The 144,179-nt window shown below is 48.3% G+C and overlaps 1 protein-coding gene across 1 annotated transcript; it reads left to right on the top strand.

The window, feature by feature from the left end:
- Positions 1–54,860: 54,860 nt before the first annotated feature.
- Positions 54,861–122,886, top strand: LOC125942979 (uncharacterized). Its single transcript, XM_049661268.1, has 5 exons — positions 54,861–54,967; positions 58,600–58,769; positions 95,220–95,302; positions 96,679–96,756; positions 122,634–122,886. The coding sequence occupies exons 1-5, from the start codon at positions 54,875–54,877 to the stop codon at positions 122,795–122,797; spliced, it is 588 nt and encodes a 195-aa protein (XP_049517225.1). The 5' UTR covers positions 54,861–54,874; the 3' UTR covers positions 122,798–122,886.
- The last annotated feature ends 21,293 nt before the right edge of the window (positions 122,887–144,179 follow it).

The raw sequence follows: 144,179 nt of genomic DNA, 5'->3' as shown, positions 1-144,179 counted from the left end.
CTTCGTAGGAGCGCTGTTCTTCCACTGTTTTCACCGTACGCGGCCTACCCATGGCACGGGGGGAAGGGAACTCAGATAAGGTCCCGTGGTTTGCCTTTAAAGCCAGTGACGTCAAACCGCAGTCCACACTAAACAGTGTGTATTCCGGCTTTATTTTTTATGACGACTTTTTTTTTCATCACAGTACGTCTTGACATTCTCGCGATTAAACGCAGCTCGAGCATACGCGGTGACAAACTTTGATGACCGTTTTTGTCACGGGGCTCAGCCGGTCGTGAGCTCTGGGGTGGTCACTATCTTTTTTGTCCACGCACACAAACCGCCAGAACATGACAGTATAACAGCTCCGCTGTAAAATTATTTGTGACTCGGTGGTCATCTTGATTCCATTGAATCAATGTCCGCTTCGGTAAGTTTTATTAAATTGAAATCCATTCAAATCGCTTTCGACGGCCTTAAAGTACCAAACTTCGTTAGGTACGGCCCGACCCTGGTGAAATGTTTTCTCTTCCGCAAACAAATGGACGTTTGCTACGCATGTGGCAAGCTAGGCCATCGAGCGGATGTGTGTCCGACCCCCGAAGAATCAAAGTGCAGAGGATGTGGCACACCCAACCCAGAGGAGTCACATCAATGCTCACCGAAATGTGGCCTATGCGGAGGACCACACCTGACGGCCGATAAAGCCTGCAAGCAACGTTTTCAGATACCATACGTGGTCAGAAGACTAAGAAGAGAACGAGCCAACGAAGAAGCAAGACTGCAACAAATTTTCAGCACGCCCACCAACCCGCAACCAGCGGCGGAAAGGCGCCCTAGATCCAGAGGACGCTCCCGTTCCAGGAGTTGTTCCACAACCAGAGGCCGCTCGAGATCCAGGAGCAGATCCACGAGCAGATCCAAAGCTAGGGCGCGCCCCTTCTCCAACGGGGCGCAGGTGTGCTTCGAATTGCCTGGAGGACCGTCAAAACCGAGGCAGTCAACCTGGGCCGATCGAGTCCGAGGAGGAGCGCAGGGACCACAGGTAACGCCCGAGCGAACGCCAGAGCATAAGCATAACAGTGCAGAAAGTGATAGGATAGCGCAACTAGAGAGAGAAAATGATAAGCTAAGATCCATGGTAGAAAAGCTCATTACGGAGATGGCCGAAATTAGAAGAAGCTCTCAGATAGCTGCGAGAAATCAGCCACCCTCTGCTAGCAGCGGGAGCAAGCAATCGGAAATCCCTCGACCCATGGACGTAACCAATGAGGAGGGGGAAAAGGAGAAACCCGCGCCCAAGAAACGGGCCATAACACCATGTGAACAAGCGCCTACCAGGGCAAAATCTGAAATAAGAGACATGCTCACAACGCTCAGCGAGAGCGTCAAGCAGATAAACGAAAGGCTGACGCAATTCCAGTCAGGTATTGCAGGTATGGAAGAGCGCACCAACCAGAGATTCCTCAATATCGAAGGATATCTTAATGATACGGTGGTCCCAGCTCTGGATCCAAGGGCCCCTAATCCTCCCGTACAACGCACGAAGTCCAACAGTGTCACTACACTAAATAATACACCCCAGCCCAAGCAAGATGGCTGCGCAAACTAGTCAGTTCAAAATGTGGCAATGGAACTGCAGTGGCTACCATCATAAAAAGGCGCCCTGCAGCAATTTATTCGATCCCACCCCGAGAAACCGCACGTTATCCTACTCCAAGAAACGCTCACCCCCAACGTCACTTTGCCCGGGTATCGCTCGGAGATGAACATTAACGAGGGGGGGAGAGGTATCGCCACCCTAGTTAGTAACAGGGCTACGCACATCAGGCACGATCTAAAGATTACTGGTAACAAGATTGAATACATCATGACGGAAATCATTCCAAACTCTTCACTTGGCAATCAGAACAGCATCTTTATTCTCAATGACTACAGCAGCCCTAAAGATCTGAAGCAAAGATTCAAGTCCCTACTTACCAAATCAGTCAAACTAGCTCGAGACTCACCGTTAATCGTTGCCGGAGACTTTAACGCCCCCTACCACGCTTGGGGTTACCCCTATAATACGAACAAAGGGGAAAGTCTATGGCGCGTGGCGACGGACCTAGAATTTACGCTCATCACGGACCCAGCATTCCCAACTAGATGCGGCACATCGACATGTAGAGACACGACTCCTGACCTCACTTTTGTTCGCAACACAACGGAACCCACCTGGGCTAACTTGAACCAAGACTTGGGTAGTGATCATAATATATTAATGATTAACTTACGAATTACGCAGAAGAGACTGCGCAAATTTTCGGTCGTGGACTGGGACGAATTCCGTAAAATCAGAAAGAAAAGGGTGATTGGACAAGTCAACCTAAGCTTGGAACAATGGACCGCACAACTAAGGGAGGACGTTGGCGCCGCAACTAAAGAGGTGCTAACGGATCTCCCGATCGACAAGATGGACAGCCGATTGGCGCACCTCATCGAAGCTAAACAATCTCTGCTCAACCGATGGAAGGGTCAGAGACTCAACTGTAGGCTGAGAAAGAAAATTGCCGAAACCAATCGAGCGATAGAGGTGCACTGCAAAACCCTCTCTAAGCAACTGTGGGATGAGTTTTGCAACTCTATAGACGGCCGAATGAGAAAAGGAGGAACCTGGAATCTACTGAAGCACCTACTAGACGAAACTAACACGAAATCAAATCAACGTAACACGTTAAACAAAATGTTGCACGTGGAGCAGAATGACTAATCCAAGTCGGAAATTATTGTACAGCTAGTGAATAGGTACCTATCCGTCGAGGACACGCAGAAGCTACCTTCTCGATTGGAATATACGGGAACACACAACCCAACTTTAGATGCTGATTTCACAGTAGGAGAGGTCAGGGCGGTTTTGCACGATCTTAATGGGAAATCTGCCCCCGGTCCCGATAGGATATCAAATAAGATGCTCCGCAATTTGGATGATGACTCCATAGAGTATTTGACACAACTGATTAATGAGATGTGGAAGAGCGGTGACGTTCCTGGCGAATGGAAGACCGCTAACACCATTTTAATCCCAAAGCCGGGCAAGCCTCCTGGCCTCGAGAATCTACGACCGATCTCGCTCACATCGTGCGTGGGAAAGGTTGCTGAACATGCAATACTGAATCGATTATCTCGGTACCTGGAAGAGCACGAGGTTTACCCTGACACGATGATCGGCTTGAGACCTGGTTTATCTACGCAAGATGCCATGCTCCTATTCAAGAACCAAATAATAATCCACAAGACTAGGGACACGAGAGCGATACTGGGACTAGACATGGAGAAAGCCTTTGATAATATCCTCCATACATTTCAAACCTCGGTCTGGGTAGTCACTTTCATCAATACGTCGAAGCCTTTCTCAGTGGAAGGATGGCTACGCTCAAGGCTGGGCACCTAACATCAGATACAATGAAGCTAGGCAACCGAGGCACACCCCAAGGAGCAGTCATCTCATCCACTCTCTTTAATATCTCAATGATAGGTCTCGCTAGAAGACTCGAAGGCATCGAAGGCATTGAATACACCATTTACGCGGATGACGTCACCATATGGTGTACTGGAGGCAGCGACGGAGAAATAGAACAAAGATTACAAGAAGCCGTAAACGTCACTGAAGAGTACCTCATCCCAACGGGACTCCGATGCTCCCCAAACAAATCAGAACTACTACTATACAGACCTAAGAGAAGAGGCCGCAAACCCAGGGGATGGATTCCTCCTGGGGAGAACGATATAACGCTCTATACCAGGAGCGGAAGCGTCATCCCAAGGGTGGACTCCATCCGGGTCCTGGGCTTGGTGATAGAAGCCAACGGGTCCAATAATCAAACGATTCTACGTATCGCTAAGAAAGTGGACAACGCAATTAGGCTTATCAAAAGAATAACTAACCGCCGACATGGGCTTCTAGAAGAAAACGTCGTTAGACTGCTTCACGCCTTTGTGCTATGCCACTTCGCTTACGTAGCATCCATGCACGAGTGGCAGAGATCCGAAAGAGACAAACTCAATGCATTGTTAAGGAAGGTAATCAAGGTAGCTCTTGGGCTACCTATGTACACGGAAACCGAAAGACTCATGCAACTAGGAATGCACAATACACTGGAGGAAATAGCCGAGGCACAGGAAAGAGCCCAGTTCTTTAGACTCTCTACCACCCGATCAAGAAGACAGATCCTCAAACGAATTGGTATACCAATTACTGCAATAGATAATAATCATAGAAATTCCTAACGATCTGCGGAGGAATATTACAGTCATGCCTGTTCCAAGGAATGTTCACCCGGTTCATAACGTGGGCAGAAGGCAAGCGAGAGCCAAAGCCCTGCTAGAGAAAGCTCAAAATCAGGCTGAAGAATGCTCGTTCGTTGATGCGGCTTTCATGCCTAATAGACGAGCCTTCACAGCAGTCATTCTGAACGGCAAAGGTGAAGTCGTCAACTCGGCTTCCACGTACACCACGCAACCAGACATTGCAGAACAAGTAGCCATTGCATTGGCACTTTTAGACCAAAATACATCCATGATACACAGCGATTCTAGGGCAGCCGTCCGAGCATTTGCCAAAGGAGTCATCTCAGACAGGCCCTGGCAATTCTCGACGGAAAGGTCGTCAAACCCCACACGATCATCTGGTTTCCTGCTCATATGGGAGAAATCAATGGTGCTCCCGTGAACCTCACCGAATCAGCCCACAATGCTGCACGAGGACTTGCCAACCGTGCAGCCACAAGGCAAGAAGATGCTGAGGTTCCTGATTACAAGGACCACCACCTCACGTACAACGAGCTAACCAAGCACTTCTACCTACAACGCAGGGTCTTCCCCCCTCCGCATAGTAAACTAAATAGAGCTCAAGCCATTACGCTAAGGCTCTTACAAACAAGAATTTATCCGAACCTTTTAATAATCAACAAGATCTATCCGGAGATATCTACTAACACAACATGCGATAAATGTAACGACACCAGTGATCTAAGTCATATGCTCTGGCGTTGCTCCGCGTTACGCAGCGACAAGGACAACACTGAAGAGCGATGGGACGCAGCTCTACGCAGTCTCATATTAGATGAACAGCTATGGGCAGCCCAACCGGCCCGCGAAGCGGCTGATAGGCTAGGCCTTTGGGTTCCAACGTGGGAGCGGCCCGCTTCGGGCTAGGAATCTAGCGCGACCCAATGGACCAAAATAAAGTTTTTCCACCCATCCATCCATCCATTGAAACATTTAAAAATTTCGCCCGAAAGGCGAAGCATCGATTGCCATAGCAAATTAGTATAGGGCTATATGAAGCAAGGATTGTAGTTTATTGGGTCGTATAAAGTTGTAAACTTTCGCTTACCTACTAAATAGACAAGCACGGTGTCACGCACGCACAGGTGAACATCAATACATCTCGCTCGATTACCGCGGAAACTCGCTGTGAGAACGCCGGAGGGAGAAAGCGCGCTAGCAGCAGCGGACAAATTGACCTTCGCGCTGTCTCTCGTATCACTTCATCGCGAACTAAACATCAAAAGCACCGCGCATACGAAGCTACCGGCACTCGGCGCATGCACTTTGTCCCCATCGCAGATGTCTTTGAAGATGAGGGCACCGCGGGCGCGCACTGTCCGCATCACAGATCACTTTCAAGATACGGCGTCCGCGCGGTCGCGCTTTCTGCATCGTTTATTGTGCATTCTGCATCGCGCGGTCGCGAAGCAGAATGCACTAGAGCACTGCACGGGCCGGATTTTTCGGCCCGAGCCCGGCCCGGGCCCGCTTTACAAGGCCCGAGCCCAGCCTGGTCCCGTAATACAAAGCCCGAGCCCGGCCTGGGCCCGTGGTCCTAAACCCGGGCCCGACCCGGGTCTGTGCTACTGAGCCCGGGCCCGGGCTTTCATTACTAAGCTTACCTAGGGCCCACGTGTGCATGACCAGGCCCGGCCTGTAAGAGAAAAAAATCTTTTTTTAAATTACAGATTGTACCGTATCTTTCAGCTTGACGTTCTCGAGGTTTAATCAGCCGCAGTATATAAGTAATAAAAGGCCGAAATCTCTGTTTCTCTCACGAGAACATCAGTAATCCGGCCCATTGCCTGTGCTGCTATTTTTCCGCTGGTGCGCATGCATTTATGATGTCATTTAGTACGCAAATGTTCCCCGCAGGGGCGTCTGCGCCAGCAGGCGTTTGGTGTGTTGCGACACCACGGACCTGAGCACATGAGGGTTGGACCCTCCCGCATGTAGCTGTGCCCGGCTTAGCCGTGCACAACTTAGAGCGAGGGAGAAGCTTAACGTCACCCACGGCACTCTCGACCCAAGCGCGCGGAGCAAGACAGCAGCGCCCCGTTGTGGCCAGGCAGCCGCTCTGGCCACCGGTCCCGTGATCCGTATACTTTCTTGTCCGATAGTACAGTAATTTACATACAGGGTGTTTTTTTTTAGCTGCACCAAATTTTTAAAATTAGAAAAATATATATCTTGTTGACGTTATCTTTACCATTTGAGTGCACCGATTAGCGGCCTCGAGATACAGAGAAATTTCAGCACTTAGGTGCGTAATTACCAAAGTTACGCTAATAAACTTTCTAATTATCAGCAATAGGTGACTACAGCAAATAAGTACTTTGGGGCCCGTCCTCGACACTACCTATCCCAACGATCAAATTTTCAATAGCGGAGTTCATGTGAGAGCTAAGCGATCAATTAGTTCCCCCGGGCAGGCTCCTTGAAACCGAAACTGGCCACAAAAAGAGCGTCGTTGTCGTCGATGTCGCCGCCCCTCTGCCTTTCGTCACGTCTCCGAGGTAGGCGCTGGTCGGGCCCGCGAGCAGCTTGCGTTATTTCCTTGCTATCTGCGGCGTTCGCCGTCGACGCTACAGACTGATATCATGCCGTGCCTGTAGTATCTAAAAGCCCAAGGAGCGGGGTCCGCGCTACAGCGCAACGTGGCGCCCGAAGGAACGACGAAGTAAATTTGGTGGCCCGGCGGCATTGAAGCGTTAGGCCAACGCCGCAAACAGCTAGGAGATAACGCAAGCTGCTCGTTGGGCCGGACCAGCGGTGACGTCGGAGACGTGACGAAAGGCTGGGGGGCGGCGACATCGACGACACAGACACTCTTTTTGCGACCAGTTTCAGTTTCAAGCAGCCTGCCAAGGGGAACTAATTGTTCGCGTAGCTCCCGCATGAACCCCGCTATTCAAGACTTGATCGTTATTAACATTTGCCGAGAAAACGAAACAGATTGTACATTATACACTCACAGCCATGCACAAAGGCAGAATAATAATCACATCAGATACATTACAAGCTACCAACGTATGAGCTGAGTGCTTTCTTACTGAAATTATCTACATTTTTGCATTTATTCAAAGTGAATGGTAGTTTATGTATTAACGACTGATGCTTATAGAGTGTTCTGAAGGATGGAACTGACCATTTCAGGATTTCTTGTGTTCGCATTAATGCGACGACGCTCTAAGGAGGATAATTGTTTTATGTAGTTCCAAGCTAATTCTGACATGGATGGCCTAATGAAGGGTCAAAACGCCCAATTGAATATTTAACATAATTACGCTAATTAACTTTTTAATTTTATTTTACGGCACATCTTTCAATCTACGAATTATATCCGCTGAGTTCGCAAGGCATATCCACTTGAAACGAATTCTCAGGACTGAACCAGTTTCGAAATATTAATTTTTAAAGTGTCCGACGAAATGAACGGGCGTTCCAGTTAACTTTTTGAGGAAAACGCTGTTTTATGCATTGAAGCACAAAAGTAACTGGCCTTATCGCTAAAATAATGCCATTGTATCGACACTGGTGGTAGTGCAATCACCAAAACGGTAACATGGAAATGGTTTGAGGAGTGGTTCTTTGTATAATTTATTTTTCCTTACGCGGAAACAATGTTTGTTTTTGTGGAAAATAAAAATAGCGTAGCTTGCACTGCCGGCGCAATGCTAAAGAGACAGCCGAGATGATGGGCACCTAGCTAGTCCTGGCTTTTGGGCTAGGCTAAGCACTACCAAGTCTTGTACTTTCCCGTAATTTATTTATAATTGATTGATTATCGATTAGCTATTGATTGGATATCGATTGTCTATCGCAAGATATTAGCCACGTATTTTGGGCTAGGCTAAGCACTACCAATTCATTCACAGAATTTTCCGGAATTTATTGGTTATTGATTGATTATAGACTGGCTATTCATTGGCTATCAATTGCCTATCGACGACTGACTAAGTTTAAGTAGTCCCCACCATTCTTAGCTAGACTTAACCAGGCTCAGCTTCGCTAGTTCACAGGTGTATGTGCCATTGCGCTTGGACCTTTTCTACACTGCTACCAGGATCGGCACACTTTTTTGGGATTCAGCAGACACATTACGCCCGGCTGAAACAGCTCCGCTGTTAAAATGAGAACATCATCTGTTTTACAATTTTCTTCGATAAGATATACAGTCAAGAGAGCGGTGTGGATCAGAGAACGGGGACAACCGATATTCTAGTGGTCATTAAGCGGTGAAAATGAAGCTGGGCAGGCTATGTAATGCGTAGGATGGGTAACCGATGGACCATTAGAGCTACAGAATGGATACGAAGAGAAGGGAAGCGCAGTCGAGGATGGCAGAAAACTAGGTGGGGTGATGAAGTTAGAAAATTCGCAGGCGCAAATTGGAATCACCTATTGCAAGACAGGGTTAATGGGAGATTGCAGGGAGAGGCCTTCGTCCTGCAGTGGACAGAAATATAGGCTGATGATGATGATGACAGTAATGTTGTACGTATCACTTCAGCATGGCACAGAATACATTGAACCGTGCAATGCAAGCCGTGCATTGAACCATGCAATGCAAGCCCGGGCCCGTGCAGAACTCTAGAACGCACCCCGCTCCCTCTCCCTCTCTGTCGCCTCGCCCCCGTGCATCTCACGCGAAAAACCACGCGCTTCTCGTCGTCTTTTGCTTTTACCAGCACCGTGGATAGTGTCTTCAGTACAGTATGTTTAAAAAATTGCAAATGCAACTCAACAAAAAATCAGCGGTACTGGAATTTTCGTTCTAATCCTGCAAGGTTGTTCAAATATGGATTTCTTCCTTCTTTTTGGTCGCGCAATGCGAGCCGCGGAATAAAAGCAAGCGTCGAGCTCAGCATACTACTCGGGCTACATTGACCGTTGGCTAGAAATGGGCAAGATGGAGACAAGCTATTCTAGCTTCAGGGAGAGAGGTTAATATGAAGAAAGGCAGAGAGGTCAGCTTGAGCGTTAGTTTGCTCTGGCCTGCTACTCTTCACTGGGGAAGAGGGGGGGGGACAAAAAGAGCGATGAATGACGATATGATAAGGAGCTGCGTATATACATGTCCATCACGTTGAGGTCATACTGGAGTCGGGCATCCAGTCCAGTTGCTTGAAGTAAGGCTATATTCGCTTCGATGACCACAGCTGCGCTGTTGGCGTCAGGCCAAGGACCTAATACAATCTCGTCAGATATTGGTCTTTTATTCGCTCGTTGAATAGTAGGAATGATGCTGTGCCGTTCTCGCGCGTACGCTGGGCATGAGCAAAATATGTGCTCAAGTGTTTCTGGCACTGGGCAGTGATCGCAGTTGGGACCAGTGTCACTGCAGCCGATGATATGTGTATAACGCCTCGTGAGTGCAACACCAAGACGAATCCGGTGTAACATACTTGTTATACTCCTCTTCAGTTTATGACGCATGCGGAACTTTATTTCTGGGTCCCATTTGTACAGTCGCCTGTGTCGTCGATGAGGATTGGTCCAGTACTCAAGCGTAGAGTTCCGGATAACGCACCGAAGCAGGGCATTCGTGTCTGTTCGTGAGAACGCAATGCTTACTTCTGGCGCATTATTTACAACTATTTTAGCTTCAGCGTCTGCTTGTTCATTTCCTATCACGACACAGCATGCAGGTATCCACGGAAATGTGACGTGGTGGCAGCTTTTGGTCGCAATGTCGAGAAGCTCTGCGATTTCTAGAGCTAAAATATAATAAGGGCCTTGTCTCATAACACACTCAGTGGCTTGAAGAGCGGGTTTGGCGTCACAAAATAATGTCCATATGTGAGGAGGCTCTCTTGCACGGAATCGTATTGCCTCGCGGACAGCAACAAGTTCTGCGGCAGTTGAAGTGGACTTATGGTCTAATTTAAATCGTCGAGCAATGAACATTTGCGGGATGACAAAGGCTGCGGCGGAGGCACATGGTGTAACAGAGCCATCGGTATACACGTGTGAAGTACCAATGTATGCTGTAAAAATGTGCGATAGCGTAAGTTGCTTAAGGCCAATGGATGAAACACAGGACTTCCTCCTAATCCCAGGGATTTGAAGTTTAACAAGCGGTTTAGGCAGGACCCACGGAGGTGCGCTAGGAATGCATGGGGAAGAGAATCTAAACGGCAGAATGTTCTCATGACGCAATATAGTTCTTGAAAAACTGCAGTTTGGGTGTGTGGCAGGGAGTGCTGATAGGGGATGTTGCCTATGTCAAGTCAACAAGCGTAGGCGCACTCGAAGAGGTTCGCAGAGCATATATACGTTTATGGGACAAGCACAAGCTTCCGCGATGGTTCCATTGGTTAAGGTGCAGCGTGGTAGGCCCAAGCACGTGCGCAATCCTTGAGATTGTATGCTAACGTCCGTACACAGCTGGGTCTCATGTTCGAGAGCACCGGCATGCTGTATCTTATATAGCCTACGAACAGGGCTTAGTACAATTGAAGAAGAGACGATTCCGACGGGCCCTATCTTGCTCCTGCCACCACCCGAAGCACAAGGACAAAACTCTTCATTTTTGACTTCAGTGCAGTGACGTGCCTTGACTAAGATAGTTCACGGTCAATGGTTACACCAAGGAAGTTGTGGTGTGTTACATAAGGTATCGATGTTCCTTTAACGACTATCGGGTATTTGGTCATTTCTTTGCGTGTGAAGGCAAGCACTGCACATTTTTCAATTGAAAGTGTGAGGCCTTGAAGTCGTAAGTCCGTGGCTGTTATTGTCACTGCACGTTGCAGACGCGCACGCAGTTGCGGACGCCTAGCTCCAGATGCCCATATGCATATGTCGTCGACATAGCGCTAATCTTTACTGTGTTGGGAAGCTCAGACGCAAGTCCAACCAATGTCACATTGAAGAGAGTCGGACTGAGAACTCCTCCTTGGGGAACACCGTGGTGAATATTATATTGACCGGTGTCTCCATCGCTTGTCGACATATACAGTACCGCCATTCAGATAACTAAACATCCAATTATATAGTCGGCCACCAATGCCTAAATCGTCTAGTGCATCAATGATCGCGTCATGCAGAACATTGTCATAGGCACCCTTAATGTCAAGGAATACTGCCCCCACTAATCTGCGTCGATTTCTTTCTTGTTCAACGTCGGAGATCAAGTTGACCACACCGTCAATGACAGATCGGCCTCTTCTAAATCCACGCATAAATTGGGGAATGTAGTTTTTGCTTCCTAAGAGCCACTCTAATCTAGACGCTACCATCCTGTCCATTACTTTGCCGACGCAGCTGGCTAAGGCGATCGGCCTGTAGGAGGAAAGTTCGTTAGGGCACTTCCCTGGTTTGAGCAGTGCAATAATGCGGCTGCATTTCCAATTGGCAGGAACATTTCCTGATTCCCACGAGATGTTATAATAGGACAACAGGATATGCCGTGCTTCTGTGCCAAGATGACGGAGTGCAGCGTATGTGATTCCGTCTGGACCTGGAGCCGATGAGCGTCGGGAGACTGAAATTGCAGGGTCAAGTTCTTGCTGAGTAAAAGGCACCTCGAGACGCTCAACAGGTGACGGGGGCGCAATGGTAGTAAGGGCTTCAATTTCGGTATTAGAGGTATCCACCACAAGTTTACAGTAGTCATTGGCCACCTCCAATCCGCTCGGGCCTTGATGTAGAGCCACGGCACGGAATTTGTGGCTTTGTAGTGGACTCGTCTGCAAACTTCGTACTACCTACATATCTTAGATACAGGCTGTCTTGAGTCCAGAGAGCTGCAGAACGTCCACCACCTCTCAAGATTATCGAGATGCCTAAGAACTTGTCGTTGCACTCGGCGACTGGCTGAAAGATCTGACGGAGACTTCGTTCTTCTGTATCGTCGTTCTGCGCGGCGGCGGATTGCACGAAGGGCCTCCTATTGTGAATCGATCGCTGATCCGCGCATCGGTAGGTTAACTCGTCTCATTGTGTCACGCAGAGAAGTATCAATGATGTCCTCAACCTCGGATGGTGTAGGCGTGCACTGACATCTGGTTTGATAGATGCCTTAAATAAAGTGCAGCTGTTTGGTGAGTGCATCGTGAGGCTGAGCGGCAGAAGCAGCTAAATTGAACGTATGTTGGGAGGTGGTCACTTCAATGAGTTTCTACATCCCTGGACCAACATGCATTTGACAGAAGGCTTCTGGACACAAAAGTAAGGTCAAGGCAGTTGCTGTAACAAGTTCCAAGAATGAAAGTAGGTGACGCGTCGGTGAGCACACTTAGTCCCTGATTACACATGAAGTCGGCCAAATCTCTGCCACGACAGTTCACTGCAGCGCTACCCCATAGGGGATGATGTGCGTTAAAGTCACCAAACACAACGTGCGGACCTCGTGCGGTTTGCAGCACAGACATCAGGTAGAAGCAGTCAATCTTCGCGCTTGGTAGGATGTATCCACGAATTAAAGAGAACGTTCGCCTTTTGTGTGTTATAGTCAGGCATGCGTAATCATCGGTAGTATGCGGCGTGATGTCATGTCTAAAGTACGTCTGATCGCGGCGTATACAAACAAGTACTTTGCTTGCACGTTGGTCGCTGCGAGACCATTCCTGGATATACCCAGAGATACGGAACGTGGAATCCATATTTGGCTCGCATATAACAATAAGTGGAATTTGGTACTTAAACACCCGCTGTCTGAAATCCGACAAATGACCACGTAGACCTATGGCGTTCCATTGCATAACAAGTGACTGACGTATGCGTTCCTGAGCAGAGCTAAGGTGACGTGGTTAACCTATGGAGCCCGTGACGTCAAACCGCAATCCGTACTAAAGAGTGTCTATTCCGGCTTTACTTTTTTGTTACGATATTTTTGGTCGCATATTGACATTCTCGCGATTAAACGGAGCTCGGACATACGCGTCGACAAACTTATATGACCGTTTTCATCACGTGGATCGGCCGGTCGTGAGCTCTGGGGTGGCCGCCATCTTTTTTGCCAACACGCACAAGCCGACAGAACATGGTTTATTACAGCTCCGCTGTAAAATTATTTGTGACCCGGTGGTAATAAATTAACCTTTAAAAACTTTAATAAATTGAAATTCATTCAAACATTTAAAAAATCGCAGTTTCGCCCGAAAGGCGAAGCATCGATCGCGATAGCAAATTAGTAGAGAGCTATACGAAGCAAGGATGGTAGTTTAATGGTCAGTATAATGTTGTAAACATTCGCTTACTAACTAAATAGCATGTACGGTGTCACGCGCGCACAGGTAAACATCAGCGCATCTCGCTCGATGACCATGGAAATTCGCTGTGAAAACGCCGGAGTGAGAAGGCACGCCAGCAGCAGGTGGCACATTAACCTTCACCCCGTCTCTCGTCTCGCTTCATCGCGAACAAAACGTCGAAAGCACAGCGCATACAAAGCTACCGGCACTCGGCCCATGCACTTTGTCCCCATCGCAGATCGCTTTGAAGATGAGGCGCTATTACGACTCGGGGTCGACGCAGACGAAGAGGAGCAAAAGAAGAGGAGACGAAAGCTTTACACAATATGTACAGATATGTACAGATATAGCAGGTAATAGCTGGTAATAGCAGTAACAGTTCACCACACCGACGGGGTGGCTGGTGGCGGCTCTCTCTCACAAAGCGCCGGTTCTGCCTTAAATCCTTTTTTGTGCTCCTCGTCGGCAGGAACGAGGCGGGGCGGAGAGCTGACGTCACCCGCGTCGCATCCTTCTTTCCACGGGGGAAGGCCTGGTGCAGCTTGAAGTTAACTGCGTCTAATTGATTCGTCGTGCCAAATGACGGGTGTTTCTTGAAGTCCCCCCGCGTCAAATTCTTGATTTATCGCGTAGAAGTGGGAGCTCCCGTCGTCTCGATGATTGGCACATAGTACGGCACAACAGCCCCGCGGGCGCACACCTCGTCCGCATCCCAGATCGCTTTCTAGAAACGGCGCCCGCGCGGCCGCACTTTGAGGAGCAGCCGAAGAAGCAGAACGCACCCCCTCCCTCCCTTTCTCCGTCACCTCGCCCCTGTGCCTCTTGCGCGAAAGACCGTGCGCTTCCGGCCTGCCTTCCTTCATCGCGTGCGCTCCATTGAGACGCGATTGTCGGCTCACCCTCGTATGTTTCACTCGCACACACAGCGTACGGCTCCCGCCGATGATTTTATCGCCATTGGACTTTATACGGACCCTCATGGCGAAGGCGATGACGACGGCTACGCCGACGGTGGAAATTCGCTCAGAGTATGCACATAATTGCTATCGCAATAAAACACCAAGTTTGCCAGTGAGGTAATCAAAATGGCCCGACTAGTCTACATTGTTATTTCTACTTAGTCCACGCCATCGTAATGGCGTGGACCAGTCGGGCTACTTAAAAATGTGTTGCGATTTAGTCAGAGTTGTTATTTCTACTTAGTGGTGGCAAAAATATCCGCGGCACAACAGCCAACATTTGAAAAAAAAAAACTGGCTCCACTGTTTTCTAAGACACACTTCGGTCTTTATTCTTTAACTTTGTCCCCACCGTGGAAAAAATAGTTTTTTTTTTTATCTTACGGCAGATGTTTTTTTCTCTGAAGGAACTACTGCACTAAATATTTATTGTAATATATAAAGAGAAAGAAAAAATGAATGTACTTTAATGAAAGGTGAATCTAAGCCGTTACAAGTAATCTCACAAGTGTTCCGACTCACAACGACTGCTGTTCACTATTCATTGTTCATTGTTTAATGACATGAAGTAGACGTTGTTTTTGCAGCGACGCTTAAACTCATGTCTATGTCCGTATGGAGGTTAACAATACCGCGATGAACAGCGGTTGTGGTTAGCTCAGGCACAAAAACAAGCACGTCGAATGTAGCACGGATGTCGTTTACAGCAGCCCGCTGTTCTGTGGCAACAGTCACATCATCCAAACAGGAAGGTGCATTAGCGAGAACCTCGGGCTACACAATTATGAATATAAAGAAATTTTCCATTGCCGAAATCTAAGCATCGAATTGTGCGACCTGTGTAAAGGCCGTGCTATGCCTACACTAAAGTTATCACGCGACCAATTGACCAGGCGGAAAGAGAGAATATTGACCCCTTTGAAATACCTGTTACTAGTAGATGTGTAAGCGAATGTTACTTGTTATGTCTCAAAATAAAATATAATATTCCAAGGCAACGCAGTTTGAATTTTTAAAAAAATCGAAAATAAAAGAACGCGAACGGCTTAAGCACGCATGTCGACAGGGTAAGCGAAAAGCTGCGTATTATTATTTTGTGTTTTCTTTTTGTGACCCTTTGCATTATGATTTATTGTTCCAGAACGTCGCATATAATGCCTAACGTTACAAAAAAATAAATTCTGGCTCTCCGGTAATCGAGAGTAGCTGTATGCAATAAATGACAACCATATGAAATCTTTTGCTGCCTGCTTTTATTCTACCAACAGTCCAGCGCGCTCAGCGCCTGTCACTACTTTTACTTGTCGCGGACCGCTCACGGACCGCTGGCGTTCTAAAGAGCACAGGCAACCTCTCTATCTGCGTTTTGAACGTCGCTATTGGAGATGACAAAGAAAACTTCTGCGTACTAGAAGTTACAGCTTGAGTGATATTGTGAACAAACATTAGGAAGAAATAGGAAGCAATATTTCTTGTAACTTGTTTCGGAAGTACCTAGCGTATGTAATGCGGTCATGTACAAAGGGTTGGGACCAGAGACCGCATCTTTATAACTTCTGACTATTTGCCCGGATGATCTCGTTTTGTTCTCGCAACGATGTGCGGATGTTCTCGCTTGAATGCCCGGATAGCGGCTCTGGCTTTTGCCTCAAGGTCACTTGAAGGTCGCCGACAGCGGGAAATAAAAGCATTCCATGCTTAATAAACCAGTTGTGTGTTCGCGCTTTACCTTCAATTTATTCGTGTCACTCTTAAGATGTTTTTGCAACGTTTTAAGGAGCGCATCTAGCCTAGACGTATAAGAGTCCATGGGCCAGCACGGCGCCGTAATTGGCGCGCGTCGACTTCAATTTCACTTCCAGTCGATAACACTGCCTGCGCATAACGCTGCCTGCGACAACGCTGCCCTAATGCCGAACAGACTATCAATTTACGCAAACAATCAACTCAGCCTCGCGTCTAGCTTCAGCACAACAATTTCAGTCAGGCAACGAAGATGCTGCAATCATAGAAGACATCATTGATGACGAAGACCTCCTGTTCTATCGATGTTCAAGGGTCACCCGTCTCAAGGGCAATCGTTCGTACAGTCGCGGGCAGTTGCCATTTGTGAGAAGTGCATGATTATGTGGTCGGTGTTTGGTCGATGAGGACGACGACGGTGGTTGCTATCTTATGTGACTGCGCTAGCTTATGGCAGTCTCGAAGGCTGTTCCCACCAAAAAACGCGCAATTGCGATAGGAGCGGGTTCAACAAAAACTAATATAAGCCACTGCGTAACAGAATCCGACGGTTCGGACACGGAAACGTCACGGTGTTAAAATAAGAGTGGGCAACATGACTAATCACGCTAAGAAATCCCAACGAATACAAAATTCAGAACAATTAGAGATATGGCAGTGAACTGCCGCTCCTTCTTCAGCAAAGCGGCAGTACTCCACCAGTTTATCAAAAACTCCGAAATCGCTCGGGACGTGATATGTCTGCAGGAGGTCGGGGCCAAGCCATCCAAACTGCAGGGAAACTACACTCTGAGCGATTCTCAATATAGGAAGGTCGCCACGCTGGTGAGCAAGTCGATAAACACTCAATTATTAACACTTCCGCAAACTGAGGGAGATATTAATTCCGTATTTATCAGTGTGATGCCAAAGAAACGAAGCAAGGCACACACAATAATCACAAATCTGTACAGTCCTCGCCAAAACAAAGGGAACGACCTGCCCCACATTCTCTCAGCAACGAAAGATTTAGCGAGCACTAGGGATAAGGCTGTGATAGTGGGTGACTTTAATGCGCCCCACATACTATGGGGATACGCGAAAACGTCGCCCAAAGGGTTCCTACTCGAGCGCACCGCAACGGCCTTGGGCTTACGGTCAACCAATCAAATCGGCAAACCGACGCGCACGTGTAACAGCGTCAGCAGGGACACGGCGCCCGACCGTGCCTTTAGAATTAACGTCAGAGAGGCACAATGGGTTTCCTTCGACGAAAATCTGGAAAGCGATCACGACATAATCCTAATAGCGCTCTCGACGGCCAACATACGGAGAACAATAGGAATCACTAGGTTAACCGACTGGCCTCGTTATAGAGCACTCCAGAGGGTGCTGGAGGTGTCCGATACCAATTCCTTCAACGAGCACACGGGGACACCACCAAAGCCAGTGAGCGCACAGCGGACTCTCACCTGGTCAGACTCTCACCTGGTCAGCCTATGGGAAGAGAGGCAAAAATTGGCCAAGATGTGGAAAAGACAACGTCTAAACAAACACCTGAGACAACGCATCGCTCTCTTGGCAGAGCAAGCCCAAGGCCACGCCAACGAGCTAGCTAAAAACGAGTGGGCGACGTTCTGTGGAACCCTATCAGGAACTCTGGGAACGACCAGTACGTGGCGAATATTACGGAGCATGCTGGACCCGCCGAGCACACGTACTGAGAATAAGAAGCAGCTCCAAATTAGAGCAGACTACTTCGAGGGTACAGATCAAGATCTAGTCGATGCTCTTCAGAACAAGTACATAGGACCCTCACCCACGATAGGATCGTCCTACGCGACGATACAATACGCGGGGGAGGCCAACCCTAAATTAGATGAAGAAATAACGTACGCGGAAGTGTATGAGGCGGCAGAATCCGCAGTTAAAAACTCGGCACCGGGCCCAGACTCGATCACAAATTCAATGATTCGAAACATGGATTTGGTAGCCCTAGCGAAAATAACAAAGGTTTTTAATAGCGAGTGCTGGGCCAAACGAGACTTGCCCGAAGAGTGGAAATTGGCTAAAATAATCATGATCCCCAAACCAAAAAAGAATCCCTTGATCGATACACTCCGGCCGGTATCGCTCATGTCCTGCCTGGGTAAGCTCTATGAAAGTGTGATCCATAGCCGATTGCAGCCATACCTGGAAGAGCGGAGCTGGATCCCGGACTCCATGATATGATTTCGCACGCGTTTATCTTGCCAGGACACGTACCTCCTAGTTAGAGACGAAACCCTAACTAATATACCGTACGGCGACGAGAGACTAGTCCTAGCACTAGACCTCAAAGGAGCCTTCGACAACGTCTCTCACGCCGCAATATTGGAGAAACTCGAACTCGCGGGTTGTGGTGGGCGCACGTACAATTACTTCAGAGCGTTCCTTTCCAACCGCGAGGCGAGCATCAGTATTGGCCAAATCACATCGGATTTATTTAAAATGCCTAACAAAGGAACACCTCAAGGAGCGATAATATCTCCTCTGCTCTTCAACATGGCAATGTGTCGTCTCGCGCGCGATCTGGATCGGATACCCAACCTAGGTTACACGCTCTACGCGGACGACATCACGCTGTGGAGGAGCAGAGGTTCACTAGGGGATAAGGAATGTACGCTCCAAAGCGCAGTATTAGCGGTAGAGAAATTTTCCAGATGAAACGGCCTGAAGTGCGCGCCCGAAAAATCTGAGGTCATCCGGGTACACGCGGAAGGCTACAAATCCAGAGGATCGATTAATATCGTAGTTGAGGGCCAATCAGTCCGAGAGGTACCCACGATGCGAGTCCTGGGTTTGTGGCTGCAGAGCGACGGGAGAGCAGTACAGACGCTCAAAACCCTGAAATCCACAACCCACAACATAGCTCAAATGATACGTCGCGTGAGGTATCGAAAAGTGGGAATGCGAGAAGACGATACCCTAAGGCCCGTACAAGCCTTAGTGGTTAGTCGAATCACGTATGGCTTACCAAACCAAATCTGAACAGGGAGAAGGAAAGGCAGGCCAACACAATAATCCGAACCGCTTTCAAAGCTGCTCTGGGCCTACCTAAATGTACCTCCACGGTGCGCATGTTAGCTTTGGGAGTGCACAATACTTTCGACGAACTGAGGCAGGCCACTCTGATGCGACAGAGGGAACGCTTCAGATTCACAAAAACTGGTAGAGGAATAATGGCTAGACTCAATATCCCAGCATACCCCATTTATCTCACCGAACAGGCCGTACCTCTCCATCCTTCGGTGAGATCGAAAAGTACAGTAGCCCCAATTCCCAAGAATATGCATCCCGAGTACAACAAAGAAAGGCGCAAAGCACGCGCACAACACATTCAATCATCGTACTCTAATAACCATAGGTGCAACACGTACTACAGGGACGCAGCTCTGTATGCAGAAGCAACAAGGCAGCGCTATAAAAGCAGGTACACACTGGCAGTCGTGAACGTGATCTGTCCGCAGCAAATAACCGCATCGGCCGAAATATTAGCAGTGGCGATCGCACTCGCCCACGCGGAGCGTTCGCAAAGCGACTCGGTCGTTGTCACGGACTAGAAGGAGACGTGTCGCATGTTTCTTAAGGGGAACGTGACTGCGGCTAGCCTCGAAATAATCCCCAAATCCTTCAATCACCGTCATCGCTTACTCTGGTGCCCGGGCCACGCAGGGGTACAGGGGAACGAAAAGGCTAACGCGTTAGCTCGAGGGCTTACTAACCGAGCGACGGCGTCCTCTTCGAACCCCAACCACTCGCACTATCCCTCACAAAATTCCACCACTTTAAATGCCAAAGACATGCTTGCTCATCAGCGCGGAGTCCGCAGAAAATACCCGCCGCCTCACCAACAACTTAGCGGGGAAGAGGCCGCCGATTGGCGTAAAATACATACTGGGGTATTCCCCCATTTAAAATTGCTAAATGCCATGTATCCCACTCGATTAAAGGGCCAACTGTCCTTGATGGGGTGGCATACCTACCCTAATACATGTAACCTGGGAGTGCGCTAAACATCCTCATAGACCAAATACCAGTAACACAATGGAGCAGTGCGAGGCACAGCTCGCCCGCCCCGACCTGCTGAGACAAAAGTCTTTAATTAGCGAGGTCAGGCAGGCGGCAGGGGCCAGTGGGGCACTGGACTGAGAGGCTCCTACCACCCCTCCTTAATATCTTTTCCATTCCAATAAAGTTTCTATTAAAGTTTCTAATATATCTTTGGCACGCTGCTCCTGCTGCGCTGAAACGGTACCTCAACTCGACACGTCCGCTCCCGTCGGCTCGTGAGAGCCTCCATAAGAAAAGTCAGCTCCATCTAGCGGAGCCGCCGCGAAAACTGTGCATGGCTTTCGAAAAACATAGCGTATACCAGTGCGTGCCGACGCCGAGTAACGCGTAATGCGGCAACCCAGCTGCGCTTTCGCGCTTGTTTCTGGCCACGCTGTGTCATCGGTGGCGCTACCGAGAAGTTCGGACATGGCTTCCGAGACAAGAAGCGTGACGCGCGGGGGCGTGCCAACGCTGAGCAATTATTCTCGCTTGCGGCACACACAGTGGCACATAGTCAGTGACCCAAGTTGGCAAGATATACGAGGTGCTACCCTAAAGTTCCGGGAATTTGAAAAGCGCGGGCAAACTGAGAGTAGTACATATTTCCGCGCCAGTTATTGCTAGCAGTATGCCTTGCGGATCAGTACGCTGAACGACTTGCATCTAAGAAGAAGCATTGCTTTGCGAAGTGTTGTTTTGCAACGCAATGTTTCACTAATTTAGCGCATTTTTAGAAACCATTATGACAGACTTCAATGGGCAAAGGATCTGCATCAAGTTTTCTTTTGAATTTAACGAAACTGTGGCAGAAAATCATCGTATGCTAGAGGACGCTTTTGGAGTCGACGCCATGAGCCTAATTAGGATGCTTGTATGGCATAAACGCTTTAAAGAGGGTCCAGTGTGTTGACGAGATGAACATTCTGGACGCCCATCAACGAGCTCAATCCCGGAAACGATAGCGGAAGTTCGTTAGGCTATCCTTGTAAATCGCAGGCTAACTATACAGGATGTATGGGGCATTGTAGTACAATCGGAGGGCACTGTTCAGATAATTTTGTCGGATGTCTTGAACATGAGGCGCATTTCTGCAAAATTCGTGCCAAGACTGCTCAGTGACGAGCAGAAGCGACACCGTGTTTTTTTCCGGTAAGGAACTCAAGCAACAAGTTATAGACAATCTTACATTCCTCTCTAGTGTAATAACCGGGGATGAGACATGGCTTTATGACTACAATGCTGAAGCAAAACAGCAGTCGTCGCAATGGAAGTCGCGAAATTCCTGGCTGCCGAAAAAGGCACATCAAGTTCGTGGCAATGTCAAGTCCATGCTCAGCGTTTTTTTTTACCTACATTGAATTGTCCACAAGGAATTCGTACCTTCGAAACGTCCGGAGAAATCGAAGAACAGCAATTGGCTTCTTCACGACAACGCGCCCGCTCCCACATCACTCGTTCGACAATTTCTGACTTCAAAACAAATCACAGTACTTCCGCACCCGCGCTATTCGCCCTTGTGACTTTTTCTTGTTCCCAAAGTTGAAGTTGAGGCTGCAGCAAGGACGTCGGTTTCACACTGTTGAAGAGATCCAGTCGGAATCGCAGGCGGGCCTCAACATTCTATCGCCAGGAGAGTTCAACGAATGCATGGAATAGTGGCATAAATGCGGGGATCGGTGTATACATGCTCAAGGGGACTACTTTGAATGATACAGTGCTGATTGGGTGTTATGGCAAACACATTTTTTACCACTGCATGCTCGGAACGTAAGGGTAGCACCTCGTACATTAAAGAGCGGTACATACCCAGTGAATTCATGGTGCGGGTCACTAAAGCGTTGGCGTGCAAGGCTTTAGTGGAATAGTGAAAAGCGGCAATATCCAGTGCATTAGTCGCGCATCCTGCTCATGCGTCGGGTTGTTGTCCTTGAGGAACCTTTGGGACGTGATTTCGATTCCCCTCAGCATGGAAGAAATTTCAGGGATCTTTTTGGTCATTGTAGAGCGGCACATTCCCAGTGGCACATACCTTTTCACCGAAGTTGACTTCAAAGACGTTCATTGGAGACCAGCACAGACCGAGTGACACATACCCAGCGCTCCAAGTCGGCGTGAAAGAAGTTCGTTGAAGAGCTCGAAATTTGTATATATTGCCGTATGCTCTGTGACCTGAGTTGGTCGAACGATTCGCTTTGAACCCTGTTTTCTCAGCACAGCAGTCCGATGCGCAACCCATTGGGCCATGGAGTACACAGTGACCCAGAAAGGTGGGAGAACTGCTAGATACAATAAGCGACAGATAATCCCAGCTTTAGTGCGTAAATACCGGTATAGTGCCTAGAATATACTGGCTAGTGTGCTGACCACGCGCTCTTTTCAAGGGAGGAGCGTGGCACCGTCTTCAATGGATGCCTATGGTGGCCGACAGGGGTCGCAGCAATACAGGTGGGTGCAGACTCCGCGTGTCGTCTGCTTGGCTGGAGCAGTTTCGCGGTGGTTGCATCGATTGCCGTGTTTGCGTTTTCAGTGTCATTACGGTGTTGCGTGTTTGTTCTTTCGTCATGAAAGCTTCAAATGAGTTTGTGGTTGTCTGCTCCTGTGTCTGTGAGTAGGAGGACTATGTGACGGCGGTGAAAGAATGTTCAAACCACAGCGACACTGAAGAGAGGACTTGCTTGGCGTGGTCGTGTTGGAGTAGTTACTGCTCGAGCGAAAGGCTTGTATTCTTGTTCGCTGCACCATCTGATGGCACACGGCTCGCAGAATGGGAACGAAGGATAAAAAGAAACGACAAAACGCTGACGCCAACTGCTGTGGTGTGTGAAAAGTATTTAAAACGCCGTTACATCGAACGCACGTTCACTATCATCGTGAACGGCGTTTTCAACAATATTCGCCGCGATAAATCGCGCCTGAAATCGATGCGATACGTACGATATTCCATAAGTATCCTACAAACCTTGTATCTCAAAGCATAAAATTAAAAGAGCAAAATATAAATATGTGCGAAAGAAGTTCCATCAAAGTCCCACAGGCGCACCCAGTCGGTGGCCTCCTTGTGCTCAGCCATTGGAGAACTTCGAACTTCGTACTGCAATACTGAAATGAAATCTCGATCTCCATTCAAGTCGCATCGATGAATCGTGCTATCTGGGCCAGTGGAATCATTAGTTTATGTCTATTGAGAAGGTGAAATGAATAACTTAAAATAATTTACTTGCCACCTTTATTTAAAGAAAATGGTAGTGTTCTGAATGCTGTGATGAAGGCAGAAGACAAATCAGGTTGCACAACTTGTGATGAGGTATAATCCTTGATCAAGAAAGTTGCCTTAATTAACAGCTCCTGCTTGTTTATGGTCGAAGCAGTTTAATTAAAGTCATACACAAAGAAGCAGTACCATAGAGACATGGTTCTCGCTAAAAAATGTTAGTTATAGCTTATGAAAAGAAGTAAAATGTACGGGGAACATTGTACGTGTTTTCTGCATATACCAAACACCATCCTTCTCGGCTCACCTTCGACCCGCCGTGGTTGCTCAGTGGCTATGGTGTTGGGCTGCTGAGCACGAGGTCGCGGGATCGAATCCCGGCCACGGCGGCCGCATTTCGATGGGGGCGAAATGCGAAAACACCCGTGTACTTAGATTTAGGTGCACGTTAAAGAACCCCAGGTGGTCCAAATTTCCGGAGTCCCCCACTACGGCGTGCCTCATAATCAGAACTGGTTTTGGCACGTAAAACCCCATAATTTTTTTTTCGGCTCACCTTCGCAAGCTTTCGCTCGCACGTACTTAACACGGTATGTGGCCGCAATGTTGGATCGTTGATCGTTGAATGTTGAATGTCCAATCTCACTTGGACTTTATACACAGAACATCGATTCGACGCTGGAAATTCGCCTGGAGTGTCCATACAAGTGCTATCGCAAAAAAAGCGATAGTCCAGAAAGTATGGGGAACACGAACAATCAAAAGGAGTAATTCCATATAGGAACATTCTGGCAAGTGAAGCAAATGTTAATATTTTGCCTTGAAAGAGAAGCTCTTGTTCCACGACGTAAGTCGCATCACGGCATGCGATACAATGGTGAGTTTGTCAAACGTATAATGATGAACACGCGAAGCACATATACGAGCATCATCGAAGCGAAGTCATATATAGGGTGTTTTTTTTTAGACAATCCAGATTTTTTTATAAAGAGGCTATATAAGAGCAGCAAAATGACGTTGTTTTGCAGATGAGTTCCGAGGCGAGGCGAAAATACATTGCCGCTGATAACGTGAGGTTCAGAAGATGAATTAACAAAAATTTATTAATGACCTAGCTTTTTTTATACATTTGTTGAACTGGCGAATATAAAGGCACTCACATTTTAACGCACCTTTGTTTTTTTACCTTGATAGTCACATTTAATTCCAGATATTTATCATGGAATTTCAAGGTTAAATTCACGCTATCCGCTGGAGCACAGAAAAGGCGACCCCGTTGTCATATAAGACCGACACGCCTTGACGACAAGCGCGACAAAGTAGCAAACCGAACGTCTCGGCTAGCTGTAGTCGCGGCAGCTACTGATGCGTCACATACGCTTTGCCTGGCAAGCGTGTGCGGCTGTGTGTCGGCTTACGATTTGCCACGGCATGCTGTCATTCAAACTTTGTCACAGAGTTCTTGAATATCTCGAATTAGGTGCGATTCTCCAGGTCTTTAAAAGATGGGTGTGGATGAAAATGTCACTCCTTCTAGCTAATTTGCCATTTAGACAACGGTTTCCGTTGAAGCAATATACCGTTGAAGCAATTGAACGGTTTCCGTTGAAGTTTCCGTTGAAGCAATAGACCGCGCGAACCTGCGCTTGCTGCCAGCGTTTTGACAGTCGTTGGCTGCGGTCATTCAGTGTGATCTATTCATGTTTGCTTGTGCGCGCTGACACCACGATTGTTAATTCAGTTAGTAAGCCAATGTGTCCAACTTTATGCAGCCGATAAAACCACTATCCCTACTCCGAATAGCTCTCTACTAATTTGCTATCGCAATCGATGCTTCGCCTTTCGGGCGAAGTTGCGACATTTTTTTTTCTTGCGAAAGTAATCCAGCGTTGCAATGCAGGATACGCTGAGTTTCTCGTTCGCACGAGTTTTACCTGAGTTTTTACGATGGCTGTCAGTGAACGGATATAGCAAGAAACGTGAAAAACCAGCAGGCAAAATGAAATGTCGAGATAAAGCGCGTATGACAACATGAGCGCACCCTGCGCAGCACAGTGCTTCGGCGCTTGAAGCACAGAAGACTAGCGCAACGAAACGCGCCAGGGCCGCGTATTTTTATCAACGTATTATCTCAATTTAGCAGTACCGTCACTGTCCCGCTGTCTATCTGCACACTTGCCCTGAGTGGCTTGCCACGCCTTTCTCGGGAGTGTCAAAGGTGTGCCTCCATACTCGGGCTTTAATCTTTCTATCCTCCGTCGAATGCGAGCAGGGCCTATGCAGTGCATTCTTACACCTACACGTTTGCTCAATCGAATACGATAAAATACAACAAATAAAGCAACAAACATTTTATTTCTTAAAGTACCTGTTTTTCGTTTCGAATTGTTTCAATTTCTGATGAATTTTGTATTTTTGGCGTGAGTGGCGACAGTGAGGCGAAAGATTACCAGCGAATACATTCTAGAGGGTCGCACGCATGAGGAAGTTCATACGGTGAGCAGTCGCCAGGGGCGCTGTAGGGCTATTCTCCCTAAAGTCTGTCGTGGCACTGATCTCACCATTACCTGTCCATTAAGGGAAGGTAATGGTGTAGGAGGGCAAGGGGAAGGTAAGGAGGTAAGGGAAGGTAAGAGAAAGGTAAGGAGGGCAAGCGTCCCCTCGTTCCACGAGGGGACGCTTGCCTTCCTCAGTCTGCTCCTGGATTGGACTGGCGCGGCTCACTGCGTGCTTACACCAGCATTTCCGAGCAGAGATTGGTGTTCGCTTGGTTTTCGCACTGGGCTTTCAACAGATCGCTCGTTGCTCGCGCTAAAGTAAGGCTGCGAGACTAAGTGAGCGTCGGCTAGCGCAGAAGTGGTTTGCCGGGCGCTTACCGTGTAAGCACTCAGGAATGTCGGAAAGCACTCATACAAGGGTCAGAAAACTACGTAATTTTTTCTTTTACTTTCTGATGCACCTTCATACTGGCTAGCGCTGAGCGATGGCTTCTAACAACCGCAGGAAAGAGTCTATACTGGGTAGCCCGAGCGATCCGTGGCTTCTAACAAACGCAAGAAAGGGCCTTTACAGCGCACGGGGCGCTTGACTGCTACCACATCCATCCCACGTGGGACTCCAACATCGGTGCAGTTACCCTGTACCCACCGCTGACGAGGTGGCGCTTCATTTTTTGACAATAACTTTCTATTTTTTGCATGTGAACGCCCGTGATGGGGTCCACAAAGTTCATGCTGGTTGACTGTGTACCAATGCAGATTGAGGTATAGTCCCGTTAGCATCCACTAAATTAGGGATACAGATTTATGCGGCCAAATCGTCACTATGAATAATGGTCCCCAGTTGAACATTGGCTGCTATAATGGCACGTAGCGTCGCCGCCTTTCGTTGGTGGACCTTTAAAGTTCGCAGCACCACTCTGGTCGCGCAGACCATGTCGAAGACCCATGGGCCACCATCTTTAACACCGCCGTAATTTTGGCGGCTCGGCGGAAAGTTGTCATCCGTCATTAGGCGGCCTCGATTGCACTTTTGCTTGCCGCGAAGAAGGCACTCGTCAATTTGCACTATCTTCCCGGGGCCACCGAGTGGACGTCGCGTCAGCAGTTCGTCCCTCGTGACCTCACGGAGCCAGTTCCTCCAGTCGGCGATGGCGTCGTTCGATAGAGGAAACAAGTCGCCGGTGATCTCCTTCAACAGTCATATGTCTACGCTTTTCCTCACGCAGTACGTGAGCCAAATGGTTTGCCGCCTGGAGAGGTGGTCATTAGGACGGCCGAGGCGGTCCGTGTTGGCGAAGTAACTTCCTTCTACCTCTCTGCCAGTGCAGTGCAGCGGTACCGTGTAACTGTGAAAACTGCCTTTCGGCACCAGTTGCACCGGAAGGCAGCCCGGCGTCCATTCTGAGCCTTCCTGTGTAATGTGACCACTTCGCCTTCGTAGGTTGGTTGATCCGGGTGGAACCCTGGTGCTCGCAGGTTCCCCAGTTCTCCGATGACGACGCCGGACCTGGCCTGGGGCTGGGGCGCGGTGGACGAACAGCGCTTGAAGCCGGAGAGAGCCCAAGATTTCGCACGACCTTTTCCTCCACAGCCTAGTCACACCACTCTGTGGAACAAGACGGCAAGTTGGGCCATTTGGTTGGGATTCATCTTAAGTATTCATCTTAAGTATCGTATAGTCGACCCTTTCCGAGTAGCGAATTCTGATTCTGTATGCAAGTACCTAAACAATAGTTCGATGGGCATTCGAGGAGCTTTCAGAATAGATGTGGAAAACTTGTATTACTCCCTTCCACATGCCCAGGTTATGAAGTGTGTTAAGGAGTGCATAGTATATGATAACGATGAAGAAGACTTCATTAAGTGTTGTGGCATATCAATACAATCCTTTCTTGAACTTCTTTCTTTTTACTTGGAATCCACGTTTGTGTCATGGCAAGGGGATATTTATGTACAGAAATCGGGGGTATGCATTGGTTCGTGTGTGGCTCCCATCATCAGTGACATAGTTCTAGGTTATATTGACAGGCAACTGGAATGTCACCTGGCTAAATTGTCTAGTGGCGTTTTCCGATATGTTGACGATTTCATTTTATTTATTAATAGTGACATTCACCCCACGGGTGTAGATGAAATTCTAACGCTATTCAGACAGCACGGTATGGGCCTCAACTTCACTTTTGAACTCTCTGAAAATCATCAACTACAATTTCTGGACCTACGATTAACCTTTGGTAAAAGTCATATGTGCTGGAAGTATCATCCCAGATCGGTCAAGCCCATTTTGAATTACAATTCCGGTCATTCTAAGCTTGTGAAGAGAGCTATAACGAAGACTGTCTTAAATGCTCCACTGAAGAAGTCGTGTATAAATATGACCAAGATTGCATTTGATGATCAATTTACTCGTTTAAAAGACTCTGGTTACCCAAATGTGCTCATTTCTTCTGTGTGTGAAAGTATGCAGCGTCAAAAACATAAGTAACAAAGGCAGAAAAACTAAGTCAGATGAAAAAAGAAAAAAACGCGGTAGTTCCTTATGTGCACAAAATGGCGCATGGGCTAAAGAACGTAGGTTCTACGTACGGTATTGATGTTTGGTTTTCCGCGAAACATAAGATAACTCGGATGAAGTTTTTGATTATTTCCGTGGAAGCCAAGCAATAGGCTATGTGTTCTCTATTGATGTGAATGACCTTTTTTACTCAGTTCCACATCATGAGCTTCTAAAAGCAGTCATGCAGTGCATAGATGAAAGTGGCGAAGCTGGTTTTGTGTCACAAATGGAGATGTCGGCATCTAATTTTGTTTCCCTCTTGGAAGCTTACCTCAACCGCACCTTTGTTTCTTTTGAGCATGGCATTTTCTTGCAGAAAAAGGGCATTTGCATTGGTTCACGTGTAGCACCCATCTTATGTGACATCTTTTTATCTTACTTTGACCACGCACTACAATGTGTTTTTACTTCATGTCATCCCAATGTTCTTAAAGTTTTTAGATACGTTGACGATTTTTTAGTTGTTATTGACAATAGGTGCCCTTTGCCATGCCATGAAATGGTTGAGCAGATTTTAGAAGTTTTTAGAGTAAATGCAAAAGGACTTACATTTACTAATGAGCTTCCGAAGGACAGTACGTTGCAATTTTTAGACCTTAACCTAACACTTCTGAGTGATCACGTTTGCTGTGCGTACATCCCTCGAGGCAAGAAAGAATTGTTGCAGTACGACTCGGCACACTCTAAGACTGTGAAGCGTGGAATCGCCTTACTTTGCCTAGAATCGGCTCTGCGCAAGTCATGTGTACATCAGATGCAGGCGAGTTTTCGCAATCAGCTTGAGAGACTGTTAAGGGCTGGCTACCCTCAGTCTGTCTTAAATTCTGTAATTGAGTCCCTGCTGCATAAGTTGAAAGCCTCCACTGCCAATGTGAAGGCGCACTCGAAGGAAAGGGAGCGTGTTAAGCCAGAGGTAGTCCCATATGTTCACCGTTTGAGCCATAACCTCAAGAAGGTAGCTACCAGATATGGCATTCCCGTTGTTTTTTCAGCTCCCAACAAGTTGGCTCAATTATGCCCTCGTATCACACGCGATGGGCCGCGGGGCTGCCAGAAGCAGCACACCAACCCTGTCAGAAGCTGTATTGAAGGGGTGGTCTATGAGATACCCCTAGACTGCGGTAGGTCCTACATTGGACAAACGGGACGTTGCATTAATGACAGACTGAGGGAGCATGCCAATAGTATTGGTAAGTGTGACAACGCGCATCTTCCTGCGCATTGTAAGGCCTGTCATTGTGAGCCACGCTTTAAGCAAGTGTCGATTCTGGGCAAAAGTAGCGACAAAACTTCGAGGGAGTTGTTGGAAGCTTACTTTATTAAAAAGAAAGGGTCTTATTGTGTTAGTGACACATCCATCACATTGTATTCTGCAGAAATGTGCTTTCTTGATAAAATGTTATCATGACCATGTAGTTCCATGTCATACCTTGGCTCTCTGCGCACGCGCGGAAGTTAACTTTGTTTCTGTGTGCTCTGACGCTGTCATTAAACAGTTGGTAGTTTGGCGCTTCACTGTCTCTTCTCTTCTGTCCCCTTTTCACAAAATGCATTTCGCGCCACAGACAAGTTCACCTAGGAAAGATAGGGCGCATATGTCCGATTATTGACAATATGCTCAAAGATAAGCAGGCAAAAGGGAAATGCACTGTTAAACATGTGAACAGCTACATCAAATGTGTTAACCACGTTGTGTATGCAATACCGTTATCTTGTGGTAATGAGTGTGTGGGCCAAACAAAACGCTGTGTAAACGTACGACTTGGAAGCATGAGCTCTCTCTTCAAGGGGTTGAACCACGTCATCTTCCGGTACATTGTAACTCATGCGGGTGTCGCCCCCTTTTTGACAAGACTTCTATCATCTTTAAACACACTAACCAGTTGACAAGAGAAATCGCTGAGGCATACAATATAACGATTTGGGGGCACGGGATGCATCAGTGAACCGTCGATCGCTCTTCATGACAAGGAATTTCATTACTTCTGCAACTTTTGATTATGCCTAGTTTGTCGCCACGGCCTTGATGTATCACTGTGTCTTGCGCAAGTCATTGTTCTTGAGAATTTTTTCTATATATATTCGACGATCCTTCAATAAAATATCAGCTGAGAGTCAGCGCCGTGTTGTCGTTTTTTCCTTCCTTTTGTCCCTGTATTGTTTGCGCTGTTACGATACTTAAGATGAACACCACTCTGTGCTCGGAAAGCATAATTTGCCCGCCACGCTGTCTCCGCGGACGAAGGCCTTCGCCTAACTCGTCACACAACCAGCGCACTGACGTTTTCGAAAGGCAAACATGACGCTGAAACGCGACGTCGGTCATGTAGGTGAACGGGTTCAGACGGTCATATTGACGCTTACTGCCGCTGGATGCGATTAAACAGCCTGCTGCTGTTCGAAACCCCCCTCGAGTTCAACTCGAGGGGGGTTTCGCTGATACACGAGTTTGGCACGACTTCGCCTGCCAATCAAAACCATAGGTTGCGCACAGTGCGAGACATGTAACTCTTGTGCGCGCCCACCCCGGTTGGGCTATGCACAACTTATTTTTCGGCAACAGCGACGTAGTGCGGACCTGAGAGGCATCAACAGTCTTGACCGCCGAAATAAAACACGCACAACCCACTGTCATCGGTGATGTACTGAGCGCCAGCTATAAAAAAACAAAGCATGAACTTTCACTGGCTTATGCATATATCTTCTTAGACTGTAATGGCCCCACAAAACGGTTGATTGTCTGCATTGTGGCGAAATAGCGCAGAGCAAATAATTACTGACAGGTCACTGTAGCTGCTTGCAAGACGTCGGTGCGCCGTGGTGGACGACGATGCTGAGCAGTGCGCAGTGTTTTCCAACGACAACGTATTGCAGCTGTCGTTTGAGATGGCTGCTCTGTCATCGGTGATGTATCGGAGCCGCACTGTCGCAAACACGGTCAGCGGTCAGCACACAACACACCCAGTGCGATGGCACTTCATCACAAGCACTGCACACTAAACAAGTGCAACGCCTTCCTGCGTTGAAACTAATTTCCTGACTGCACACAAGAACCCTCACCCTCCTAAAATGCGATTGCTGCGCTGTCGTTACGATATCCATCTGCGATCGCTGTTAGCTCAGCAGCAGAGACAATCGGCAAGCACATTGGAGTGTAACAACACACTCAAATTCTGCACACATGCGCATGGAGGCAGCTTCCCTGGGGAAGCGATGACAAGCGATAAATTTTGTCGCCTGGGCAGCCCGCTCTTCGCAATGCACCGCGGAGACTTCGCGCCCGCAGATAAACTGGCGCATTTTCACTGTGCTGCGTCACTACGGACCGTAGAATACCGAACAGTTATTTTGCAGCGACAACGGTTGCTCCCGTCTCTACACTCTTAGCCAAGTCCTGGCTAGAATCCACGCGCGCCGGCAGGAAATCAGATCAAATTACGGCCGCTGATATACGGTTCGCTAAGCAGCTCCATAGGCGGCCCCCCGAGAGACAGCGGCCCATTTTCAAGCGGCTCAAGTTTAGGCGGCCCAATTCCAAGCGGTCTTCAGAATAGGCGTGAGCAAAGCTATGCAGGATTTTAAGTCAAATTTTTCCTGGCTACTTGCGGCCTACCATAGGCGTGACTGCTCTGAAGGCGGCCTTATGCGTATGCGGCCCGAACGCCACTTGCGGGGGAAAAAGGCGAATTTACACTTTATCCGCAACTTATCGCTGCAAGTTTCGCAATCAGGAGTCACTTAGCCTAATTAGAAACATACTCATGAGGTCAAACTACACACTCTTCAAGATATAACAACACCGTATTGCACATCAAGTGGAATCGAACCCGCGTACACTCGCATTTGTACAATCCGAAAGCACACATCCTAATGATTACACCACAGCGCCACCACGCTCAGGGTGTTCTTTTACGGGGATATATAGTACCAAATGTATTTCAGGAATCGGCGGCGGTGGGTGGCGTTTCTCTGCAGTGCTGTGCTGTTGAGTATCGGAATATGTTTGCGTTTGCATCATTTGTGTTCCTTGCTGCTGGCACGTGTACATGTTTATCTTTCACCGGTTACCGCTTTTCAGCTGTTAACAAATATTAAACGTTATCGCTAGGCACAGGACGCGCCTACACGTATATCGGAAGTTTCTCGAACGTTATCGATGCTTCTATCCGTTGTCTGTTATCACCGACGCTCATGTAATCTGATTGTATGAGCGACGCGAATTGTCTAGTAATTTCTGGAAGACACGCGGGCACCAGGGATTACTCTGGAACCTTCGATCACTCATTTATAAAAGCCGACGCGTTTCGCCGCTGATCAGATTTCGACGATCGCCGACTGTGTTCGCCGCTTTCGTTGTGCTACGAGTGTAGCTTGCTTTTTTGAGCACAGGTTCGCCCAACAAACAATCAGTTTCGTCATACACAGTTTTACGACTGTTTTCTTCACCACCACAACTACGTGACACTACGACTAACGATCGAAGGAAGACAACGTCGACGACTTAGACGACAACGTGAGAACTATTCTTCACGGCTTGTCGTCACCGCTGGAAAATAACAGATGTGCCGTTCTGCTCACGATCGAGTTCTTCTCCAATCCATGTATTATATCTTCTCCGGAAATACGCGGATATAAAGTATAGCGCCAACCATCCACGTATGTGAATTTAATTCGAGTGTGTACTTGTGAGGATTTTTTTATTTTTTTCCGCCAGTTTCATTCGTATATCGTCAACTGCGACGCCGGTACCAGTGTCACGAAGCCATTTCGACGTGCCTCACACTATACCATGTATGCGTTCTTTTAAAGTGCATTGGTTTACAGTTTGGTTCATTCCGCTGTAAGCTGTTGTCCTGAATTAGCAGCGGGTCGTTAGCATTTTGGAGCGCATGCATTCCAGCAATTGGAGACTGCGTATGCCGATAGCCGCGTCACATGCATCGGCACGCATGTTTAAATTACTAATGTGTCCACTTGTTGTGCGTGCACTGCTTGTGTACTGTGGCAGCGCTCGCTCTAAGGCCATCTGCATTCATGCGTGTGTGCAACATACATGCACAGGATGGACTTGCCGGCTAGTTGGATGAGCATTGCGAAAGAACAAATAGCGCAAAACAAGGACGACGAAAAAACATGAACCACACCACAAAGCGCTGGTGTGGTTCATGCTTTTTCGTCGTCCTTGTGTTCGCGCTGTTTCTTCTTCCGCGATACATGCACACCACAGCAAGGTGCACGTAAGTTTCGGGGCATGGGGGGGGGGGGGGGGGTTAACTTCCTTTTTCCCGTTTCTTCTCAGTGTCAATGGCACAGTGCATTGCCCCGAATTGTGCACGTTTCGTCATCTGCTTCTCACAGAAAATGTTCCAGAAACACCCACCAAAACCAGGCACATTTGTAAACTTAACTAGGCAAGACGAAGCTCCATAGAAAAAAAAGTGGTATTGAAGGCTTTCAGTATTTTTCTTTACTCCAAAATGGTTGCGCTCTCGTAGTTTCCATGTACAGATAGTGCAGTGTTAGTTAAAAAGCATGAATTTCTGAATTCCTTGCCAAAATAAGCTTGTGAAATTATTTAGGTGCTAGAATCCTGGTTTTGTAGCAATCTTTGAAAACCCTTTATTTCTAAAATGCCATTTTCAAGGCATTGAAGGCCCTTGAATTTTTGAAGTAAAGGAAAATCCTTAAATTTGTACACTTGACTAGACTTAGCAGACATTGCCAAGCATTTTTTTAAATTTCTGTGACACACTCTCGTGCGTCGCAGATAATTTGTCTGTGGAGCTAATAGAAGGAACGTGAAATCCTTAAACCTGAAATACAAAGGAGCTGCGTATACAAGTTTTAGGCGCATGGAACCAGTACCTAGTATACATGGAGAAACAGAAGAAGCAAAAAGCTCAACAGGAGAGGCATTCGAAGAGAAGCCGTGTTGAAGAGCAAATCGAGAGCTACAGACACAATAAAAAAAAACTAGAAATGACTATTGCTTACTTGGTGGTGAAAAGTTGAGCCAAGAAATGACATCACATACACTATCAAATCAAACAGTATTCAAAAACTGCAAATGTTGCATTAATTGTGCTATTTCAGAAAAAACGTCAACCACTTTCTTGAAATGCCTCCTTGTGTGTGCGTTAGGGATGGGCGGTGAAAGGCAATTTAACAGTTTCAAATGTTTGAAATCAGTGAAATGCTATTTGTTTTTTTTTGTTTACATTATAATTAACGATGTCGTTGTTGAACAAGGTACGTTGTTGCCTGTCCAAGCTACTAAACACATGCATGAGGTCCTTGAAGCTAATATGGTGGGGCCCCGAAAGTACTTGAAAACCCTTGAATTTTTTCCTTCAATATTTCTACGAACCCTGTAGAACAAGTGTCATGGAGTAGAAAGCTTGGCTGAGCAGGGACTTATACGCATAGCACAGGAAGACTAGAAAAGCAGTAGTAGGCATGGAGAGCCCTGAAATAAAAGTGCCACATCTGCTCGTCTGCCTTATGTTTCTGCAGTGACTGTCAAATTTTTAATACAAGTGCGCTTTCTGTTTTACTCCCATATATGCAACATTACCAACTCCAGTGTAGGGCAGTCCTTCAGCCAGTGCAGAAATCATTTCTGTACATCCCAGTCAGCTCTGTCATTCGTCCAGCATTGTATTACAAGATTTGTTAAAGTGGTTTAGCAGAATATGAGCAGTATACTTATAAATTAGCCGTTTATTTGTATGCACCCGTTCAGGTCCTCGGTTTGGTTGCGTGATAAATTGTCATACCTCAATTGACACAAGAAACAATTTTATCACAGTTTAATAAAATCCAAACAGTAATAATCATCACAACAATATAATGGCATGCATTTCTTTTGGTACGTATACAGCCCATGTCTTGGCACTGTATAAATTCAACTATACATCACAAGTACTGTCTCCTGACCGCTATTATTCACAGGTGTAAAACGATCACAGTAATTGTTCAACAAAAATCAGAATGATTAGTGACATACACTTTGTAACTGCTTTACATGAGCACAATGTACACAAATGGTCCCTGTGTACCTACAGATGATTACACAGTGCCACCTGAGTTCTATTACTCACAGGTGTAAAACGAACAGAGCAGTTCTTTAAAAAATATCACAGCGCTTAGTGACGTACATTTTGCAACTCCGTTGTAAAAGCATAATACAAGCACGGGAACACACAAAACGCTTGCAGTGGGCCTACATGTAAATACCTACCGCCTCAGTACTAATTCAAAAGTGTAAAACCAACCAAGCAGTTTGAAGAATATCAAAGTGCTTAGTTACATACATTCTGTAACTGGCTTATATAAGCTTTATACAAACATGAGAACATACACGAAGCTAGCGGTGCACCTACATAGAAGTGCGGCCATCTGGGCACCATTATTTGCACGTGTAAGCTCAAAAGAACAGGTCGTTATAGTGACACACATTTTGTAACTGCCTTATATAAACATAGTACAAACACGTGAATGCAAAAAAAACCTTGCTCTGTGCCTTCACAAAGAGACCAACACAACAGGTAAACACCACTTTGAAGACATGTGACTGTGGCAAAGCACAGTGCTGTGCCAGTTGAAACTGCCATCCAGAAATGTATTCAGCAATGCTTAAACCACACGCAATAAAGTGCTGAGATTTTGTCTCTAACGTACCTATTTTAATTCAAATTTCTTTATTATAGGGCTCTCTTCCAGATAAGGCATCTGATCAAACTGACCTGATTTTACACCTGCTACATGCATACAATGCACTCAGATATAAGTAACTGGTAATAATAATTATAAAATGCGTTTAGAAACTTGATAGTGTGATGAAGATGTATGACTACAAAAGTGGTGTCTCCCTCGCACTTGTTAAAGAGAAGTAAGTACGAAACTTGTTCTTTTTCACTTTTTGCATTAATGAACGTCCGGAAACCTCAAACCCCACAAAAAATACTGCTGTGTTAATAGTGTTATGAATAATTTTTTGTGAAAGCTTTTTACAGACAAGTTGTGGTCTCGTTTCTGGAGGTTGAGCTGTATCATGCAGAATAACATGGAAAGTGGTCACATGGAGTGGTCGCAGGATATGCATCGGGTGATACAAAATATCTTTTGTCAACAAAAAAAAGGAAATGAGGTCAGCCCTGATTCTCCGTTGATCCCAAATTCTTTGGAAAGCTGCTTGCTATTTGTTTCAGTTCCTGCATTTGCAACTTGATTTCACTCTCCGATCTCAGGTTACACACTCCATGTGTGTAACCATGTGCGAACATGTTGCACATAACTATATGACGGTTCAAGGCAAGTTCAACAGGATTGAAATGCAATCGGGCCAAAAGATTCTTTAAATCTGCTAAGGAGTGGGCAGCTAAAGAATGTCCTGTAACGGTCATCACAGCATCAAAAAACCTTTCACGGCCTCTGTCTGTATCAAAGATTATTCCTTCATTGGCTCTTAACACTTAAATGAAATCTTTAAAAAAATTTAACTGGACATTATGCTTCTTCAGGTCAGCTGTGTGACCGACCCGCATCAAAAAGATGCTAGACAGTTTAGAACGCTGAGAAGGTGGCAGGTTTAATATTGTTAAATAAAATACACTGAGCTTGCCCAATTTGCCTCTTTTGGTACCCATCGGGTTAGAAAGTTCTATGTCATCATAATACAGGTTGAAAAGAACAACATTTTCTTGTGTATGTTAAAAATGGTATGCGAATGAACCCTTGTTCTATCCCAGAAGTCACGAAGTACATAGTCAGTCTGCATTCTGCAGGGCTTACTTACATAGTCAACAATGTTTGGGTGCCTTAGCACATTTTGAAGGAGGTTTGCTAACTTTAAAACATAAGTCTTTACATTCCCTGTGAGCTTTACCAGAGTTGGCGGCATATAGATACCCAAATTTCGATAGTGTAGCTTTCTCAGGCGGTCACTTTTCATTTGCTCAATATCAATGCTTCAGCTGCATCAAACATCTTTTTTACCTCTTCACCAACAACATCAACAACAATCTCATGACACCTGTGTTGTCCTTCTAGTCGGCTACAATGACCAGTTAATCTAGCAACCACACTGTCAGTCTCTCTACTATCTTCTAATGGGGGAGAGGTGCGTCCCACCATGCGTTCCACATTGTTGTCACTATGTGGGCTGGTCGGGGAGGCAACAACTGTAATAGGTTTGAATACTGTGTTATACATGCTTATACTGTGTTATAAGACTAAACATAGTCTTGCTCTCGCTGCACAAGAACACTGGCTCACTGTCGTGGTGAAAAGCTTTCGTATGTTGAGCAGATGAGGTGTATGCACTACAAAAAAAGTCACAGTGGTAGCACACATGTTGCCCTACCAGGCCTGGTTCGGTTCCTTCTGACACTACTGCTGATGCTGACGTGCTGCTGCTTGCCTCGTACACTGTTGCAGCTGCAGTAGACACGGCAGTCTCTGTATCTATTGCAGCCGTGTCATCTGTGATGGTAAGTTAAGGTGGTATCGGGCTCACTTCTGCAACAGAGATGTCATTTGCCCCTTGAGGACTCTCGTCGTCAGGGCCAATAATTTCGTAGGCATTGTCTCCTGCATCGAAGGACCAATAAGAACAGCCTGAAATAATAAACATAGCTCTCAAAAATACGGACATCAAAACCTAATCACAACCTTTGCACATCAGTGACCAGGCTTAATGAATAATACTTGCAGCAGGAGTTACACAATGGTGTGTGTTCATTACAGTAAAGCCTCATCAGAAGAGATACTCAAAGGGCACGGGAAACATGTATCTTGAAACCAAAAATTTTAAAAACAATGAGGAGCTAAACTAGATTCCTTTATTATGCATCATCACTAAAGTATGTTTAGATATATCTGAAGGAATAATTGCTCAGGGTGGCTTAAACAGCCCCTAAACCACCTCTAGATATTTCTTAAACATTTCAAGTAAACACACGCATCGAAATCAGAACGCCGTCACGATCAACAATGCCAAACGCGGGGGCAGTGCTATGCACCGCAGGAGCGCCACAAAATGAAGAAAACCACCCCGTGCGCCTCTCCAGACTTTTCCTGCACCCCCCCCCCCCCCCGCAGTTCGTCCTGACGTCACCAGGCTGTCTCTGATCATGTCACCGGTTTCTGGTGCTGTGGATTAGTCGAAAGACAGTGTATGACTGCCGGCAAGGTCTGCAAGCCAAACACGCGCTCCCTCTTCCTCGTCGCATTGCTCGCCGTGCCATTGTGCGCAGCCAGTGGGGACAAAGAACAGAAACACCGACAAAAGGGTCTCCCGATGAGGCTCTTCAACACAGCCAGTCACCATACGATTCCACTATATTGGCGAGGACATTAGCAGCACCCCTAGCAGGACGACAGGCCGGCACGGCAGCAACAGAGTGCATTGGCGATGGCCTGTCACATTACATTTGGAGGTGTACTGGGCGAGGAAAAGACGATACCGTGCAGACGGCGCGTACCAGATGATAGAGTGAAATGAGCGGGGACTATTTTTCGATCATCAAACTCTGCTATTACTGCACCGGTGTGAAAAAATTCTCGTGGCTACGTGTTCGTTGCCGTATCGTGTACAACTGCAACACCGCAACTAAATTTCGACCTCTGGGTGGTTTAGGGGCCCTTTAAAGAAGATGTTCACAGCACTCTTTTTTGGTGACTGCAGATTGTATTAGCTTCCTTCCCAATTTCTGGAGTTTACACACTCCACTTTGCAAGCCTCCTTCTTGCTCGCAATACCTTTAAGGTACTCTTTGATGCTCGTCAGCTTCAACTGCCGACACTTTCTGCGCTGCACTGTCCTCGTTGTCCTCCTTTTCTAATTCATGTTTAAGGCGACATATGCAATTGACTTGTGTGAGGATTGCATGATCTTTAAGTCCTTCGGAGCACACGAGGTGCACGAAGTGAATGTGTCTGGGTTGTGTCGCTTCGAAATAGTGAAGAATACTTGAAAAGTCACCCTTAATAACAAAGGTGTCTCTTGCATGCAATGCTGTTAACCGTGGCAAACATTGCAAAACCGTCCAAACCATTTTCAAATGTCTCTTACAACCAAGTGTCTCTTGTAACGAGATTCTACTAAATATTTTTTATCTACGGATCATCTGCATGCACATGTATAGTCACAAAGACATGTTGCATGGAATGGGGAACCAGGAAACAGCTCATACTCTAACTTTTTGTCCCTTACATAAACAGCTGATAACAATATGACAAAAAAGCGGGCGAAGAGGCTAGCATAGAAGATGGTCCTTTAGCTATAAACATTTTTGGGCCCAAATCACTTCCTTATATGACATAAGGAACAACTTGATTGCAGTAATGGCTGCAGTGATCTGGGTTGATTGAAACAAACAAAACTTAAGGTTGCCCTGTATGTAATTTTATCACTGCCCTTTTTAGATGTCCTGCTGGTGATCCTGGCTGCACGATGCTTTTCATGCTTTTTGGCACGATTGCTTTCTGTTTGTCTCCACTTTTTTTCTGACTTTCTCCCTTTGCCCCTCCCTTCTTGTGTAAAGGAGCACACCTGATGTATCAAATCTGTTAACATGTGTGCTTCTCTGTGGTCTGTGTTGTATTTTTCCGCTGCACAAATCAATTCAAAATGCATGATGTAATGTCCCTGCCTTTACTTTATTTGTATGTGCATGTATATATATAATGTCTCTCTCATGTTTGGAATATATGTACATTCAGGAGTGCCTGCATGCTCTTCTCTCCTGCTCCAGTGACGAAAAGGAGAGCCTTTTTATGTACCATAGTAGAGGAACATTCAAAGGTTTCCACTGTACCCATTACATCATTCATCATGTGGATCTGTCACAATACAGAATAGCAGTGGTCCATAATATTAGCCCATCATAACATAACTGTACATTAGCACGTACCGAGATGCTGTGAAGCAGCTGTTACAAAGCCGCTGGTGCTGGCAATTTCAGCAGCAGTGCAGTGGTACAGCTGAGTTCCACCTGCATAGAGATGAATGCATATGCACGTTAACAAACTCAGTAGTTGCTGACACTTTCGTAAGCTGTACACTGCACAATAAAGTAATCTAGACAACTTTGTTGGAACAAATGCACATAATTAAAACACAATTTAAACACTAACATGATTAACTGCCGCTGACCTCTCACACACTTAGGGATAATACTACTGAAACATCAGCGGAGAGCTCGCAGATTACCATAGTCCATAAAGGACAAGCTTTCTTTGAGGAAAACAGCTTTAACAGCTAGTAGTTTTCTTGATCATTTGATGTGCTATCTTTGCTTTAAATGTCATGCAGTACTAGAAAATATGAAGTGCAGCATTTCTAGCAGCAGAAGTCGTTGTCAGCCTCATGATACAACTGATTTTTGCACTGTTTGTGTCAGTGAGCCAACACATACAAAGAAAACCAAGTTCACACATATACAGTGCCATGTGCACTTCTCCTTCTGAAAACACAGTCACCAGTTTGAATGCTGCTGAAAGAAAGGTTATATAGAGTGCGACACTGCATGGAACTACCACTTATGACTGTATATATATGATCTGCTTATTGGAGAGGTAGTCACATGCCATTTCTAGTCTCTTTTAGAAGCATTACTAAAGGCAGAATTAAAATTATTCATATGTACCGAATTTCACACACCCACAGTTTGGTTAAATAACTTTTGAGAAAAAGACATGTTTACCTGGAATAGCAACCCTTTTTCCTGCTGCAAAACGTTCCTTCATATTATTGACATAACTTTACAGCGTCATAATATATCGTGTTTCTCACAACTACTTACCGGAAGTGGCGAGTTAAGAGTGTTGATACGTGACTCATTGGGCGACAATACTGCCTAATACAAGTTCTTCACAAACACGAGCACACGTCCCTCGCAGTTAATGGCAACCATATATATCTCTGTGAAACATGATCGTACCTTTGTGGTCAAAATACACGTTAGTACGACATCACCACCTCATAAAAAAACTCAGTACAAGCCAGCAGCCGACAGCATAATGTGAAATTGCAACTGATGTCCACTTACTGGTGGCCTGTGGTTGAGTTATTTCTGACTGGGTGCTGAGAAACCCATGCCCTGGGTTGACCCGACAAAACATACAGGGTTATGTGAAATGTTGAAAATGTATACACGCCAGCATTTCATAATTAAGTCGCAAAATTCATTCATTAAATCCATTATTCATTAAATCCGTCACGAATGCCACAAATCCACAGTTTGGTTAAATAACTTGTGAAAAAAGACTTGTTTACCTGGAATAGCAGCCTTTTTTTCCCGCTGCAAAACTTTCCTTCAAATTAATGAAATAACTTTACAGCGTCATAATATATTGTGTGTTTCTCACAACTACTTGCCGGCACTGGCGAGTTACAGTGTTGATACGTGACTCATTGGGCGACAATACTGCCTAATATAAATGCTTCACGAACACGAGTACATGTCCCTTGCAGAGAATGGCAACCATATATACCTCTATGATACATGCGGCCGTATTCTGAAACGTTCCACTTCTGCGATATTTCTTTTTCGCTTTCACGTGCGCGCTGATTGGCTGGTTCCCCGCAGGGGCGTCTGCGTCAGCAGGCGTTTGGTGTGTTGCGACACCACGGACCCGAGCACATGAGGGTTGGCCCCTCCCGCGTGTAGCCGTGCGCGGCTTAGCCGTGTCCGGGGAAAAGAGGATCCTGGAGGTTGAGCCGATGCCGGGTGTATGGACCTTTACGGCCCCTCGGTGGAGGCAACACACCTCTTTGGCCTCCGCTTCACGTAGACGGCACCCCCGGGCTGACCCACCCGGGGGAAAACGGTAGTTGCCTTTTCCTGTCTCTCTCTCCAATCTTCGCCTATCCCTCTCACCTTCAATCTTTCCTGTCTTCTTCTCTCTTCCATTTACTTCCAACATTCCTGGCAGCAAGGGTTAACCTTGTGTGTTATGATCTACCTTGATTATAACATATGCGGTTATAGTAACAATGTACAGTTGGCATGGCAGTGCTTGCTTCATAACAATCTCTGCCGTGTCCCCTCGTTGGGCTCGGTGGTGGGTGACTGGCATTGATACCGAACAAACAACTCATTCCATGGGACCCTCGAAACCCTTCTCACCTGATCGTCCCCCGAAAAGGGGGCGCACCGACGCAACCTTTGAATTCTTTTTGAAGAAACGAGACACATTCCCTAAGTATCATGTGATTCACTGTGAAAACACTGATAAAAAAGCAACAAACATTTCACCCTTCTTGGTGTCAAAATGTCTCACGGAGGTAATTGGAAGTGGCTACAAAGCCACCAAGATGGCAACTGGGGACCTTCTGATTGAAGTAAAAGACAAGATGCAGTGCGAGAAACTAACAAACCTGGTGGCATTTGGCGATAAAACCATATCTGTTAGTCCACACAGAACAATGAACACCGTCAAGGGGGTGGTTTCAGACGACGACCTCATGGATTTGACTGATGAAGAACTCCTGAATGGATGGAAAGAAAATGTTATAAATGTACAACGCATAAAAATCAGGCGCGATAACAAAGAACTACCAACCAAACACATAGTACTTACTTTTGGCTCTAGCACACTCCCGGATGCAATAGAAACAGGCTACCTCAAACTGCGTGTTAGACCCTACATTCCAAATCCACGACGCTGCTACAAGTGTCAGAGGTTTGGTCATGCCTCTCAAAGCTGCCGAGGTCGACTAACTTGTGCGAAATGTGCTACCAAAGATCACTCTGCTGATGACTGTACTGCTGAGGCCCATTGCGCGAACTGCGATGGCAGCCACCCTGCATATTCCAGATCTTGCGTAGCCTGGAAGAAAGAAAAGGAGATCATTACTATCAAAGTCAAAGAAAATATCAGCTTCCGGGAAGCACGACAGCGTCTTTCACCTGCATTTTCGATAAAAACTTCTTTTGCCGAAGTGGTGCAACAGGGGGCAGCACCACGACGGACCCCGGCGGTCGCCCAAGGCACGCGCAGCGTATTGAGGCGACTTCCACCCGCCCCCATGGTGGGAGCAGCTGAGGCTGCCCTGCCTCCCTCGAAATCGGCCACACCAGAGGCCTCTCCTAGCGCTGGCAGCAGCCATCGCAGCTCAGAGGCTAAGGAGGTTCCATCGGCCTCCGGGCTGGTGAGACCACAGCCTTCGTCCCTCGAGGCGAAGGCTACACGACGTACACATCGCTCGTTAGAGCGAGTGTCCAGCGCTTCACAAGAGGCTATGGACACTACCCCAAGCAAGGTGGTGCAACCAGCACCTAAAGAGCGGCCAAACTCTTTGGACCGCTCTAGAAAAGACAAAACCAAAATTACAGGGCCGCAAACAGCTCTGTAATCTAAGGCAACACTTCCTTTTTGTACACACAGCACCAATTACTTTCATTATGGATACACAAATCATTCAATGGAACGTCAGAGGCCTTCTTAGGAACCTCGACGATGTCCAAGAACTTATTTACCAACACAATCCAAAAGTGCTGTGTGTACAGGAAACGCACTTAAAATCGAAACATACAAATTTTCTCCGACAGTATGTTACGTTTCGTAAAGATCGCGATGATGCTCTCGCATCATCAGGCGGTGTTGCCATTGTAATTCACAAAAGCATCGCATGTCAACGTTTGCAGCTACAAACGCCCCTTGAAGCAGTGGCAGTTCGACTTGTTCTTCTAAACAAGCTCATCACCATCTGCTCACTTTACATACCCCCCATTACCACTTACATAAACATGAATTTCAGTCCCTTATAGATGAATTGCCAGAACCTTATCTTGTTCTTGGCGATTTCAATGCACACAGCAGTCTGTGGGGCGACTCTCGTATCGATGCGCGAGGTCGTCTTGTTGAACGATTTCTTTTCTCCTCTGGCGCGTGTCTCCTGAACAAGAAGGAACCTACATTTTACTGTCTCGCAAACAGAACCTTTTCTTCTATTGATCTTAGCATAGCTTCCCCGTCTCTATTATCTGAACTTAAATGGGAAGTTACCAAAAATCCGTACGGGAGCGATCACTTCCCAATAATACTGCGAACAACCAAAACTGAGCCGTCACCACAAGCCCCTCGATGGAAGATTGACACAGCCGATTGGGAGAAATTTCGAAATCTTACTAGTAGCATCTCCTGGGCCAACATGTCTTCGTTAGGAACTGATGCTGCTGTGGAATATTTTACTTCCTTCATAATTGATGCCGCTTCTAAATGCATATCCGAAACAAGTGGTGCGGCATGCAAACGCCGTGTCCCATGGTGGAACGACGAATGTAGGAACGTTCGTAGAAAACAGAACAAAGCGTGGGGGTTGCTACGCGATTCTCCTACTGCGGAGAATCTTATCAATTTTAAGAAGGTAAAGTCCGAAGGCAGGAGAACGCGCCGACAGGCCAGAAGAGAGAGCTGGCAGAAGTTTTTATCAGGTATACACTCGTATACAGATGAGGCCAAAGTCTGGAACAGGGTTAACAAGGTGAGAGGACGACAAACATATTCACTCCCTTTGGTAAACACACAAGGCGACAGCTTGGAAGACCAAGCAAACCACCTGGGTGCACACTTTGAACATGTGTCCAGTTCATTGCACTATTCCCCAGAATTTACAAAACACAAAGCAGCAATAGAAAAACAAAAACTAGATCGAAAGAGCACCGGGAACGATCCTTATAACTTGCCTTTCTCTTTAGCAGAGCTTCAGGCATCACTCGCCTGTTGCAACCAATCTGCCCCAGGCCCTGACCGCATATTATATGAAATGTTGAAGAACCTGCCCTCTGAAACGAAGAAAACCCTTCTCTGTCTGTATAACTCTATATGGATTTCCGGCGAGATCCCCTCTGCCTGGAAAGAGGCCATAGTGATCCCTATCCTGAAGCAGGGGAAGGATCCATCGTCTGTATCGAGTTATCGGCCGATAGCGCTAACAAGCTGTCTCTGCAAAGTCTTCGAAAAAATGATAAACCGTCGCCTATTACATTTCCTCGAATCAAACAAACTGCTTGACCCATACCAGTGCGGCTTTCGCGAGGGTCGGTCCACCACTGACCATTTGATACGTATCGAGGCGCAGATACGCGAAGCTTTTGTTCACAAACAGTTCTTTCTGTCTGTGTTCCTAGACATGGAAAAGGCCTATGACACCACATGGCGGTTTGGAATACTGAGAGACCTCTCCCACTTTGGTATACGTGGTAATATGTTAAATATGATTGAAAGTTATCTGCTGAATCGCACATTCCGTGTTCGAGTTGGCAATGTTCTATCACGACCTTTTGTGCAGGAAACTGGTGTACCCCAGGGAGGCGTGCTCAGCTGCACACTCTTTATCGTTAAAATGAACACGCTTCGTGCTTCGTTACCACCCGCTATTTTTTATTCCATCTATGTGGACGATATACAAATAGGATTCAAGTCCTGTAACCTCGCAGTGTGCGAGAGACAGGTACAGCAGGGGTTGAACAAAGTGTCAAAGTGGGCAGACGAAAACGGGTTCAAAATAAACCCCCACAAAAGTTCTTGTGTTCTTTTCACCAGGAAGAGAGGTCTCGCTGCAGATCCCACCATCGAAATGTATGGACAACAAATACCTATAAACAAAGATCACAAATTTTTAGGCATCATACTTGACTGTAAGCTTACTTTCATCAACCACATAAAACATGTCAAGGCGAAATGCCTAAGAACAATGAACTTACTGAAAATTTTATCTCATACATCCTGGGGCACCGACAGGAAGTGTTTAATGAATCTTCACAAGAGCCTCATTCGGTCACGCTTGGACTATGGTGCCGTAGTATATCACTCTGCCGCCCCTAGCGCGCTAAAAATGCTAGATCCTGTCCACCATCTAGGTATCCGCCTGGCCACTGGCGCATTCAGAACAAGCCTCGTCGAAAGTTTATACGTGGAATCGAATGAGTGGTCACTCCACCTCCAGAGAACATACATCAGCTTCGCCTATTTTCTCAAAGTGCACTCCGATCGGGAACATCCTTGTTTTACAACCCTTAATGATTTGAAGTGTCCAACGCTTTTCTATAATCGACCCTCTATGAGGCGGCCTTTCTCACTGCGTGTAAGAGAACTTAGCGAAGAGATGGATGTCCCACTTCTAGAACATCGCCTAATGCCTCCAGCTAAGCTGTCACCGCCCTGGGAGTGGCAGGTGATAGAATGTGATCTATCCTTTGTAGAGGTCACAAAGCATGCTCCCGACCTCGAAATTGCAATGCATTTCCGCGAACTTCAATCGAAGTACTCGTGCTCGGAATTCTATACCGACGCATCCAAGTCCCATGCTGGCGTATCTTACGCCGCGGTTGGCCCCTCTTTTTCAAAATCCGACGTATTAAACCCCCTAACAAGCATTTTCACCGCAGAAGCCTATGCAGTACTGTCTGCGGTGAAGCATATAGAGAAATTGAAACTACAAAAGGCAATAATATTCACAGACTCGTTGAGTCTTGTGAAAGCGCTAACATCTTTACAAAAGCATAAGAATCCTGTTGTTATCGAGCTTTACTCACTCTTGTGTAACATTTACCAATCTCGTAGACATGTAATAATATGCTGGGTGCCTGGCCATAGAGGCATCGAGGGCAACGTGCTAGCAGACCAGTTGGCCACATCAACTACATCGCAAGCTATAAATCCTACCGCTGCTATTTCCTCCACAGATCTGAAGCCTTTTTTGCGAAGGAAACTGCGAGGCCATTGGCAGCGTCTGTGGGACGCTGAAACAACTAATAAGCTCCACTTGATTAAGCCACAGTTAGGTTTCTGGCCCTGTACAACTAAAACACGACGAACTGATGTCCTATTCTGTCGTCTCAGAATAGGACACACATATGGTACTCACAATTTTCTATTGAATGGAAATGATCCTCCAACATGTGGTAGATGTGGCGACAGGCTCACCGTCCTCCACGTCCTCTTGGAGTGTCGGGAAGCCGAAAGAGAAAGAAAGAAACATTTTCCTCTCGCATACCGCTATTGTGTCCCTCTGCATCCCGCTATGTTTCTCGGTAAAGAACCACTTTTTAGCACCAACGCAGTCCTTGCTTTCTTGAAAGATGTTGTGTTACATGTTATTAGCCCAATAAGTTCGTAGTGCATCCTCTCTCTAGAGGATGTGGCTGCGATAGTTTTTTAACTGCACATGCCTCCAGGCCCTTGTGTTTCAAGGGCTCTGTTTAGGCACTTGTGCTTCTGGCCAATTCTTGTCTCTTAAAATTTTTGTAACTCGTATCATTCTTTCGCAATGCATTGTTCATGTCCATAGTACTCATAATCACCCATTGCCATAATCTTATCACTTATAGATTTTACGCACTTTATAGCGACTGATTTTAGGCCCCTTTACAGCCATGTCACATCTAGTGTTCATATAGTTCACTATTCATGTACCACTATCAAACCAATACCATCGTCTTGGCGCTCTTTGGCCACATCTGGCCCTTGCGCCAATAAACCACAATAATCATCATCTGATTGGCTGGTTGAGCAAAATTTGATGACGTTGGGCTCAACCAGCCAATCAGCTCATCCAATTTTGCTAAAACAGCCAATCATCGAGCGCCGGAAAGCGAAAAAGAAATTTCGCCGAAGTGGAACGTTTCAGAATACGGCCCCAGATCGCACCTTTGTGGTCAAAATGCACGTTAGTACGACATCACCAACTCATTAAAAAATAATAACTCAGTACAAGCCAGCAGCCGACTGCATCATGTGAAATTGCAACAGATGTCCACTTACTGGTGGCCTGTGTTTGAGTCACTTCTGGCAGTTGACTGGGTGCTGAGAAATACACATCCTGGGTTGTCCCTACAAAACATGCAGGGTTATGTCAAATGTTGAAAATGTAACACGCCGGCATTTCGTAATTAGGTCGTAAAACAAACGAGTAAACTAAAGACAAATCTGATGTCAACAACGTACGCATCATATGATAGGCTGTCAACTGGTAATGCATTCCGGGAAAAACCTAATGCAAAGGAAAGACTACACACAACGTTGACACACGATTTAACTCGCTCTAGGTTTCTTCGTGTCAAATATAGTCAAATAATTATGTGTCTCGTGGTTGGGGCCTAATTAGTGTAAATTACGCACTATATTATTTAAGTATAAAGTGCATGCCCGCGATCTTGCGCACGACTGCGACAAGCGACGCGATGGCTGTCGCGTTCGCTCGTCGTCTACAGTACGTATACCGCATGCGAGCGACGACTTTTTAGCGACGTCTCCCCGGTGCTACCCGTATGAGGGCAGAAAATACGCGCCGAAACTGGCGTAACGCGTGCTTCATTAATTTGTGTTTTACTGTAAATAGCAGCATAAATATTTCTAAAAGTCTTGCACTTGGTTCTTATCCTTGCACGTACCAAAAAATCGTTTGCTCGTTCCGTGCGACAATTCGTAGCACTCGACTGATGTTCTGTACCTCATGTTTCGGCTTCGCGCTATTGGCTAGTCGCTCATAGCACTTTCGGGCGACGAGCGACGAATTCTATATTTCCAGAACCAAGGGATGTGTCGTGCGACGGCCCGTTTCGTCGTTCGAAGCTGTCGATCGTCGCCGTCGCGCACGAATTAAATCACTCTCATGCGGTTTGGGCTTTACCCTGCAAAACATTTCTTCAAGGCGCACCGGTGCGCGTTTCGAATGAGTAGCGCGGTAAAATTTACGTACATGGCATTTTATATAGTTGCTAAACACGGATTCCCTTTGCCCTATGTCGTGTACAGTGCGCTACATTTACCTGCCCTCTTTTTTTTTGCATTAGCCATACTGTGTAGCACTGCACCTTAACGCGCGTCAGTCAACCTCACGACACATAAATAGAAAAAAAACCAGAAGTGCCACTCACCAATTCGAGCATGTTGTACTGGGCTGTGCCCACAGTATGAGCACCAAGCGGCCTAAAATGGTGCAGCAGGTACGTTGTTCGCGGAACGGCAAAATCCGTCGCACTCACATTGCGGGGCATTGCAATGGCCTCGCAACACACCTTTCGTGTCCACTGGTGAAAACATATCGCCCTGCTGCGCACGCGAAGGGCGCCGCCAACACAGTTCCAAACTTCGCAACCAGTTTGCACGAAAAGTCCGCAGAACGGGAGCTTCGCCATGACACGTCCGCGCGGCTCGGCGGCTCCATGTCAATCCGAAACTTCTCTCTTGTATATATTTTTTCTTTTCCTTCGCGCGTGCGCGGTGAGTTTGTTTACGGCGCTCCGGCCGCTTCGGCGCATTCCGTCACGTATGGCGCACTAACATCGGTGTGAGGGGCCGTATACGGACAGCGGCCGCGTAACAACGAGCGCATATAGGCAGTACTAGTTGGTTTGGAGGCCGCTTGAAGAGTATCACGTATATCTCCCTTTGTCGGGCGGCCCAAAGCCGTTATATTAAGCAGTACGTCGAAGGGTGCCGTTTCTAGCCAGGCTATTATCCAGGACCGGACTAAGAGTGTATGGCTAGAGTGTCGTTTCAGTTGGTAAAGCGGCGGCCTTAATAGCCGTCTCAGTGAAGCATGCACCGCAGTCTGAGTTGCCGTTTCCCTAATAGACAGGGAATGGACAGATAACTTCATGACTGACTTTATCATGATGATTATTATTATTTATGGCATGCCCTTTGAAACGGGAGGGCGACAAATAGTCACCTAGCCTGCTTGATTTAATCAGGTATACTATACATGTCATACAATTTATAGCATTCAAAACGAAAAACCGATACTTTAAGAAATAAAATGTTGGTTATTTTATTTGCTGTAGTTTAAGGTATTCGGTTGAGGGAAAGTTTAGGTGCAAGAATGCGCTGCATGTGCCCTGTTCGCTTTCGACGGAGGATAGAAAGATAATGCCCAAAAGAGGAGGCACACCCTTGATGCGCCAGAGGAAGGTGTGGCAAGCGGCACCCGGCAAAGTGTGCAGATAGACAGCGGGACATTTACGGTATTGCCATAGTGCGATAATACGTTGATAACAATACGCGGCGCTGGCGCGTTTTGTGTCGCAGTCTTCTGTGCTTGCAGCGCGGAATTACTGTGCCGCGCAGAGTGCGCTCATGTTGTCATACGCGGTTTATCTCGACATTTGATTTCGCCTGCTCGTTTTTCACGTTCCTTGCTATCTCCGTTCACTGACTGCTATCGAGCAAACTCGGGTAAAATTCACGCGAACGAGAAACTCGGCGCATCCTGCATAGCACCACAGTTTCCTTATTCCCAAAAGGTTCTTACGCTAGTAAAGTTCGTAAAACAAGAAGAGTCCAATAGCGACAGCAAACATATCACTAGCGAAGGCCGCCGACCAAGAAGAAAAAAAAAACATCTCTTAAATTTTACTCCAGTAGATTAAGGTGAACAGACTGCACATTATCTTGCTTTGTTTAATAATCTGAATTCACTAGCACGAAGTGAGACTGATGTGGTGCTGTCGCACGTGTCGCCTCTCTGCATGATAACAAGGCTTCTGACATCTCTCGAGCTAATCTGTCCTTATTTCTAATTATAATTTTCTGTTTGACAAGTCGTGGCTGACAGTTTTGATCGCATACAATTTTGCACGAGCGGCACTGGGCGGATAGATTCTGGAACGATGCCGTAACTCCTTCTAATGATCTTTCATGTTCCCTGGCGCGTTCGGTGACACAGCGCCCAGTTTGGCCGACATAAACTTTGCCACGTAAAAGAGGAATCTCATAGACCACACCCGTGGCACACCGTGCGTACGGCTTTGTGTGGTTCATTCCACAGCCGGACGTCACAGAGAAGACAATGTGAACATCGTAATTCTTGTCAACCTCTTTAAAATTGTGCGAAACCCTGAGGATGCACGAGATCACCAATGGTTTTGAGCTGCTATATTCTTGTCTCCGTGTATTCTTCGGTCTCCCCTTCATTTTCTGTAGCAGTGCCTCGGTCACGGCTGCTAAAATGTGGTCAGAGAACCATACTTTTAGCAGTCTGACTACCTCACCCTGAATGCTCGCCTACATCTTGTGAGGGTATGAATTGATGAGGGCGGATTCAAAGGAAAGGAGGATGGTCCTCTTGACAGTGTTTGATTCGGCCGAATCAAACGGCTAAAACTCTTTCTTGGCTCTAGGGCAATAGCACTAGCAAACCCATCTTTGTTCAACTCCGGCAAACCCAACTCCGGGTTTCAGCTAATCGCATTAAAAAATTGCAGATCAAAACGCACACGGAATATATGGGAAGCGAAGCTTTCGTGATTTAGTTACCAATTCATCAATTTACCAATTGCCTACCGGTTATAAGAAATGTGACGAATCTTATGTAGGATTGAGTTTGTCCATTTCTTCGTATTTTTTATGCACCAGCCGCTCCTTCGTCAGTCCCCTTGTGCTACCGTTGGCCAATCATATTCATTACCACTTTGTTTTCATCTGAAAGACCTTGTTGACATTGGCACGATTTGTACTGCCTGGTTCTTGTCCAGTCCCTCGTTGTGGCTATGTGCCATAGTATGGAAATCATAATCATCAATAACACTGAGGCGATCGTCTCGAACGTCTATTTGGCGTTGGCAAGATATTTGTCGCCCTCTTTTTGGCCAATCCCCCATTGTGTGCATAGGAATCATTAAGCACAGACACACTTCTTGGCCGATCTCCCGTTGTTGGTAAGTACCATAGTATGGAAATTATAATCATCCATCAACACTCGGCAATCATCCCAATGGGGTAGTTGGCGTTGCCGCGATTTGTATCACCCGCTTCTTGGCGAACCGCCGTTGTGGAAATGAAAATACTTTGAAGATCATCATCATATCAACAGGCGGGCACTCTTACTAGCCGATTCCTCATTGTTGGCATGCGTCTCTGGATGCGCTTCATATATTTTTAAGCAAATGCGAATCTACTCGGCTAGAACCCGCCCAGCGACCGACCGACAGACAGACCGACTGATCCGAACAAAACCATCGAGTGGTAAGCAATTGTGTAGCATAATCCATATTTAGCAGATTTTGCTATTATGTCTGCAGCCCTTCTGCTAGCGCAAAATAGAATGTAATCAAGAGGTTGTTTAGGAGCGACCAGTTGTCTGTAACGCTGAACGTAATTTTCCTACACGACGGTCCTGTGAAAACTCTCTGATGGGCAGTACCATCGGCTAATCGTAACCGGTTAATGAATCAGCTTACCTGCCGTGAAAGTTTGCAAATGAACCAGCCATATATGACGTCGTAGCATATTTTGCATTGTTCATTATTAAGCGGTCGAAAAATTGATTAAAATATGTTATGGTCGTCTTTGTAAAAGTAACCCGCTCCTCATCCACACCTCCTCTCATTTTTCCGTACATCATATTCCCGCTCTGAATTTCTCATTTCGCAATCCTCTTCTCCGACTGCCGGCTTTCATAACCTTTCAATTCCCATTCATTATCTCACATGCCTCCTTTCTGCATTTGCCCTCTATAGATTCCACCTACAGCAGAGCTGCTATGTTGTACTGTGACAAACAATGGATGAAACTGGTTCCAGTTATTACACTAATGTGTGCAGCATATATGTTGCTGTCAAATAATTTTCATCGCTCTAGACACTTTTTATCAAGGAAAGATAATTATCTTTTCATGACTGCACCTAACTTTTCTTTTTTCCTTACTGCTGGAGGATCAGTTTTATTCATCACCATTTCAGAAAAAGAAATGATTTTCTTGCATGTAATGCTTGACTTACTTGAACTGGTTAATTCAGCACTATACAGTAGCCCTATATGCAATCCGCGTGCCTCTATGCGAATTCACATTGCCAGTACAAAAGCTAACTTCACTATTTTACATATATTTCTGAGTAAATGTAGCAACTAAGAACACGTGTTCCCGATCAGAGCGGCGGTAATTGCTATTCCTTTGAACCGCTTCTAGATGACTATAAAATGTGAAAGCATCGACAAGTTAGCTATCCTTTAGTAGTTACACAGCACGAAGGTAGAGTACCACATACATAAAATTCCCCATGCTCTGCTGAACGACAAATTCTTTATTTTTTGCGATCCGAGGGCTTTAGATAGGCTGCAAACCTTGGTGATACGCGTAAAAATGGCCAAGAGGCAGCGCAAGCACACAGTGGTCTTTGCGCATAAGAGAAGTGTGTGGTCATAGATTTTCACATCGGTAGGCAATTACTTGGTCAGTTTACAAAGTAAATGGAACATTGGGACATTGCCCTTGATATTTCGTTAAATGATAGGCTTGAACGATGGTCCAAATCACGCAGTTGCTGTTTTTTGCTGCCATTCTGCTGTAATGAAATTCGGGCTCACGATCACACTCCTTACACTCAACAAATATCTTATGTCACGTTTTAGTGGTTCACATGACAGAGAGACAGACCACCAAGTGGCACTCAGGTAGCATGATCTAACTTGAGTATACCGTCGTTCGCATGTATATTTGTGCGTCTTTGTACGACAAAAAGACCGTCGAGCACTCCTCGCGTTAAGGCCGCTGCAGGGGAGCAGGTGCCCAATCTGGCACGAAAGCCAGAAGTGGACTACTCATGCAGATTCTTTGCCACAGAAGTACAAAATATGCAAAGTATTTCCACCAGAATGCACAAGAACACATCAGAAGTTCGCGTTATTTTGGCAAACAGTAAATTTGAACGCCTCATTTCACGAGTATTTTCTGCAATGTTCCGTGCATCTCTATGAGCGCGAAGAAAGTGCGGGAGATTTCATCGTGCAATAGTATTTTATAATATCTGCTCCAATATAGCACGAAAAGCGCTCTCTTCAATAATAGTACAGATAATCCAGCATACTTGGACCTATATTAATTCGAAGGTTATGATTCGTTTAACCTCTAACACTGAGGTGTATAGTTCGATACCAGTCATATATAGCCTGATTCCCGGTGACGAACAGTATGTGACTGTGCTATCTGTGAGCAGTGACGTAGGAGAACACTGACACCTCACGGGAAATGCGAAAGGCTGCGATAGCTTAGAAAAAAAAATGGCCCGACTTATGACAACATGACGCGTTAAACTCTAACCCTCAGTTTACGTTAGGCGTCGCTACAAAACATCTGTGCAAGTAAACTGCGAACTAAAGAAGAAATATAGGTATAGAACGTTTTTCCGAATGTCATACTTGAATTCAAAGGAAATGAACAATTCTGCGTATTGTTGTAGCATATGCAGAAACTTTTCATAATATTGGTAGTGAACAAAACGAATTCATCGCTTTAGTCACCATTGTCTACGCCAGCGTCTTCAAGCTATATAAAACGGTATGGAATGTGGAGCCGGGCACATTGCAGAGCACTTCTGCTGAAGACGAGAATGTTTAGAGTGGCTTTTTTGATCTTGAGCATTTATGCTCCCTCAGCAGTGATTGCTACTGCTAGCTGTCCAGATAATGATGATGGATGGGCGGTAAGTATTTCTCATTTCGTTATAGAAAAAAATATAAGAAATGGCTGACCCGTAAACGTTAATAATATATGTATATTTTAATTTGCGCTAGAAAGAATTCCTAAAATTACCTTACTTGCGAAGAACACGATATGCAGTTCCCTCCAGGTTATTTTCTGGGAAGCGTATTTTTTCTTTAGCCGTTAGAAAAATACGCATCCTTATGCGTTAACATGTCCATTACGACTAGTGTACACAATGAGCTATTCACTAAAGCGTGTTAGCAAAAATGGAAGCTTGTGTGCGCACCCAAAGCAACACCCTGGTAAGCGTATTTTCGTTCAAGGCTGTAGCTATCCGCATCTGGGCCGCGATTTTCTAGCGATGTCTTATGACTTATTTTGGAATATAGTCTTATCATCCACCGCTCACGGCCGGCTGATCCCGTTGATAACGCGAGCGGACCGTCGCTCTGACCACTGACAAAACGCGATAAGCGCGAAAAGGCATTATTACTTTAAAGTCATCGCTACAAAATAGCGGCCCAGAAAACGAAAGTGGCCTTCAGGGCCGGTATTTTGTAGCGATGTCTTTAATGTCATAATGCCTTTTCGCGCTTTTATCGCGCTTTGTCAGTGGTCAGAGCGATGAACTGCTCGCGTTATCAACGTTGATATCGTGAGCGGACCGTCGCTCTGACCACTGACAAAGCGCGATAAGCGCGAAAAGGCATTATTACTTTAAAGGCATCGCTACAAAATAGTCCAGTGTCGCATATGCATGGGCAAGTTACGCACCTTTATTCGAAGCTGCGACATGAAATAACCATTTATGACCCCAAAATATAGCGTTATTTAGGACTGGAGACTAGTACCTGCCCATTAAGTTGTATCAAGCATTTAACATTCAACAGCGCCTATACTTTTTGCGTACCGGAAGCAGTGTGGCAAAAAAGCAATCTGCGCTGTTTCCAGTATACGAGCCAGCGACAACAAGCGCGTGTACAGCGCGCTTGAGTGCGCCCCAGCGTCATAACAGTGAAACCAGCGTCTCGTCCAGTGTAACCCTGTGCTTATCCACCGATCTCATCGGTGTCCCAGTGACTTCCAGCGAGCGCCAGCGAGATTAAGCGTCCCCAGTGCGATTCAGTGTAAAAAAAACGCGCTGGTTTCACCCTGGAAGTCGCTGGTTTTTGCAATAGCGGGTATATGACTCATTCCTACCTTTTCTATTTCACGGAACTTCCGCCGGCACGCTTTAGCTGACAGCTTATACTTTCTCAGCAAACTAGATTTTACCTTATCATAATCCTCAGTTTGCTCTCTGGTTAAGCGAGCGATTACGTCCGTTGCCTCGTCCGGTAACAGTGTGAGCAGGCGTTGTGGCCACGACTCGCGAGACAACCTTTGCTTCTCGCACGTCCGCTCGAAGTTCACGAAGAAAAACCGATGTCCTCTCCGAGCTTATAAGTTCGCATTAGCTCTGTCATCTTCAATGATAAGCACTCTCCTGCACTGTTTCCATCGCTCCTCTGCTGTGCTACTCGAGGTCGTTCCACGTCAATCTAGAGTCGCTTCAATTATAGTGCTTGTTCCCTCTGTTCCTTACGTTCTTCCCGCTCTTTCAGTTCTTTACGTTCTGCCGCCTGACTTTTTGCAGTCTCACTTTCTCTAATGGTCTCTACGCATTCCGTAAGGTCATCATCATCTGCCTTTAGAGCAAGGATAAGCTCAATCAACTCTGGTATTAGCCGTACGTCATTGACATCCAGGCGCAGCTCCTTCGCTAGCTGGAACAACTCCGGTTTCCGCAACGACTTCAAATTCATGGCTGTTTTCAATGATGCCCTCTCTACTGTACACAACTATCTTGCCGCAACCTAACTAGGCGACAATAATAGCTTGAATTACTCATTCTGTTTTAACACTTCAACAAAACCTGGCAAAACTAAGCAAAGAAAGTACCACACTCACCACCTTGCAGCCAAGAATCCGGCGTAGACCATCGCAAATGCTGCGTTCAGTTGAGACTTGGTAGACCAGGCTCGTAGATCTATATCTCCCCGCTTGTCATCCAGTTGCACAGCGGGTCGGGATTGGATGGATCTCACCGCTGCCATACAGTTGTTGCGGGCCGGGGTTTGGTGAACCTTCAACAGCGTCTGCTTGGATCTAGAACCAGGTTGACCATCGGAGAGGGTCCGGCAGGGAAGACGCGGCTACGTGAAAACAAATAACACCAGTTTAATGGTTACGGGTAAGGGGTGTGCTATAAAGAAAACATACAAGAAACATTCAGCGTGCATGTACCTACACGCTAGGGCAAATCAAAAGTGCTCTCCACGTGGTTGCTTGCTGGTTTTCTTATACCCTCCACCATCCGGGAACTTTCCCCCTCTCCAGCCCTCACTACAGCACAGGCAAAATTGAGGAAGTAGTGAGGTTGGGTGACCGTAGCTGGGTCAACCTCCCCAACGGTGGTGAGATGGTCGCAACGCGGCACGGCAGGTTTCGTCTCTGACGTATCTCTGACCCTCGCCACGGACACGTCTGATCATGTAGACGAGCGAAATCGTTAGGCACACCATTTCCCATGCGTTTGCACGTCGTGCGGGCATGTAGCCGCTCAAGTGAATTGCAACAATACTTAGACAACTCCCTGAGGAGTTACTGTGTGAATTTTTAATCTGTGTTCCCTGAGCATACCAGCCTGATTAACTAGCCATTAGACCATCGACTAGTCCTTGACCCAAATTGGCATGAAAGAGGTTAGCCGAGGGAAATATACCGCAAAGTGGGTGAAGTTGTTAAAGTATACTAATAGCATTAAAATCGCCGAGACACTTCTCAGATGCGATATTACCATGCGAAGCATCTATAGAATACGGCACTACGGGGGACATCAATGTTTGGCACACTGACGCTTGCACTTGACTTGTTTGCATAGTTGGAAAGAAAACTAATTTCAGGAGAATAGATTTCTATTGACAAAGAAGTTAGGCTGTACGGACTACAGAAGATTTCATTGTTCATATTGAACTGTTGTATGATATCGCCAACGACACCACGCCATGCCAGTCTACTATCCACTTAAAGCTAACACGCCAAAGGTGGTCCGACTGTCTACGATAAATATGTTTCACCTATGGAAATGTCGCCCAGCCTGTCTAGGGCACATTACCTGGTTCATCCAATTAACGCACTGTCTGCTTCTATCTGTGGGCTTCCGCTTGACTGGATTTTATTAGAAGGGCAACGGTAAGAGCTAAAGTAACAGAAACAGATAAATTAACTCGAGCATATGAAGGGATGTGCGTTCAGGGCACTAGTGTTTGAGTTGTCATTAGATCCACTTCTAAAAGGTAGCACCATCCGAAACAATTACAGCATTTCGACTGACAGGTCAGGATACTATGAAAACTAGAGCTTACGTGAACGATGTTCAATTATCGTTTCGGTTTTTGTAGCTGGGATGCTTTCTGGAAACCCTCAACGGACACAATTCAGGTCAGTTGCAAATGCATATGTAGAGTATTGCAATTCCAAACAACAGAAAGCATGTATGTTGGAATATAACAAATATAAACATTTCATGCTATTGTTCGGGAGAACATGTGTGTTAATTTGGTGCAAAAATAATTGCATTCTTTGCAGTTTATGAGCAGTACTACATCTCCATCATACTTGCGTGAAAGAAACTTTAATACCGATCCTCAAGGACGTGACCTTACCCAATGTGTTTCTTTTGAAACCACACGTGTGGATGATAGCAAAAGTGAAATCGAACAGGACATCTCCTACTATAACGTGTCGAGTCGACAATGGTAAGTTAATATAAAAGATTACAGTTTTTTCTGATGAGGTTCTCGAAATGATGTGTGAATTAGCATGCGCACTAGGTATCCATGTCGTCTTGCTGTAGTGACAAAAGCTGGTAGTAATTTTACGTTGTTGTCGACAAATTAGGCAAGGAAAACCCTATGAATTCTGATGTCCTTCTTGCTAATACAAAATGAATGTAAATAAAAAGCTAAAGGAAACTTACGATCATATTGTAATAACTGGTTTCAATTAATTATAATTAAACATTTTATTATGGGGTTTTATGTGGAAAAACCACGATCTGATTATGAGGCACGCCGTAGTGGGGGACTCCGGGAATTTGGACCACCTGGGGTTCTTAACGTAAGCACACGGGTGTTTTCGCGCTTCGCCGCCATCGAAATGCGGCTGCCGGGGCCGGGATTCGATCCCGCGACGTCGTGCTAAGCAGCCCAAACCATAGCCACTGAGCAACCACGACGGGAAAATAATTATAATTGATCAAAGGAAAAACCCAAAGCGCTAGCATATGAAAAAGTGTCTTTCTGTAACATAAAATGTGCGAGAAACGGCTGGCGTCACTTGTTGGGAACTGAACATCCTCGCCCAGATAAATAATCATAAGAGAAGCAACGCTTTGTGTATGTAGCGGTTCCAGGATATATGGATTTGATGATGAAGCGGCAGGTAGAAGTCGCAAAGCATAAATCTGCAAATATTGGTAATGGGACAGTTATCAGCATGTGAAAGGGACATATGACGAAAGCAGTATGAGCTTCGAATGGGCCTAATATTAACGTATAATAAGTAATACACACTTGAAGAAAACGATCAGAAAAAAAATTAGGGGCAGCTTCACACTAGTGGTGCAAAGACTGGGCAAACAGCGAAGCTGGTAACCCCACCTAGCTTTATCTAGGTTCGGCCAAGTTTTTGCGAGGTTATGTTCCGAGACTTGGCCACGTTTTGCGCAAGATCACCCAGGAATCATCGGTAGCCCAAGGAGCAACGAACATTAGGTCATTAAAGTATCCGGACGCTTCTGGACGTTCAAACGCTTTTGCTCGGGTTCGCGGGCTCGTAACTCCATATCTCCGGCGAAACGCCGACGTTTCGCTACCGCGTCGGCGGCGCGATACTCGGGATCGGACCGAAGTCGTCTCACTCGCTCTCGAGTAGCGGCGCGGCGGCCTTCGCGCCGCGCTTCCTCTTCATATGGAGTGACACACTTCGCGGCGATGTGCTCAGCGGGGAGATGGCGGGGCTTTTGTGTCATCGCGGCGGCGACGCGGAGCTATATATCCCGTGAGTCGGCGCAGTGACGTCACGGCTTAGCTCCACCTCTGCGCAGCCGCGGCGATCACTCCGCACGACGCGGTGACGTCATGGCTCGGCAAAGCTATGGCCAGAGTCCTTCAATGAAGGACTCTGCTATGGCGAAGCGATGCGGCGTGCGCGATGGCGTAACGGCTAACGCAGCTGTAGCGAGGCTCTGCGCGGTCGCCGCAGCTGGAGCGAAGCGTTGCTAGGCTACGCATGGTGACGTCATTGCCAGGGGGAGGTTTTGCAGCGTACACTCGACGCACCATCCTTGAGCTTACACAGCTTCGCTAGTTCACAGTGGTACGTGTCATTGCGCTTGGGCCCTTTCTGCGCTCTCTGTAGGATCGGCCGCACTTCGGGCCTACACCACCGGACTTCCTCCAGCTTAAACAGCTTCACTGTTAAAATTGTAAATAGATGTGAAGACAATCAACGGAGTCTTCAATCGTAGATTACTAATAAAAAGAAGCTTATAGAAGACATCGAAAACAAGTTGTATAGAATCAAATATTAAAAATAAAAAAGTTCGAGTCTCCAAATCAGAAGTGTGTACTAAAATTATACGTGCTATGGTATCAGAGGGCGCGCTTGTAATGTAATAAAAGCTACCTCCCAAACAGGAAACAATATGTAGTGTCGAACCCATTTGCATCTTGCACACATATAATGGAGAGGGCAGTGCTTCAAGGGTCCATATTAGTGCCAATGCTATTTTCTATACTGTACATTAATGACATATGTAAAATTACTTGCACGTAAAAAAGTTATCCTATACGGCAATGGCACGAATGTTTTTTTTTTCACAGGGTCTAACCTAAGTTTATTGGCTGCAGCAGTAAACAATTGGGTCTCTGAGCAATCGAAATTATTACGCAAAAGCAATAGAAATTGTGAGATTACTATACTCGGCGACAGCTTTAAATTTCTTGACATTGGAGCGAAGGCTACGGAGGCGGGGCCTCCGCACATTTGTGTTACTACGCAAGTAGTCTGGCAGCTTGCAGCCGATTTCAGTTCCAGTTTCGGTTTTCGCTAGCACGCAGGGCTAGTGTGTTTAGCAAAACATATTCGTCGACAGCTCGGGCTGACGGCACCTTACTCCAGCATAGACATTGCAGATAACCTGCTTGGTTTGTTTGGAGACCCAGTTCTTATCACATTTAGAGTATAGCCTCCTCGGAGAACGAAAAGGAGAGTTTGCGGCCACACACGGTACCGCCGGCACCGGGGACGCCATGTTTACTGCGAGAGCCACCAGCAGGCGGTGCCGAAAACGTGGTGCCGTCCAAGAAATAAAAAAGAAAAAAAAATTAAGGCGCACGCTAACTTTTCTTCCATGAACAGCCCATACTTGTTCTATATTGTCACGCGCTAAGGCAAGCGCAAGCAACAGTACCAGCAGCCAGACACGAAGAATGCCAGACACGAAGGAAGACGGTTCTCCAGCTGGCGCGGGATCTTCGACTTCGTCGTCTTCTCCGTTCTTGCTGGGCACCCAATGATGATTGTTGGCTGGCTCAAAACACCAGGTGGCATTATTCCCCTCCCAATGAAGCATCGACTCGATGCTCAAACAGAAGACGTACATGAAAAGTACACAAATGAGGTAAGACGCACAAAAAAAATGTAAACGTGCTAGCCCAGATACGGACATGCACACTAGGCAAAAAATGCGTTCTGTGGTCGGGAAAAACAATTCGCTTCTTAGTTCTTCGGAGGACGATGCGACTACAGCAAAAAGTTTGTTCAACAGTACGCTATGTGAACATCACCGTGTAAAATACGGCTTGAGGCGGACGACATGTACAATCTCTGCACGGGGTAATCGGCGCTTGGACGATGGCAGGTCTCCGTCAGGAATCACTTCATAGTTCACGTCGCTAACACGCCGTAGCACTGTGTACGGTCCGAAGTACTTGCTCAGGAGTTTCTCGCTGAAGCCTCGCCGTCAAATGGGGGTCCAAATCCAAACTTGGTCGCCGGGCTCATAGGTAACTTGTCGATGGTGGAGATTGTACCTTATTGCATCTGTAGACTGCTGCTGTCTTATGTGCACACGGGCCAGTTGACGTGCTTCCTCAGCGCGCTGAATGTACTCCTCGACGTCAGGAGCTAACTGGTCGAGCTCATCGATGTCGTCATACGGAATCATGGCGTCGAGCATAGTTTGGACATCTCGACCATAAACGAGACGAAACGGCGTGAATCGTGTAGTTTCCTGCGTGGCAGTGTTGTACGCAAACGTTACGTACGGCAGGATTTCGTCCCACGTTTTGTGTTGCACATCCACGTACATAGATATCATGTCTGCCAGTGTTTTGTTTAGTCTTTCTGTCAAGCCGTTAGTCTGAGGGTGATATGCAGTGGCCTTTCGATGACTCGTATAACTCAACTTGAAGATGTCGTCCAGGAGCTTCGCCGTAAATGCGGTCCCTCGGTCAGTGATGATGAATGACGGTGCGCCATGCCGAAGCACAATGTGATGCATAAAAAACTGGGCAACCTCAGATGCTGTCCCGCGTGGTAGTGCCTTCGTCTCAGCGTAACGCGTCAAGTAATCAGTTGCGACAATGATCCACTTATTGCCGGAGGAAGACAAGGGAAAAGGGCCAAGAAGGTCCATTCCAACTTGATCAAACGGCATACGCGGAGGGTCGATGGGTTGTAGAAGGCCTGCAGGCTTGAAGGGGGGTGACTTGCGGCGCTGGCATTCACGACATCCTTTCACGTAGCGTTTGACGCAAGCAGTCAGTCTAGGCCAGTAGTACAGCTTTCGTACCCTGTCCAGAGTCCTTGAGTAGCCCAAGTGACCAGATGTCGGCTCGTCATGGCAGGCTAATAGAATGTCGTCGCGAAGGGCTTGAGGCACTACTAGAAGATGTGGTTTGTCGCCGGCACCTGTGTTTCTTTTGTATAAGATGCCCTCTCGTAGGCAAAACGACGACAACCGTCGCGAAATCGAGCGAGGAATGGACGCGATGCCGCCTTCTAAGTGATAGATGATGGGCCTTAACTCAGTGTCCGATCGCTGTTTAGCGAGCAGATCCGGCCCGCTGAGGGCTCCCAGGAAGGCGCTGTCATCTTCCTCGTTAGGATTCTCAGATTCAACAGGTGCTCGTGATAGCGTGTCAGCATCTTCATGTTTTCTGCCTGACTTGTATACGATGGTGATGTTAAATTCCTGGAGTCGTAGACTCCAACGCGCTAATCGTCCAGAAGGGTCTCGAAGGTTGGCCAACCAGCATAAAGCGTGATGATCAGTCACAACTTTAAATGGCCGCCCGTAGAGATACGGCCTAAACTTTGTAGTAGCCCAAATGACCGCGAGGCACTCCTTCTCTGTGGTGGAATAATTGGACTCGGCGCGTGACAGAGTGCGGCTCGCGTAGGCTATAACTCGTTCAGTCCCGTCTTGCCTTTGCACCAGGATAGCTCCGAGACCGATATTGCTGGCGTCAGTGCGTACTTCTGTGTCGGCGTCCTCATCGAAATGACCAAGCACGGGAGGAGAAGACAATCGACGTTGTAGCTCCGCAAAGGCGGTCTGTTGTTCATCAGTCCAGAGGAATGGCACGTCGTCACGCGTAAGGCAAAATAGCGGCTCTGCAATCTTCGAAAAATTTTCAATGAAGCGTCGATAATATGCGCACAAGCCCAAAATCGTCTGACACTTTTCTTGTCTGTTGGAGCTGGAAAAGCAGCTACGGCAGCAGTCTTCTCGGGATCGGGCCGAACACCTGCCGCGCTCACGACGTGTCCGAGAAACTTCAGTTCCTCGTAACCAAAATGGCATTTCTCTGGCTTGAGGGTAAGGTCAGCCGATCGAATGGCTTCGAGTACATTCCGAAGGCGTCGAAGGTGCTCGTCAAAAGATTCCGAAAAGACAACGACATCATCGAGATAGACGAGGCAGCTTTTCCATTTGAGGTCAGCGAGAACGGTATCCATCATTCGCTGGAATGTGGCTGGAGCGGAACAGAGGCCGAAAGGGAGTACTCGAAATTCGTAAAGGCCGTCCGGAGTAACAAAGGCAGTTTTTTCGCGGTCCCGCTCATCTACTTCGATTTGCCAGTAGCCACTTTTCAGATCGATAGAGGAGAAATACTTTGCACGCCTCAGCCTGTCCAGAGAATCGTCGACACGAGGCAACGGGTACACGTCTTTCTTTGTGACGTTGTTTAGCTTCCGGTAGTCAACACAAAACCGAAGCGTGCCATCTTTCTTTTTAACAAGCACGACTGGCGATGACCAGGGGCTGCATGAAGGCTGTATTACGCCGTCTTGAAGCATTTCCTTCACCTGCGTTTGAATGGCATGTCGTTCGGTTTGGGAGACACGATAAGGCTGTTGCCGTATGGGGTGCGCGTCGTCATAGGTGATGATACGGTGTTTCGTAATCGCCGTTTGACGTATCTTCGACGACCGTGCAAAGCAAGAGTGAAACTCGAGTAACAGCTCGCGCAAGGGTTGTTTGTTGTCTTCAGGAAGCGTTGGACTAATGTCGACATTGCGTAAAGGTGCTTCAGCAGTGTCTATTGCCTCGGAAACAAAACATTCAGTGACATCGGCGATTGGGTCGGCGTAGGCGATGACAGTACCGGGAAAAATGGTGGCGGTGTTCGTAGCTGAAGTTCGTGACAAGAACGTCAGAGTGGCCATCATGAAGATCAATTAGGCTTCTTGCTACGCAAACACCTTGAGAAAGCAAAAGCGAGTGATTGCTTTCTGCGACCGCTTCACCGTGTAAGAGCCTGTCACATGCCACTTGAACCACGACACTTGCACGCGGTGGTAACGTGACAGCGTCGTCGGTAACACGAAGAGGTGCTCGAGGGTGGATGGTGTTGGTCGTCGCTGCGGCGCTCTTTGTCGAGAAAGTGACGAGGCGTTGGCGAATGTCGATGATAGCTCCGTGCTCCCTGAGAAAGTCCATGCCGATGATTAGGTCTCGAGAACACTGAGGGAGAATGCTCAAGCTGGCAACAAATGTAGAGCCGCGAATCTCTATTCGTGCCGTGCACATGCCGAGTGGTGTGACAATGTGCCCGCCAGCTGTACGAACTGGCGTTCGATTCCAAGGCGTCGTCACTTTCTTTAGAAGGGTGGCCAGGTTTTCGCTGATTATTGAATAATCCGCTCCAGTGTCCACTAAAGCAGTCAATTCACGACCGTCGAGCAATACAGGAATGTCCAAGGAAATTTTTCTTCCGTAATCAGCAGGTACTGTCGTCGTCGATGTATCGTCGATCCGCGTACGCGTCAGCAGGGGTCCTTGAGCACGTCCAGACTGAGCGGCCTCGCCCCCGAAGGCCGCTGTGGTTAGTTTTCCCGGCGCGGGCTGGGCGACCGACCCTGCACCACGCTCGAATATGTACGGCGAGTCGGAGAAAACCGCCGCGGCGAAGGGGAGCGTGACAGGTGTCGAGCTGATGAGGATCCGCGCTGCTGGGCAACGTATTCTTCAATTGCAGGGGGACGCTGGCCGAACCTAGGTCGCGGCGAGTTTGTTGGGAATCCGCGTAGTCCGAGCTCTCGATATGAGCACTGTCGGTAGACATGCCCAGCTTCGCCGCAGTGAAAGCAAAGGGGACGGCGATCAGGTGCCCGCCACACGTCTGATTTTCTTGGGGCCTCCTGTCGGTTGTCGTGGTAATACGAGGCCGCTTGGTCGGGCTGTAGTATGGCCGGGGACGCGGTGCGAAACGGGGAGGAAGGTGGTGCAGGTTGCCGCAAAGCTTGCGAATATGACATACGGGGGCTGTTAGTTCTTACCGGTTGAGCTTCCGTGTTGAAGGGTGGTTCTCTTAGCGCATGCTGGACTTCGTCACGGACAACGCTGGACAAAGAGCTGAGCGTCGGCTGTGAAGGTACCGACAGTTTCTGGAGTTCTTCGCGGATGACGGAACGGATGAGCTCTCGGAAGAAATCGACGTGGCCCCCGAGAGCTCCGAAGAAGTCCGTAGGTGAGGCAGCGTTCACTTGGCGTTCGTATGATGTTGCCCGCTGCCGAAGAGTCTGTACCATGATGACGGCCTCGGAAAGAAATTCTGACACAGTCTTGGGAGGACTGCGTACGAGACCACCGAACAGCTGCTCTTTCACTCCGCGCATCAGGTACCGCACCTTCTTTTCTTCTGACATGCTGGGGTCGGCTCGTCGAAAGAGACGCGTCATGTCCTCGACATACATTGCGACACCTTCGTTCGGCATTTGAATACGGGACTGGAGATCACGCTCAGCTCGTTCTCGGCGATCAGGGCTCGCATAGGTCTCAAAAAGACGGCGTTTGAATTCTTCCCATGAAGTTAGGGTATCTGCACGGTTCTCATACCAAACACGTGCGCCATCGTTAAGGCTGAAATATCCGTTTTTCAGTTTGTCTACATCGCCCCACTTGTTGAACGCGGCAACACGTTCATAGTGCACCAGCCAATCTTCAACATCATCATGCATGGCACCGTGGAAGGGATTCGGTGTTCGCGGATTGAGTAGCGTACAATGAATCGGCGTAGTACCTTCCATACCGGTTGGGGTGGTCGGAGCTGCCATTGTCTCTGGGAGAAGTCCAAACTCAGGGGCTTGTCCACGGATCCTTCTGCTGGCGCGGTGTACAGGCGTAACCACCGGTACGGGACTGGAGCTCCTGCTGCTCGGAGGGGTTTGGTGCATAGATTAGATTACCCAGCACCTCCACCAGTTTGTCACGCGCTAAGGCAAGCGCAAGCAACAGTACCAGCAGCCAGACACGAAGAATGCCAGACACGAACGAAGACGGTTCTCCAGCTGGCGCGGGATCTTCGACTTCGTCGTCTTCTCCGTTCTTGCTGGGCACCCAATGATGATTGTTGGCTGGCTCAAAACACCAGGTGGCAATATTTATAATTAAGAAAGTTTCATTTATTCGGGCCAAGTAACTTTTAGAATCAGAAAGTAAAACAGGTAGTATTTCCTGGCGCGCGCGCATGCAGGCGGTTCGGCTCTGTAGCTTCCACAGTGCTGTCAAGAAAAGCGGTCGCCGAGTATAGTGCGTAAGCATGCTTGGCTCCGCTGTGACTTCGCTTTTGCTTACTTTTACTAACTTGGTTTTAGATAATGTGCGTTACACGCATGGTCTTTCCGATTGCAAGGAATGCATAGGCCTAAGTAGACAATCGTCATATTTTCTCGCCGCATCCGGCCCCTTCAAAGCGATCGTACCAATTGAGCCAGAATACGGGGTTCGAGCGCGCCTCGAGGTAGCTGAGCGGCCGAAAGGGTACAACAGCTGCCGCCGCCGCGCGTGAGGTGTTGCGTGAGAGGAGAGTGCATCGCCGCGACGCTATGTCACCCTCGCTGTCGCTCTCGCAAGCCTTTGTTATATGCGCGTTCCCTGTCCGCGCAAGCTCTCGCCAGCGTTTTAACTGCGCCTCGGTAAGGCCAATTGAAAACGCTCCAAGCGTTTCAGCACGGTCGCTTGCCCGCGAAGAATTCATAACTATCATGACGCTCAGCAGCGTTTAACTGGACACTGGGCCAACCCAATATCTCAAGTTGGCCCACGCCCTAATGTAAGTAGGTCCATCCCCAAATTTTAAGCTAGCACAATCCTACATTTCAGTTGAGCCAACCCCAAATTTCAAGTTGGTCCACCACGAAAACCTCCTTTTTCACAATTGAAAGGCGCCCCTCAGGAGAACTACATAGTGCCGGGCAGATTGGTACAGACCAGGCCAAAAGAATCGTCGCCGGACACGGTAATATGTACGAGATTCCCCAATGTGATAAGAAGTTGTTACATCGTGCAGCTGGGACTGAACAGTGGTACGAAGATGCCGGGGAATGACAAGCAGCACCTCAGTTCCACTATGGTGCATGCTGCGCCGATGTAAAATACCGTCCTGAAGTACGAACAAGCGAAGGGAGGGATCGCTTGACCCAGTAGTTAGCTTGACCAGGATACCCCGTAAGTTTGGGTCTCGTAGCTGCTCGGTAGCGAGCTCAGCGAAAGCAAATAGCGAAAATACAGAAGCAGAAGCATTGGTCACAGGAACTTCAGGAGGTTTGACGGGATGGCAGGACAAGCCATCATCATCTTGGTGTAAACGGGCGGACTTGTAAGCAACTGTGTATGAGTATCCTTGTAGGCGTAGCGCTCAGCGCCATAGGCGAGCGGTAGGGTCTTTCAGGGGCGAATGCCAGCAAAGTGCATGGTGGTCTGTGGTGACTTTAAATAGATAAATAGATTTAAATAGATGGTCAGTGGTGACCATATAGATAAGGGCGCAATTTCGCCACTGCTCATACAAGCGCAAGACACTCACGTTCAGTGATGGAATAATTCCGCTCAGCGGGAGAAAGCAGACCGCTGGCGCATGCAATCATGCGGTCATGACCTCGCTGACGTTGGCATAAAATGTCACCGATTCCATCACCACTGGCATCAGTGAGGACTTCTGTTGGAGCACACGGGTCGAAGTGCGCCAGGATGGGTGGAGACGTCAGGTGAGAGATAAGGTTCGAGAAGGCGGTTGCTTGTGCAGGGCCCGAAGAAAATAAAACGTCTGCCTTCAGAAGAGCAGTAAGAGGACGGGCGACTTCGGCAAAATTGTGCAGGAAGCGGCGGAGGTATGAGCAGAGACCCACGAAGCTCTGGACATCTTTAGTAGATGTTGGCACAGGAAAATTCTCTACGGCACGAACTTTGTGCGGGTCTGGGCGCACATCATATGAGTCAACAAGATGACCAAGGATAGTAATTTGTCGGCGGCCAAAGTGGCATTTAGATGAACTAAGTTGAAGGCCACAAGTTGGTAAGGTCAGTAGAGGAATTGTAGTCCGGGTCGTTACTAGCAGCGTCACCCCTCGGAGCTGCACCCGTTAGTTTCCCATAGAGCACCTGTACATGGGGGACGGAGAACGGCGACGAATGCTTGAGTGAGACAGTGGACGTCGTGGTGAGGGTGGACGACTCTGCCGGGTAGATGCGGACGCCTGAGTAGAGTTGTATGGTTTTGTGGAAACTTCCGGTGGTGGACGAGTACCTGGTGAGCGGCGGTAACGTGGGAACGCTGACTGAAAAGGCCGAGAGCGGTACTGGTGTTGCGAAGAAGGATCGTAGCAAAGGCGTAGGTATCCGATCGGTTGGCGGAACAGACTGAATGCCAAGGTTCACCATCTTTCGAATACGACAGACTGCACGAGAGAAATTGTCGGTCAAGAATCGTTAGCATAGGTCTGGAAGCCAACCGGTGCCACGGCTTTGATCTCTCGCCGAACAACACGAACGAGGCTCTCGGACGTTGGCGGCTGATGCGGAGAGTGAAGGTCGTCGTACGTCGGCGTAGCAGCTCTATTTGGAAGACGCGTGAACTGGTGTGCGATGCGACGACTTTTTGCTTCTTCGAAGCGTCGATATTTTTGATGACGTCGGCAATGATGCAAAAACTCTTGTATACTAGAAGATTAAAAGCGTCGTCCGCTATGCCCTTCAATACGTGGTTGACTTTGTCTTCGGACATCGGCTGGTCAACCTTGCGGGAAAGGGTGCGAACATCCTGGATGTACGTCAGATATGATGCGGTCGCTGTCTAAATGCGGGATCCAAGTTCATTTTACGCAGCTCGCTGACGGCCAACAAGCTAGCCGAATAACTCTCGGAGCTTTTTATTGCATTGCTCCCGGCTGGTCAGTTCTCCCTCGAGGTTTCGAAACCAGACGCGCGCCGTGCCTTGCAGGTAGAAAATTATGTTAGCGAGCATAACAGTTTGATCCCACAAGTTTTGGGCGCTGACACGTTCGGTATACATGTGGAGCGCCTCATCGACGTCAAGATTGTCGTTCCCGCCGGAAAACGTGCCTGGGTCGCGGGGCTGGGACAAGATGACTGTCGGCGTGTGGTAGCGGTTGCTCCTGTGTCGGCATGGCGGCTGTCCCTGCACCGGCTTCAGCGGTGGTCAAGTTTTTAGTGGCCAGGCTACGTCCGCTTCGGAGCTCCATCGTGCACAGCAGTACTCCGCACCTCCACCAAATATGTTACGGAGGGAAGAAGCAAGACGGAAAATGTCATTACAATGTGTACACGATTGACAAGGATTGACACAGCCAGCCAGTCGCTGAAGCGTCGTCTTCTTCAGCCCCAAGTTCGTGCTCCTCTTCCTCGATGTTGTGCAGATCAGTGTGACAATATCAACAGTTGAATCGCATTGCATAGGAAATCCATCATAGCTCCTAAAAATATCAGATACAACGAAAGTACTAAGTTAGCAAGTAAGAAACTGAAGCTACTAACGCGAGAAAAATGTTATAAATGAAAGCGTTCGACGTATATGTACGAATGAATTCGTGAAAATCTCCAAACCATTCTGGAGCACTTCGTTTCAACACACAAAACATTTGACTTGTGAGCTCCTGTAATGTCGCGCGTTAGGACCAGCTTATTTCGATTGGGGCACTAATTGCGGGTACGCTACGATTCCTTGGTGGTAAAAATAAATCCGGAGTCCCTGACTACGGCGTGCCTATTAATCAAAGCGGGGTTTCGCCACGTTGAACCCCAGCATTTCATTCATTCCGGACCAGCTTTAGCGTTCGAAGTTCAAAATATAAAATTGCAGACCTGCTTAACCGTATATAGAACTTATGAAATGAAATTGACGAAGTTTTCCTGATTGCATTTAAAGGCTGCTATGAAGAAGAATTACATTGTTTAGGTTGATCATATAGCTTGTAGTTTGCGCTTTACTTCAGTATGAAATCATTCTTTGTTCAAACACTTCAGACTGAAGTGTAAGTTCTTTTTGTTGCTATACGCGTTAGACTATTACGTCATTGTAACTTATGTGTTTCTTCGACTCTACTTGCGTGTTGCCGCTGCTGCGAAGCTCGGAGCATCTTCTACCTGGGTCAGCACCTATACATTTGGTTTCAATCGTGTTGCGCAATGCTCCCTCCTAATTATTTCCTTTCTCGATGATTTCTGGCGCGCTCGTCTTCGTTGAGCGGCCGCAGGTCTTGAATCTTATGGCGAACGCGGCGCGCCGCTCGTTGCTCGCGCAAAAATTACAGCAGCGTGATCTTTTCTAGCACCATCTGCCTCTCGACAGCAGCAGTACGCTGCATTTCATCAGCCATCTCACGGCCTTTCGCCGCTCTGAGCGGCACGCAAGTGTTCTGTCCGCCATACATGAGGGGAAAGGAAGATCGTGTTCAGCAAGTCCTGGGCATGTGGACACCAGTTTGTCATTAGATGGTGGTTTAGTTACTGCACTCTTCTGAACACAGGAGATGCGGCGACAAACAAACCTACCTTGCCTGCGTTTAAAGGTTGGTTCAACTGCCGACCAGCAATAGGCTCCACGCATTATCAACCGCAGAACAAAGGCATCAGAGATGTGACGAGAGAAGGAAAAAGGTCATAAGTGTTTATATAAAAGCAGCTTAGCGACACACATTGCGAGCAATATACATACAGTCCGCCTTTTGCATTGCGCTGTGGCGCCACATTAGCGGGCTCCGCGAGAAACAATATGTACGGAGTCGGGACCCCGCGGGACGCAGAGGCACGCTGCAAGAAGCGAGCTGAAATGGGTTTGTGCATTTGTCAGTCGTTGTAATTTTCGTTTTGTGAGAGTGGCCGCTTGTTGGACACGATGCATAGGCCGGAAATGACTCTGGTGCGACTTACAACTGCAAGTCGTCGAAATATGATGACGGGATTTCGTGCAGCTACGCCTACAAAACCAGTCACCGTGCGATGTGCCTCTGATAGAATACAGAATAGTAGCTTGCTGGGCTAGTTGGTTCATTGCAACTTGTGTAACAGCGCGAAAAATAACAAGAAAGGGACGACGATAGAGAAAGAGAAAAAAGAGTGCTGACTTCCAACTGTTTATTCTACTGACGATGCGGCACGAGGTCGCGGGATCGAATCCCGGCCACGGCGGCCGCATTTCGATGGGGGCGAAATGCGAAAAACACCCGTGTACTTAGATTTAGGTGCACGTTAAAGAACCCCAGGTGGTCCAAATTTCCGGAGTCCCCCACTACGGCGTGCCTCATAATCAGATCGTGGTTTTGGCACGTAAAACCCCATAATTTCATTTTTTTTCATACTGACGATGCTACGCATATGTGCACATACGAAGCGTCAGCAAGAAAGGAAAATCAAGGGGAGAAGGAAAGAAACATCAGTCAGCATGAATGGCACAAGGTGATATCAACATGGACCCAATCACCAACCATCTAAAAACCGCATTTCTTCCTTAGTCAGTGTTAGTGATGGCATGCTCACACGCATTTCTCCCGCATGAGCAATCTTATCCGCCTCAATTATTTCCCTGACGCGCTGATCTTTGTGTCGAAATACAATCCAGCTTTTCTTAAACTTAGGCTTGCATGGCTTGGTACGACGACACGTAGTATTATCACTACATTTACGGCACTGTAATCCAAGCTGGGCCTGATTACCGTCACTTACATTCTTGCTGTGCTCTCTTAGTCTGGTGTTTATGCATCTGCCAGTCTGTCCAATGTATTCGCGTCCGCAAGCCAACGGCACGCGATATACGACACCCTCGTCACAAGAGACAAAACGATCCTGGTGTTGAATCTTGCATGATTTCTTCTCTTTGATATTGCACGTGTTTGTATTCTAGCAAAGGATTGAAAGTGTCAGCGGAGCTGAAAACACAACATAAACGCCTACACGCTTCCCTATCTTCTTTAGATTGTAGAAAGTTTGGTGTATGTATGGAAACAATGGCTATTTTCCTGCGCACGTCCGAAGCTGCCACATCTTTCTTCTCAGATTGCCGAACTGCTCTCATTTTTTGCAACAAGCCCTCAGCCACGGAGACCACCAGGTGGTTCCGGGTATCCCGTGTCAGACAGCCGTCTATTTTGAAGTGCTAGGCATTCTTGGAGCATATGTTCACAAGACTTCGTTAGATCATTAGTAAAGCAGTACTTAACAATGCTACGTTTCACAAGCTTTGAGTGGGCAGATACAGCCGGCAATAAAGCTTTTTTTGCTCTCGGTTCATAACCCCAACATACGTGATCATTAAAAAAACTTTAGTCGTAGCTCTAAAAACCTAATTGAATTCTTCTCAGGCTGTTAATGCGTCAAAAATAAGGGGTTTAAGTGGCGCTTGAAAAATTCACACGTTTCCCAATGTAAAGAAGATTGGGAAACGTGTAGGTGTTGATGTTGTGTTTTCATCTCCACTGAAACTTTTAATCCTTTGCAAGAAAACAAACCCGTGCAATATCAAAGAGAAGAAATCATGCAAGATTCAACACCAGGATCGTTTTGTCTCTTGTGACGAGGGTGTCGTATATCGCGTGCCGTTGGCTTGCGGACGCGAATACATTGGACAGACTGGCAGATGCATAAACACCAGACTAAGAGAGCACAGCAAGAATGTAAGTGATGGTAATCAGGCCCAGTTTGGGTTACAGTGCCGTAAATGTGGTGATAAGACTACGTGTCGTCGTACCAAGCCATGCAAGCTAAGTTTAAGAAAAGCGGGATTGTATTTCGACACAAAGATCAGCGCGTCAGGGAAATAATTGAGGCGGTTAAGATTGCTCGTGCGGGAGAAATGCGTGTGAGCATGCCATCACTAACACTGACTAAGGAAGAAATGCGGTTTTTAGATGGTTAGTGATTGGGTCCATGTTGATATCACCTTGTGCCATTCATGCTGACTGACGTTTCTTTCCTTATCCCCTTGATTTTCCTTTCTTGTTGACGCTTCGTATGTGTACATATGCCTAGCATCGTCAGTAGAATAAACAGTTGTAAGTCAGCGCTCTTTTCACTCTGTCTCTATCGTCGTCCCTTTCTTGTTATTTTTCGCGCTGCTACACAAGTTGATAGAATACATCGCAGCTGTAAAGCGATTGACACAGCGCCTACGCTTGTATTCCTGTTATTCATATTTATTCGTACTGAATATGAGTCCAAACATGCTTCGGAAGTTCAAATGCATGAACGTGAGCACTCGCCAGCCGCCCACGTAAAGTTTAAGCTGGGGTCGATTCCGCTCAGCGGAGGTTAGCCGTATCGTATATAGCAGCCGAGTTCATGCATTTGCCACTGTTAGACCTGCACTGAACGTACGCTAATATGATTATAAAAACTGCTTTTATAGCTGAGTCTTGACCACAGTGGCCATAGCTCTTTGAAGGGGCGACACTGCGCCCAGAGTATTTATGCAACGCAAGAACGGCGCATTTGATTATATCGGCACGTTTACGGCCACCACTCGCTGTTGGCTTCAAGTACAATAGAAACCATGCACCGCTCACACGAAATAATGAGGAAATGTTCAAAGCATATATGAACACTTCTCACGCACATATCAGAAGCGATCACACTGAGACGAGAAGGCATGAACGTCCCGGGCACATCGCAAACGGCGACAACGACCACCTAGCCGCACTGGCACGCGAAAATGTCGATGCCCGCCGTACTCGCGTGGCAACGAGCGGTGTTGTTGCTTACGATGCAGTGTCGAAAGGGTCATCGCTTGTTACCTGTTTAGCATAATAGGCAAACAGTGTTTTCGATAACTACTAAACCTGGCAGCATAAAAATACTCTCTCCGTAGTTGCACTTCGTTCATGGAAGCGCCGGCGACTGCGACCGACAGCCTTCGCGCAAGAACGGTGCCTGTACCGCGGTATTAGCACTGCGCCGTGTCGCCGCTTCCTAATCTTTGTGTGTGCATCGTATTATGCTAAGAGTCGTTCACTTCAAGGCGGTAAGGTCAGTACCGCACTATATAAGCAGTTTCCTTCGTCGTACTTGCTTCTCCTAAATTTCAGGTCCGCCGGTATAGCGGACGAACTCGTAGGCTGTGTTAGGCCTAATGAAGCTGCCTGAACGAGATCGACACCGCCTCTATCTTGATGTGGAGGGCTGTAAAGTGCTGAAAATTGTGCATATCAGCGTCGGAAGCATATTTCGACTCAATTTGAGCGTCAGTAAAATAGTTGCAGTGGCTTAGCTCGGCTATGCCAGGATATACGTAGCGTTAGCAAAGGTTCAGCTGATTATTCTTAGCTTTCCTGGTTGTCTCCTACGCTCAACCGCTAATTGCCAGGCAACTACTTCGGGATCCGATGAGTCAAGCTTCTCCGTTCTTCTGCGCTGTTGAGCAGCATTTGCGCTCTCCTTTTCCGTGGCTATACCACACTGGCAAACGCCAGTCAGAAGCGCAGCGGCTCCAGCGCATTGTCAGACGGCGACTCCACAGCGAGCGCGCGCCGGCGCCAGTGCGTCTACCACGGCTACGACGTCACTCCTCTGGAATGCGCAGACCGGCGGCGGTGAGTCGCGCGCGGCGGCGGCGGAGTGCGCGAGAGGTGCCGGGACCGGTGGCTCCGGTGCGCAAGCCGTGTGACATCACTGATCCTTGCGCATGCGCAGCACGGCTCTTGATGTGCCGCGCGAAACGGGCTTGGCTAGGCCAGTGTAGCTAACGCTACAAAAACATACACGAGCGCATTTGCGGTGATATTTACGTTGTCCGGTGTGATGTTCTCACTCGGCGGCCGCTCGCACGGGGATCAGCATACTGGTTTTGTCGGCGCCGCCGGCACGAAAGCTTATCACACTAAGATCACTCGCTCTCGTCGGTCGCGTCGTCGGTCGTTTCTTCGTCATACTTGTATGACAATATTAGTCTCCCACAGGCAAGGTATCAAGCAGCCGGCCGAGCGTTGGCGCCGGCGTGAGGTCGACTTCTGAGCAACATCGGTGTCATGTTGGCATATATTGTGATGTACCGGACGTTAACCGAATATTGCTTAAACAGCCGAAGTTTCTACCGAAACACAGCGCAAATACCGCGTCGTCGACCGGCACAGCGCCGACAATAAAGAGTTCGCGTCCTCGACGACTATGCTGCATACGCATGCGTCGTCAGCTGCACGAACCACCGACGCCGTACAAAACGTTTTCGGCGCTCGCCGCTAGGGTACAGCGCATGCGCACTCGGGACATGCAAAAGGCGGATTGTAAAAGAAGAGACTTCGCTGAAGTCGATATATTAAAAAAGAACAACAAAGAACCTTCCGATAAGTGTACAACACAATCGACTACAAGGCGATTTACGATTGCTACGAAAGAGGAAACAAACACGCGGGCAACCGAGAAAGTGCGAGCCCCAACGAACGTGACCCACACTGCACCGCCAGAATATACAATGAAAAGTTCTTGCCGAACCCATCTCGCGATGACAGTCAGCGGTAATGAGCTAGCATTGAACTAATATAGCGACATAACGTATAGACAAAAGCAAAAACAGTTATCTATGAAGTGTGTACTGCAGAGGGACTCCTCTTTCCCGCTTCCTTAAGAACACTCGGCGTCATGTGGCACCGCTGCCACCGCGAAGCCGGCGCCTGGTTACCCAAATCCATTGGCGCGCCGGTGAGTGCGAACGCTGAGAAACGCCTCCCTGGGGCACCGGGACTGACCTCTCCCCCTTATATATACAGGGTGACCCAGCTATCACGCAGCACGATTAGAAAAAAAGATGAATGGCATTACGCGAAGCAAACCTAGTGCGTATTCTTTCCAGTGCAGTGGAGTGGCCGCCAGTAATTCTTTCGTTGCTAAAATTTATTTAGCTAATTGTAATGAATTATCCAACTAGAGAAGTATTGTCCTATTTGTCAAAAAAGTCAATGAGAAGATTGTAGGGCAGCACGAAAAACTCCCGATACAGCTTTCTGTTGCTCAGTACGTGCTACATAAAAGTGTTTTTCCGAGTGTGAAAGGAGCCCGCATTAGTCTGGGGGCTATAGCTTCTAGCTATAACCCCCCCACTAACGGCCTGACCGAGCGGTTTCATCGCACACTTGCCAACATGATCGCCGCTTATATTCATCCAGACCACAAAAACTGGGATGTCCTTTTACCATTCGTCACTTTCGCATATAACACGGCCGTGCAGCGCACAACTGGCTACTCGCCATTTTACCTCGTTTATGGACGCTCTCCTACTTTCTTTCTGGACGTTTTATTCTTTAACTCGAAGGCTAATTCATCTCTATCGTCGTGCGAAGAGTATGTTCTCTGACTCGACCACTGTCGCCAGCGTGCTCACTTGAACACAGAGGCCAGACAACAAGACCGGCAAAATATTTACTACGAATGCCATCGCGTTGTATCTTTTCGACCTGGCGACGAGGTCCTGCTCCAGACCCCTGTTCGCACCCCTGGTTTGTGTGAAAAATTCCAGTCACCGTTCATCGGGCCGTACATAGTCCTTCGGCAGACTTCGCCTGTCAACTATCGCGTAATACCTCTAGACGCCCACACAGACGACCGTTGCCGCAATGCCGAGGCTGTCGACGTCTCCCGCATGAAGCCCTGCACGCGGCATGCCTCGACACCTTGACGGCCGGCCAGGACAGCTTCCTCATCTCTATGTTATCCTCACCATCCTCACACATTTACCTATCCTCATCTTCGCCTGTACATGCGATCATCATCATGCCCTATGTGCGGCGCTGGTTCGCTGACGAGCCTACTAAACGTCGTCCCAATCGAGACGTCACAATATATATATATATATATATATATATATATATATATATATATTGTAAGCACTATTAACTTACTTCGTCCTTTTCATTTGTACATAGCCATCATCACCTTCCCTGTTCTTCTACTTCTTCGCGCATGAGCTGGGGCGTTTGCTTTTTGGAATAAAAAGCGCTTGGACCGCTCGGTCGGTCTCGGTCTTATAAAGTGGTGGAGGTACGTCAAGACCCCGACGTCCTCTCGCGTTCCCGTCCTCCCTGAGCTAGCACAGCGATAACCGGGCGCAGGCGGCGACCGGAGCTACGTTCCGGTCGCCGCCTGCGCCCGGTTACCCCTACTATGATGGACACTTCCAACCCCGGCTCTTCCGGCGCCTCTAACCCTACCGCACAAACGACTCCGCCTGCGGTTCCCTCTTGGACTGTGACGTGCCCTCAACGCGATCCCCCTGTCTTTACGGGACGCCGCGGTGATGACGTCGACGATTGGATCGACAACTACGACCGCGTGAGTTCTTGCAATAAGTGGACCGATACCCAGAAATTGAGGCACGTCGCATTCTACTTGACCGGTGTTGCACAGACATGGTATTTCAATCATGAATCCGACATCGCGGATTGGTCCACGTTTACCGCCAAGCTGCGGCAAGTCTTCGCTTCCTCGTCTAGCCGTGCAGAAGTCGCCAAGCAGAAGCTGGGCACGCGCCTCCAACTTCCGCAAGAGTCTTACACCTCATACATAGAGGATGTCTTGGCTCTGTGCCGCCGTGCGAACCCTAGCATGACGGAAGCCGAAAGCGTGCGACCCATATTAAAAGGCATTGGGTCTGTCGCGTTCAACGCCTTAATCGTGCAAAATCCGGCTTCTGTCAAAGACATCACTGCCACGTGTCAGCGCCTGGACGAGATGCAGTCTCTTCGCCTTCAACATGACAGTAGCGATCCTCAGGTTCCCCATTCTTCAGATCTCCGTGCTCTCATCCGCACCATCATCCGCGAGGAGCTTCAAATATACCTGAGGCGTTCACCTACTGCCTGTGCCCCAAACCCCACCTTCGACTTGCGCGAGGTCGTAAAGCAGGAGTTGACAGCGATGACTACACTCACGACGCATCTTGCTCCCGTAGCGCGCCCCTCACCTACCTACGCGAATGTTGCTTCGCTCCCTACCCCTACCGTGACCTCCGTGCCTCCTGACGTTACCTATGACCATTTGGCTTCGATGGGAACCAGAGCACTTGCTGCGCCATCCTACCCTCAGTGGCGTCCACCTCGTCCGGTTTGTTTTTACTGTGGTATACGCGGCCATATATCTCGCTTCTGCCGCCGTCGCCAGCAGGATGAAAGACGAGGCTATGCTGAGCACGAGAGAGACCGCACTCGCCGACCAGACTCCTACTATACCGGTTCGTAACTCCTTCCCTCAGCAGCGTTCACCGTCTCCTCCAGCTTCTCCCAATCTGCCTCATAGTTCCCGTTCGGCCAGACGTCGTTCTCCTTCGCCTTACCGGCGCTCTACATCGCCGCTTCGCCCCACTTCCCATCTTGCCGACCAGCACTCGGAAAACTAACTGTTGCAGTTTTTGGATGAGAAACGGCTTCCTATCGGCCAACATGCTTTATGTAACTGTTGAAGGTGTTCCCGCGTCTGCTCTCATCGATACCGGTGCCGCCGTTTCTGTTCTTCGTAGTGATCTGTGTTGACGGCTCCGGAAAGTGAAAACGCCTTATCTTGGACCTATTTTGCGTGGTGCTAATAATGCATTCATACACCCCGACGGACAGTGTACTGCTCGTGTTTTCATCGACGGCATTCGCCACCACATTGAGTTTATCGTGCTTCCAACGTGTATCCATGAACTTATCTTCGGTTGGCACTTCCTACATTCTGCTTCAGCCGTCATTTCATGTAGAGAGGAAGTTGTCCACATCGCGGATACAGCGCTTGCACCTGTTACAGATTCTTCACCTTCATGCGTGAACTTGGTCATTGATGAAGACTACGTCCTGCGTCCTGGTCACGAAGACGTTGTATCCGTAACATCCCGGCAGATCGCCGACGGAGACGCTCTAGTCGCCCCTTCTTCCCGCTGTACTTCTCGTGGAATCCTCATTGCCACCTGTCTTGTCCGGTTTTCACGTGGCCGCGCCCTTCTGTCTGCCTGCAACACGACCCCAGATCCTGTGATGCTGCCTAAAGGGATGACTGTTGCAACCCTCGCCAACACTCAACCTATCTCTATAGTCACGCTTTGCCCTTCTTCATCGCCAGCACCTACCTCAGGATTTGGATGATTCCTTCCCTCCCCCAGCCGTTCTTGGTTCTGACCTAACCGCCGCGCAGTCCGAAGCCTTACTGGCGGTCTTAGCGAAGCACAAAGCCTGTTTCGATAGCTGTTCCCCTGTGTTGAGCCAAACTTCTGTGGCTTCACACCGCATCGAAACCGATGGTTCCGCTATCATACGACGACGCCCCTATCGTGTCTCGCCGTCCGAACAGAGGGTCATTGAACAACAGGTTGCTGACATGCTTGCGCGGAAGATAATTAGACCTTCATCTAGTTCCTGGGCTTCTCCCGTGGTTCTGGTAAAGAAAAAGGATGGCTCCGTTCGCTTTTGCGTCGACTATCGAGCGCTCAATACGATCACACGCAAGGACGTATATCCAATACCTCGAATCGACGACGCTTTGGACGCACTGCAAGGGGCGGAATATTTCTCTAGCCTTGATCTTCGATCAGGCTATTGGCAAATTCTGATGAACGAGACTGACAAAGAAAAGACCGCATTCGCTACACCAGATGGACTTTATGAATTTAACGTGATGCCTTTTGGTCTTTGTAACGCTCCCGCCACATTTGAGCGCATGATAGATAACGTACTTCGTGGACTAAAATGGAAGACCTGCCTCTGTTATCTGGACGATATTGTCATCTTTCGTCTAACTTCAGCCAACATCTTCATCGATTAGACGAAGTTCTCAAGTGCCTTGCAAATGCTGGTCGCCAGATCAATACAAAAAAATGCTAATTTGCAAGCAAGACTATAAAAGTATTGGGCCACGTCGTCTCAAAATATGGCATCCAGCCAGGCCCCGAAGAGATTAGTGCTGTTCTCCCCTTTCCTGGGCCCCAGCAGCAGAAAGATCTGCGTAGTTTCCTCGGCTTGGCTTCATATTTTCGTCTATTTATACGCAACGTTGCTGCCATAGCAGCTCCTCTACACAAGCTACTGGTTACCGGTGCCTCTTTCACATGGACTAACGAATGCGAATCAGCTTTTCAAGCTCTTAAGCAACATCTTACTTCCGGACCAGTGCTTCGCCACTTCGATGAACTAGCCCCCACCATACTCCATACTGAGGCAAGCGCACAAGGTATTGGCGCAGTACTTCTGCAACGTAATGCAGCCTCTAAAGAGCAAGTCATCGCATATGCCAGCCGAACACTTTCTCCAGCTGAGCGGAACTAGACCATTACAGAGCAAGAGTGCCTGGCTATCGTCTGGTCGATTCAGAAATTTCGCCCATACCTTTACGGCAGCCACTTCACCATCGTCACCGACCATCATGCTCTGTGTTGGCTGCCATCAATGAAAAACATTAAAATTAAATTATGGGGTTTTACGTGCCAAAACCAGTTCTGATTATGAGGCACGCCGTAGTGGGGGACTCCGGAAATCTGGACCACCTGGGGTTCTTTAACGTGCACCTAAATCTAAGTACACGGGTGTTTTCGCATTTCGCCCCCATCGAAATGCGGCCGCCGTGGCCGGGATTTGATCCCGCGACCTCGTGCTCAGCAGCCCAACACCATAGCCACTGAGCAACCACGGCGGGTAATGAAAAACATGTCAGGACGCTTAGGACGCTGGATACTCCACTTGCAGGAAATTGACTTTGCAATAACGTACAAGTCTGGAAAAAGTCATCATGATGCAGACGCATTGTCTCGCTGCCCACTCTCGCTCTCTCCCGGTAACGCGCCGTCGCCTTCCCCACCACGTCGTTCCGATACTACGCATGCCTCAAACCAGCTCTCGATAACGCCCCTGGACCTAGCTACGCTTTCATCACGCTCTGATCTCATCTTGCTCCAGCGGGCCGACTCCTATACTGTCGAACTCTCATGGATCGCCTTAGTGGATTCGCCGAACCACCCAACAGTCGCTTGCGACGCCAACTTCGACAATTCCGCCTGCAAAGTGGTATGCTACACCGCTACGTTTATCACCCAACAGGTCACCGGTGGGTCCCAGCTCTTCCTCGCTGCCTTCGCCGGCGCTTATTAGAGGCACTTCACGATGACGCATCGGCTGGCCACTTAGGCTTCCACAAGACTTACGACCGCATCAAGACCCGCTGCTTCTGGCCTGGCCTATCCACAACGGTGGCCATATATATTGCCTCCTGTGCGTCATGTCAGCACCGAAAACGCTCGACTTCCCCTCCTGCCGGTTTACTACAACCTCTGCCTTGCCCGGACGCACCTTTTGAATTTGTTGGCATTGATTTATATGGTCCCTTGCCTTTGACACCCTCTGGCCACCATTGGATTGCCACTTCGGTCGACCATTTAACCAGATATGCCGAGACTGCCCCTCTGCGAGCCGGTACCGCGTCTGAGGTTGCTGACTTTTTCTTGCGCTCCATCGTCTTGCGCCACGGGGCTCCTCGCGTTCTTCTGAGTGACCGTGGCAAGGCGATTATTTCCCAAGTTCTCGAGGAAGTTCTTCGGGCCACTGATACCGTGCACAAATCTACTTCTACCTATCATCCGCAGACCAATGGCCTCACTGAGCGCTTCCACCGTACGCTGTCTGACATGATTTCCATGTACATCCGGCCTGACCACACTAACTGGGATAAAATTCTTCCTTTTGTGACATTCGCCTATAATACTGGTATTCAACGGACTACCGGTTACAGCCCTTTCTTCCTTGTATATGGAAGATCTCCTTCCACCATATTTGACAGAGAATTCTTTTTAGCACCTTCTTCGCCTACCGCGTCCCTTCCAGAAGATTTTGCTGCCAGAGTGCACATTGCCGTCAAATTGCCCGGCAAAGCACGGAAGCTACCCAAGCTGAGCGCAAACGTCGCTGCGACAACAAACGCCGTGACCTCCGTTTTCACCCTGGAGACCAAGTCCTGCTTTGGACTCCAGCCCGAACTCCAGGCCTCTGTGAGAAGTTCCTTCAACGCTATATTGGCCCATACACCGTTGTGCAGCAAACATCTGCAGTGAACTATCTCGTGCGCCCAGTACACTCCGTCACTGACCGGCGCCGCCGGAATGCCGAAATTGTTCACGTCTCGCGGATGAAGCCCTTCACTCTCCGTTTAGATAATCTGTAATCTGCGGCCAGGCTGGCCGCTTCCATGACGGGGGGAAGTTAGTGTAAGCACTGTTAACGTACTTCGTCCTTTTCATTTGTACATAGCCATCATCACCTTCCCTGTTCTTCTACTTCTTCGCGCATGAGCTGGGGCGTTTGCTTTTTGGAATAAAAAGCGATTGGACAGCTCGGTCGGTCTCGGTCTTATAATATATATATATATATATATATATACCCACCACTATCTAGCGGAACTGCCGAGAAGTCCGCACGTGGGATGCGAGAGACGCCTGCCGGTACCTGCGAACGCTCAGTATTGTTTCCTCAGTGCCCCAAGTTCGCGAGATTTTCATTGAAGAGCGTCACACACCTACTGGCCCATACTCAGTGTCCAACGTTCTCATCAAAGAGGTTCATTCGAGCCCTGTACCAACCGAGTGGCGCACACCCAGTACTCCAAGTCGGCGTCACTGAGCTTCTTCGAACAGTGGTACCTACTCAGTCCCGCGTCTACAGTAAGCCATTTCAACGTTCATTTTCGTGTCAAACCAAATTGCTTCTAGTTACGCAGCATTTTCACACAATACTTGACAATATCTCACGACCTAACTGTACTTCTTTAGAATTATCCAACGCTTCCGATGGCGTATCACATCAACTAAGGTTGCTGAACCTTTCTGCACTCATTATTGCTCATCAGTTACTAACCTGCATGGAACACATTGTTACTAACCGATTGTAATTCGTTTCAGGTAATGTCTGTGACTCTGGTTTCATAGATGTTAAATCCGGCCTTGCACAATGGTTGTCTTTCTTCATCTATATTACCGACCTACTCATCCGCATGTCATCCTACATACAATTATCATTCGATGACAGCGTGGTTTATCGAGAAATTTGTATGCCCTCAACATGAAGAAATTTTGCCAATTGGATCTTAACAATATTAGTAATTGGTATGAGAAGTGGCTCATGGAATTAAACGCAGCTCTGTGTAAAAAATGCATCAAACTGCGGCGAGAGTGCCTGAACCTACCTACATTACCAAATAATTTCAGCTTGAATATGTCGTTACTTACGGTTATCTTGAATGAATGAATAAACCTTTATTTTAAACTGTGAGTAAGTTGGCAGTCGAGGTGGGAGGGTCCCTTATTCCAGGAACCCTCTGGCTTGGATCACCCTCCGGGCCCGGGCGACAAGTTCGCGCTGGTCGACCAGGTCCGGCTTGGAGATCGCAGCCTCCCACGTCTCCGCGAGGAGGGTTGGGTCTGCGTCTGCTGCTATCGGTTGTGTCGTTGTAATGCGTGCTCGGGTGTGCTTGCATTGCAGTAGGAGGTGTGCCAAGGTGTCTGGCACGTTGCAGTGTGGGCAGGTGTAGCTGTATATCGTCGGGTGGAAATGATGCAGTAAGCTTCCGTGGGTGAAGGTATTGCTCTGGAGTCGCCTGTAGTCGGTGCCTTCGTTTCTGGTTAGTTTTGGATGTGGTGGGGGGTATACCCTGCGTCCAAGCCAATAGTGCTGCAGTAGCGCTTGATAAGTTAGCGGTATTGTTTCAGTTTCCTCCGCTGATTTGGGTGGGTGGAGCATGTCGAAAATCTCGTGCGGGGAGGCCCGGTTGACGCTTGCGCGGGCCGCGCTGTGTGCCGCTTCATTCCCCTCGAGTCCCTCATGTCCCGGAACCCACATGATGCAGTTGTAGGGGGGAGGAGTGTCGCCACGTTTCAGTATGTTTATCGCTTTGACGGAGATCCTGCCCTTCATGTAGTTGCGTGCCGCTGTTTGAGAGTCGGTGAAGACCACTATGGCATCGTCGCTTGTATGGGTGGCGAGTGCTATAGCGGCCTCCTCTGCTGTGTCCGCGTGTTTGGCGAGAATTGTAGCCAACGCCAGTGTCGTTCCCCTAGTCTGTGACGCTGATGGCGAAAGCGTTTCGGCCCGGATACTTCGCTACGTCCACGTAGCGCGCCTGCGGGTCGTTACGGTGCTTGTGTCCGATAGCGTTTACCCTGGCGAGCCGTCTGCCTGGATGGTGTTCTGGATGCATGTTCCGAGGGATCTGATGAACTTGTAGGCCATCTCGGAGCTTCGACATGATCTTTTCCTTACGTTCGCCATCAAGTTCTAGGTTGGTTGCCTGGCCTGAAAATAACACAAACACTATCTTGGGCACCTCACATCACACAAATAGCGAGCAACGCAAATGAAACCTTAGTTTATCTTCAGCGCAACTGGAGAAATGCTCCTGTTTTCCTGAAATTACTTTTTACAAAACACTACTAGGATGCAAACTAGAATACGCCGCTGCTGTTTATTATTCAAAGCATTTCAGCTGAAATAATACAATAGAAGTAGTACAAAATAATGCGGTACCATTCATCCTTTCCAACTACAGTATAACTGCAAGTGTTACAGCTATGAATTCTTTCACTACTTTGCTCGTCCTTACCTAGAATGGTATTTCGGATCTGCCTTTTCCAGTAAGTCTATTATCTGCCTTCTTTACACAACGAAATGCTCACGATACCTACCGACTGTTCATCACGTGTCGATCCTACAAATAAAGTTGGCTACATTCGGTGCAATACCACTACTTCCTTAAATGCATTTTTACAACGCTTTACGAACGACGGAAATCAATTACCCGCGGGTATTGTAACAATAATATGCTTCGCACTCTACAGGCACACTGTGACTTTTTTTGTGAGTAAACCTGCTTGTAAATTTTATTATTGCGGTTTCACTCGTATGGCATAACATTCAATGATGTTTTGGTGTGATTTCGGGCACATGTAATCCTGCGTGCTTTTGTGACGTTCTTTTGTATTCATTTTACTTGGCTGTGCGTGTAGTTTTTGTGATATTTATTGTTGTATATTCCCACACCCCTCTACAATGCATCAAAGATTGAGGGTACCTTAAATAAACAAATAAATTAGTACCTCCTCTTTCCTTGTAGACTATGTGGTGAAGGGGCACCATGAACTTAGCAGTTTGATGTATAGCCTTCAAGAAAGACGCAGCCACCGGCTCAGTCAAGACGATTTGTCTTTTTGTGGCTGCGTCTCCACCACATGTAAGTGTCGAAATAGAAATTTGGGTTGCCATGCAGGATGCGCCGAGTTTATCGTTCGCATGATTTTTACTCGAGTTTGCTCGATGGAAATGAGTGAACAGAGATAGCATGGAACGCGCAAAAACTGTGTTTCAAGCACAGAAGCCTGCGCAACAAAACGCGCCAGCGCCGCGTATTGTTATCAACGCATTATCGAAATATAGCAATACCGTCACTGTCCGGCTGTCTATCTGCACACTTGCCGTGAGCCGCTTGCCACGCGCCCTTCTCGGGCGCGTCAAGGGCGTGCCTCCTCTTTCGGGCATTAGAGTTCGATACTCCGTTAAATGCAAACAGGGCGCATGCAGCGCATTCTTGGACCTACACTTTCACTCAAACGAATACGTCAAAATACAACATATAAAATAACAAACATGTTATTTCTTAAAGCATCTGTTTTTAACGCTATCAATTTCTGATAACAAACGGATTTCGAGGGAAATAATAAACTTTCCACTTTTTGCCGTGAGTGGCGACAGTGAGCCGAAAGCTTACAAGCGGATACAATCTCGAGGGTCGCAGGCGCGAAGGAGTTCATACGGTTAGCAGCCGCCAGTGGCGCTGAATTGCTATTGTCGATAAACTCAGTCGTGACAATGATCTGGCCGTTCCCTTTTCATTATGGAAACGGAAACGCAGGGCTGCGACATTGCTATTTACCGCAGGTGTTTCACTGAGGCTATTAAGGCCGCCGCTTTACCAACTAAAAACGATACTGTAGCCATAGAGACGGGAGCAAGGCCTGCCACTGCAAAATGGCGGTACGGTAATCTAGGGTCCGTAGTTACGCAGCACAGTGAAAATCTGCCATTTTACCTGTGTGCGCAAAGCCTGTGCGATACATTGCGAATATGAGCGTGCTGCCCAGCGACATAATTCATCGCTTGTCATGGCTTGCCCAGTGAAGATGCCTTTGTGCGTATGTACGCACTGAATGCGTTTGTTGTGCACTCCAAGGTGCTTGCCGAATGCCACTGCTGGAGCTAGCAGTGATCGCAGATGGATATTGTAATGACACCACGGCAATCGGGTTTTGTCAGGTGAGGGTTCTTCTGCACAATGTTAAAACGAGACTTCGAACGGGGGAAGGTGTTGCAACTGCTTAGTGTGCAGTGCTTGTGATGAAGAAGTGCCATCACACTGGGTCCCGAAAAGAAAGCGATTCTCGATACCGACCGTGTTTGCGATACTGCGGCTCCGATATATCACTGATGACAGAGCAGCCATCTCAAGCGACAGTTGAGATACGTTGTCGTTAGAAAACACTATGCACTCCTCAGCATCGTCGTGCACCACGGCGCATCGATGCCTTGGAAGCAGCTACAGTGACGTGCCGATAATTATTCCGTAGTGTTTAGACGCAACCAAGGACGGAAAAAAGTCAGGACAGGAAAGAGCGTCTGAATAAAAGCCATACAAGGCCGTATGTGACTTGCGCGGTCGGTGTGGTGTACGAAATTCCACTTGATTGCGGCAGGGTTTATATCGGTCAGGCAGGCCGTTGCATCAATGATAGAGCAAGGGAACACGAGCTGCCTATCAAGAATAAGATTAGTGCACATTTACCTATGCACTGTAATTCCTGCACATGTGAGGCAGACTTTTTCAATATCCGCATTCTCGGCAAAAGCAAAGATTCCCTGGCACGGGAGCTAATGGAGGCTTATTTTATCGCTATGAAACGTGACATCTGTGTCAGCGATACGTCTTAGGCTTTACGCACCACTGAACGCCAGTTTCTGCACCATATGATTGGGTAACGATGCAAACTTTGAGTTACGTGCGCAAATGTGCGTGCGCACAAGACCATCTTCTCCTATAAATTTGACTCTTGTCTGCTTTCAATAAATTAGTTGCAAGTGACGCTCTTTCCTGTCCTGACTTTTTTCCGTCCTTGGTTGCGTCTAAACACTACGGAATAAGATGAACCAACTAGCCCAGCAACAAATCCCGGTGTCGATAATTATTTGCCGTGCGCTACGTCGCCATATAGCAGGCAATGAAACCGTGTTGAGGGTCCATCACAGCCCGAGAATATATATTTATAAACCAGCGACAGTCAGCACTTTGTCTTTGCTAGCGGTGCTCAGTATGATATGAACCGATGATAGTTCGTTGTGCGTGTTTTACGTATTTCGTCGGTCAGGATTGTTGATGCCTCTCAGCTGAGCACCGCATCGCTGTTGCAGTAAAATAACTCTGCGTAGCCCAACCACGGTGGGTGCGCGCAAAAGCGTTATATTCCTCACGCGGGGCTTGACCTATGGTTTTGATGCACAGGCGAACTCGTGCCAAACTCATACATCGCGACCCCCCCCCCCCCTCATCCCCCGAGTTAGAAAAGGCCAGCGCAAGTCCTCCTCTCCACGGCGCTACGTCACCGAAGTTAGATATGCGGGCGGATCGGCGGGATTTCTGTCACAGCGCCGGCGCAGCACACGCAGCTGCCAAGACCGGCGCGACTTGGCTTGGCTATCGGATGGGGCCAGCACGCGCGTTGGGAAAGGAAAACTGTTTATTGAATGTGGTATCCATGAGGCTTTTTAAAAAGAAAAACATAAGAAAAGTTATATACACGTCTATTCGCATCATCGCCCAATTATGTGGTGCAGTACCGAGATCAGAATTACAAGATAATGCAGGCCCTAATGCAAGGGGTGTTCATGCTAGCGGCGTCGGCTTCAGCATCTGGCAATATTGACACCATTTCGCTGCGACGGTGCTTTTTGTCGTCGGTGTCTTTCTTTGCACTCAGTAGCTCAGCGGTACAGCACAGAACTTTGCTGCCGTGCCGTCGAAAATTCCTGGGTGCTGCTGCGCACCAAACTGTCGGTCAAACTATGCGAACGGACCGCGAGCGCGCATGTACCGGTTTCCGTCGGACCCCGCACAATATGCAGCGTGGACGAAGGCTGTGCTACGGGAAAACTTCGTACCTACGAAGTACACAGTGGTAAGGACGTGTTCCCTTTTGCTTTTCGCGGTCATGCTTCTCGTGAGAGCAATGTTTAGTTGATTGTATTGCGTGATACTTGTATATCTTACGACGCGCTATACACTTCAAGGAATGAAAACCAAACAGATACTGTTTCAGTGTAATTTTGTTATGTGTTCGTGCTTTTAAGTGTATAATGCAATGCATAGGCCTCAGTTGCGCGTCTGTCTAATCATAAATTTATTTTGCGCCATGTGTTCGACAGTAAAATTGACTACATCGAACAGACGCTGTACCGGGCGTAGTTACGATACATGTGAAGCGTCCGACATGTATCCAAGTGCAGAATTAACGATGGCTCGCGGCATAACATCCCAAATCGAGATTCGCTCAGCGTTCTTCATGGCTGTGTCGTGGTTGCCGTACTGAAGCAGAGATATAAAGCAGAGATATAAAGCAGAGTCTGTACAAGCGGCTTGCTATACTCGCGGACAACTTTCTGTGGCAATGAAGGGAAAGCTACGGCCACGTGGATGCGGCAGCGTTTGACAGTGGTTTTGGTTGCTCGGAACAGACGCTGAATCGACGCAGCTTCCACTGCGTCTGTTTCGCGTTTGCCCAGACGCGGAAGATAAAAGCCGCTAAATAAGTGAACTTTTACACTCTGTGGTGTGTTCTGCCTTATTTAACTGTGGCTAATAAGCAGTTTGTTTCCTCTTTCTCAGTCTAAGCCAACGTGGATTAAAACGCGGGATTCTTTACAGAAGCGCTCTCACTTGTGCGCGCTTTGCCTCCGTAGCTTTCCCTTCATTGCCACAGAAAGTTGTCCGCGAGTATAGGATCTTATAATTCTGTAAAACGTCACTTTCATCTTATACCTTGTCCTGGTGCTTTCGTTGCAGATCCGTGAGCACCACTTCCATGAAAATGACTTCGTGGACTCGGCGAGCTATACCGACAACATGACTGGAAAAGTAATTGAAGTAACCCTCAAACTAAGGCGATTGAAGCCTTCTGCAATCCCAAGCATCTTTCCCAATTGCCCTGCCTACTTGTCTCGACAAGCAACTAAAGCACGTGAGAGCCCCGAAGAAAAGCGCACTCGTCTTGATGCAGAGGCATTACAGGAAACTATAAAATTATCAGTGCTGTATCACGAAGCAGAAGAAAAGAATGCCATCGCCAGTTTCGGAGACCTATTGAAAGCAATAGGTGGTCTCTCCCTTACTGACATCTGGAGCAAGGTCGTCACTCAAACACAAGTACTTTTTCTCAACTTCCACAACCAAGAAGCGCCAGTTGTGCATTGTGCGGTAACAGTGTCCTCGGACCTTTCTTTGGCGGTGTATGCCGATGAAATGAGATTGGAAAACCTAGGTTCATCTGTGCTTCCCTCGACGATCTCTGACTTCAGAGTGCTTCAGAAAGTTTTGTGCGACGTGGAAGATGTCATGAAGGATTCTTCAAAGAATGAACTTCAGTTAGAGATTATGCTGAAGTGTATTGTGGCACTCCTGGAGCAACTATCATCATCAGCTCTTCCACATGAGTGGCAAGTGCAAGTTGTCAAATTTGTGACACAGCAGCTTCATGTTCTCCTCACCAAAGCATCAATTTACCCGGCCGACTTTCTCGTGTTCTGTAGCCTTGTGTACACTATATCGCCACATGCATACAGATTCATCAGAAGTACAGCAAAACTGAAGCTTCCAGATCCCCTAACAATAAGGGGCATTTGTGCTTCTTACAATGCTAGCCCATCCAGGGAGCAACAAGATGATGCTTTCCTCTCATATGCAAGGAGGCTGGCGTCAACACTAAAAGACCATGAGCGCTTTGTCACGCTTATGATGGACGAGATCCACCTGCAGGCATCCTTTCAATACAAGGGTGGATATGTGACAGGTGCAGCGACAAACAGTGAGAATGCAGCAAAAACAGCATACGTTTTTAAGATGCAAAGCATGTTATCATCGAACAAGAATGTTGTGCACATACTTCCAGTGGCAAAGATAGAAGCAAAGCAACTGCATAAATTTCTTGATCTGCTGATCAGGCAACTAGAAGACATTGGCATACGAGTAGTTGCAGTGGTATCTGATAACAACTCGATCAACCGAAAGGCAATGTCATTTTTTGCCTATCCTCCCAAGTTGAGCATTGTTTACAGGCACCCCTTGGACTCATCAAGGCCCTTGTTTTTCATCCTGGATACCGTGCATATCCTTAAGTGCATCCGAAATAACTAGCTGAACCAACGTAATTGTGGAAGATGCATCTTCTTTCCTGGTTTCGGTTCCCTCACGGCAAACCCACCTGTGCTGACAGCCTCCTTTAATACGCTGTGCAAGTTGCATGAGGGAGAAACAAAATGAGCTTTTGCGGCTTGCTCCAACTTTCTCTTTTAAAGCTCTGAATCCATCCAATCTGGAGCGACAGAATGTCAAGCTGGCACTCAGGATATTCAACAGTTCCACTGTTGCAGCACTAAGGAGCACCAAAGTGGCACTTGATCATGGAAATGGTACATTAGAATTTATTAACATTGTTCTGACATGGTGGAACATAGTCAATGTCAAGACACCATTGAAGGGCCAGTACCTGAGAGACCCTTTTCAAGAACCGATAAGTGCACTCAAATTCCGCCAGATTGACTATCTAAACAAGATTGTAGATTGGTTGCACTACTGGCAGAGCTTGAAACGTGATGCTGGCCAGTTAACTCGTGAAACACACACAGCACTGCGTCATACCTCACATGCTCTTATTGAGGTGTCAGCATGTTGCATTGAAGACCCTGGGTTCAGGTATGTTTTATTAGGGAAGTTTCAAACTGACAGCTTGGAAGACCGCTTCGACCGATACAGACAGCTGTCTGGTGCCCAATATCATGTTTCAATACGTCAGATTTATGAATCTGAGCAGAAGCTAAGACTCCAGAAACTACGTAATCTTCCCAGCTTGGATGCCACTGCACCTTGTCTTCCCACCACGGATGTACAAGTCGTCGTCAAACAATTTGATCTTGCAGTGACCGATGATAATGTGAGGCAAAAGGAGGCAATGCTACCAGCTATCACATATGTAGCGGCATATTGTACACACGCTGCAGTGAAAAAACTTGTCTGTTCTTCATGCCAAGAAAACTTGATTATTTAAAATCGGAGTATAGAACTGGAAGATGATGTATTGATTGCAAATACAACACGAGGTGGACTTAAATTTCCACGAGCGGTAGTTGTGCATGCTGTGCTCACGATGCAAATTGCCCTTGATAAGCTAAGAAGTGCGAAGTATGCATCGAAATTTTTTGCTTGTGCAAAACAAAAAGAAGTGCTTGTCAGCCTCACAACTTCCCTAATTGGCTGTAACGAAGACTGGGACTTCTGCGATGATGGGCACTCACCTGAAATAGTGCTAAACTATGTTCTCAGTGCTGCTGCTAACACACTGCTCAACAATCTGTGTAAAGTTGAGAATAACAAACTGACTGAAAGCAAGGCTTCGAAATGGAAGCTGAAAACTCTTTTAGCATAATAATTTTTCTGAAGGATTCTTCTGCATGCATGCATTATTATGTGTCATGAATAAATATGTGTCAAAGAAAATTTATCGCTGTGCATTGTTATAAATTTCATGTGCTCGGCTGTGAAGAGCCTGGTGAAATATTTTAAGCCTACGTTTTTTAAGCATCCTGAAAATATCCGGCAGTACAATTATTTTCTATATCATCAAAGTCGCTAGTAAAAAAAATGTGGGGAAAACTGCATGTTGGAATGAAAAACCTTGGAAGTATCAGGTGAAGCCAGCTTTTAGGCAGATCTCACTGCGATGACGTCACGGAGCCCTGTACAGGCCTTCTCTAGTTCTAGGTGGTGTTGGTTGAACTCGAGAACATGGGGGCGGCAGCAGCAGCCTATGTCGTCGCATTCAGCGGCAGCAAGCGTTAATATGACCGTCCAGACCCGTTCATCTACATGACCGACGTAGAGTTTCAACGTCGTTTTCGCCTTTCTAAACCGTCAGTGCGCTGGCTGTGTTACGAGTTAGGTGAAAACCACCGTCTGCGGAGACAGTGGGGTGGGCAAGTTATGTTTTCAGAGCACAGATTCGTGTGACTCGGCTGTGGAGAAAGAGTTCGTGCAATGGATTTGGCTCTCTCCAGCTTCAAGCGATGTGCGTCCACCACACCCCTTCGCCAGGCCAAGTCCGGCGGCGTCATCGGAGTACTAGGGCACTTGAAATGACCGGGCTTTCAACGCCGACCTACCAACCTGCGAAGGCGAAGTGGTCACATTGTACAGGAATACCCATAATAGACGCCGGGTTGCCTTCCGGCCCAACAGGTTCCGAAAGAATTTGTCCCAGTTACACGCCACCGCTGCACTGCACGGCACAGGCGGAGAGGCGAAGGAAGTTACTTCACCAACACGGACCGCCTCGGCCGTCTGAACATCCACCTCTCCAGGCGCCAAGTTCTGCGTGAGCAAAAGCGTAGACGTGTGGCTGTTGAATGAGATAGCCGGCGACTTGTTTCCTCTGCCCGATCACGCCACTGCTGACTGGAGTAACTACGCCCGTCAGATCGTGATGGACGAGCTATTGGCGCGACCTCGACTCGTCTTCCCGGGAAGATAGTGCCAATTTGCAAATAGATATTTTGAATACTGTATTTTTCCGGCGAGCAAAAGTACAATCGACTCCGCCTGATGATGGGCGACAACGTTCCGCCAAGCCGCCAAAATTACGGCGGCGTTGCTGATTATGGACTATGGGTGTTCGGTATGATACTTGCTCAACACGCTTACGAGCCCGTGTTCGGTTCCCAATAGGGGACTGAACTGTTTCCGTCTAAATTGTGTTTTCTTATTTCACGGTGGCTACCGAGTCGTCGTATTAAGGCGAGATAGACATGCTGCCAGACAAACGTAGGCAGGGGTAGGCAAAGCAATGTCCTCACATTTTAAAAGCAAGTATGTTTTGTGAGCCTAATGCTAAGCATCTTCCCCTTGGCACAAATAACCGCATCGTATGGCCTCTGCGTCATTGTACACCTCCATTACTTCGTTACAGTGAGAGCTCACACGCAGTAATGGCAATTCCTGCAACATTCTTGTAGTTTTTGAATACTAACCCGTGTTCTAGGATGTCTTTCTTGAAGCAGCGCTTTAAGATACCAAGTCGCTAAATTGTCGCCACTTGTGTCAGATCGGTAAAAAAATTCGATGTTTACTCAATGGAAAATTATGTCCCTCACAGACCAAACATTCGCTAAATGATGCCACAAATCGCGAAAATGTCAACACTGCAGCTCACCGCTAACGACTCACGCGGAGGCCGCTGCTTTGTCCTCTCTTTCATTATAATCGGATAGCGCGGTGCAGTTCCAGTCATACAACTGAGCGCTCCACATTGGACATTTTACCGAACCACGTATCATGATCGGTGATGTTGCAGGCAGTGCGTCTTGCGTAAAGCAAATCTGTGTGTGACCTAGACCGTGGCTGGAAGCGGAGTTCCTTCGAGATGAATTGCTCACTGGATATTGTGTGAAATTTCAGCTGTTTTCGCATCATACATCGTTTTAACGTTTTGCGGAGAAGATTGTTAGCCCGTGATCTAAGCTAGAGCACTGCACGGGCTCGGGCTTACCCGAAAGCCCGGGCCCGGCCCTGCCCATGGTAGAACAGTTTTTTCACAGGGCTCGGGCCGGGCTCGGGCACGGCGTGTGCTTTTTGACCCGAGCCCGGGCCGGGCTCGGGTTTTTTGACGCGAGGCCGGGCCGAGCTCGGGTTTTTTGACGCGAGGCCGGGCCGGGCTCGGGCTTTCTGGTGGTGTGCATGTAACGTGCAGCGAGTTATTCTCGGGCGTCTCAACTCTGAAAAACATTATTTCTCGGTCTCGGGCCGGGTTCGGGCCGGTTTCGAGTCGGGCTCGGGCCGGGCTCGGGCCTAAGGTATAGGGGTGGCGGGCCGGGCCAGGCGGGTAACGTAGATTATTGCCGGGCCCGGGCCGGGCCCGGGTCTCGCCATAAAAGTTTTGATCGGGCTCGGGCGGGCAGCCCAACGTAAAAACGGGCCCGGGCCGGGCCCGGGCTGAAAAAGCGGCCCATGCAGTGCTCTACTCTAAGCACTGCACTCGTTTGTTCGCAATGTCTAAGCCTGATGAAAGCCCCCTTTAAGGTTACGCTACGTGTTATTATTCCAGGAAAACTTTCCACAAGACCTACAAAGTTGCGCCCTGGGGTACCGGTGAAACGAAGCGGAATTACTTCGAATCACCTTCTAGAAGTACGTAAATATGATTTCTCTATATTCTACGCAAATATATATCAAAATGATAATCCGTAAAGCAGGAGACAATTAAGAATTTAGGAATTATAGGCCCATCAGTTTGCTTTTCGCATTGCATAGAATATTAACCAAGAAAATTTGCAGTAGAATCAGAGCAACCCTTAACTTCAATCAACCAAGTAAACAGGCTGGCTTCAGGAAGGAATATTCTACAATGGATCCCTTCCGTGTCATCAATCAGGTAATCGAGAAATCTGGGGAGTACAATCAACCTCTGCACATGACTTTCATAGATTATGAAAAGGCATTTGATTCAGTAGGGATACCAGTAGTCATACAGGCATTGCAAAATCAAGGAGCACACGTGAATATCTTGGAAAATATCTGCAAATATTTCATAGGCTACGTTGGTTCTCCACAGGAAAAGTGGAAGGCTACTTGTCAAGAAAGGGGTCAGACAAGGCGACGCAATCTCTCCAATGCTATTCGGTGCATGCTTAGAAGAAGTATTCAAGCTCATAGGCTGGAAAGTCTTAGGAGTGAGGATCAACGGCTAATACCTCAGCAACCTTGAGTTTGCAGATTACATTGTCTTGTTCAGCAACACTGGGGACGAATTACAACAAATGATTCAGAACCTTGACCGAAAAAGTTTAAGGACGAGGTTGAAGATTAATATGCAGAAAACAAAGTTAACGTTCAATACCTTGGCAAGGGAACAATAATTCAAGATCGCCTGTCAGAATGTATAGCCTGCACAGGAGTACGTTTATCTAGGTGAATTACTCACAGGGGACGCTGATCAATAGAAGGAACTTTGCAAAAGAATAAATATGGGTTTGAGTGCATACGACAGGCATTACCAATTTCTGACTGGGAGCTTACCACTATCATTGAAAAAAAAATATAACTGTACAATCATTGAATTCTACTGGTCCTAACATATGGTGCAGAACCTTGGAAGTTAACAAAGAAACTCGGGAAGGAGTTCTGGAACACGCAAACAGCGACGGAACAAGAAGTGTTGCCCTAACATTAAGAGACAGCAGAAGGGAGCCGGTATTTTAGTTGACTTTAAGAGAGAGAAAAAATAGAGCTTGGCAGGACATGGATGCGTAGCGTAGATAATCGGTGTACAATTTGCGTTAAAGAATGGCTGCCAAGGGAAGGGAAGCGCTCTCGAGGACGGCAGAACACTAGGTAAGGTGATTAAATTGGGAAATTTGCAGGCGTAATTTGGAATCAGCTAGCGTAAGACAGGGGTAAATATTGTTCGCAAGGCTAGGCCTTCGTCATGGAGTTGATTTAGAATAGCCTGATGATCGTTATTATTATCAATATTATATCAACAAATTGTTTTTCTAAATCCACAGCTGGCAAACCATTGACTTACCTTGTGCTCTTTGCTGGCGAAGACTGCATTGTAGCAAAGCTGCTCTACCGGAGCTCTGGTAAGTATGCCCTGCATTGCAAATTGTGGGGGTTATAATTTTTTATTCTTACTAAAGTTGACCTTCTGCAGACATTTCTTACGCAAATCCTCGCTGAATTTTCAACACGGACCTCGACTAGTTACCTCATCATACCTATATGAACTTTAGCAGAACAGCGGCATATGAAAAAGTTTACTGCCTATGATTTTACGGGTACTTTTCTAGCAAAAACGTGTCCTCTTATCTCGCGCTCGACATCACCTTCATGGCCCCTATCACATAATAACCAGAAGTGTAATAAAAGCTTTGAAGTGCTGGCAGTGTGTAATAAATCACAGTTGTTCATCCTACGCAGCCAGGGCTTAAAGTCTCCCTTCAATGGAGGGGGCGAGGCTTCATAGGCCGGCGACCAGTATAGCACGCGCACAATCACAGACCCTCATATATATATATATATATATATATATATATATATATATATATGAGGGCCTGTGATTGAAGGGAGACTTTAAGCCCTGGCGGCATAGGATGAACAACTGTGGTTTATTACACACTGCCAGCAGTTCAAAGCTTTTATTACACTTCTGGTTATTATGTGATAGGGGCCATGAAGGTGATGTGGAGAGCGAGATAAGAGGACACGTTTTTGCTAGAATAACGAAAAAAAGAGAGTACGACGTACGTTATATTAGCATAGTATAGTTTGTTAATATCTTGGCAAATATCTACAAGAATTCCACAGCTACCTTGGTTCTCCACAAGAAAAGTAGAAAGATACCTATCAAGAAAGGGGTCAGGCAAGGAGACACAATCTCTCCAATGCTATTCACTGCATGCTTAGAAGAAGTATTCAAGCTCTTAGACTGGGAAGGATTAGGAGTGAGGATCGATGGCGAATATCTCAGCAACCTTCGGTTTGCAGATGACATTGTCCTATTGAGCAACAATGGAGAGGAATTACAACAAATGATTGAGGACCTTCATCGAGAAAGTGCAAGAATTGGGTTGAAGATGAATATGCAGAAGACAAAGATAATGTTCAATAGCCTGGCAAGGGAACAAGAATTTAGGATCGCCAGTCAGCCTCTAGAGTCTGTAAAGGAATATGTTTATCTAGGTCAATTACTCACAGGGGACCCTGATCATGAGAAAGAAATTTACAGAAGAATAAAATTGGGTTGGAGTGCATACGGCAGGCATTGCCAAATCCTGACTGGGAGCTTACCACTGTCGTTGAAAAGAAAAGTGTACAATCATTGCATTCTACCGGTGCTAACATACGGGGCAGAAACTTGGAGGTTAACAAAGAAGCTCGAGAACAAGTTAAGGACCGCACAAAGAGCAATGGAACGAAAAATCTTAGGAGTAACGTTAAGAGACAGGAAGAGAGCGGTGTGGATCAGAGAACAAACGGGGGTAGACGATATTCTAGTTGACATTAAGTGGAAGAAATGGAGCTGGGCAGGCCATGTAATGCGTAGGATGGATAACCGGTGGACCATTAGGGTTACAGAATGGATACCAAGAGAAGTGAAGCGCAGTCGAGGACGGCAGAAAGTCAGGTGGGATGATGAGGTTAGGAAATTCGCAGGCGCAAGTTGGAATGCCCTAGCGCAAGACAGGGGTAATTGGAGATCGCAGGGAGAGGCCTTCGTCCTGCAGTGGACATAAATATAGGCTGATGATGATGATGATGAGTTTGTTAATGTTCCGGCTGGTGGACCAGCCTTCCACAAAGCTAGGCGGCAATATATATATATATATATATATATATATATATAATTCGAAGTGGTTGATTGGCGGCGCGTTCCTTCAGTCCAAAAACGCGACGAGGACGAACGGGGAGGCACCGTCTCGAAAGACACCAGCGACCAGCAGCACGAGTAGAGCGAGTCAGGGGTTGGAGAAACTGCTGGACGGAGGCGCGTCTTCTTCTTACGAATATATATATATATATATATATATATATATATATATATATATATATATATACAAGGTGTTTCAGCGACCATTTTCAAATTTATTTAGGATTGCCGGTGGCACATGGCCCAATTCTAGTTCATGAGCTGGTCTACTCGAAGAGGCGGACACTACTGGCACAAGAAATTGAAATGCATAATCAAATAATTAACAGAAATTCACTAATTAAGTTTTTAACCAATTGCCTGTTGGCCCATATTGAAATTTATAAATTTATCCGTGGAGATCGCAAGGAGCATCCACTTGGAACGGATTCTCGGGATGACACCAGTTTCGAGATATTGTCACGACTAAAGAAGACAATGAAGGGCTGGACACGAGCGCAAGCATCTCTCTCGCCGAAGAAGTTAAAGTTGGCGCGGACAATTATTGCTGGGCCTTCAATATAGAGCCTGTGTTTGCTGTCGCACCACCGTCGTTCTGTGTGCCGTTTTTCGCATCTTGCGACACTGGTGGAAGTGCTGGGTACTCTCTGATGCCCGGAACTCCTGTGCGGAGTGCAACGCCCAGTTCTAACCCGCAACCAGTTCCTCCAGTGGACACTCCTGTCCACCGCTACAGTCGCCGACTGCGGGGCCTCAGCCCGGAGGTAATCTTCTTGGACAACTCCCCACCAACCAGACCTCTACCTAACGATCTGGCAACAGCAGGACCTTCTCAGGTGACTCTGCAGCATCCTCAGACTCCCGAGACATTCCATGGTGATGTTTACGAGGACGTCGAAGATTGGCTCGCGCAATACGAGCGAGTCGCCAAGGCGAATCGGTGGACTGCAGAAGAAAAACTCTCACGCGTCTACTTCGCTCTGGCGGACAGCGCTCGTACGTGGTACGAGAACCGGGAAGCCACACTGACTTCCTGGAATGAGTTTCGACAGCAGCTTTCCACCACCTTCGCAAACAACGATCGTCGCGATTCTGCCCACCAACTAATCGAGTCGCGCATCCAGAAACCGAATGAGAGCGTCGCCATGTTTGCGGAGGACATGACACGCCTGTTCCGCCGCGCTGACCCAGAGATGCCGGAAGCAAAGAAAATCCGCCATCTGATGCGAGGCGTCAAGGAACAACTTTTCGCCGGTCTTCTTCGCAACCCACCGACAACCGTTGCGGAATTCATCTCGGAAGCTACGTGCATCGAACGAGCACTGCAACAACGTTGCCGACCCTTCGATCGCCCAGGCAATGCCTCGAGCAACGTTTCTGCTCTGGCTGCCGGCAATGAGCTTCGTGAGCTCATCCGGGAGGTTGTTCGTGAAGAGATTCGCAACCTCCTTGTGACCCCGCAGGAGTCAGTCGGGGCTTCTGTAGCAGAGGTTGTGCGACAAGAAATCAGGCAGGCATTCTCGTTGCCCGAATCCCTACCAGACCAACGGTCTCTGAACTACGCATCGGCTGTTCATCGTCCTCCTCCAGCAGCAGCCTACAACTCACAACCAATGGCTCGTGCTTTCAACGAGCCGGCATCCCCGCCGTACAACGCGCAGCCACTGACCACGCAACCTAGTGTACCTGTGGAAACATCGGCCTACTTCCCTCCGCAGACAACTACAGCTTGGCCGCAGAGGACGCCCACAAGTCGACCATTTGTTCGCAGGACGGAAATGTGGCGCACCGTCGACCGCCGTCCTTTGTGCTTTCATTGTGGAGAAGCCGGCCACGTTTACCGCTTTTGCCCGTAGCGTGACCCCGGATACCAGAGCTTTCCACCCACCTTTCCTCGAGTTCGCTTCGAAAACAGGCGCTACGGTGACGATGTTGCTCCACAAGGACATCCGTTCACTCGTCGAACCCGCTCTCCGTCACCTGCACCGAGCTCTTCGCCGCAAGGTCGCAGTTACGCCGATGTAGTCAGGGGCGGCAGGTCCCCAAGCCCTCGTCGGGGAAACTAACAGAAGCGACCTTTGGGGGGGAGGTTGCTGACCGTCAAAATGCTTCAACACCCCCAACACTATCTGTGCAATCGGACAATATGCCTCTGCCGACCCCAAGGGAAGTCGTAAGTGCCGACCTCGCTGTTTTCATAGACGGACACCCAGTAACCGCGTTAGTAGATACTGGGGCCGATTTCTCAATAATTAGCCAGAAACTCTCCGATAACCTTAATAAAGTCAAGACGTCATGGACTGGTCCCCACATAAGAACGGCGGGAGGTCAATTGATGATCCCTACAGGCAAAAGCACAGCCAGAATTGATATTGGTAACTCGACGTTTGTTGCAACTTTCGTTATATTGCTGGAGTGCTGCAGAGACGTGATACTGGGAATGGATTTTCTGCACGAATACGGCGCTATTATAAACATTCCGGACAGGTCGGTCACGTTTTGGATGAATGCAGATTTGGCCGTACCCTGTGTCGATCAGCGACGTGAGCATTTACGTATCTTCGAAGACGATGTGACCATCCCTCCGCACTCAAGCGCTCTTGTGCCTGTAACATGCGACTCGCCAAGGTGCTCCAGCATGATCGCCGAACAAATTCCTGGTCTGCTGTTTAGTCATGGCGTATCAGTTGCAAGAGGTGTAGTTGACATCACTCGCGGACAGACGGACGTCCTACTAACAAACTTTAGTCCTGAACGCCGGCATCTTACAAGAGGTATGGCAGTCGCGTACGTGGAAGAGCTGAATGAGGTTACCGACTGCATGACTGTTGAACAAGACGATTCCCCCGGTCTGCCGAACGTGCCTCTATCCGTTGATGTCGGCCCAAGTTTGCTACCTAAACCCGAACCTAATTCCCGAACTTTGCGGAGAAATGGATCGGTGTTCCAGTTAGGTTCTTAACAAAACGTCGCTTTATGCATTGAAGCACAAACTTCGTAAGAAAATGGACGTAAGAAATAATTGGCTGTGGCTTAAGTCATTTAACTCATTTATGCCTAGGAGTGCGTAGCGAGAGGTACGGTTATGCCAAAGTTATCGCAAACGTCCTACGCAAATCCAAACGGATTGTCTGTCTGACGAATCGGCCGGAGACGGACCTTCACTCCGACGGAGAAGTGAAGACGACGAAGCGAGAAGCGTTTTGATGAGATTATCGTACGCTTTCAGCCAGCTGCTTTATTTTTACTGAGGAGGAAAACTGTTTTACTTTATCAGGAACGTTAGGTTAAGTGCCTTCATTTCAGTTTATTAGGCAAAACGTCAAATTTGCGTCACCTTACGGAAGGAAATTGGCGCCACTAGCGCCATTTTGTAAACGTCGTGCCTACGTCACGCCTCGAAGAAAATGGCAAAATATCCAGGATAGAGCCCCTCGTTTTTTTTCCTGCGCCAGCGCATCGAAGCGATCGCCGTGCACTCTGGACGATGCCACATAAAAATTACCGATACCACGAGCGCAAGTTGGCAGATTCGTAGCTAGCGGCGCCTTGCGTTCCGTTTTTTTATCATTGTGTCCATTTTTAGTGTAGAAGTTTTCCGCCAGATGGGATATTAGAAAACGCAAACAATTCACTGATGGTTCTTGTTTTCTTTCTTTCTGCTTTCCCAAAGTTCTCATACGAAAAATAGCTGGCTGGTTTCGTGAACATGCGAACGCGCTTCCAAACTTCTTTCGCACTTTACGTATGACGTATTTAGACAATAGGTCCAAATAACGTGTTTATAAAGTTCATTTCTTTTTTAAAGCGACGATTTAAAAAGATAATACTAAGAAATATTTTTGCCTCTGCAGGTATGTAATGGGAAAGGTGTATTTGTGCAACTCTTGTGCTGCTTGAAACGTACAAAAAAAAACAATTAGCGTCCAGTGTGCACAATTAAAAGGCATTAAGTACAAAAGAACGCGCGGCTGTAGGTCTGGTATAAATGCTGGAAAAGGGGTTTGTGTTTGAGTTTCCTCGTAGCAGAATTAGGTTTTCTCGTACTTTCAAATTACAATCCGATTCGCCATCCGATTGGTAAACAATCGGATGGCGAATCCGACGCCGAATGCTAAAGTTGTACTTTACCATTTTCCTGACGGATTTCTCTGTGAGACAGACAGAAAACAAACTTTATTTGATCCTGAGGAGCTACTGTCAGGACCCCCTAACGGGAGGCCTTTGTAACCGCTGGCCGCGCGAACGTAGAGGACAGAACGCCGTGACGCTCCGCCCTTTCCTGGGCCCTCTGGATAGCCTGGACTTGCATTCGGAGTACCGTGCTTCTGATGGCCTCCTCCCATTCGACTTCGCCGGAGAGTAGGTCGTTAGGTAACGCGGGACATCGCTAGAGCATGTGAGCCATAGAGCAAAAGGTTTTATTACAGTCGGGACAACCAGGGTCCCCGTCTGAGTATATCCTACTAAGCCCCGCGACGCGAAATATCCCGTCTGCAACATTGTAAGAGTAGCTGACTGACCTTTGCTGAGCTTCGGGTGAAGAAGAGGATGAACTCTCCTGCCAGTTTGGTAATGTTTATTAATTTCGATAAATGTGAGAAGTAGATCGTTCTGCTGAGTCCCTTCCTACTCCTCAGGAGCCTCCAGACCGTCGCGGAGCGTGAGTTCTCACGCACGGTCGTGGGCCACCTCGTTGAGGTGTGGGAAGCTCTCGAGACCGTTCGTCCCCATGTGTGGGGGGAACCACGTATTATAATGAGAACCGGGGAAGCCCTTTTCTCTAGAATAGAGGCCGCCTCTCGTGCGAGGTTACCCGATTCGAATGCTCCGATTGCGTCTCTCGAGTCGGTGTAAATGTAGAAATGCTCTGGGTCACACAAGGCCAGCGACACCGCGATTTGCTCTGCTATACCCGGGGTGGCCGCCCTTACCGAGGCGGACGAGCGAAGCACTCCCCGTCCATCTATAACCGACAACCCGAACGTTCTCCTGTTGCCGTATTGCGCCGCGTCGACAAAGAGCGAAGAGTCTATGTCATCTCTAACTCTCTTCAAGATGGCTCGTGCACGGGCTTTACGTCTACCCTCGTTATGATGTGGATGTACATTTCGCGGGAAGAGCCCCACCATGTAGGTCGCCCTCGTTTCCCGTGTCAGAGTTATCCGCCGTTCCTCCATTATCCTAGGAGCCATGCCAACCTGGTCAAGGATTCGCCTGACGGCCTTGGTCGACGACAGCCTAACCACCTGGGCAGTGACCTGCGCCTCTATGATCTCGTCTATGTTATTGTGCATTCCGAGTTGATTTAGCCTGTCGGAGCTCGTGGCAATCGGCAAGCCTAGCTCTCTCTTGATGCTCTTGCACATGAGGGTATTTAACTTGGTCTTTTCCGTTTGTGTCCATAATTGAGCTGACGCCGCATAGTTAATATGGCTCATCATAAACGCGTGGTACATCCGAAGGAGGTTGTCCTCACCTTACCCCTTCTTTCGATTGGACACCCTAGCCATTAACCTCAACATGTTCTCCGTCTTGGCTGTAACGTGGGTAATTGTTCTGGCATTACAGCCCCTCGCATCTATGAGCAGGCCTAGGATCTTGACTGAGTCGACTCTAGGAATTTTCTGCCCATTATTCACGTATAATACAACGGGTAGCTGGTTGAGCGGTGTCAGACCCCTAACGCCTTGCCGTGACAAATTCAATTTTTGTTCACCAAAACCTTGCACCACGTGGAGGGCCTGCGCGGTCGTGGTTGGGGATCATTTTCTCCGCCACTCGTATCGCACGCTGGTTGCCGACGCCGGATTTTCTGCCACACGGGGGCCTTAAAGATATCGCGTTAAAAATGCTAGCACCCACAGACGTAGTATCCGTACTACGTTTGCAAATGCAAATGTACTATTTGACGGACATTTGCACTATATCAAAGCAGGATTTTTGCGTGCCTGATCTTGCGTGCAAAGGAAGGCAAAAACTTGTTTGCTTAGTTCAAAACGTTACCTCGGAACCTAAACATTATACCCTCAATATACAGCGCGCGTGTCTTATCCCTTGAACCATTCCGATATAGCTTCGCGAAATTTCAGAAATACTGAAGGTCGTCATTTCTTTTTATTAGGGTGAAAGCCTTAGATGGCTGACGGAACGAAAATTTGACCGTCCCGTTTTATGGCACCAAAATTCAAGACACGAAATTTGATGCTACCACCCACGACCATTGGTGGGAGTCGAACCCTCGACCTTTAGGGCAGACGAAAATTCAGTATCACCAAAATTGATGGTGTCACCATCGCTGGTTGAAACTACGACCATAGGAGTCATACCCACAACCATTGGTGTTAATTATGGCCAAGTTAATTAAGGCTCAGGTCAAATAATATAGAATTAATAAGGCACTCTAACCCTGGAACTGTGGTGGGAGTCGAACCCATGACCTTTGCTGTTAATTAGGGCGAAGTTTAATTAAGATATAGTTAATTATGGCATTTTATGGCTTTGGTGCGAGTCGAACCCCCGAATCCGGCGGCGCAATGTAGAAAGGTCACCATTTTCAAGCTAATCCTGCAGCCACGTTACGTAACCTCATAAAGATGTAAATAACACAGAATAACCTTTAACTAGAAATTCGGATTTCTATTTTTAGAAGATATTAGGGTACTCCTAGTGGTGCAACCAGCTTTGCTCCGAGAGTCTAATTAGCTCGGCGTGTGAACTTCGGCTCGCGTTACGCGGGCAATGCTGGCGGAATCTTCCGGTGCAGGCGCAAATAATAGCAATGATTTGTGTCGACGCCGCCACGCGTCAATAGACTTCCTTACCAGGGCTTACGGAACCACAGACGTTGTGGAGCAGCACCACTTGCGGGAGCAAACGAAAAGAAAAACCACCGCATATCCACGAAGTGAATGATGATGAGTGGGCGAAGCACCGGGGGATCATTCGGGCAAAACGCCGGAAGCGTTCTCCGCAAGCCGGAAGTCTTCGAAGCCGGAACCGGAAGTGGAACCGGAAGTCGAAGCTTGGCGTACATATACTATATATATGTGTGACGCGAGCAGGAGGTTGCGGACGTAGAACAACATGGTCGCCCGAACACTGCCTTTAATCTTCTTCCTTCACCACTAATGCACGGTACCGTCCTTGTGTGGTTCGTTACACACTTCCCCCTCCCCCCGAGAGAGCGCGTGCTCCAAACAACATGAGAGGGAGCAAGGATATGATGATAATGAAATATGAGAAGGTGTAGTTAATATAACGTTCCATCTGTAAACTAAGAACTTCCGGCTAACATTTTCCGAGGAAAGTGCGGCAGTCCGATGACGTCCAGCTTAGCTCAGGTGGCCGAGGCTGGCTGGTGCACTCTGGACGACATATGCATGCCCCGAGTAAGGAAGGTATGGAAACATTGCAGCAGGGGGAGCTCGGATGTAGAAGGCGTCGGCTTACTCGTCGCGACTTGCAAACACGCGGCGTCTCCTGCTCGAACGTTCTATGGACTGAGTTGCTGAGTGGACGTCTGTGGTGGTTCGGAATGCCGGGAAAGTGTCCATGTCCATTTCGTGATTGAGGACAGCGTTTACGCAGGGATCTTTGGGGTGGGAGTAGTCCTGATAGGTGGTGCTGAAGATGTATTCGGCGATGTTCCTTTCTTGCAAAACACCGTATTCGTTGAGTTGGCCTTGGATTGAGTAGACTTGGGCATTGATGTCTTTCTTGTCGCATCTGTGGAAATTTCGGTGACGGTCTTCGTCGCCTTCTGTTTCGAAGTCGTGGTTGCTGCCGTTGTTCTTGGAGTTGTTGATGTCGATGATGTTGTTGCGACATTTGTTGAGGTAGCACTTCTATGGAAATATGCATTTGATTTCTTTCGCAAAACAAAGTGGGGATCACTTGGTAGCTGGTACACTGCTCCTTTTTGTGGGGATTGTCTGGTGGCGAGGGCGGTTTGCCTGGATTCTCAGAACACCCTTTTGAGGCTGCTTGGATTTCATTCAGAATGGACGCTTCTGTAATTTGACAGTGCGTAATATTGCTTGGCGCGTGCGAAGCTTCTGAAGTAGCAGCGGCTTGTTGAGGTGTAGCATGCAAAATAAAGCTTGATAATCGCGAAGCAGCTTCATCTCTAGATTTCAATGGCTCCAAATTGTCTTCGCCTTGAAAGGTACGTGCATTGGGGCTGTTGCTGTTATTCTGATTTCGTGTGGGCGGTAAGCAAGTTGGCTTCATTTCACCAGAAGAAGTGATTGTTGATGTATCTTCTCGATTCGTGCTGCGGACACAGAAGTTTGTTTCTATGCAGTTTGGAATTTCTCGTGGCTCATTGCTGGATGGTGTCACAGCGGGTGTGACTTGACCATGTTCTTCCGAAGAAAGGTCGTCTGTTCGCGATGTCCTGACGTCGTGCTCAATTGCGTAGAGCATGCACTGTGGCCTAATGTTCATAGAAGAGTCGTGTGACTTGAAAGTGCGTAGTGGCCAGCGCATTCTATATGAGTGATGGAATGCGTCAGAATCTTCAATGGCGACATGAGCACTGCAGCGTGCTGAAGGCGTACGTATGGTTCAATGATGTGCCGTTGTCAAACCTGGTTCAGAGTTGGGTTTTGAAGCAACGAATTCGCGTGCATTTCGCTTAGTGCGCAATGGCTTTTCGTTTACTGGGAATGTCAAGTTGATGCTATGGGTGAGATTGCATGTCCTCTTCGGGGGAGAATCACGACAAGCAAAACTCGCCGACGATCTTCTCATATGAGCCTGTTCATTAGTGCAACGGTGCGACTGTGCGTAACTGCATTCAAATTCCTGCTGCTGGTGAATGATGGAGGGGTCTTCATCACATTCTTTGAAGCGACTGATTATTTCATCTTTGATTTCTTTCCATGATTCTTTATATTCAATTATGTGGGTCAGGTATTCATCAAAGCTGGCGACCATCTCCTGTTCCGACCATGATGAAGTGGTTGCGTGGACCTCGTAGAAGCGGAACCAGTCTTCCACGGGCCCATCGTCCGCTGATCCAGCGTACTTGGGGACGTCCAAGGCTTCCGATGGTGTGGTCATGATGCTGGTCGGTGTCAGTGGTATATCTCTGCGCTTCGCGTTCACGGCGTGGTGTTTAATACTTGCATGATGATGTGAGCGCGAGGCGGTGGCTGCAAGGTCTTTATCCTGTCGACTAGTGTGACGCGAGCAGGAGGTTGCGGACGTAGAACATGGTTGCCCGAACACTGCCTTTAATCTTCGTCTTCCTTCACCCCTAATGCACGGTACCGTCCTTGTGTGGTTCGTTACACACACACACACACACACACACACACACACACACACACACACACACACATATATATATATATATATATATATATATATATATATATATATATATATATATATATCGAGCGCTTATATAGCCCTTGTGCACCGGAGCGCCCCTAGCGGTCTCCATGCAAACAAGAGAGCTACAGACAACGGCCGAAAGACAAGGCTCGGCCATAAGGAGCTTCGCGCCTAAAAATATGCGTGGCTCTGCTAAAGCTAACACCAGAGACCGGCGGAGCTGGGAAAATCCTAGTAAAGTAGGGGCAAACCACACACTTAGTCTACCTTTCGCTAGACTTCCGCATCTCCGCTGGTGTCTGGTTTTTGCGATAACACTGCCGATGCGAGCGCCCATTAGCACCGTTAGTCCCGAGTGCTGCATGTTGCGAAAGTTTCTGAACACCGCAACCCATGCTCTTCCAGTCTCCTCTGTTTCCTGGCGCTCAGGATTTCTCCACGATGATCTGCGTAGTATCGCGACGAATTCAACCCGCCACGTTCAAGAGCGTCCAGATCTTCATTTCTTCGCCTACGCAAACTGTCGGCTTCCCTCAATCTAAACTCGGGATGTTTTCTTCTACGATGCTTGGTTTCAGCTTCCCTAGCTCTCGCTTCAGTCTTTCGGAAGTGACGAGTGTCCAGTTCTCTGGTCTAAACCTGCCGAGCCGCCACCAGAGGCATCGGCTGCAGCCACGGACCCCGGGCGCGTACGGCACGAACGCGAGGAAACGCGTTCGGCGTCGACAGCAGCTCTACGCGTCCCACTACCACCTGCCTCACTCCTCCTCTCCACCTCGCATCAGCTATGCTGAACGATGCTGTTTTTATACTCTACTTTTACTCACTCTCCGCTTCCTCCCCCCAGCTCGACGAAGCTGCGGACGACGGAATGGTCATTATAGCGAGGTTCTAAAAGCTCCGCTGTAGAATTCGCAAGGCAGAGCAGTTGCGCAGTTTCATACGAGCGTACCGGCTGCGAGATTGCTTCTCCCGTTCATTGGCGCGGACAAGCGTGGCGTTCAGTGCCACACCAGATTTGAAAACATGAAAGGCCGACACCCGACCGTTACACATTTCCGGGAAGGTACTACAAAAGAGGAGACAAGCGCGTTTCCCTGCTGCTGTTGGCAGAGAAAAGTTAGTCGGAATTGTTCGTTTCCGAAAGCCAATCTATTTACTGTCTTCGGATGCGAAATGTTTATCCGTGTCGAGCAGTCAGTCGAGGGGCCTCTATCATTTAACTGTGGTCCTTTGTGAAATGGGTCACTTGGGCTTGTAGCCTTCGCTGGGTGCCACCACTGACCGTCAGCAGGAGCGCCAGCTTCGCGCAGATGCAGCAAGTGGCCTGATATGATACAATATTAAAAAGGCCGCTTCCCACCTCTTGCAACACAAGCCGCGAAGTCAAGATGCCACACAGTTCGGTCCGCATTCTTTTTTTACAAACGAGCAGCTACCTATTTATGCACCTGTGCTAAAGTAACTTCCTACTACAGAAATGTTAGCGATCAAGATAGTGCTGTCTACCAAACACGAGAAAGCACAATGTTTGTCGCACACGCAAATCAGCCTATGCTCAATGCGGTACTCAAAACACATCGTAGTAAAGCTGCATCGGTAGTCTCGTCGTCAAGAGCAAACGGCGAACTTCCTCATTCCGACTTACTTGATTCTGCGGACGGTGGTTATCCAAGCCTTTCGGCGTTCCTTTTCATATCCGGTACTTGGGAAACTGTACGACATGGCAGGCGGCTGCAGGTAGCCCGCATGTTTTGGTCACTGTTGTGGCAGTTCACTACGCAACACTACCGTGCACCTTGGTCACCCGACCGCCGCGCCATCGCTAAAGGCCGATCCACACGACGTCCGCGGGCCGATTGGTCACGTGATGCGAAGTCACGGTCCGCCGCGGTCCGGGCAGGCGCAGAGCACATCCACATGGCAGACCGCCATAGCAGACGACAGAGCGGACCAACCAGCTACACTCTCGGCCACAGTGCTCTATACCAACACCACCTAGATAGCACTGGCCATAGCCTCCTATATTTTTTAATGCCCGCGCAGTGAAGCGGCGGAGGCCGTCCGCTGCCCTCCCCCTTCCTCCTCGATTTACGCCTGCCTTCTCCGCAAGAGGCGCTCGCACCCCACACCCCATAAATTCCCTTGATGTTAGAAAGTAGCGACACTCTCCCCCCCCCTCGCGCGCTTTCCTCCTCAATTCTTCTCGGTTTTCTCCCCTCCCCGGGCTGGCGCGGTGCGCACGGCACGCTGAACCCTCCTTTGGCTCGGTGCAGGCGCTTTAGCATCAATGCGCGCGCTTGTTTATTCGGCCTTTTGAAGCGTTGTATGGGAATTTTACCCTTGTGAAACTGTCATGACGAAAGCACGCTTCCGATAGAACGTAATGACATTTTTTAAAGAAGCTTCGATAAATACAAGCGCAAGTGCTCCGAAAAGTGAGTGCCAAGCAGAGGCCGAGCTGTTTGCCGCTACGTCGCGACTTGGGTTGTCCGTAACGCGGAGGTGTATTGGGTGCATATAATATAAGCTGCATAGAGTATAAACGAGAATTTGGTTCATAATCCTGGCTCTTAAAAGGCTCAGAGAAGGTAACCAAGAAGAAATGTGATAGTTTACTTAAAGTGAATTCGCCAAAACGAGTGGGCCAAAAGCCTTTGTACGAATGCCACTGTGCAAATTACGTGCTGTGTTTGCGAAACAGCCAACATAGAACTGTACACACGCGCCTGTGTTCTCTCACTATGAAACGAGGAGAAATTGCATTCCATCACCTCTCGGAGTACCCTAAGTATCTCTAAAAAAAAAGGCTGATTCCTCACACGGAAACTTCTAAGACTATTACACTTGATGATTAACTGACATAGTTCAAGATGTCAAGTTTATCAGAATTGAGGGAGGTTATCGGAAGTATGTGCCTTTTACTTTATGAGCATGCGCGAATAATACATGCCAGATACGTAACTGCGCCTCCGTGCGTATGGCTTTCGCTTAACCAACTCCAGTTCATATGCTTATATATATATATATATATATATATATATATATATGCCGGAAAGAAGATAATTCTTTGGTTTAATTCAACAAAATAAGACTTATTCACGCGTTTTCGCACGATGAAAATCGCTACCAGTATTTCGTATCTGACGGCATTGAACTACAGAATGATCTAGGCGGCACCAAAGGTTGCGGACCGGACCGATGGATGGTTAGAAAAAAATTACCACGTTAACTACAAAGTATTTCTCCTTGGCGCGCACACACAGAGGCACGCGCACACACAGACACACACATACACGCACACACACACATACATACACGCACGCACACACCATTTCAGAATAGGAGTTACAGCCATTACCTTTTAAATTACATACATTGGAAAACAAAAGCACGCGCGAGAACACAAAAAAGCTTTGTCACTGCACGAAGAGTCAACAAAAAAGTTAAGCGACTCACTTGGAAAACCAAAACATAAAAAAATCTATATCCACAGTTATAGGGGCTCTGTATTGACTGAACAAAGAGTCCGGCTGTGCAAACAGCATTAAAATCTCCATGCAACATCACCTACGAATATAAGGAAAGCTGTAAGATTCACCTCGCAAAGAACGACGTGCTTAGAAGGCGCGAAATTCTTTCTCCCGATGTTATGGAGCCACGGAACCGGCCAACGATATTCCGTTCTCCTCGGGAAATAGAAAATAATGCTAGCCCTTTATCTGACCTGCTGCTGCATTGAAACGCGCAGCAGCAAGGCATTTCCACAGAGAACGAAGCTCAGATTCTTACCTAAAGACGGGAAAACAAGGAAACGCACGTCGGAGCGGCAGGGCGACCACACACTTGGACTGCGCATGGCGGGCGGGAGAAACTGAAAGCGCTCGAAAGCAGGTTTCGCCCCGTTTTCGTGACGTCAGGGTCACCTGATGGGTAGTATCGCGCGCCGCAGCCATTCAGCGTGGCGGATGCGCCGCCTCCGCGAAAGAGGGGGAGAAAAAGAGGAGGTTGACCGCGCCGGCGAGGGTGTTGCGGCGTAGATCAAAGCGTGTCGCTACTTTCTAACATCAAGGGGCTTTAACACCCCATACGCACCCCATACGGCAGGCGTTCTCGCGTTCCTGCCGACGCGAGCGGCGACGGTTGACGCTTTTCGATCTTGGACGCAAGAGGGTATAAATACGGGTCCACCGCTCGTGCTGCCAGAGTCCGACGAACGCCGTAGGCGCGCTTGCTGTTTTCGCTGTTGCCGAGTTCGCTTGCTTTAGGGGCACAAGTTCGCCCAATAAATTCTGTTCATCGTCGACGCAGTGTTACTTTTTTGTCTACCTGTGTGCCAGGCAGCTCACCGTCACCTACGTGACAATATTTCATGCTGCATTACTTTCGACATACCGATTTGGTTTTCTATCCGCAGTGTGGAATCAGTTGGGGTGCCCTGCGCCCGACAAGATGCCGTACTGCTATCGTCTTTCGACGACATTTGCAGCGAAGCACGCAGATACGCGGCAAATTTTTTAAAGAGAGAGTGAGCCGTGGTTCAGTAAAAGTGAGCGACGGTTCTTTTGGAGAAAAGGAGCCAGTTCTCTCGCGTTCCGTGAGTCGTGCCGATGCGTTCCGTCAGAGCCAGGTCTTCTGCTGGGTGCAACTTCCGCGCCATCTATTAGCGGTACGAGAAAGCAACTGCCCCCCCCCCCCCCACCCTTCCTCGCAAGAGTCGCCTTCACCCCCTCGCATTCGGCTGAACAACGAAAGAACCGCCGCTCACTTCCTGAACCACGGCTCCCTCGCTCTTCAAAAGAGCGGCACAAAAGATTTGGCTCGCTCCTCAGCGCTCAGGAGCGAGCCGGATCTTTTGAGTCGCTCTTTTAAAAAAGCGAGGGAGCCGTGGTTCAGTAAGTGAGTGGCGGTTCTTTCGGAGAGAGGAAGCCGGCTCTCTCTCGTTGAATGAGCCGTCCCCAACCGTTCCGTCAGAGGCGGGTCTTCTACTGGGTTTCGAGGTCTCGGTTTCTGACTGACGAATGGGCAGACTCGCGCTACTGGTACTCGCTCGCAGTGTGTGGTGTGTGCAGCAGTCCCTTTGTTTTTTTTTTGTGCGTCCTATGGTGTGGCACCCGATGCCACCGAGGGGAGACGAAATGAAGGCTTAATTGGCAAAGGATGGGTACCGTTCGTTGCCTGCTGCCGTTCGAACGATGTCTCACAACTATCACCGGTCGCACATCGTGCGCTGGTCCAATAACACTTCGAAGATGGTCTTCCGTGTCTTTAAAGGCAACAGGTGAACGTTCAGTTTACGTCCTGGTCGTCATTTGTGCTAATTAGTGTAGTCATGAAAATGTCGCTCATGATCTCCACTTCAGTGCATTTTCTGAGCGTGTATCATTAGCACGTCGTTAAAATGAGGCCAATGATTAGTTGTGTTGTAATCAAACTTCATTTTCTGTTTTTTTTTTGTCCTGGCGCATGATGGCATGATCGCCAGTATCGCACGTGCGCTCAAGAAAAAAAAACTACAAAAAACGAAGGGTACGTGCGGCAGTTTTGTGGATGTTTCACATGATTTTATTGCGATAGGAATTATATGCACACTTCAACCGGATTTCTGTAGTCGGCGTCGCCGTTGCCGTGAGCTTTCGTATAAAGTCCAAGGGCGATAAAATCGTCGCCGCGCGCCGTGCGCGCGAGCGAAAGCAAGTGGGGGACACGTGCCCCCACGTGAAAGCACGTGAGGGACACGAAAGCACGTTCGCTCTCCGCTATCACGGAGAGCGAACGCACGGCGGAAAGCAAACGCGACTGTCGAGCGAAAGGCCGTGGGGGTATGGGAGGGAGGCGGGGTGACGCTGTGCTTCGGCACCAAAGGCGTATATCGCAACCGGGCGCAAGGGGAAGTTGCCACTCAATCTCAAACGCGAAAACAAGAAAGCGGGAAGGCAGCGCGGGAGGGAGGGGAGCACAGCTTCAACTTTGCCAACAACTGCGCTAGTACTTTGCCCGACTGTGGCGGTCGCCCGCACCGTCTCTTATCTCCACACGGCTCTGACCTTTGTATGGGCTGTGCATTCGCCGCTCAGTTTCCGTTGAAGCGATAGACCGCACGAACCTTCGCCCGCTGTGCCGGCTGCGCTTTCCGACAGCGTTTTGGCAGTCGTTGTCTGCGGTCCACGGTGTTAGAAGTAGCTGCGGCCATTCAGAGTGATCTATTCATGTTTGCTTGTGCGCGCTGACACCACGCTTGTTAATTCAGTTAGTAAGCGAATGTGTCCAAGTTTATGCAGCCGACAAAACTACTATCCCTACACCGAATTGCTCTCTGCTAATTTGCTATCGCAATTGATGCTTCGCCTTTCGGGCGAAACTGCGACATTTTCTTGTATTGTACTTCGAGAAATAATTTCTACATTCATTTTTCATGATGTTACAGCTCACTGATATTATAGTGAAGGTACGTATTTGAATAAACGAATAAAGTTGAAAGATAATGTACAATCACTTTGTGTTCTTATTTTGACGAAAGTTGATTTGAAAGTACCACAAAAGCAGACAAGCTTCTGTAATGACGATGAGGTTACATAACTTTTTTCTGAAAACGTACGCCGCATTCTGCCTGTGACACTATTATAAGCATTTTATCCCCAATTTCAGAAAAAAAGTTTCATTACATCGAAAAATTCACGCATTTAATATATGTATAAGTATTCTCTAAACATAGCGAAAATGCCAATAACACGGTTGGTAAATTATGCATATATCGTTTTTTTTTTCAAAGCCAGATAACTATACAATATGCATAACACAGGTTGCACGTTTAAGTGAACCGGTAAGCCGTTTAAATCAACCGGTTCATTTCAGTGAGCCGAGCCGTTCCGAGCCGCTCACTGAAGTGAGCCGTTTTGCCCATCTCTTCTATGCACTCCGATCTATGACGTCATGATACCTGGCCCAAAATTACCATTGCCAAGGCTGGCGTGACGAAAGCGGTGACGTGATATTCATTGTTGCTTACGCGGGAGCATCCCCATTAGATTGTATGGCAGTCGGGCCAGGTAGCATAGCGTCATGGGTCGGAGTACGTAGGCCTTGTGCGATCTAGGTGGTGTTGTCTGTACTCAACAAACTCGTGAACCCATGCCAACCCAAGAGGAGTGGTGTTGGAAAAATAGCTGCTGCGCGCACGTGTAGGCGAGAGGCGGTAGGGCGGATATGAAACGAAAAGCTTTTTCAGTGCCAAAAACTTTGGATTACGCTGAAGACACTGTTTCCAGACAAAATACGTTGGCTACGCCAAAATCACTGTGAGACCACAGCGATTTTGTCGTAGCCAACGAATGCGTTTTGGCGGCATGCGGTTCGCCGCGAAAACTGCAGAGGGAAAAGCCTCGGCGAATTGTCAGGCGTGTGGATCGGCCTTAAACAACGGCGGCGCGAGGAGCCATTTTGCAAAGATCGCGGGCATCGGGAGAGCCTGACGGTGCCGACGACCTGATAAACGGTGACGTCACACTCCACCGGGCGAATGAGTGGCGCTGGCATGTGTCAACCTAGATTACAATTTCCTGGAGCTTCTGAGGAATATATATAGAGACAACTGAGTACAAATTGTGTGAGAAAGCCCAAAATGTAATGGAGCGGTGGACGTTCACTATGGTTTGAAGCTACGATATTGTTTGTCGTCAATGTTGTTCACGCTTAGAAAGAGCATACAAAGAGCATAGAAAGACGACTAGAAAACTGTGAATTAGGGTTTATTAGGGTTGAAGATCCCGTGTTAAATGAGACTCGAGCTGGTTCCCTAAACACAAAAACAATCCGGAGGCCACTCAGCACATCTCAACGGAATGCGAAGGGATTCACCCAGTGAGATTCGTGGGTAACGTACACCTTCTAGAAGCGCTAGGAATTCATGTGGACGGAAGCATCAATGAGGCAGCAGTCGAAATAAGCACGAGACTTTTAGAGTATTGGTGGTAAAAAAGCGGGGAAGACATCAATACGACTGAATCTGTTTTAGGCAGAGATAGCGGTACATGGTAGATATAGACGTTTAAAGGAATAGAAAAAAAGATTAAGGAGATGTATACAAAAATACTAGAATGAAAGGCATGTAGAGCATACATGTTTAACTCAAGCAGGCTAGGTGACTATTTGTCAACCCCCCTTTCAAAGAGGAGGCCAATAAATCATCATAAGCATATAACTTGAGGCTGGAAGCCCTTATTCAATGCGGCCTCCGCGTCTGACTCGCTGGTGTACCTGTTTTCAAGAAGTCGTTTCGCATATTCGCTATTAGATGACGTGGAGCGCTGCTTTGTGCTTCTGTACGCCGGTGTTAAAGAGCACCCAATTTCCATTGAAGAGCACTCATGCAGTGGAAAGCACTGAGCCTTTGTTTACATGGGCAGGTACAGCGATTTCTTCTCATGTACTTGAAATTTAATAGAAAGCGCACCCTGGTGCCATTAAATAATGTCAAAACATATCAAAACGCGCTGACTGACACATCAAAGTCCTGCCATATCACGCTAAAACGCGCTGGTATGAGCAACAGAACAGCAACTGAGTGCCTATTTATAATTGTTCGTACAGTTTGTAGACACAGAATTCGCGACTTCGATAAAGTGCACTTAGATCAGGAATTAGTTGTTATGATTGCTCATTTATAGAACACGTAGTTTCAGCGCGACAATGCCGAAGGAAGCATGCTGACACTATTGGCTGCTGAACACGCGGGTGGTTGTTGAGGGGGTTGGACGAGTGGGTTCAGTGTATGCCAAAACATCCCAATGTGCTGCTTTGACTGGAAGCCATAGCGTGTCGTGACCTCACAGACAATATCTTCCTCGAAAGACACCGAAACTGGCCTAAAAAGATATAATAAATTGGGACACTGTGAAGCTTAGCCATATTTTTCTAGACTTTAGTCGTCAAGTTTGGCCCTTAACAACAAAAAGTTGAAAGTATCATGTATCACTTCAATGCCTGAGAAGGACTGTCTGTTGGGCTAGTTAGTCGAACATAATTACTTCCAGATATATTGTGCGCTATATCTCGAAGTAACTACTTCAATGCCGATGCGGAGAAAAATTGGCCGCATTTCTGCTTGCTTCGCTGCAAATGACGTCGAAAAGCGATAGTCTTCTGCCGCCCCTGATACCTAACACCCTCTTTTCTTTCCCCTCCACCCCTCACGCTATTTTCCTCCCCTCTCACTCCTCCCAATGACAGATGCAATGGTGATTTTGCTGAATTCAATAAAATGTCCCGCGTTTGCCCTGCTCTTGCGCCATCTCTAGGGACCTTTTATTACTGTTGGCTTAAAGCCGGCTACACAACCGCCGCTTCAGTTGGGTTGCTTTTAATGCGTAGCATCTCTTCGACATCATTTCTAACGCGCAGATTTTTTTTTCATTAGCAGCGTTTCATTTTCATTTCTTTCTGTCTCTTTCTCTCTATCTGTGTTTCTCTCTCTCTCTTCAAATTGCTCTCTGTCGCTCGCTCTTATTTTCTCTTTCTCTTGCCACACCCGCCGTGGTTGCTCAGTGGCTATGGTGTTGGGCTGCTGAGCACGAGGTCGCGGGATCGAATCCCGGCCACGGCGGCCGCATTTTGATGGGGGCGAAATGCGAAAACACCCGTGTACATCGATTTAGGTGCACGTTAAAGAAACCCAGGTGGTCCAAATTTCCGGAGTCCCCCATTACGGCGTGCCTTCAAATCCGAACGGGTTTTGGCACGTAAAACCCCATAATTTATTTTTTTTTATTGCCCATAGCAAGTTCTGTTACAATCGTTGGTACAACGCAATCATATGATTCCTATAAATGCAATCCCAAGAGCACCGGGACAGAATTCCTGCTGCAACTGGGGGTACACAATGCACTTGAAGAAATCGCCCAAACTCAAGAACGGGCTTAATTGACAAGACTCTCTGGAACCAAACCGGGTAGAGAAATTCTAGCCAAACTAGGTCATGACACCACAGCAATCGAGAATTTATATGAAAGTGTTCTGACGGACACACGCTACTCCTACACGGTTCGCCAACTCCCGCGGAACATGAACCCCGCGCACCATCAACCCCGAAGGCTGGCACGCGGATCGTTCATCCTGCGCCGAATACGTGTCAAGAAGATCCAAGCCTGTTTCGTAGACGCGGCACAGTACCTGTCCAGGCAGGCCTTCGTTGCCACCACGGTCAATAAGCAAGGTCAAGTCACAAACGCTCTCACAGTCAAGACCCGCAAGTCCAAGATTGCAGAACAGGTCGCCATCGCACTCGCACTCAGAGACCCGACCACCACCCACGTCTACAGTGATTCACGCTTGGCCATCAAAGCCTTTCAGAAAGACGCCGTTGCAAAACAAGCACTACATATAATCAATACATCCGCACCGCTGCAGCATCACACCATCTGCTGGTTCCCGGCACACCTCGGAGAGACCGAGAACGCCCCTCCAAATCTCAACCAGATGGCTCACAGGAGCGCGCGAGATCTAACCCTCCGCGACGCCACCTATTCTGGTCGTTACCATCCCCGCGAGAATCGGGACCCTTCCTCCACATACAACGAGGTCATAATGCACTTTTATCTAGACCGCATAATATACAGCACACCTCACAATAAGCTCACCAGGCCACAAGCCATCACCTTCAGAATGCTTCAAACCAACGCGTACCCCACGCAGAAAAGACTACATGACCAACGTTTATAAAAAGTATCTATAAACGTTGTACATGACTACATGCCTGAGCTATACACAGCATCATATTGCGAAAATTGCCTTAGAAAACAAGACGTACATCACTTGCTCTGGCCGTGTGGTCGGACCCACGCAAATAAGAATCAAGACTCCGCCAGGCTACAAGAAGCACTACGCAGCACGGATTTGGCGGAACAGCTCTGGGCCGTCGAGCGAGCCCACGATGCGGCCAGGGAGCTAAAACTCCCGGTCCCAACGTGGGAGTAGCCCGCTCTATGGGGCCTTGAGCCCCGTAGCCCGCAGGACCTTACAATAAAGTTATCCCATCCATTCATAAATCCATGTTCTACAAGCGTGGGTGTATAGCCTAGTAGTTATGACGCTCGCCTTCGGACAGTGGGTACCCGGGTTCGAATACCGTCGATCTCGCCAACGAAGTTTATTTTATTTATTTATTACTCTCGCTCTCTGTCTGTCTCTCTTTCTCTCTTTCCACTTGTTCTTTCATGCTTGGTTTGGGCCGGTCGGTTGAAACCAGTGACAAGTTTTTCGCGTTAAGGTTAGTCAAGAGAGATTTAAAAAATACTCGACAAACAAATCAAACAATGGTACCTACTTGAGTTGCTCATATAGTCTATGCAGGAACTTTTAGAGCCTAGGGGCGCTATAACGTAAAATGATTCCAAACTGTTTTGATTCCAATTTCTGCAATCCTCTACGATTGGTCAAAACATTTTCGGGCCACTCTCAACTTCGCCTGTCTGTCACGCAACGTCACGAAACCGCGATAGCTCCCCATCTGATATAAGGTGTACACACGGATTATGCACGATTAAACCGCACAAAAGAATAATAATCATTCCTGATTCGACGCCTTTTCACCATTAGCCCTCTGCTACTGATCTAATGTTTTGTGGCTACGCACACTTCGCCTGTTTGTCACGTGACCTCACAAAACCACGAAAACTCATCAGGTCAAAGTGACGTGTACGAGAAAAAAATGCATTAATATGCCGAACAAAAGTGAAAATTTTTTTCGGAAAAGCCACAGACTGCCCCGTTCTGAAAGGAAAAGAAGGTGGCTGCCTGCCGATAGCTCAGGCCCTCGCTACTCGCACATGCCGGTGAGCATGTATTATTTTGCGCATGATAAACGTTTTTGCGTGGCAGTAAAACGTTATCAAGCCCTTTCGGCATGCATACGACATCGCTCTGCCAACTCTTGCTTGCAGAGGATCCGTTTTAGCGGCATTCTTATCAATCCGTTGCACGCCACCGCAATTTTCGACCAGCCACCGCACGCTAAGTAAGGCAAAGCGGACCAATCGGAATAGCCGGCACCACCCTTTTCATGCGGTTATCTATTTTCACTGTGCTGGCTCGGCCCCATCGAAACCCTCTCCACTAGAGCGTGTTCCTCGCCTCTTGTCAGCCAATTAGATAAGAAAAATTGCTGAGTGTAGACAATGTCATCGGTTTTGAAAGCGAACAAAGGTGACCTCGTATAAACGAGGAGAGTGTTTGATTGGGTTGTTCACACAATGCTGCGGATCACCGCCAGATGCTTGCGTCGGTGGTTATGTAAATTTGACGTCAGGAGTTTGGAATCAAAACAGTTTGGAATCATTTTACGTTATAGCGTCCCAGTTCATAGACGCCCGTTCCTGCGGTGAGCGTCTGGGTGCCTCGGCGTCCCTCGTAACGGAGCGCAGGGAAGGATGAAATAGCTAACACGGAGTGCAGCACGGAGAGCGAAGAGAGTGCGAGGAGGAAAACGGAGCATGAGGGCGCAGCAGAAGCATGATGAGGAAAGCGGAGGAGGAGAGTATGGCGAAAGGGTAAGGAGGACAGTGGTGTGCCGCATGCACGGAGAAAGTTATTCTTTCTCCGTGGCCGCATGACACATGCTCAACGACGGCGCCCAGGCATGCGGCAAGCGCTACGGAAACAAAGGGCTGGCTTGGAATTCCGACCCTGTGCGCATGCGCAACTTCGCCTGGGTCACCGCCGCTAGAGAATGCGCCACGCGTTCCCGTATGGGTTCACGCTTTCTTATGGACCAATGAAGGACGTAGCCGGCGGAAATACTTCGTCTGCCGCTGCTGCTTCACGAGCTACCCGTGCAGAGGCTCAGTGCCGTCGCCGAGAGGCCCCTGTCGTTCAGAATCAAATTCTTTGCACAGTTTATCGCGAATACAAAACACCTAACCGCTGCGGTCAAAACACGCATTAGGGAGTATGGTCTGAGTTTAGTGACATGTCCATAGAGCTTTGTTCTTATTATTTATTTCTCTTTTGTAAGAGAGAAAAGTTTAATACAAAACTCTGAAATCATTTTAGATTTAAAGTATTCTATGCAGACCTTATGAGGCTTTTTCTAGTTTTGCTGTGAGACGCTCGGGCGCATTGGTCGTGCTACCTGCGAGCGTTGGCGAAAGACGACGTGGGCACGCGTTCGGCATAAGCGACTGAGAGTTCAACAGGCATTTTAGACTCTCCAAAAATATACTACCAGGGCTTCGCAACGAGCTAGACGAATACTTCGGACCACACGATTTCGTAGCATTGACACTGCGACATAAGTGCCGAACGCGCTTCGTCTTTTTCTTTTTTTTTTACCACGGGGAGCTTTTCGCGATGCGTCTGTAGTGAAGTTCCAAACGATTGCGCAGTCGCGACCGTCAGTCAGTCGCATCATTACAGCCGTCACCAAAGCCATTACGGTTGGAGTGAACGAAAAAGTGTGGCTGAGATCACCCTTTACGGCAGAGGAGGAAGCCGCAGTCAAGGAACGCTTCTTGATCGCGGCAATATTTCCGAAGTGGTGGGATGTGTGTATGGAACTCTGATCGCAATCTTCCAACCTGAGAAGGTCAGCCCCGGCGAAGCGGAATCCTATTAGTTGCGACCTACACCCCCCAAAAATGTAGGTCCAATCCACGCTGTGAAGGTGGATTATATAGCGAAGCCGTTGAATATGCGGTATACAAAATAGGCGCGTGACAGCGCCACTATTTCAGCGCTCCCGAACGACCGATCAAGAAACGAAATACGCATATCTGTATAGCGATACCGGGGCGGGCTTGGCGTTACCTGTAGCCGGAAGGTACGCGCCAGCAACCCTCGCCAGTAAGATACGATCGCGAATGAATATAAGAACATAAGAGCATTTTACTTCACATTGAAACAGTTCGATGGTCAACATTTACTTAAGCCCGAGTTTCCTTCTGTTTTTTTTTTTTTTGTTGCCTTCTCCGTTCGGGGTTCATTCCACAAGTGGAGCGAATGATATGCTTATGCCACGTCACGTCGAAGCTCGACACACCTTTATCACCGCCACTCGCTCTGTGTGCCCGATCGTGACAGGGCAGGGCTTTTTGTTTTGGAAAACAAGCGCTCGGTTGTGCGGCTAGACCGGTTTCTGTGTGGCGAAGATATCGCAACCAAGATATGCTGTTTTGTGTCTTCAATTGCTGACAACAAGGACTTTATCATCTGTCATGTGATTTTGATGGTTGTTTTGTACTTGTTCTTTTTTGACAACAGGGACCTTATCAGTTTTTTTGCTGGGAACACGAAAGAACCGTTGGTTGGTAGAGGTGTATAGCTTCGGGCTATAAAAATTGCTGTAGCTTGCACTGGGCCACGATTTTGTAGCGATGCCTTATGACTTATTCTACTCTAGTCCTATCATCCACCGCTCACGGCAGGCAGATGCCGTTGATAACGCGAGCGGACCGTCGCTCCGACCACTGAGAAAGCGCGATAAGCGCGAAAAGGCATTATTACCGGAAAGGCATCGCTACAAAATACCGGCCCTGGAGGCGCAATGCTAGAGAGACAGAGGAGCTGATGGGCACCTAGCTAGTCGTGGCTTTTGGGCTAGGCTAAACACTGCCAAGGCATCCCCAGCATTTTCCAGAATTTATTGATTATTGATCGATTATCGATTAGCTACTGATTGGCTACTTTTTGTCACGCAAAGTATCAGGAGTTTTTTTGTTTTTATTTTAAATTTTCTTGATTATGTTGTTCTCTTCACAGGACAGCATCGTGCCTGCGAGCTCTTGGTGAAAAGGGGATACTTCAAGAAGTCTGTGTCATCCCGATGCTGCGACCACACATATAGTACCTCTTGTGATACAACTAAACAAATACTGTATAAACCTAGAAAGTGCTCTACCTTAAATAAAGCAAAAAAAGGGTGAAAGAAACTGACGAAAAATGCAATTAATGTAGTGAACCAGGAGCTGGAAGCACAGGGCACGTCACGTTAAATAAAACAATCTCGATATAATTAGGCACAGACCTCAGCTGCTGCTGCTGCTGATCTTCGTCGTTCTCTGCTTCATGTCGCACATGGCATGCGGCCCCATTTCGCGCGATAACTGGTTCTTCTAATCCAGGGGGAGGATAGGGAGGGAGGGGGGGGGGGAGGGGCGTTCTATATCGGGCGGCCCCGGCGGCCGCGCCCGCCCGCGCGAGCCGGTCTACCTGGAACGCCATCTGCGTCAGAAACAGAGTTGCCAACCTCGGCAGCTAATTCTCCCCTAACTCGGATAGAAAAAGTGTTTGCATTTCCTTAGATTTAGGCCAAATGCGATTATTTAGCATGTTCTCTGTAAGATAAACTACGTACGTGCAATGCAAATCCACTGCAGATTTAACTTTGAAAACTTATTTACGTATTGGTTTGAAAGTATTTATTGAGATCACTGTGCTTAAGCTGAAATGATGTCATACGGCAAGTGGCAATGCTTGTAACAGCATTTATTCGCACACAGCGTCAACAATGTCAAATGTAGGAGTAAAATTGTTCCTATCGAGGTGTTTTGCTTGCCATAAGACAAGCGGTAATAATAATAATAATAATAATAATAATAATAATAATAATAATAATAATAATAACAATAAAAACTGTCAGCCCTTCCACTAGGGTGGAGATGGAAGACCCGCGAAGCTGCTCTATGGTGGGAATTATGTATTTCCAATTCTCACAATTAAGATGTGATGGTGTAATTGGTTATTTGAACTATTAAGAATAATAAATATATATGATCCGGTGGTTTTCCGGTACTTAGTGACCACAAGGACCTTGACCTTATGGTCGTTATGGTACATCGCCATAGGGTGTACGGCAAAGGTTGGCACGTTCTTCATAAACACGTCACCAACGCCACCAGTTCTGCGCGTTGTTTGTGTGACCGCACACAACCGCTGTCAAAACGCTGGCGTCAGCGGCAGCACAGGCTACAGAGGCCGGCAGGGCTGCGCGCATGCGCCGCACTGGGAGAGCGGACACGCACACCCATAGTCTAGGGTGCCTCGATGTCCTTGCTGGCTGGACGACTGTAAGGGCACCCTGCCCGAGAAAATGACGACTACCCTCTCCATCCCCTTCCACTTTTCCTGCTTTCTATCCCCCTTTCCCCGCTCCTCAGATGCTGAGCCGTGCTCCCCTATAAGGGCTGCAGAAACATCCATCTCTTCTCTTTTCCTCTAATACTACTACTACTACTGCTGCTCGCCCACTGCTCCCCTTCTACTGGGATGCCGCGTTTGCTCTCCACCGATGGCATTAGCAATAAAACACTTAAAAATCTAGACACAGAATAATTCAAATATCTCACATAAGAAATGAACTCAATTTAGAAGCAGGGCAACATCCCCCCCCCCCCCGAGTGGAAAACATCCCTCATCGTCCCAATACCCAAGCCCGGCAAAACCCCCAGCATAGATAATCTAAGACCGATCTCACTCACCTCGTGCGTTGGTAAGGCCGCGGAGCATGCCATTATCAACCGCCTTACCAAACACCTAGAAAACAGTGGGATGTATCCACACGCTATGATTGACTTTCGGGCAGGGCTATCCACGCAGGAGGCTATGAAGCTCATCAGGCATCAAATCGACAGCGATTCCAGACACCTGAAAGCTATCCTAGCACTCGACCTGGAGCGGGCATTCGACAACCTGTCACACGAATACATTCTCAATACCATCTCCACCCTCAACCTGGGCCCCATATTACACGCATATGTCAGCTCATTTCTAGCCGACCGGACAGCAACGCTTAAGGTTAGCGGACTAACGTCGCAGCTGCTAAAGCTAGGCAACAAGGGGACACCACAGGCGTCCGCTATCTCTCCTACCCTCTTCAACCTAGCCCTAATAGGCTTAGGCAGGAGGCTCAGAACTATCGAAGGCATCAGGTACACAATATATGCTGATGATGTCACTATATTGTGTAACGGTGGCAGCGACGGCCACATTAAATCAACACTACAAAGTACTCTTTATACAATCGAGGATTACCTAGAGTCCACGAGACTTAAATGCTCCCCAACGAAGTCAGAGCTTCTCCTTTATACACTAATTAGACCTGGACCCAAACCAAAGGGCTGGGTCTATGCCAAAGACCGGGACATCAAAATTAACACTAAAAACGGAGGAGTGATTCCCATGGTAGAGTCAAGCAAAATTCTAGGTATGACAATTGAGGCCAATACCAAAGCGATGAAGAAGCTTATCACCAAGACAGACGACGCCATGAGGCTAATCAAAAAATGTCACAGTTTCGCCCGAAGGGCGAAGCAATGAATGCGATAGCAACACAGCAATGTCATACGAAGTAAGGTGAGCGGCTTTGGTAGCAATATGAATTGTAGTAAACATGAGCTGATTAAGTAAGCAGGTGTGCTGCGGCGTAAGTAGACCGACATGAAGAGAGACTCGATGACCACGAGACGACGCGTGTGAAATGGTGGTGTTGATCAGAAGCGCTGCCCGTGGGGAGCGCGTGCGAAGGGACACACCTGTAGCGCTGCACTGCCAATCCGGGCAGCATTGCATGTGTAGCGTGCGTTGGAAAATGTGGCCCGACTATTACGAACTGAATGAACAAGCGTGGTGTGAGCGCGCACAAACAAATACGAATAGATCACACTGAATGACTGCAGACAACCACTGTCAAAACGCTGGCAGCAAGCATACGCCGCAGCGGGCGAATGTACGTGCGGTCTATCGCTTCAACGGAAACTGAGCGGCGAATGCACGCGGCGCATAAGGTCTGAGCCGTGTGGAGATAAGAGACGGTGCGAGCGAGCGACGAGCGCGGTTGTTGGCAGAGTAGAAATGCGCCCCCCCCCCCCCCCCCCCCCCCCCCCGCTCCCTCCGGCGCTCGCTTCCCGCTTCCTTGCTTGCGCGTGGAAGATTGAGTGCGTTCGTTCTCCGTGACAGCGTGCGTCCCCGCACGCTTCCGCTCGGGCATACTGCGCGCGGCGAAGATTTTATCTATACGGAACCTCACGGCGACGGCGGCGACGACGGCAGAAATCCAGTGGAAGTGTCCATATAATTGCTATCGCAATAAAAATTCACCCATAGACAACAAGGTCTCAAAGAGGACAATTTACTCAGGCTCGTACATGCATTCGCCTTATGCAACTTCACATATGTGGCGGCGATGCACAAATGGAAACCCTGTTAAAAAGCAAAACTAAATATCCAACTTAGAAAGACCACCAAGCAGGCACTGGGTGTCCCGAGTTGCACGAGCACGGAACGCCTAATGCAGCTTGGCACACACTCGAGGAAATCGCAGAGGCACAGGAAAGAGCTCAGTTGGCTAGACTGGCGGGTACCAGGTCGGGTCGTGCCCTGCTTCTCGAGTTAGGCTTCGACGAACCTAAAATCAACTCACTAAACACAGACATCCCATTAGACACGCGTAAACGCTTCGAAGTTAAACCGCTACCTCGCAATATTGCCACCTAGGGTTTTGAGGAGAAAGCACACAGAGAAGACAAGAAAGTAGAGGATCCGACTGAAAGGTTTTGAGCCAGGACTAAACCACCTTGTCACCTTGTTCGCCTTGTAGTCCAACCGCTTGAAAAAAACTGGTGGAGGTTCTGGGTACGACGACGACGACGTATCCCTTGCACAAGGCCCCGTCCGGCAGCAGCAACCCGAGTCCTACGCGCGTCAACACCCCAGTTCACAGAGCAAGCCGTCGACAACGAGGCTTACCACCAGGACAGCCTACTATGACGTCGTCTCAAATCACCACGGAAGTTCCGACGCCTCTTCCTCCGACATATTTCTACGAGAGACACATTCTGCCAGGGGCAGACGACAAAGCAGACGGTTCTGTCGGGTGCTGGTGGCTGTCCACCATCTTGGCTACTGTCTGTGTAGTGTAAATACAGTGTAAATAGTCCCGCCTTGTGTCGTTTTACGTAACATCTTTGTGGTGGAGGTGCGGGGTAGTTCCCTGTTTCCATCACGGAGCTCCGCAACGGCCACTTCATCACGCTTCCGACCATGTCAGTTGGTGCAGGCACAACGACTTCACCCGCTGCCCCTCCCGTGGCTCCCACCTACATCGTTCTGCCTCCTGCTCGTGATCCTGGCGACGTTTCCGGCCAGGATGGGGTTGACGTCGAGAAATGGCTCAACCTTTACGAACGAATCAGCGCCAGCTACAGGTGGGACCCGACCCTTATGCTCGCCAATTTGCTTTTTTACCTCGATGGCCCACCACGGGTGTGGTTCGAGACGCACGAGGCGGACATTACAAGCTGGGACTCTTTCAAAGAGAAGATACGCGGCCTTTTCGGTGAGAGCACTGGCGGGCAGCATGCTGCGCGGAATGAACTTGCGACTCGTGCGCAGACATCCTCCGAGTCATACGTCTCTTACATCCAGGACGTTATCGCTCTTTGCCGCCAGGTTGACGAGCACATGCCTGAGTCCGAGAGGGTTTCTCATGTGCTCAAAGGTATCGCCGACGATGCCTTTAACCTGTCCGTGTATACCAACGCTGATACCGTCGACACAATCATCGAAGAGTGTCGGCGGTTTGAACATGCCAAGAGCCGCCGTATAACCCAGACATTCACCCGGCTGCCCAATACGGCTGCAAGTTCATCGTGTGGTGCCGTTCGCCTGCCGCCCACCTGTGACCACGTTACGCGTATTGTTCATCGCGAGATTGAAGATGCCTGTCCTGCACCTATTCAACCACCCGTGTTTACATCCCACGCCAGTGTCCCTCATTCAAGCTGTAGTAAGGCAGGAGTTTGCCAATCTCGGCCTTCAATCGGCGTGCCCACTGACTCGTCCTGACGCTCAGCCTTATTCCTCTGCACCTGCTCGACGATCCTACACCTCTCCTGTCTCCTTCCGCAACCCTGCGGAATAGAGAACGCCTGACGATCAGCCCATGTGCTTCTCCTGTCATCAGGCCGGGCACATTGCTCGTTATTGCCGTCGCCGTTGGACCTACGCATCTCGCCAGACCTCCATGCACTCTACTCCTTTTAGACGTCCAGCCGCTGGTTCTCCTACTTAATACTCGTCGTCCTCCCACGAGCCTCTTCCCTCTGACGCCACTGCTCCTGTTCGCCGCTTCTCCCGCTCCCCGTCGCCGCAACGCCGCCAATCCCGCTCTCCGCAGCCTCGCCGCTTTTCCTCGCCGTCCTTCTGTGGACGCTCGCCGCCGGAAAACTAGATAGTGCAGCTTATGGAGGTGAAGCTGCAATGCCGTCGTCCCCTGCAAATACTCTGCTGACACTCTCCACTCACCATAGCCTTCTAGAAGTCATAGTCGACAATGTTCCTGTGACCGCCCTCATCGACACTGGTGCACACTTGTCTATTATGAGCGCTCCTTTACGCCGCCGCCTAAAGAAGATTATGACGCCGTCTACGACACAGAAAATACGTGTTGCCGATGGTGGGGCTGTTCAAGTGATCGGAATGTGCACCGCCCGTGTTAGCATTGCCGGTCGTCACACTGTTGTACTTTTTGCCGTCCTTGCTCACTGCCCCCATGACCTTATCCTTGGCCTTGACTTTCTTTCGGCACACTCAGCCTTAATTGAGTGTTCTTCTGAAACACTCTGTCTCGATCTTCCTCTTGTATCAGATGCCTGCGAAACACCCGTCAGCCACTAAGCCCCACCGCTTTTGTTCGCCTACCGCCTCGAGCCGTCACGTATGTGTGTTTGTCATCGACCCCATCCGTTCCTGACGGCAACTATATCGTCACTCCGATTACTGACGTACGCCTAACGCGCAGTGTTACTGTGCCATCTACCATCGCGACATTAGCTGATAACTGTGTGTTCGTCCCTCTACTAAACTTTGGTCTGACGCCCCAAGTGTTGCCCCACAAGATGTCGCTTGCCCACCTACCGCTATAACAGACCATGACGTCAAGGTTGTCGCCATAACTGCTCCTGAAGAAGCTGAAGTTTCCCGGTCACCACTTTCGGACGACAGCATTTTTGGGAAAATGATTGGATCAGACCTTTCACCTGACCAGGCCGACGCTCTCTGCCGAGTTTTGGCCTCATACAGCGACATTTTCGACATTCGTGATCGACCCCTGGGTCAGACTAAGATTATCACCCACCGAATCAACACTGGCGACTCTGCCCGTTCACCGTCCGACCTTACCGTGTGTCCGTATCATCAGAGCGCGTTGTTATTCAGAAAGAAGTGGCGAAAATGCTTGCGAAGGACATCATCGAACCGTCATCTAGTCCATGGGCCTCCCCCGTCGCATTAGTAAGGAAGAAAGACGGCTGCTGACGTTTCTGCACTGATTATCGGCACCTCAACAAAATCAAGAACGACGTGTACCCTCTTCCACGTATCGACGACGCCCTCGACTGCCTCCATGGTGCCACCTTCTTTTCATCCCTGGACCTTCGATCTGGCTACTGGCAAATCGCTGTAGACGACCTGGATCGCGAGAAGACCACCTTCGTGACCCCTGACGGCCTTTACCAATTCAAGGTCATGCCTTTCCGTCTCTGCAACGTACCAGCCACCTTTGAGAGAACGATGGACACACTGCTTCAAGGATTTAAATGGTCGACGTGTTTATGTTTCCTGCACGACGTGATAAGTTTCTCTACCACTTTCGCAACACACCTTGAGCGGCTTTCGACCATTCTAGCAATTTTCCGACGAGCTGGCCTCCAGCTCAATTCCTCGAAGTGCCACTTCGCTCTTCGTCAAATTACTGTGCTCGGCCACCTCATTGACGCTTCCGGTGTCCGACCAGACCCAGCGAAGGTACGCGCTGTCACGAATGTCCCCGTTCCACGGTCTGTCCATGACGTTCGTAGTTTCGTGGGGCTGTGCTCCTACTTTCGCCGTTTCGTGAAAAACATTGCAGGCGCTCGGACGTCCACTCACTGACCTTCTCAAGCAAGACGCCCCGTTTTGTTGGGGTCCTCTACAAGCTAACGCCTTCTCTGAGCTCATGCTTCTCTGAGCCCTAACGACTCCACCTATTCTTGCCCATTTTGACCCAGCTGCTCCCACAGAAGTGCGCACAGGCGCTAGTGGTCACAGCATTGGTGTAGTGACCACTAGCGCAACGCGGCATTGATCGTATTATTGCGTACGCAAGTCGTCTCCTTTCGAAATCTGAGCGCAATTACTCGATTAAGGAACGGCAATGTCTTGCCTTGTCTCGGCGGTTTCGAAATTCCGTCCTTACTTGTATAGCCGCCCTTTTCGTGTTGTCACGGATCATCACGCTCTCTGTTGGCTTTCCTCAGTGAAGGACCCTACTGGACGACTTGGTCGTTGGGCGCTGCGCCTTCAGGAGTACTCTTACTCAGTTACCTACAAGTGTGGCCGCCTCCATCTGGACGCGGACTGCTTCTCCCGCTACCCTGTTGACCAACCAGACGGATCGGAAAGCGAACCTAGCCCCTGCGTTATGTCCATGTCTCAGTTTCTCCAGATTGGTGACGAACAACGCCGTGATGCTTCTTTGCGATCGCTCATTGACCGGCTGGAATCGGCACTTAAGACGCCTCACTGCGCATGTTCGTACTCGTGAATGGCACACTTTACCGTCGTAAGGTCCAGTCCGATGGCCTTGAGCTGCTTCTCGTTGTGCCTAAACATCTGCGTTCAACGGTCCTGCATGAGCTTCACGACGAACCAACTGCTGGTCACCTTGGAGTATCCCGCACGTACGACTGTGCCCGGCGCCACTTCTTTTGGCGCGGTCTCGCCCGGTCTGTTCGACGTTACGTGACCTCCTGCGATAAATGCCAACGTCGGAAACGTCCTGCTGCACCCCTGCTGGTCTACGCCAACCACTCTCCATCCCGACCGAACAATTCTTCCGTGTTTGTTTAGACCTTCTCGGTCCTTTTCCTGAGTCAGGGTCCGGCAAGAAGTGGGTCGCCGTTGCTATCGATTATGCGACCAGGTATGCAATCACTCGAGCGCTCCCCACCAGCACTGCTACTGACGTTGCCGATTTTTTGCTCCACGATGGTATTCTACACCATGGCACCCCTAGCCAATTGCTCACAGATCGAGGCCGTGCATTTTTATCCCGAGTAATCGACGTTCTTTTGCGCTCCTCCTCAACGCAGCACAAGATGACCACCGCCTACCATCCTCAAACAAATGGCCTCATCGAGCGCCTAAATCACACCCTCACGGACATGCTCTCAATGTATGTTTCCTCCGACCACCGTGACTAGGACCTGGCACTGCCTTACGTGACCTTCGCTTACAATTCATCGCGTCACGATACCGCCGGTTATTCACCCTTTTATATGCTCTTTGGCCGTGAACCGACGTTACCAATGGACAGACACCCTACTTCCGGCTGCTGCCGCGCAGCCTAGCGAATATGCACGTGATTCCATCGCTCGTGCCGATCATGCGCATCAGATCTCCCGCTCTACGTTGTCGGCCTCTCAAGCGACCCAAAACGCCTCTATGACAGCCGGAATCACGCTTCTCACCCGGTGCCTTAGTTCTGCTGTGGTGTCCATTCCGTCGTGTTGGCCTGTCCGAGAAGTTATCTCGGTACACGGGTCCTTACCGAATAATCCGCCAGGTCACGGACGTCACCTACGAGATTGTTCCCCTCTCTCCGACTTTGCCGCATGCGATCGCTCCCAGTGACATAGTTCACGTTAGCAGACTGAAAGCATACCACCCTCCTTCTGGCGACAATGTTTGAAGTGCGCCGAGACGGCGCTTATACCGCCGGGGGTAATGCTACGAGAGACACATTCTGCCAGGGGCAGACGACAAAGGAGACGGTTCTGTCGGGTGCTGGTGGCTGTCCACCATCTTGGCTACTGTGTCTGTGTAGTGTAAATACAGTGTAAATAGTCCCGCCTTGTGTCGTTTTACGTAACAATATTGTAGCCTTCAGAACCCGCTGCCGCCCCCTGTCTTTTATGGAGATTTATATGAGGACGTGGATGACTGGTTGAGTGAGTTTGAACGCGTCGCTGCGACCAACTGCTGGGATGATGCCACAAAAACTCCGGCGCGTGTACTTCAGCTTAAAAGACGGAGCCCGCACATGGTTCCAAAATAGGGAAGACGTGTTAACATCCTGGCGTGAATTCCGACATCACCTTCTGGAGTGCTACAGGAACACCGACAGCCGCGAACGCGCTGAGCGTGAAATACAATTCCGCGTTCAGATGCCGAATGAGTCCGTCACCATGTACGTCGAAGATATGACTCGACTTTTCAAACGAGTGGATCCTGCTATGCCAGAGGACAAAAAGTTACGCCACCTGATGCGTTGTGTAAAGGAGCAACATTTTGCTGGTCTGGTGCGAAGCCCTCCAAAAAGTGTGGCCGAGTCACTGAAGCTGTGACGATGGAGAAAGTTCTTCATCAGCGGTCTGCCCTCTTCGACCGGCAGGAGAATGCCACGTGAGCTCCCGAATTGTTGGCCACCTTCGGGAGCGGTAGCACTGAATGGGTTCGCGAAATTGTTCGCTCTGTCGTCCGCGAAGAAATGGAGAAGCTGTACGGAGTGAGACAGCCAATGGTTGGCTCCACCGCCAGTGTTATCCGCGATGAGGTTAAGCAAGCACTGCACAGCCACCGATACCCACAGATGCCTAACCTGCTGGCCACTGATGCGGGACCAGCCCTCATGTTCCCAGATATTCCGCCCCGTACGTATGCGGACTCCTTGCGAAACTCCATGCCTGTTTCTCGCCCCGCAGTCTCAATTCAGACGACGCCGCCAGGCGCCGTCTGCGCACGCTGGCTTGAACGTCGATGGTCACCGTGCACCCCCGCGGAAGTCTGATCTCTGGCGCACGTCGGATAGACGACCCCTCTGTTACCATTGTGTTGAGGCCGGTCACGTATACCGCGAGTGTCTTTATCGACAACTTGGGCTGCGCGATTTCTCCATCAACTCGCCTCGTCCTCAGGTTGGCCAGAGGCCAAGGGAAATTGATGAGTATCTGGGCCTGCAACGGGTACCTTTCACACGACGTCAATCGCGGTCACCATCTCCGAAGCGACCCTCACCCATTCGTCCACGTTTCGGGGCGGCGGCACAGGGCCGCTCGCCAAGCCCCCATCGGGAAAACTGAAGGCAGCGGCCTTCGGGGGCGAGGTCGCTGGAACTCAAAGCGCGGAAGACCTCTCATCGACGCTTGTACATAATGTCGCAGATTCACTGAAAACTGAAAGCTCTAAGCTTGCGGAAGACAACACATCGTTCACATCCCCGTATGAGTGCAGTGGCAAAGAATCGCCGGTTACCCCATCTGAACTTGGTGACCGAGTCTCGCTTGACATACCTGTGCTGATAGACGGTCTACAGGTCAGCGCATTGGTGGACACAGGTGCCGATTATTCAAATATTAGCGGGGAAATTGGCAACGATTTATAAGAAAGTTATGACCCCTTGGAATGGAACGCGCATTCGCACAGCTGGAGGTCCCGTTGTTATTCCGCTGGGCCGCTGTACTGCAAGAGTTAAAATTCGTGCGTCGACGTTTGTAGTCGCCTGCCTCGTCCTGCAAGAGTGTTCGCGTCAACTCATCCTCGGTATGGACTTTCTTCGCGAGTACGGCGCAATTATAAATATTCGTGAGCGCAGCGTGACCTTCTCGACACTACGTGCCACAGAGAAAGACGCCGACAGCTGCCGTAAACCTGCGCTGCGTGTTGCTGACGACAGCGTGACATTGCCGAAACGAGCGACTGTTCCAGTAGAAGTCACGTGCGAAAGCCTTCGAGACGGGGACGCGGTCGCTGAAAGCAACGTCTCTCTTTTGCTGCTTCAAGGTGTATGCGCTGCCCGAAGCCTGATTCGCGTTCGTGACGGGCGGTCGCAAATACTCCTCACAAATTTCAACTACGAAAATCGACATCTTTTCCGCGGCACTACCGTCGCCTATGCAGATCCTGTCACCGACGTCGCAGAGTGCTTCGCATCCGAGGAAATTAATGGTGATGACAATTTTATTGCGATAGCAATTATATGGACACTCCAAAGCAGATTTCTGCCGTCGCCGTCGCCGTGAGGTTCCGTATGACGTCAATGGAGATGAAATCGTCGCCGCGCGCCGCCGAACGCTGTATGTGCGAGTGCAAGGGCGCGAGGGACGCGCGCTTTCACGGGGAGTGAACGCACGGCGAAGAAAAAACGCGCGTTCTGCGCCGTGCTCCCTTCATGGCTGCAGAAGTAGGCGCCTCTGTGTCTTTCCTCCTTTACAATCACCATATATGTAGAGCAAACGCGCCCTCTTCCGACGCGCGAAAGGCCGGGGGGGGGGGGAGGCGACGTTTAGCTGCGGCACCAAGTGCCTATTTATATCAGAGGTTCCAGCAACAGTCACCAACGCCGCACGCATTTCGTGCGAACGCCGGCAAAATGCCGATGGCGTCGACAACAGTTCTGCGTGTTGCCGGTGCTGCTGCATGTCCAAGTTTATACAGCTGATTAAGCTACAATCATTACTCCGTATAGCTCTCTACAAATTTGCTATCGCAATTGATGCTTCGCCTTTAAGGTGAAACTGCGACAACTTTCCTTGACCGCATCGACGTCAATTCGAAGGTCTCCGACGACAGGAAAGCTGCACTTCACGACCTTTTAAAGGAATTTCAGTCTTGCATCGCGTCTTCGTCTTAAGTCCGCCAAACTCCCCTTACCAAGCAATGAATAATTACCGAGGATGATGCGCGCCCTATCCGACAACATCCCTACCGTGTCTCTGCTAAAGAACGCGAGGCGATTCAGACGCAACTAAATGAGATGCGCGACTATGAAGTCATTTAACCATCCAGCAGCCCGTGGTCATCGCCAGTGGTTCTAGTGAAGAAGGATGGAACACTACGTTTCTGCATGGATTACAGGAAGCTAAACAGCATCACAAAAAAGACGTTTACCCGCTCCCTCGGGTCGATGATTCTCTCGACAGGTTGCGGCACGCGAAGTACTTTTCATCCATTGATTTAAAAAGTGGCTATTGGCAGATTGAAGTTGATGAGCGAGACCGAGAAAAGACGGCGTTTGTAACCCCAGACAGCCTTTATGAATTCCGAGTTCTTCCTTTCAGCCTATGCTCTGCTCCGGGTACTTTCCAGAGGATGATGGATACCGTTCTCGCGGGCTTGAAATGGCAAAGCTGTCTTGTTTACCTCGATGATGTAGTCATATTCGCTGATACCTTCGAAAAACACCTGAAGCGCCTAAGAATGGTAATGGAAGCAACTCGCTCAGCTGCACTCACTTCAAAACCTCAAAAATATCATTTCGGCTATGAAGATCTGAAATTCTTTGGACACGTCGTGAGTGCAGATGGAGTTCGCCCCGACCCGGACAAAACTGCAGCCGCCGCCGCTTTTCCTGTACCATCAGACAAAAGAGCAGTTCGACGTTTCCTTGGCTTGTGCGCTACTATCGTCGATTTATTGCCAACTTCGCCAAGATAGTCGAACCGCTCACGCGACTCACCCGAGACGATGTACCTTTTGCATGGACCACAGAGCAAGAGACAGCTTTCGCAGAGCTACGACAGCGCATGCAGACAGCACCTGTACTTGCCCATTTTGATGAGGATCGAGGCCGATACAGAGGTCGACACAGATGCTAGCAACGTCGGACTAGGGGCTGTCCTTGTACAAAAACATGGCCGTGTTGATCGCGTCATAGCTTACGCCAGTCGTACTCTCTCTCGAGCCGAGTCCAACTACTCTACTTCAGAGAAAGAATTCTTGGCAGTCGTGTGGGCAACGACAAAATTCCGGCCTTACCTTTACGGCCGTCGCTTCAAAGTGGTGACTGATCATCACTCGCTGTGCTGGCTGGCAAATCTCCGAGATCCGTCTGGCCTTCTTGCTCGGTGGAGCTTGCGCTTGCAGGAGTTTGACATCACTATTGTCTACAGGTCCGGGCGAAAACACGAAGATGCCGATGCGCTTTCCCGCGCACCTGTGGGAAACCCTGCTCTGAGCTCTGAGGATGACGATGGTTTCCTCGGGGCCATTTCTGATTCTGACTTCATGTCCAGGAAGCAAGCAGACGAAGAATTACAGCCTGTTATCGACTACCAGGAAGGCCGAGGGTCTCAACTTCCTCGGCATATTGCTCGCGAGTTATCCACCTTCTCTCTCAGAAGGGGCATCCAGCATAAGAAAAATGCCCGCGGCAGTGACAAAGCCTTTCTCCTTGTTGTGCCTACTGACATGCGTGACGACATCCTCTTTGCATGCCACGACGAACCCACGTCAGGACACTTGCGCTATTCGCGGACTCTCGCGCGGGTGCGCCAGCAGTACTACTGGCCACGACTTTCGTCTAGCGTACACCGCTATGTGAAAGGCTGCCGCGAGTGTCAGCGCCGCAAGACACCACCTGTGAAGCCTGCGGGCCTACTCCAACCAATTTCACCACCTAGGACCCCGTTCGACCTCGTGGGAATCAACCTTCTAGGACCTTTCCCTTTTTCCTCTGCTGGAGACAAATGGATGGTCGTTGCAATGGATTACCTCACTCGTTACGCCGAGACAAAAGCACTGTCCCGCGGCACGGCTTCCGAAGTCGCAAAGTTTTTCGCACACCACATCGTCCAGCGGCATGGCACCCCATCGTGTGTTATCACGGACAGGGGCATATCATTCACAGCAGGCATGATGGAGGACATTTTCAGACTGAGCTGCACGAGTCATCGGAAGACAACAGCCTGCCATCCACAAACGAATGGTCTGACGGAGTTGTTAAACAAATCATTAAACAAACAAACAATCACATGCACAATACTTCACACAATACTTCACACAGTAGCTCTTGTGCCGGTGTGGCATCGAGTGAATGCTTTCAGACGGGGGGGGGGGGGGGGGGGGGGCAAATGCCACCTAGTGTTTTGAGGAGAAAGCACAAGGAGAAGACGAGAAAGTAGAGGATCCTACTGAACGGTTTTGAGCCAGGACTAAACCACCTTGTCACCTTGCTCGCATTGTGATCCAAGAGCGTGACAATATGAATCCGGAACACAACACGGAAAGGCGAGTATACCGGGGCGCTAGTCTTCTCCGCAAAATTCATAAAGAAAACAAGAGCGCTTGTTTTGTTGATGCAGCAAGACATACAGACAGAAAAGCTTTCACGGTAGCTCTCGTGGACAACACGGGCAAGACCATCAACTCATCCACGGTTATCACAAACAGCCCAGAGATTGCCGAGCACACAGCAATCGCCCTGGCGTTAACGGATACCCGGAGGCCATACACATACCGTGATTCTCGTAGTGCAGTCAGGGCCTTTCAGAAATGTGTAATCCCGCAGCAAGCCTTACATATCATACAAAAGAGCAAAATCCACTTCCATTCAATCTGCTGGTTCCTTGCACACCTGGGAGACATCGAGAAGGCCCCCCTGAATCTCAACGAAATGGCCCATAAGAGCGCGCGAGAACTAACCCTCCGCAGCGCCGCCCTCACGGGTCAGGACCATTTTCAAGAGAACAGGGACGCCCCACTCACATATAACGAGCTCACTAAACACTTCTACCTCAGCCGAAGGGAATTTGCCACACCACATCTCACACTCAAGAGACCACAAGCACTCACTTTGAGACTACTTCAAACCAATGCATACCCCACACCCAAACGCCTACACTACTACATGGTGGAATGATTCCCCTATACACAGTGCGCGAACTGTAATGAACCACTTGACCTCAAACATATGCTCTGGCCATGCGACCGAACTACCAACGCCGATTGCACTCAGGATCTGGCCAGGTTCGAGGCTGCCATTCGCAGTCCGGATCTGGTTGAACAACTTTGGGCCACGACGGGGCCGCGAAGGTCCGTCTTCCGGTCCCGACGTGGGAATAGCCCTTCTATGGGTCACCACATAGCCTTCCAGGACCAAATGAAGTTTTCCATCCATTCATCCATCCATCTCCGCCGTGCGTTCAATCCCTGTGAAAGCGCGCGTCCCTCGCCCTCGCGCGCCTTAACTCACACATTCGTCGCCTGTGCTCTCCGCCGTACGTTCGTTGGCTGTAGTAATATTACTCAAAAGCGTTTGTTCTTTGTTTTTATTTTAAGGTTTTATATGCTGTATAAGCGTATGCGGTGTTTCTCCGTGCCGATGTATGTGGGTCAGATTTTCGTCTGTGTACTATCATAAAAACAAGAAACACAGTAATTTCTGCAGAAGCTTAACGATCGTGCAATCGCTGTGGCGAATGTCAAAGTGCGCACACATATGTGCAAACCAGTTACGGCAGAATTGATTTAACGATGACTGCATTGCGATTAACATTCCAATAGTGTAGAGACACACCATATTTCTGCAGTCAAGTTTATTCGTAGCGGCAAGCTTATCTTCAGCTGTTATTCTGCGCCTTCTGTTGCTTTGATTACACGTGACATAATCCGTTATCCTCCCTTGTTACTATGTCGCTCGCTTGCCAAGGTAGCCCATAAGACTGGCGGCATGGCTACGACTCTATGACGCCAACTCACTGATGACGATGAAATCACGAAGAAGGATTGAGGTCAATGGAACGACAAAGGCGGTACGACGACATCGGCACAACGGCCATGAGAGGACACTTCCTAAAGGGTGACGATGGTACAGTGACGGCCGCGTGACTCGACGTGAGGACAATGGGATGATGACTAATCTATGACGACGACGGTATGACGACAAAATGGATGACTAGGCTGGAATGAAGATGATGGTACAGCTACGACGGCATGATGACGATCACATGACAACGGGCGCATGATACCGACTGCATGACGACAGCGCAATGGCGACGATCGTATGCCAACGGCGGAATAATCCCGACTGAGTGACGGCAGCTTCGTTACGACAGACTGGTGAAGGATGGATATTCATTGAATGCACAATTCACTATCCAAAAACCAATATGAGCAGATCACTGGGAATGAATACAAACAGTTCACTCAAAACACCACTCACTCATCAAAACTTAGCCGATAAGGCTCCTTTACGACACGACTTGGCCTAGCCTGTTCGCAAATGTTTCTGTTCTGTCCTTCGCACCCACGTGGTGACTGGGTTTCCCCCTGCTGTAGCTGGATGAAGCTGGGGCTGTCTGTCCATGCCTCAGGTCATATGGATACCGGTGCGCGACTGGGTAAGGCAATAACTTGCCTTCTATTACGACGCATGGTGCCATTGCTTGCTTCTGTGTAGGATTTTGGTACCGGCATTTCGTGAAGTGCCACTCCCCTAGTGTGCTTAGCTGGTATGCTCACTTCCTGATCAGGCTGCAGTTTGCTCACTTGTCTGTCTCGATGACGCTTGTCATAGTAGTACTTCTGCTTTGCTCTCTCCTCAGCATCCTTTTGATGCTGATGTCTTAAGTTTGAGGTTGAAGTCGGCTATGAGAAGAAGGCACTGGGTGTCGTCAACCTACGTTCCATTAGCAGCTGAGCGGGGCTAAGACCACTTGGCCCCGGAGTATTTATTTAATTTATTAAAGCTAGATAGGGGTCCTTCTGCTTTTTTAGCATTGATTTTACAGTTTTCACTGCCCTTTCCACTTCACCGTTTGATTGAGGGTAGCTTGGGCTCGATGTGTGGTGGCTCCACTCATATGTCACTGAAACGCGCTTGAAGTATCAGCAATTTACCTTAGGGCCGTTGTCACTGACAAAAGCGTGCACGGTACTCTCTGACTACCAAAGACACTCTTCAGGTGCTCAATGACTATAGTTGAAGTTGTGCCTCTGTTCAGTCGGTAGAGTTCTATGAACCTTGTAAAGTAGTCAATGATCAGAAGGTGAGTATGACGATGCCACTCAATGAGGTCTACCTTGAATTTTTGGCATGAAAGCTGAGGTGTGGTAAACTGTGTCATGGACTGTGCAAACTGCGTCTTGAACTTAGCAGATGATGTGCATTTCTTGACAACATCCGCCAAAGCGCAGCTTATTCAAGGCCGCGAGATGGATTCTCTGGATTTTGCTCAGAATCCTGTTAGTCCTTCGTAACCTGCATAGGTGCAGTGAAGCATTTCCCGACGTCGGTTGTTTCGTATGATTATTCTGCTACCCATAAGGAGGAGACCATTTCACTCTGTTCACAGGTGTACCTCAGGGCACAGTTCTTGGGTCGCTCCTATTTTTAATCTACTGTAATGACTTGCCAATTACTGAAACTTCTGTAATACATCTTTTTGCTGATGATTGTGTCCTGTACCGCCCTATCAATAACCTCGTTGACGTAACTTCACTTCAAGAGGATCTCTTTCATATTAAAAACTGGTGTGCTACTTGGCTCATGTGCCTGAACACTAATAAGACTGTACATATTTCATTCCACCGCCGACCTAACTACATCCCCCCTGCCTACAAGATTAATAACAGCGCTATATCTACCACGACTCCTTCAAGTACTTGGGCATTCACCTCTCCAAAGATTTGTCTTGTACAAATCATGTAATCACATAATCAATTCAGCTAACAAAACTCTTGGTTATCTTCGCCGTAATTACGGCAGTGTGTCATACTTGGACCTCTTGACAGTGTGTCTGCTGTTGAAATATTCTTGCCTGGAACACGGGAGATGCTGTAGGAGTGTCGCATCAGACGAAGTTTGAACAGTTGGCTTGTGGTCCGACTCAAAAGGAAATGCCAGGCCACGCAGCTACTCGTCGAAATTCTTGGCTGCTCGAGCGAGTACTAGTGCTTCTTTTTTTAATTTCAGAGTAATTTTGTTCCACTTTAGTAAGGGACCGCGACGCAAATACAACTGGCCGCGGGAGCCGTTGATGCAGATCTCGAAAAAATGCGCAGTCTCGGTACTTTTCAGCAATTGTTGTACCGCTCCCAGAAAAGCTTCATTTTCGCTTTGGGTCAACTGGTCAATCATCGCTACATTCCGCTACTTCCCCCGGCAGGCGCTGTCGAAGTGTCCCTTGCGATGAAACCGCAAGTTGCATTTTTGGCGCCTTACTCAGAACAAACGCACAATTCTCGGCCACAGTACCCGCGTGACCTTTGTCTGGTGACCGGCTTTCGGCTGGGGATCGCCTCAACTTATTTTGGCTTTCTTCTCCTTTTGAGTGCGTCGACGGCTGTTGGCTGTACTTGCTCTTTCAGCTCGCTTAGTTTTTTTAAGTATCGCTACTCCTAGCCCTGGCAACTGCTGCTGCCAAAGTAGGCTTCGGGTCCGTTTCAAGAGCTTCTGTCAAAGGCTGATCCGGGAGACCAACTACAAACCTTTCACGAACCATACGCTCTTTGATGTCGTTGAATTCGCAACGGCTTGCAAGCTCATGTGGAGTGGTGACAAACTTGACTGTTTCGCCTGTCTCTTGTTTTCGTCAGTTGAAGCTTGCACTCGCATAACCCACGTTCTTTGTATGAACGAAATGCGCATGAAACTTATATTTTACGGCATCAAAACGTTCAAGTCCTTGTTGCGTAACGTTTAGGGACCGTGGAGTTTCACGCTCCTTTCGACCCATGGTGCACAGCATCGTTCTTGCTTGTACTTCGGCATCGTTTTCCTGGAGGCCCGACGCGTAGATGTAGTCTTCCAACTCCTCTATCCTGGCGGGCCAGTCACTGGGGTTGGTGGAGCTGAAGAACGCCGGCGGCTTGAGTCTAGCCACTTTGGTGCGAAAAAGTGGCCACTTCTGACACGATGTCAGGTCCCGAGCCAAGTGGGAGAATGACTTTATTCCAAAAAGACGTCCCTAAATATACAGCGTCCGTTACTCCCTGAGGCGCCCTACCGGCGAACATGGTATTACAATAACTGACCATGGATCGACGGCGACGGCATCACAACAACGGCAGGACAATGAATACATGACGACGACTGTACGACGACGGCATAATGACGACGATGACATGACAATAGTATGAGGACAATTGGATGACGACGAGTGTATTAGGACAATAGCGCGACGAAGACTGCCTCAGGAACCATGTATGGCTATGATTGCATGACGACTACATGACGACAGTCTGATGACGAAGCTGGAGTGAAAACAATGGAACGACCATGACTACATCCCGACGCTGGGGTTACAATAAATTCATTACGACTATATTACGACTGTAGCGTGAAGACAAACTGGGAAGTCGACGATCCAACGAGCATGATGGCATCACGATCAGGAGTACATGCCTAGTGGCCCAAGCTATAAGACAACTTGGACCACTTGGTCGGTGTACAAGGCGCGACGATGACAGCATGACGACAGTAAGGTTCTGAAGGTGGAATGACGGCGACTGAATTATAATGACGGCATCATGACCAGAAACGCCAACCTAGAGACCCAAGCTGGTAGATAACTTGGGCCGATGTGCCGGCATAGAGGCCGATATATAGGGAAATATATAAGTAGATAAGCTCAAAACTACTGAAGTAGGCAAAGAATTGTAATCACATTAAAAACAATAACGACAGACCTCGTCTCAGGATGACTGTCAACGGTAATGCGAATTGCACTCGAGCAATGTACCGAAAGACCATATTCCTGATGTTCCGTTTGTTCAACACGTGTAGTGGTGATTCGGAGAGTTTCGTCGATTTGGCTACATACCACACTTCTCCATGACGCTGACGCACTGCAGATGGAATGAGGAAATATTGATATCGATGGAACGACAAAGCCGTATATAGAAAGACGACGGCATGACGACAATGAGACGCCGATTCTGAAATGACGACCATGGTTTAACGACGACAAGGTAACGACGACGACATGATGACAATGAGATGCCGACGATGGTGTGACAACGTGGGAATGACAACCGGATAAAGAAGCGAAAATGACGATTTCATGAAAAAGTTGTCGCAGTTTCACCTGAAAGGCGAAGCATCAGTTGCGATAGCAAATTTGTAGAGAGCTATACGGAGTAATGATATTAGCTTTATCAGCTGTATAAACTTGGACATGCAGCAGCACCGGCAACACGCAGAACTGTTGTCGACGCCGTCGGCGTTTTGCCCGCGTTCGCTCAAAATGCGTGCGGCGTTGGTGACTGTTGCCGGAGCCTCTGATATAAATAGGCACTTGGTGCCGCAGCTAAACGTCACCTCCCTTCCCTCCCCCTCCCCCCCCCCCCTCCCCCACGGCCTCTCGCGCGTCGGAGGAAGGCGCGTTTGCTCTACATATATGGTGATTGTAAAGGAGGAAAGAGACGCCTACTTCTGCAGCCCTTAAGCGAGCACGGCGCAGAACGCGCGTTCGTTCTCCGCCGTGCGTTCACTCCCCGTGAAAGCGCGCGCCCCTCGCGCCCTTTCACTCGCACATACAGCGTTCGGCGCGCGGCGACGATTTCATCTCCATTGACGTCATACGGAACCTCACAGCGACGGCGACGGCGACGCCGACGGCAGAAATCTGCTTTTGAGTGCCCATATAATTGATATCGCCATAAAAGAGGACATGGCGAGCACGGTATGACAAAGGGTGCCTTATAGCATACGTGTGACAGCGATGGAAGAACAACGACGACATAATCATTACTGAATGACATCATGATTAAGGTGGAAGATGAACAAGGAATGACGTCAATGGATCAATGAAGGTGGTATTACGACAACGGCATCACGACAATGAGATGACTATACCGCAGTGATGACCATGGTGAAACGACAGCGTTACGACAATAGAATGACGAGAAGGATCGGCGACGAATGCATGGCGACGACTGTATGACGAAGTTGCAGTGACGACGATGACAAAACAACGACGTGAGGACAATAGGATAACTACGAGTGTATGATCACAATGGCGTGGCGACGACTGAATCATGAAAGCGGTATGATAAGGATGGCTTGACAAGAGTCAGATACGTAGCTGGAGTAACGATGATGACACGACCACGACAGCGGTCTAACAATCGAGGCATAATCGCGACAGACGATGACGGCATGACAACGGGCGCCGTGCTACTGCAAGGTTACCATGACGAAGGTGTGGTACTACTATGCCTAGAGTTAATATAACCAACTCTAGAGAAAAAGCTCCCCATAGCGCTCATGCATTGAAATCGGGAACCGAAAGGGCGCCGCTATGTTGCTACCCTATGCAGGCGCGCAGGCACAGACGACGAGATCCGATTCAGACGAGGAGCGCAATCAACGCGATCCAGAACCTCCGTCATTGTGGTAGCGCCATCTAGTTAAAACGCCTGCAAACGCAGCCTTTCAGAAACCGTTAATTTTACATCAACTTTTTCTAAATAACCACCCGATCTTTCTAAAAAATATACGGAATGAAGTTCAAACGTCCGTGCCTAGGTGCTACGTGTAAGTGCTTGCTTTTT

The sequence above is a fragment of the Dermacentor silvarum genome, chromosome 2, assembly GCF_013339745.2.
Source record: "Dermacentor silvarum isolate Dsil-2018 chromosome 2, BIME_Dsil_1.4, whole genome shotgun sequence".
Lineage (NCBI taxonomy): Eukaryota > Metazoa > Arthropoda > Arachnida > Ixodida > Ixodidae > Dermacentor > Dermacentor silvarum.
This window is presented reverse-complemented; position numbering and strand designations above follow the sequence as displayed.

Excerpts from the sequence above, each read along its gene's own strand:
- LOC125942979 (XM_049661268.1), top strand. The coding sequence starts at position 54,875 with ATGTTTAGAGTGGCTTTTTTGATCTTGAGCATTTATGCTCCCTCAGCA. Across the intron at positions 54,968-58,599 it reads ATAATGATGATGGATGGGCG|TTTATGAGCAGTACTACATC; the intron begins GTAAGTATTTCT and ends CATTCTTTGCAG. Across the intron at positions 96,757-122,633 it reads GCTGCTCTACCGGAGCTCTG|GACAGCATCGTGCCTGCGAG; the intron begins GTAAGTATGCCC and ends TTCTCTTCACAG.